Source organism: Ahaetulla prasina, chromosome 1 (assembly GCF_028640845.1).
Source record: "Ahaetulla prasina isolate Xishuangbanna chromosome 1, ASM2864084v1, whole genome shotgun sequence".
In the NCBI taxonomy this organism is placed as follows: domain Eukaryota; kingdom Metazoa; phylum Chordata; class Lepidosauria; order Squamata; family Colubridae; genus Ahaetulla; species Ahaetulla prasina.
Window position 1 is genome coordinate 247,131,435 of NC_080539.1, and position 144,179 is coordinate 247,275,613.

Genomic DNA, 144,179 nt, shown 5'->3' on the forward strand with positions numbered 1-144,179 from the left:
ACTATTTATCTCTGCAACTAAAACAAATAGGAATGACTGTCTGTTGAATTATATAAATGCAAACAAAAGTAGACATTGCCTTTTGAAACAGATTGGGAAAAATATTACTAGCCTGATATGGAGGCATTGCAGAGTTTGTAACAGCGCTATTACTATAAGATGGCGGTGACATAACTACTGCCTTTAGACACTAAATGTTGTGAAAGAGCCGGAGCCATCCCTCTGGTTTATTTTATTTATTATGTAAAGGTAAAGGTAAAGTTTCCCCTCGCACATACGTGCTAGTCGTTGCCGACTCTAGGGGACGGTGCTCATCTCCGTTTCAAAGCTGAAGAGCCAGCGCTGTCCAAAAACGTCTCTGTGGTCATGTGGCCGGCATGACTCAATGCCAAAGGCGCACGGAACGGTCCCTATTTTTTCTACTTGCATTTTACATGTTTTTGAAACTGCTAGGTTGGCAGAAGCTGAGACAAGTAATGGGAGCTCACCCTGTTACATGGCAGCACTAGGGATTCGAATCGCTGAGCTGCCGACCTTTCGATTGACAAGCTCAACGTCCTAGCCCCTGAGCCACCGCGTCACATTATGTAAAGAATACATTATGTAAAGAATACTTCAAACAGAAAGTCCAGCCAAACTGCTAAACTCCAGATTTCTTTGGCTTTAAAAAGACCAGAATGTATTGATTCTGTGTTAAGTAAAGGTATATTCAAAATCTGTTTTATTTTGTTAGAGATATATTTATATTAAACCACATAGTGTCGTGGCCCCATCAGACCCCAGTTCAGAGGAGGAGGAGTTGGAACTGGGACTGTCCCAACAGGGATGGCACATCTGCCTTAGCATGTTTGGAGAGGCCAGGGGCTGAGGATAATGCTGTCCTGGGCTCCTCAAGCATTGGGGAAGGTGGTCAACCTGAGGGAGAGCTGTCTGCACAGACACAGAGGAAGATCGGCTGCTGCCAGGCAATGGTGCTGATAGGTGACAGATCTCTGATGAGGAACAGCTGCCTCCTCCACTGATCCAAGGGCACTGAAATCTGACTAGGTGGCTCAGTGGCTAAGACACTGAGCTTGTCGATCGGAAAGGTCAGCAGTTTGGCAGTTCGAATCCCTAGTACAGGTCTCCTGCGTGAGCAGAGGATTGGACTAGATGACCTCCAAGGTCCCTTCCAACTCTGTTACTGAGTGCAGGCAAGGCCAGAGAAGGGCTACAAGGCTACTCGGGAGGAGGTTGCCCCACCCCTCCTCACAAGGAACACCTGGCATGGAGTAAGTTAAGGAGAAGTCATGGAGCATTAATCTTTGCCAGGAACAAATGTTTGTTTTGGATTACACTCCCTCAGCTTTGACTCGTGCCTTTTTCGCCTTGCTTTAAGGACTGCCATTTGTCTTACCTTAGCCCTGTGGACTTTACCTTCAGAACTGCTTTTGCCTTGTACCCTTCCCTTTGAGGACTGCCATTTGTCTTTTACCTGGACTTTACCTTGTGGACTTACCTGATAATATATGGGCTGTTGTTTGGGGGGACTGAGGCTGGCTGCCTTCAGGGTAGCGTGGGGTGGAGCCTTGAAGGGACATTTGTTGAACACTTTTTGAGGACAATAAAGGACTCTAAAGGCCTGCTTTGCCTTGACCACCTCAGTCATAACACATAGATCCAACATACTAAAGGATTATAACTACACCTATCAACCATCATGCATGGAAGGTTTAAGAGGCCCTACTCTATATAGTCCTGGCAAATAGATGGAGAAGAAATGGAGGTAGTGACAGATTTTATTTTCCTGGGCTCCAAGAACATCGTATATGGGGACTACAGCCAAGAAATTAAAAGACGCTTGCTCCTGATGGGGTTGCAGTGGGTCGGACATGACTTCGCAACTAACAACAACAACAATTCTATATACCCACAACTTTAGAAACTAAGAATCTGGACCCAGGATTTTATACTGTAGCATCACACAGGTTTAATGTCTTCCACAAACTTTCTGCTTTTGCTCAGGTTAAAAATTGATTGAATTTAGTGTTACTCTAGCAAATGAAAACGGTAGGATATAATAAATATCAATACATTTTGGGCATAAATCCCATTGGTTCTATTACTTAACATGGGGAGAACAATATTTTGTAAGAGTGGGCTCTCAGACTGCTGGCAATTCAGAAAACAAAATTCTCCTTCTTAATCCACATGGCTATATATCAATTCTAAATTAAATTTAAATCAGTTGTTGAATTCTTCCCATTTCATCCATCTCTGTTAGTCTTGCTAAACCAAATTTTGTGAAAATTGGGTTTACAAAAGCACTACTTTCAATTTGCACAGCAAAGAAACTGACAGTTGTTTACAAATAACAATTTCATACTGTCCCTTCAAGTAAGATAGAGGAGGATTCAACCAGATTACCTGCCTTTATCAAAAGCCCTGCCACACTCAGTATTCCCTGTGAACTATAAGGATTTGCACATTTCGCCCAGTGTGCCATAAACACAGCTAAATTCAGCAGGTGCAACATAGTCTAGTCAGAATTCTGGTGTATTGGAAAAGGGGTCAAAGAAGAGCAATACAAATGATCAGAGAACATGGCAGAGGGGAGACATGACAACACTTCCTAAAGAGGTAGTGAGTTGACATGCAGGAGATTAACAACCCAGAGTGCAGGAAATGAAAGATCGACTTGTCCTTTCAATTGACTCTGAGGGCATCTCTACTTATTTCAGGGGTGAAATCTAAAAATTTTCCCTACCGGTTCTGTGGGCGTGGCTTAATTGGTGGGCATGGCTTGGTGGTCAGATGACTGGGTGGGCGTGGCCAATAACAATAAATAATAAACATAATAAACAAAGTATAAAAAACAATAAAAGGTACCAAAAACCAACTTTCACATTTTACACACACACAACACAACACAACTGACTCACACACAATGTAAAAGCAGCTGCACTTCACACTTCACACAGCCACAAAAACCTCAAAAACCAACTTTCACACTTTACACACACACAACACAACGCAACTGACTCATATACACACACACACACAAAATGCCACATACAGCTTTGTGAGATTTTGTGTGTGTAGTTAGAGTGAAAAACTACAGAAACACACCAAATCTCAGAAAGCTGCACAAATATTTTATTATTTTATTTTATTTTATTTATATTTTTTAGATCAGGAAAGCTGGCTGAGGAACTCTGGGAGTTGAAGTCCACAAGCCTTAAAGTTACTAAGGTTGGAGACCCCTGTTTTAGATAAAAGCAGCTAAATTTAAAACTTCCTTAACTTTAAATTGCTGTCTAAAAAAAACTCCTTAAAAAAACCTCAATTAACTATTTTTTAAAGCTCCCTCCCCAGTTACTTACCCAATTGGAGGCAAGCAGATTGAGTTGCTCACTGAGGAGATGGATTGCAGGCAGGCAGATTCAGTTGCTAGCTGATGTAACTGATTGCAGCAGCTGAAGCAAAGCAAGGCTTAGCGAGCCCGAAAGAAGCAGCAATTAGGCAAGTGGGGACCGGGAGATTGGGTGGGCATGGGCGGGGGATGTTGTAAGAGGTTGTAAAAAAATAATTTTAAAAGCCTGTGATATCAGGCAACTCAGCTGGAATTGCCAGAGGAAATTTTTTTTTAAAGGGTCCTCTGACAATCCCAGCTGAAGTTGCCTGATCGCCAGAACCTCTTTAAAAGGATTGTTTTAACAACCTCTTCGGCCAAAGAGCTTGTAGAAATGTTTTTGAAAGGTTCTGATGATCAGGCAACTCAGCTGATCACCAGAGAAGCCTTTTAAAAGCTTTTTTTAAAACAACCTCTTCAGCCGAAGCTTTTAAAGGGTTCTGACGATCCTAGTTGAGCTGCAAAGGCTTTTTTTTTACTTTTAAAAGCATTTTTTCAGTGCTGCTCAGCAGGGGCAGGGGGCGGGGCCAGGGATTTTTGTTACCCACCGCCATCGCTACCAGATTGGGCAATCCGGTCTGAACCAGGAGCATTTCATCCCTGACTTACTTACTAAATTTATGCCACCTGTTGTAAACTCTGGGCAGAGTTTACAATCTGTTCAAACAATTTTATAAAAGATTAAAATAGTAAAACAATAAAAATTGCATTACAATTAACAACGAAATAGCTAAGGTAGCAAAAGGTATACAGTGGACTGAGGTGGGATCTTCTGTTTAATCCAATAACCACCTTCAGCATGGCATGCCCTCATTCAGGCCCCAGGCCAACCAGCGGTGCCAGGTTTTCAGGCCCTTCTGGAAGGCCAAGTGGTGGAGGTGGATCTCACCTCAAAGGGTATGGTGTTCCAGAGGGTAGGAGATCTAGAGCAAAAAAGACCACACCAGCTGGAATTTTCTAGTTGACGGACTCCACTGTGTGCCTCTTCTGCCAGCACAAGTATGCAGGGCCATTCCCATAGGGGTGAGACCAGGGGTGAAATACTTCCAGTTCAGACTGGATCGCGCAATCCGGTAGTGATGGGGGTGGGTAGTTCGGAGAACCGGTAGCAAAAATCCCTGCCCCCCCCACGCCTCGCTGTTCCTTTTCTCTGTCCCTGAAGTTCTCGGTGGTGATATAGCTGCAAACAGCCTTAAATGACTGCCGTGGTGCTTCAAAGGGCCGCACTACAGCTGGTCAGCACTGTAGGTGGCTAGTAGACCAGTGCCTCTTATTTTTAAAGAAGGTAGACTGGTGCTCCCAAGTTTTGTATACTTTATTATTTTTATTATTTATTATTATTGGCCATGCCCATTCAGTCACCTGACCACCAAGCCATGCCCATCAGGTTACCTGACCACCAAGCCACATCCACCAATTTAGCCACGCCAACAGAACTGGTAGGGAAAATTTTTAGATTTCACCCCTGAGTGACACAGTTTCTTGGGTAACTTTCTAATGGTAAGACCAGTGTATAGGACGGAACCAATTGCCTAAGAAAGAAGTCCTAGTGATTGTAGTAGAGAAGCACAGATTGGACATTACTATCTGGGACACTTTAATTTTGATTCCTTGGTTAACAGAGGGCTCGACTTGATAGCTGGAATGGGCTTCTATCATTTTAAGTTCTGTTATTGGATGCCAATCCTGAGTGCTGTCTGGCCGCTCTACATAGAATTTTAAATGCTAATTTAAAAAAAAAAAGTGGGAGGGAGTTCTTTAAGATGTATATTATGCCTTTTGACTCCCAAGGGACAAATTCTAGATGAGCAAACAAAAATGATTTATTATCCAGAATACAAGGCTAGTAAATACGCCACTGTGAAGAAAGGAGCTGGCAATCTCCTTCCAGCCCTGCAGGCATAGCTGGAAATAATACATTTTTTTTTCTCCAAGCAGACTGGACAGAGAACATGAGATCAGTGATGCCTTAAAAAGAGATGAAAAGTAAATAGTGAGGCAAAAAAGGCACTTGATCAACCTGATCCTTAATAGAGTTGAGGGGGTAGGGGTGGAAGTCTGAAATGGGTAATAGAGGTTGTTAAAACTATACCAAAAAGGCTGATATGTTTACAATAGCTGTAATATAATTCTGAATAAATGTAGATGCTGAGAAGTCCTGCATGCCATTCCATCTGATTTATTGCTACATTACCATTACATTTGAATACAATTTAACATATTTTTCTCATCGGCCTTAAACAATGAAGAAAAGTTACCATATCGGTACCTTTTTCTCTTCCAAATGGTGTCTTCTGTTCAGAGTTATAAAATTCCTCCCCAGGTTTTTTATTTCATATGCTGCCAAGCAAAATTATGACGTACCCTTTCCAGAGGTATATTCCTCGCCATGTACATTCTTCTACTTCATTCTCTTGATGGATACATAATTTTTTAAAAAAAATCCTCAATGCATTCCTACATACCTACTCAGCACAAAACCCCTGAGTTCAACAGAATTATATCCAGGTAAGTGGAGGTAGATTTATATGATGCCTTAATAATGCCCATCAAATTAATAATCAGTTGAAATAATTATTTTAAAACCTTGCTATTAACTAATTCAGATTTTAGTATGAACTAGAGATACATTTCAAATCATTATTTACATAAGAGACTACTGGTAATCATAACTATGAACCTGCAATCTGCTAAACAAGTTAATACATTAACTGGTCTATTATTTTCTCTCTCCGTCTCCTCCCAATTAATTCACATTTTCTAGGCACCCTAATGTGTAATCCTAGTAATGGAGGTTTCTTAATGAAAACAGTCCAAGCGTGTCTAATGTTTTACTGAAAGCCACCACATTTTTTTAAACTGACTTTTTAACTGACTCTCACATTTAACCCTCCACTTATTCAAGAGAACTGATAATTGGTAATTTGCAGGATGCAAAGACTGGACGTTCAGTAGTTCTAGGACCAAAGCCCCAGAGTTCTAGAACCACAGCCTTGTTCCCAAATAATAGATTCTTCCAGCCAGCAAATAGAAGAAACTCTCCCCTCAAAAATCTTCCTGCAGCTCATTGTAAGAGCTGATCATCTACTTCAGTGAATCTAAGTGCAATCTGAGTCCCCAGGGCTGTTGTCTTCATCATTCAAGATTAGAGCTTGCCAAAAGGAAGCAGTGGGAAAGATGGCAGGATGAGGAAAAGTATCTCTTCAGGCTATTTGTCCACCAAAATTTAATCTCAATACTCAACTTCACAATCTCTGCTGCTGATCAGACCTTCTCAACCTATGCCCAATACATTAGTCGGTGTTTAGCACTGGGTCTTTGTAAACATGGAAATTTTCTGTTGTTGTTTTTTTTCATTTATGGTACTGAGAATCTCCATTCACAGATACATTAGCATGATGGCCCAATAATTTTTAGCTGTATAGCCTGAAATGCAGTTTATTCAATTTCGACATGCACACCTGGATTCCTTCAATTCCTAACTGTCACATTTAAACTGAGGCAATCAATTTATTTCAATGTTCCCTTGCTGACAAGATGTACTTCCACAAAATAAATTGGTTGTAGAAAGAAATAAAGTATCAAGGCTTATTCATTATTTCAGCATTAATGTATTGTGATGTTAAATTTTGATATCTTCTCACTCCCTTAAATCCTGACTTCTAAATACTGACAACAGAAATATAAAAAACTAAAATGAATTTAACATCATGTGAGGAATTTCTATCATTTATAAAAACTAGATCGTTATGGTCTGTGTCTCTCAATGTTGAGCAGAAAGCATTTGAAGTCAGTTGTACCCTTTCATCAACCAGGAGGGCTTTAAATAGTCAGTCATAATTAATCTATTGTGCTGCCCTTGAAGACCATCTAGAGAAGCTACAACTGGTTAAAAATGCAGCAGCACAAGCAATCTCCGTCACTTTTCTTTAAGCTCATGTGTCACTAGTGCTTTGCAAGCTCCATTGGTTGCCAGTTGGCTTCTGGGTACAATTCAAGAGGCCAGTTATAAATATTATATATAAATAATAAAACATATATTGTGACACCTATAAAGTCCTTCATGGCATTGGACCTGAACACAAGAGAGGCCATCTTACTATTGTTTCTGCTTGCCTGATATTTTCAGGTAGAGTAGGCGCACTCCAGGTTTCCTCAGATTATAATCAGAAGGGGTCCTTCTCTGTTGCTGACCCCACCTTCTGGAAAAACTGCACACACACTCCCTGATACAAATGGTGCTTGTTCTCCTGGGATTTCAGAAAGCCCTTAAAACCTGGCTCAGTTCCCAGGCCTGGGGTTAATATGTGTTGTGAAGCCCCTTCAATGGTTTATTGTTATGGTTATAAGGTAGTTGTTTTAATCCAGGCTATCCATTTTGCTTTAACTGTTTTAACTGATTATTTATGTAAGCCACCCACAGTCTACTGAGTAAGAAGACATAACAAATTTAAATAAATTAACAAATAAAAATAATAAAATGAAGGTTAAGATTAAACCACCTGACAATGATGCCATTTGATTGTATCAGACCATTGACTAGATTTTAATAGAAAATTTAGTAAATTAAGAAACTATGTAGTGGGTGGATCACCTTCACCTATAGAATATTAAAGCTAGGAAAAGCATTTTGAATTTTGGTGAATTAGAATTTTAAACAAGGCTTGTTTTCTGGCTTCAGCTTTGTTTTCTGGTCTCAGCTTTGCATTTTTCACTCTTGTAATGAAGTCAAAGGACTTGAATTTTTAATGATGCTTTCCAGACCCAAAGCTACATGACTCAAATTTACAGGCTGAAAGATTAGTCCCAGTGGACCTGACTTTTCATCAGTTTCATATTACTAGAAAAAGACCCATCTTCATTGAGAGTGTTTTTATTGGCAAAATCTTGTTAACGCTCATTTATTAATAAAACTAAAGACCATGGAAAATGACAAGGCTCAGGGACACATTAGTTTACATTCCACCATCTGATGATTTATATCATGGTCTTGTACCAAAAATTACACCATAATATAATAAAAAATAAATTGGCTTTCTAATAATCCAAATTCAGCTACACCTGCATACATAATGCCTCATCCCTGGTCTATTGCAAGATATAATTTTGAGACTTTGTATTTGCAAGTGTATTAAGAATCGTTTCTTGTTTTTAAATGCAGCCCATTGCAGTACAAAGTAATGAGAGGCATCAGTTCAGGAAAAATAGTTAAGATTTTTCTCACTGAAATGATTAACCCTTTCCTGCCAGATTTCTAAGAACTAAGTTCTCAATCAGGATGCACCACTATACTAATTAACATCCACTAATGAACCTAGCGATACCTCTTCTATCATCTAAAGTGCACTAATTTGCATTTTATTTTCTCCAGAACTTTTCTGAGAACTAACCTCTTCTTTAAAATATTCTACATAATATATATTTAAAAGAGCCTGTGCTTCTGAAGGAACTTCTCTACACTTACAGCCCGGTCTAAGACATTTATAATAGTCAAATAAGAGGACTAAGAAAAATATCTCAGAAACCTTATCAGACCTCTGTCATCATAAACAGAGAATAAAATAAAGTAGAGTAGAGTAGAGTAGAGTAGAGTAGATAGAATAGAACAGAACAGAACAGAACAGAACAGAACAGAACAGAACAGAACAGAATAGAATAACAGAGTTGGCTCCTTGCTGCGTGACAACAGCCCTGCCCGAGCTGTTAGAGGTGTTAGCCGGGATGGTAGTTGATACCTCTAGACTTATGGTCATTGGGGATTTCAACTTGCCATCGGTGAGGCATCGACGACAGCTCGGGAGTTCATGGCCTCCATGACGTCCATGGACCTGACCCAATTAGTCAACGGCTCTACTCACATCGGGGGAGGCATGCTGGATCTGATTTTTGTCTCTGGACAGTGGTTGAATGATCTGGAACTGGGAGATTTAGTCATTGAGCCTTTGTCATGGTCGGATCATTCCCTCCTTCGTCTAGACTTTCGGACCGCTATTCAACACTGCAGGGAGACGGAACCAATGCGTTGGTTCCGTCCCAGGCGCCTGATGGACCCGGTTACATTCCTGACAGAGCTTGGGCTGTTCCCTGATGATCTGGCCCACGGCTCGGCTGAAGAACTAGTCACGGCCTGGGAACGGGCCGCGGCTGGGGCTTTGGACCGTGTCGTGCCTTTGCGGCCTCTGACCCGGCGTAGAACTCAACCGGCTCCTTGGTTCTCCGAGGAGCTGAGGGAGATGAAGTGCCGGAAAAGACGCCTAGAGAGCGCTTGGAGGTCCAGCCGTTCGGAAGCTGACCGAACACTAGTTAGGTCATTTATTCAGACCTATCTAGTGGCTTTAAGGGTGGCTAAGCGTACTTACGTTTCCTCCCTCATTGCATCGGCAGATAACCGCCCGGCCACCTTGTTTCGAGTGACCCCCTCCTGCATCAGGAGGTTCGGGATGACCCACTGCAGGGGCGAGCCGAGGATTTTAGTAAGTATCTGCACGATAAAATCGCTCAGCTTCGGGATGGTTTGGACCAAAATTGGGTAGATCCAGGTGAGATGACAGAGACACGTCTTGTTGAGCACATTTGGGATGGGTTTGATACTGTGGCTCCTGAGGACGTGGACAGACTGCTGGGAAGGCTGAATGCCACCACATGTTTATTGGACCCGTGTCCCTCCTGGTTGGTGCTGGCCACACAGGAGGTCACACAAGGCTGGCTCCAGGGGATTATTAATGCTTCTTTGATGGAGAGTGTTGTTCCTTCCGTCTTGAAAGAGGCGGTGGTGAGGCCCCTTCTCAAGAAGCCTTCCCTGGACCCAGCTGTTTTGGGAAATTACCGTCCTGTCTCCAACCTTCGCTTCGTGGCGAAGGTTGTTGAGAGTGTGGTGGCACGTCAGTTACCCCAATACCTGGATGAAACGATCCCATCTGGACCCGTTCCAGTCTGGCTTTCGACCTGGGTATAGCACAGAGACTGCTTTGGTCGCGTTGGTTGATGGTCTCTGGAGGGCTCGGGACAGAGGTTTTTCCTTTGCCCTGGTCCTTTTAGACCTCTCAGCGGCTTTCGATACCATCGACCATGGTATCTTGCTGCGCCAGCTGGGGAATTTGGGAATGGGAGGCACCCTTTTTCGGTGGTTCTCCTCCTATCTCTCCGACCGGTCGCAGACGGTGTTGACAGGAGGACAGAGATCGACCGCGAGGCGCCTCACATGTGGGGTGTCGCAGGAGTCGATTCTCTCACCTCTCCTGTTCAACATCTATATGAAGCTGCTGGGTGAGATCATCAATGGTTTTGGGGTGAGTTACCAACTGTACGCTGATGACACCCAGCTGTACTTTTCCACCCCAGACCATCCCAACGAAGCCATTGAAGTGCTGTCCCGGTGTCTGGAAGCTGTACGGGTCTGGATGGGGAGAAACAAGCTCAAGCTCAACCCCTCCAAGACGGAGTGGCTGTGGATGCCGGCATCCCGGTACAGCCAGCTGCAGCCGCGGCTGACTGTTGGGGGCGAGTCACTGGCCCCGATGGAGAGGGTGCGCAACTTAGGCGTTCTCCTGGATGGACGGTTGTCCTTTGAAGAACATCTGACGACCGTCTCCAGGAGAGCTTTTTATCAGGTACACCTGATTTGCCAGTTGCGCCCCTTTCTAGACCGGGATTCCCTATGCACAGTCACTCATGCTCTCGTCACTTCTCGCCTGGACTACTGCAATGCTCTCTACATGGGGCTCCCCTTGAAGAGCACACGGAGGCTTCAGTTGGTCCAGAATGCAGCTGCGCGGGTGACACCTATCCTGTGCACCTATAACACCTATCCTGTGCAAGCTGCACTGGCTGCCTGTGGTCTTCCGGGTGCACTTCAAGGTGTTGGTTACCACCTTTAAAGCGCTCCATGGCTTAGGACCGGGTTATTTACGGGACCGCCTTCTTCCACCTTTTGCCTCCCACCGACCTGTGCGCTCCCATAGAGAGGGCCTCCTCAGGGTGCCATCAGTCAAACAATGTCGGCTGGCGACCCCCAGGGGGAGGGCCTTCTCTGTGGGGGCCCCTACCATCTGGAACGAACTTCCCCCAGGACTTCGTCAACTCCCTGATCTCTGGACCTTCCGCCGCGAGCTGAAGACATATTTATTCTTCCGCGCAGGACTGGCATAGAATTAGTTTTAATATTTGTAATTTTAAATATGGGTTTTATGGTTTATGTATTTTAATTCAGGGGCCAAATTTAATAAGTTTTTTAGTGCTGTTTTTATTTATATTGTATTTATTGATTGTTGATTTTATCTGGCTGTGCACCGCCCTGAGTCCTTCGGGAGAAGGGCGGTATAAAAATTAAAATATTATTATTATTATATTATTAGAGTTGGAAGGGACCTTGGAGGTCTTCTAGTCCAACCCCCTGCTTAGGCAGGAAACCCTACACAACTTCAGACAAATGATTATCCAACATTTTCTTAAAGAGCTCTTGTACAAAATTTCAGAACCACATTTTGTACATTAAAATATATTCAAGAGAGACTATATAAACACAACTGGTATTTAAAACTTTTAAGAGTTTTAAATGCCAGTTGTATTCTCTGCATTAACACAATGGAGAAAAATGATTTTATGAACTACATGAGACCATTCTCATGTTGTTGTCGTCCTTTTTCCTCTATTGCATCAATAGGAGTCCCCAAATCATTCTGCATTCAGATAAATCCTGTGCAACTTTATAGTTGTATTTCATTTAATCATGTAACAGTTGCTGTAATAAATTGAACCACGTGATATTTTATTAATTGTAGTAGCATCTTTGGCCAATATGGTAATATCTCTTGAAATTAGAGTACATTTCTCTAGTATATGAACATACAGTATATCTAATTTCCTACTATTCCAAATATCAATTATACTTTCTTGCCGAAACAGCAAATAAACTGGCTATATACATCGGATTACAAGCCCGATCGTTGAATTTTTGAGACTTGCCGATTACTGTAGATCAGAAGAAAATGGGAATGTCCCCATACTTTTGTAGTCATTTCTCACATTGAAAATAACTTAGTGGAACAGGGATGGTGGCATCTATTAGTTCATCACCTTTAAACCAGTTTGTGAATTCTAAGGGATTTGTGAATTTTACAGAGAGTTACCTTAAAGAAGCAGTTCCTTTACTGTTTTTTTCTTCTCCTCTGCATGTGTGTGAGAGAGATTCCTTTTACATCAAGAAAACAGAAAATTAGCAAATTCTGCAATTACACCTACAGGACCAGTGGAATTTCTGGAAGAGGGTTCACAATAACAATGACTAGTAAGAGGAAATTCTTGCAGATTGCTTCCCCACCCTCAATTCCCCAATATACAAGGCAGGTTTAGAAGGTGGAAGACTTTCCAAAGTGTATTAAGAGAATTAGCAAATTGTCTTCTTGCAGCATAGGAGTTAACCACAAATCTTGCAGGGATCAACACATTTACTAAAAAACAAACAAAAGACCAATAGAAATTAAAGACAAAAACAGCAGCATTCTCATGAAATTGACATTTTTAGATTTCTCACAAAGTTAGAAGCAAAAGGTATAAAATCTTGCAGGACTTTTACACAAGATTATAGGACTGGGTTCATAAAATTCTTGGCCATTTTAGAACAAGTGTGGTGCCCAGTCTTGAGAAAGAATACGGATCTCTGTTGGAGCAATTGGAAATAAAAAATGCCAAATTTGACCCACTGATTTAATGCTCTAAATAAACCAAAAGTTGAGATGTCTGATTCACATGAAATGATTAACACATTTTGAACGTAGCTGTTTAGAAAAAAAGCGAATAACCCCAGGATGAAGTGATCTGCTTACAAAGACTTCATTGGAAAATAAATAATTCATTTTTTTAAAGATTCCTTGCCAGATTCTAATGTTCATGGGGGTTGGGGGTGATTTTATTCCTGCAACCAGAACACACACTTGAAATTTCAGTTATCATGTGGATTTTTGTTATTTAGCTCAATACTGTAATCCCATTGTTATTTCTGAGTTCTATAGTATGTACCCCAGTTTGCAACCAAGAACCCTTGTTTTGTTTTATAGAGCTGATTTTTCCAGAACATCTTCTCCAGACAGTTTAGTAAAGATTCTCTGATGGATTAATAAAAAGAGGATCAAATTCTTTCCCCTCTCCTACATGATTTTTTAAAAATGTCTTCTTTCTGGTGTGGAAAGATCTTTTATCCAACTTCTACTAAAAGTTTGTTGTGGAGTCATTTGATTGTTGTGAACATGTCAGAGCCATACAATTTTGAACGAGTGCTTGATATTTCCCCCCCCCCATTTTTTTCTTATGTCAGTATGCAAGTGTGTAATTAAGATTTATAGCTTGGTAAAATCTTTATAATGTCCTCTCTTGGTCACCGCCAATTTTATAAATCAAAGATTTCTTCCTGTTGAAAGACACAGTATCCATAGTATGGAAACTTCAGTGAAGGATGAAAAGTTGTTCTGAAAAAGCGATTTATGAAATTCATACATGGGGGGGAAAACCTTTGCAAAATGTTTAATGGCCATGGCAGTTACCAAGATTTGCTTGGGGACCTAGAAGATGTTTCCTGTTTTTAGACTGGTTTTGAATTTAATCTGTTATACATGTTTCTTTAAAAAATGTGACTGACATGTTGGATGAGTAAAACCAGGTATATCCAGCTTAAACAAAACTATCAGCTACAATATTCCTCCTCCTCCTCATTTTAGCCATTGTCTATCCACTGCAGGATGAAGGCCTCCTCCACGTTTCCAACCAATATGGTCCTGAGCTTTCTTTTGCCAATTGGGCTTGCAATACTTGCTGATACTTCCACATACTAGTAAATAATAAATTCTTGAATATGATCTTGTACTTGACAGAAAAAATGATTCACAGGCCATAATTAACAACTTTTAATGCATATCAAGTATTACACATATTAAAACACAACATTTAACAGTAAGATTATGGCATTAAGATAATTCTAATGCAGGAAGTTTTACTTTTATAGTATATTAGACAGTGGTTTTAAATAACTTCTCTTTATAAAATAATAGGCATTTTAGGCACAACATATGAGAACTCTATCCTGCTAAAGTTCAAAAAATAAGATGAAGGAGGTAGGGCTTTTTCCCAAATTTCAATGAGATAAAAGCAGGATGTGCTTCTGACAGATTGTGCCGCATGTCAGTACATTACTTACAAAAGTAGAACCTTAAAATAAAAGTATTTTTTTTACAAAATTACAAAAAAGTAAATTATTACAAATCCTAATTTAATAGTTCACCCTTCTTTTAACAATATCAGGCTTAATTTAACCCCCCGCCCCCCAAAAATCAAAAAGAATTGGCATTTTAGTTTTTATATATTCACGCCACCAGACTTTGTTAAAATAAACCAAGTAAAGTAATTAACACAACTGTAAAAAACATTTTTCAGAAACAGTTAGAAATATTGCACACAGAAGAACATGCAGAATTCCAACAGGTGAGCTTATACACTTGTTTATAAAGTATTAAAATAAAATTTTAAAAAATGGCAGAAATAAGTGAAAAGGGATTGGAAAAAGGATTGTTAAATGTTAAATTAATAAAGCATTGAAACTGGCTTTAAATGTATTAGAATTAACCTAGGCATACATTAAAGCATTTTGTAGGTATCGTAAAAAAAAAAGGCATAAATTTTTCATCTTCCACCATAGCTCAGAGCTGTAAGCGTTTATAGAAAGATGAAGTTACTTATGAAAACCTTTCCATTACTTAGTGGATGGTAGGTTTGTCCGAACAAGCAGTGCACATTTAACAGAGAATAAAAATAAAACTTAAGATGTCAGATGGATATCCAAAACTGTAGAAATGTAACACTCTCAAAGGTACTCTGCAACGCCGGGCCACCAAATGACACGAAGGACAGTTCTAGCTTTATTAAGACATGCTTGAGAATGTATTAACAAGAAAAAGTATAATGTTTCCAATGTCAGAAAAAGAACAAAATAACATTTCCTTTCCGAGAAGGGAAGGAGGCCTTTGATACCTCTTTATACTGTTTCCTGCTTAGTGGAGGGTAGATAAAAAACATACAAAACGGAAGAGATTATGCAAAATGGAAATTAGTTAAGTTGTTGAACTACAATTAGTTGTAGCAGATTTTTTTTTTTTTACTCAGATGTTACACGTTTGACTATGTTTTCAGGTCAGGTAACATAGATTTCTTCACAACACTTCACAATACCAGGACAGCTGGTAATGGGCAAGATCTCTTATTTTCTGAATCATGTTTTGATGATGAACCACCCTTTCTTCCTTTCCATGTATCACAGGCTCTGCACATTGCTACAGGCTTAACGTGCTTTGTGTATATTTGTGCCAAAATCTGCAAGATTGAGGGCACGGCATCGAAATACACACCCTTCCCTTTTGTACCCATATACAGACAAAAAGGGCAGGGCTTGGACTGTGATACAACACCCATCAATCACAGATACCACCCCCAGAAAACACGCCAACCAATCAAATTCATTGTACAGATGTAATAATGGGCATAATTTGTTCCTAATACGAAGGCTGAATTGGGTGTTGGGTACAATGCATTTCTTACTAAGGACATTGAGCAGCTGAATAAATGCACACCAGAAAATGATTTCCCCAAGGAAAAAAACATATATTTTAAAATGTGTAGTATATGTAGTCCTTGTTCAGTGACCACAATTGGGATCAGGAACTTGGTTGTTAAGCAAAATGGTAGCTAAGCAAAACCATAATGGTGCTTACAATCTTACTTACACAGATCTTACGTTAAAGAACTATGAAGGCTGTAAATACAAAGATTGGTAGCAAATCTATTTTTTTCATCACCCTTATCTGCAAACTGTCTCTAAATGAGGAAATCACCACACAAAGACTCCTATAGTACTCATCCTGGAATAAACGTATTCTCTCACATATATAAAACAATTGTTCAAAGATAAATCTCCCCATGTTTAGCACTCATAAATATTTTAATTTTCACCTTTACATCTTTGTATGTACAGTGAAGTCACATGACTACAATTTTTATCCTGCATGTAAAAATATTTTGCTGCTTATTTATTTTGTTAATTTACAATGCAAGGATGGAAATCACTGGGCACTGACAGAAAAACAGGTTTGTTTAGGTCAAAAAAACTCTTTGCATCTAAGCTACATATAATCTGCTAATATATATTCCTGAGACTTCTGTTACTTCAATAATAAATATATATGCTTGGAATTAAGTCCTTTTATTTATTCTGATCTCAAACTAATCAATATCTCAAATATTAAAGTAAATCAAAAAAGAAATGCCTACTGGCTGATAATGCATGTAGTCAGGAAATCTAGACAGAATTAAACTGAAAGTCAATATTCTTGTGTAATTCAAAAGAACTGCATTTTTTCCTATTTATTTTATTCAGAAGAAATGTACCAGAGAATGAAATTTCACTTATAAAAGTTTATATCTCGGTACCTCTCTAACAAAGGCAGAGATGAAATACAGTCCACTGAGATACAGATAGTTCTTAACTTATGGCTGCAATTGACCCTGGAATTATGGCCGTAAGTCGTGGCAGTAGTCAAATAGTTCACACAACTGTGTCCAATTTTATGACCATTTTTTATGGGGATTGTTAACCAACCTAATGGACATTTTTTCCCCAGAAAACAGAAGTAAACGCTGGTTTCTGAAAAAAAAAATCAGGGTCATATGGCCATAGGACACTATGAATGGCCATAAATGTATGACAGTTACCAAGAACCCAAAATGTGATCATACGATTGATTGGGTGTGTGTGTGGATGGGCAGCCATTAGAATTTCCAAAGTAGGCTGTAAGTAGTTCTGGGGAGGTTCGTTCTAACTTTAAATGGTTGCTAAGTGACCAGCCGTAAGTAGACTATTATCTATACTTCTCTTTAGAAGTTGTATGGAAATGAATGGCATTAGGCCAAGATCAGGGGACTTAGTTACTTCTAACTTTTCTAATTGAATTTGCATGAGAAAAAAAATTCCATGTCTATTTAATAGTTTATACAGTGATTCTTCTTCTACCCCTTACTATATATGAAATACTAGAATTTTTCACGCTGCTGCTAGAAAATAAAATATGATGCCCGTTACATATGTAACTATATCACAAAAAACCAAAACCGGCAAATTAGAATTTCATTCTCCATGTCATTATCAAGCAAGATAATGAATAAATCAAAATTGCAACCATCAGAAATCTTGACAATTTAGAGAAAGTGGTTAAGGTATTACTTAATGTATACTTAATACTTAATTTATATATTTATATACTTAATATAAATACATAACTAATATGTATTTAGTTCCATTTTTAGTAAGGCACACCAAGAAAATCCTGGTAGGAGAAAGTTGTCTGTAGACTGTTTTAGCATTCTTTATATTACGTCTTCTCACAATATGCATTTTTTTGAATATTAGGCCAGCCAATTTGTTGAAAAGAAGATATACGCACTTTATAACAGATCAACAAGAAATTATCGCATTATCCTAGACAATGTTATGTTTCTGATGCATCAAATAGCAGTACAGTTTAACTTACAAGTATCATCAGAAAATGCCAAGCTGAATCCTAAGGGCGTATTGGTAGCTTTGCTTCACTGAACTGAAGATTTCTTTTCGGGAATAATCGAGAATCGTGAACAAGGGTGCTAAAAATTGTTTTGCTGTAAAATGCAGCACTTTTATACATAAGACATCTTTTCCGTTGTGTTTTGTAAGTCTAATTCTTAAGTTCATTTTTAAATAGAGTTCAAGATAAAAATGATAGAAGACACTTTCTAAGTAACGTATTATATAAGCCAGAACAGACTTCATGATACCAGGGTCTCCTGTGCCACAATTTTCTTTAAAAAAAGAAAAGAAATTCAAATGTGAAAAACTGAGGAAGACTAAAAATGCTTAATTCTTCATCTACTTTTCTATTTGTTTTTTTTTTAGAAGTCATAGAGGAAAATAGCACAACTTAACAGAATAAAAGCATGGGAAATGTTTAGCATTCTTTCCCCTGTCTCTAGTGGCTATTTTCTTTTCTTTCTTTTTTTTAAAGTCCAAGAGTTCTCTGTGTAAGAGTAGCTTGCATGGAAATTAGTATAAAATGTTTTATAGTTCTAATATGTTTTTATATGTAGAAATCACACACATCTATGATGGCAAGCTTGCACAGATTCCAATAAAAATAAAAGATTTTTCAAATCCTACTAATTTCATTAAAGCTATAATAATAAATTAGGTAGTAATAAAATTCAATAAATACAATGGGATTTACCTCTCAGCAAACATATTGCACTGTGAAGCAACATAAAACAGTTCACACTAAGTATTTTTAAATTCTTCACTATGATTAACTTTCAATACTCGGGTTGTCTCCTGCAACAAACTACAGTAATCATGACAAAAAAAACCCTTATTCTAAAAAAGTACTTTTTCCTTTATTGATTTATTTTAATGCTAATAAAATTGTTACGAATGCAGATGGAATTCAACAGTACATGAAAAGGTACAGGTTCCCTAATTAGTTATATATTGATTAATTATGTATGGATAAAACCGATCCTAGAGTGATGCATCAAGGTACAACCCAATGCAAATGTAATCCTACTTATGTTACAGCACACTTAAACTGATTTATACATAAATTGTACTGAACAAGTTTCCAGCCTTATTAATCCGTATGCTGCTAAAATTCTAATTACTTTAATTTTAAACTGGGTAAAATAGTGCATATAAACTAAAGGAATGCCCGTTCCTTTTGTTATTAAGTTGAGGAAAAAAACCCAATCCAGAGATACAAGCCTCCCTGGGCTTGGTCATCTTCACAGGAATTGAAATTTGCAAATTGTACAAAACATTTAATGACATAAACGTAACAGTTTATGACATAATACAAAATGTCATAAAACATTTCCTCTGCTGATGTTGGTGCTATGCAGTTCAACTTGAGCTATTTTCGAGGCAGCTACATCTCTGAATGGATCCCAAGAAAGAACATTAGGCGTTGTGTCACTATTGAATTTGGTAAGGGGCTATTTCTGAAGGGATGAGCCAGCAGATCATGGGTTGTTTAGTAACACAGACATTATGCAAGACTATGATATTTATGCACAAAAGTAGAGTAATTTTACCATACTGCTGCTGATCTATGCAAATTATAGGTTTGGGTTAGAACTAATACTGGACCAGGCCCTGGGAATTTGAGAATTCAGGGCTAATTTATTTAAACGATGCAGGTTTTTAAAAAAATTAATTTTACAGAATCATTTATAATTGTGCTTAAAGTTACTCCATTTGCGAATGTTCTGAAATTAGATAGGACAGGAAGCCATGGTTATTCAGTAATTACAGAAAGGCTAGTCAAAAACTTGTGGAACAAAGGCATAAAGCTATCACGAACTGTCAGCTACTGCTTAATAATGTGAAATAGTTCAAGTTTGACTTTCCCTGACCTCCTGTAGAGAGATCCCCGACTGTAGTGCTAAAGTGTCTTTCCCTGAAGCTCCAGTAGCAGAAATGGCAGAGAATGCCAATGAGAGAATATTTAATACATGAGCTCTAATCTGATACGAGGGAGCAAACTGAACAGAAGCAAAATGAAACATAACAAATGACAGAAAGTTTATGTGTACAATAAAACATAGGCTATTTCTATCATCCATTTAATATATATGACTTTACCACAGTCATAATCCAACTGGGGCTTCTTGGCATTGCTCTATCAGGCAAAGTCTGCACAGTCCCTTATTACTGTATAATAATGATGCAGTGATTTACTTATTGATTTTATTTATCTATATTCCACCTTTGTTATTTTTACCAATAACTCAAGGCAGTGAATATATCCAACACACCTTTCTCATCCTATTTTCCCTACAACAGCAACCCCATGAAATGACTTGGATTGAGAGAAAGCGACCAATCCAAGATCACCCAGCTGGCTTTTGTAGGCTAAGATGGGACTTGAACTCGCAGCTCTTGCTTTCTAGCCCGGTGCCTTAACCTACCTAGACCAAACTGGCTCTCTTTTTTCTGAAAGGTTGTTAAGAAGATAGAGCTTATTTATTATCCACAGCCTGGTTTTATTCTTCTTGTTTCCCAAAAATGTGGGGTATACACTATGAACTACTAAGCATGGCTTACTTTTTATTATTATTATATTATAAAACCTTTTATCTTTCATGACTTTCCAAGATTCAGTTCATACTGTACAACCAGCACAATTCATCCTTTAATATGGCCCTTGACAGCCTCCATGGTAGTCCAGGGCACCAAGAGCTAGGCCATTAATGCATGAAATATTGCCTTCTTCTTAGCTAGCCAATCAAGTATTGTAGCCTCATTCTATAAAATGCATCAAGTAACCAACTAATATTCCTGAAAGTTAATCTAAAGAAATAGTTCACTTATGTATAGGAAAAATGACAAACAGAAAAGTGCTATTTCTGAATCATAATAACATGATGGTCATCTGGGGTTTGGGGGATGAAAAAAAATCAAGCTGACCATTACAGCACAACACATCCCTTTATGTGTGTCAGAATGAACATAACACTGAGAAATCACACTGAGAAAAACAAACTACCTTCAGAAATGTGTGACTTGTTTTAGAGTTGGTGTACCAGAGAATTTGGAAAATCAATTGAAGATTAAAGAACTTTGGAAACAACTCAAATAAAAAATTGTCCCTCTTAATACAGGCTTGCAGGAGCAGTAAAAGCACTGTATTTTCCAGTTTATGCTAAATTTCATAAGCTGTATATTCGGATATTTTGATCTTGCAATTTTTATGACCACTGCGACCACCAATAGGTCTCTTTACTAAACAGTTATTAAAAAACAAAAGCAGAGCCTTTACATTGTAAACAAGTTTGAGGAGAAGATTAACCTATAATAAAAAACTAATGTTTGTTTCATTGGCTTTGAAAGATGTCGGGAAGGGGGCCTTCCTTCCTGATAGAAGGGCACGCAAGCCAAAAAATTCTCCGGAAACTATGTAAAAGTCTTCAATACCAAGCCATATTTATAAGACATTATCAGTCCTTAAGAACAGAAACAATTTTGTATACCATGACTGCAATTCTCTATCCACTCACCTTAATGTCTGTATTAGGTTATAAGGCTATAAGGCAATTTCATTTAAATAATTTTACATAATTTATAGCACCAATTGCCAAGAACCATTTAGTAAGAAGTCTCTCCCCCACCCCCCATGGGTATGTATGTGCCTGTATCTGTCTTTTGGAGAGGAAAATAAAAGAATGGTATCTCTAGATCAGAGGTAGTCAACCTTTTTATACCTACCGCCCACTTTTGTATATCTGTTTGTTAGTAGTAAAATTTTCTAACCGCACACCGGTTCCACAGTAATGCGACGTGTATCGTCATCTGCACATGCCTCTCACACATCGCGGATTGGGTTTGGAGGGGGGGCGCCGGCTGCCAGCTCTGCTTTTCTGTTACAGTTGGGTGGTGTGGGGGGAGATGCGTGAGCTATTCTGGGATGAGGCTCTTTTGTTTGCGGTCACACTATAGCGCCATTTAGTTTCACTTACGTAACGTGAAATAAACTTATGCGCGGGCAAAACAAATAGTATATTTTCAGAAATTTTAATTGTCACAGGGAATTTTATGAAAACCTAATGAAAATGTTTTTAAATAATGCTATGAAAATTTTTTAAAAAGTAAATTAAATTAAAAAAAAAGAAAGTGCTTCAGTATCGGACAAAACCCCTACCGCCCACCATGAAAGCTGGAACGCCCACTACTAGGCGGTAGGGACCAGGTTGACTACCACTGCTCTAGATTAAATAAGCAAAAATAGAAAAATAGTTTTTCAAATAGAAAAACTAGGGAGATGTTAAAGCTTTTGTCTTGTATTTAACCAAAATCCTAGTGTAATTACCTCTTAAATAAGATGATTCACAGTGAGAGAGCAACAATTTGTTCAGTCCTAGCAACTAAGTTGAAAATCTGTCATCACGGAAGCACTAGTTATGAACATGCCACAATGAAGAAATAACATGTTATTACAAAGCAAGACAAATGTGGGATTATCAGAATTCTCATTAAAACACCAAACAGTTAAAAAAGAAAGAGTTAAAAAGAAGCTTTTCTCCATAAAAATTCCATCATTAGTTCCTAACTGTGATGATATTGCTATTATACTTTTGTTATAAGTTGTTTCAGTTGGCACACATCTTTGCAGTCAAACAGCTTATTAAATAAAATATCACAGTTCATATTTCTTCCAGCACACATTCTTCTGGATAGGTATTTTTCTTAAAAAATATTCTAATTCCATTCAAATACAAGACTCATCATAATAATCTAAATGATAAAATACCATATTAGGAATTAAAAATAACCCTTTTTGTTTGTAAATTCAATCAAAAAATCCCGGTGAATTTTTGAATGTATACTATAACATTTAGTCTGTGTGTTTTCCAAGAAAACAGGTCAAACCCAGTACTATTTTCTATCCTCTTCAACTTCCTTGCTTTAGGTTTTCAAACGGAGACAATGACATCCAGATAAAGTCTGTCATAGGATTCCCTGAAGCATAAGATGAGTAGAAGGCTTAGTAAGCAGGAACCTGGGAGGCACCAGTTAAACCAAGAAAATTCTATAGAAGAAAAAACGAATATTTTAGTTATTTGTGTAACTTCACTTTAAAAAAGCAGTCATTCTAAAAACAGGCTCACAATCTAGACTCCACAGTGTTTTTGGAAGGGTTGGGGGAATGCTTTTAACCTCAAAGCTATTTTCAAGTGAAAATCAACCTATCAAAATGAGTACTTTTACCAGAAGGAACTGGTCTCATCAACAACAGATATTGGGAGAAATCATGACATTAGTGACTTCTGAAAGCAGGACTGGGAGAGTTTTTTCTATTAGGTATCATATTTGAAACACAAAAAATTAAGTGTACAAAATTATGTCTCTGGAAAAAAAACAAAATTGCAAATCAGAACCCAAATTTTAAAACAACAATTCTATAATTGAGCTAAGGGCAATGCAACAATGAAAAGTGAAGAAACACCCACTTGGTTCTCTATTTCTCTAATTCTCTCTACACATCTACAGATCTAAAAACCCTTCAAGTATTATGGCTTAGGTCAATCCCCTATCCACAGTATAAAACACAATGTATTTTCTTTAAAATCTCCATGTTAAAGAGGAAATATGTAATAAACCATTCCGACCAGAGATAATTATATATCTTAATGAATGGCTAATAACTGTATTATTGCTTTTATTAAAAAAAAACCACTCAGGGAGCATTATAGCAATAAAACTAAAGATAAAAAAAGAACGCATAGCCATAAACTTTAATACAATTAAAGTCAAAATCAAACTTTATATCAGGATCATTAAGTTTGGAATGCAGTAGCTGAGAACTATGGAGCTGATGAAAAGCTCCCATTGGCATCTCCCAGCAGTTTTACACAGAGTTTAACAACCCTGGCAACAAGGGAGAATATCTGACTGGAAGTTCCAAAACCACTGCAAAACTCGGCCTCCAACAGCCATCCCAGCAGTTGCTCACAGGGAAGTATCATGGTTGAAAGTAGTTGTATTAGCTGAGCATCTGCTATGCTCTCAAACATACACCCAAATAAATTATCTGAATTTTTTCGCATCACATTACCATGAGATACAATTAAGTACACACATCTCTAAAATACATCAAATAATAATTGCCACAGCCAAGGCAGCACCGTGGAAGTTAATGAGGATATTTTCTAAATTCTCTTTACACTTTTAAAGCTACAAAAGAATAATTGACTTTCCTGCTCTTGGTTGAGCCAACAAATGATTTGAATGCAAGACAGCCATCTTTTTTCTCATTCCAATGACAAACTAACAAGAATTAATAGCTCCAATCCTCCTTGGATTCATAATTTTTTTTAACAATTTATTATTATTATTATTATTAAGAACTTGCTAAAGGGAAATTTGGTATTTGGAATTTAAATGAAGGAATTTGATAAGAATACACACAAAACGCTAACTATATATCTATATCTATATAATGTTTTGTGTGTATTCTTATCAAATTTGAAACACTTATTGCTACATTGGGAAACTGATTAAAGAGACAATTTACAGAAAGGAAATAATTACATTGTTTCTTCCCTCCACAGGGAATTAAATTATTGAAGCATGAGCCCGGATTAGTTTTATCACAGGTTTAGATTGCCAGCTACAAATGTGATTTGTACTGTTGTAATGTTGCACTGATCTTTGTTAAAAATATGTACATTTAATAATAATCTCCACAGTATTTATTTTAAAGACACGCCACTATTCCAATTTCAAAGGAATGCTTCCACAAAGATGTCGTTCTCTGATTGACAGACAGTTAGACAAACGCTTAGATGGCCCAGTTTCAACATCATTCACATTAGTAGAAGAGGTGTATGCAATCTATCTTGGTGAATGACACTCCGAATGAAATATATCACACTGGTTAATTTATATGAGCAAGAATTCAAAACACTTCTTACCTCTATGGTAGAAACTAAAGAAAAACAAAAGAACTCCCATGAACATGTTATTTAGGAAGGTGACCACGCCACAGGTAATCCCTTCAGGAACAGGATAGACCGTTTCCACAAAAAGTTCAAAGAAGATAGGGACGCTGCTGTTCAAGAAGACACCCAGCAAAATGCAGGAAGTATAAAGTGTGGCTGCAATGAAAGTACACAAGTTCAGTGATTCTGCACCACAACTCTGCTACTGTAGTTTTGTAATAATAATAATAATAATAATAATAATAATAATAATAATAATAATAATAATAATAATAATAATAATAATAATAATAATAATAATAATAATAATCTGATATGAACCTTTTTGATCAGATTTTTATAAGTTTAAATATGAGACATACGTGGGGCTTTCACATAATGATTTGTTAGTAGGCTAGGAAAAGAGAAGACCAATTTGCCAACCATAATTGTAGATATATGCAGTGGTGGGATTCAGCCAGTTCGTACCACTTCGGGAGAACCGGTTGTTAACTTTCTGAGCAGTTTGGCAAACTGATTTTTGGAAGAAATCATTAGGGCAGAGAACCAGTTGTTAAATTACTTGAATCCCACCACTGGATATATGCATATTTCCTGCTAACAATAGAAATATAATAATTAGTACATTTGAGCCAATATGCCACAAATGCAATCTAAGTCTAGTTTTATACCATGCACATGTGTGTATTCTATGAAAGCCAGGATCTCTAATCTTGAGATTACTTCGCTAGCCAACATACAATTGTCCATATCCCACCATGCGTAAGCTACTTGTTGACATTGTGAAAAAAGGGTTAGAACCAAGAATACATGAATACAGATTGACAATGAATATGTGTGACCAGTGCATGAAATAAATAGAAGCGGTTTGGTTATACAAATTTAGACGAAGTGTAAGACCAAGGCTGGATGAAATTACAAACTTGTCAAAAAGAGAAATAAAACCTTAAAGGTCAAAAGGCAATATATGAGGCAATATATCAATGTGGCAGAAGCAAAGGTGATTTAGAAGGATAAAAAGTTACAAAGAGGTGTATTGTAGGATGCAAACCTGATTTAGCTGTATTTTCTTTGTGTGCTTCTTATAGGGTATCATTAATTTTGTTTTCTCACAACATATTAGTGTCCCCATGCTATGCACAATGTGGCTTATGAAAAAAGATAGCTTGAGTCATATAGTAAATGTGTGTGTGGTTTTGGTGTGTGTGTGTGTGTGTGTGTGTGTGTGTGTCTTAGCTATATTACTTGAGTATGCATAAGTTTGATCCAAATACATTTGACCCAAATATGTGCAATGTTATATTGTACAATCATAGCTACCTGAAGGACAGAAGGCATGTTACTTCACATAACATATAACTGAGTAGTCCAGCTGTACAAGAAAAAAAACCTGGAATTTCTGAATCTATTGTCTGTAATTGAGCAGAAGGATTAAGACATCATTTTTATTTCTCCTTGTAATGGGCAGATGTCATCCTGTCATTTGTATATGCTTACTTAAGGAGCAGAGAACTTACTGGTGGACTACTTACTGGTGAACTAATAAGACCCAACTGAAAATATCTGTAGGCTCTTGTATAAATCATCTATGCATATAGTTGTGTACATATTCTCAAAATTATTCTGTCATCCTTTAGAACTCAATTATTGCAAATACATCACAACAATAAATGAGCTGTTACACGGACATACCTGCAAATGTTTTTGCTCTCTTGAGTAAATACAGTATGTCTGATAGGTATTGGCTAGCTTCAGCTTCTTGTTCAGACCAGTACAAAACTACACAAATATCATCTAATAAAAATAATTTCCCAATTTAGTAATATAATTCATTCTCAGGTTTCTAAGCCTCAGAAGGCCTCATTTTCCCATGAGTGAACATTCTAGTAGTGTTTAATTGAGCCCAATGTAATATTTTTCTACAGACTCTTCTTGTACCAGAATAATATATAAATAGCAGAGCACACTCTCAATGAATTTTGTGGTTTCCCATTTCTGCTGCAGCAATGGCTCTGGTGAGATAAAGATAGATCATCTAAAGTAAAACAAAGCCAAGGAATTCAACAAATGTGGTCTCATATGGAGCAAAATAAATTTCTTGATGGTCCAAAACAAAAAGCTTAGCTCCTGGGCATTATAAGTTATTAAGAAGAATAGTTATCCTTTTCCTCATCCTACTAATGTTATTGGATGGATATAAACAATAGTAATATCCTATCTCAAACACCGTGTACCTGCTTTACACTTAGCTAATGTGCAGGCTCATTTGCATACAGAAAGATTTTACTGTTTAAAGAATTAGATCTGAGAGTCTGGACTGTAAATCCTCAAACTGAAGCTATTATTCTAAAAAGTGTAGCTTATTTCTTAAATGTAAACATCTATATTTATTTAACTGCAGATAAACAAACATACAGAACCTACCATTCTACAACCAATCATTTATTATTTATTTATTTATTTATTATTCAAATTTTTATACCGCCCTATCTCCCGAAGGACTCAGGGCGGTTTACAGCCATATAAAAACATAAAAAACATAAGAATAAATACAAGTTAAAACAACATTTTAAAAAACTTATTACATTAGGCCAAATTTTAAAATATCGATTAAAATAGTATAAAACCCCATTTAAAACTAATTTTTAAAAACTAAACCCTAGGCCAGCCCTGCACAAATAAATAGATGTGTCTTAAGCTCGCGGCGGAAGGTTCGAAGGTCAGGAAGTTGGCACAGTCCTTACTCTTTCATGCTTTAAACACCAAAGATTGGTTCTAGTTTGGGCATTAAGGTCAAACAAAATTTTAATTACTGAGTCCCTAGTCCCTAGTATGCACTAACAAGAATACTTAAAGTTTGTGTAGATATTCTCAGAATACGTTTGATAGAAGGGATGGGGGATTCTTCAGATTTTTCTATCATACAATCCCAAACAAACTAAAAAAAAGGGATCAAGGATGCAGAATGTTATTTGAAAATGCTCAAGTCAACTGTAAATTATGCTATGCTTATAATAGTTCCCTTCCCATAAATATTGCCACGTATAAAATGACCATTAGGTTACATAGATGTCTAGACTGGGAGTGAACTTGGCCATTAACAACAAAGTTTAATTCCTCTGCCGTTTTTTTTTTTTAGGTTGTGTTCTTTCATAGCTAGAAATAAAATTTCTTGTGTTGCTGGATCTCACATTTGCTTGAAGAGCCGAAGAGGAAAAAGAAAATATTTGCTTTCTAATAAATCTGGCCTTCAAGGACAATATACATGTTCCAGTGGAAAAAACCCCCACAGATTAAATATAAAAGCTCTTTCGGGATAGGGGAAAGCTAGGCTGCAAAGTTACAATGATGTTTCTATCATGGCAAATATAAACCAGAAAACAAATGTTTAACATCTCATTTTTGCTGTGGAAACTTTGTGTCTAGCATTGTCTTAATGTAATTGGACATTTAAGGCAGAAGGCTTTTTATAATTGAAGGCTAGTCTCAAGTCCCCTCAGTTTTAAATCCTAATAAATAACAAGTCTTGAATGGTATGCCAAACTGGTGCTAGTGGAATAGTTTGCCATTGTACTAACCTACTGGTTAAAATGGCATTGTTAAATGAGCTAGGGAAAAAAGATGTCAGCTAAAAAGATTTCAACTATCTGGTCCAATCGCCTCTTTCCTGTCCATTTCTAACTCTTTTACAGTATGTAGTTAATCCTGACTACCACCACATGCACACACTGATGTAAGACACACAGACAAACATACAGACAAAACCCCCACACCTATCCTGGTAATATCTTTACCCTCCTGAAATCTTAAGCAAAAGTTGAATAATATTGAATAATATTGTCTCTTCGAGAGTGGCACATAGATCCCTATTCACAGATTAGAAGCATAGGAGATAAGGCACTGCAATTTTTCTTTTTAACATGTGCATGATTTTTTTTCCCCAGGAAGAAAACATTAAAAAAAAAACCCAAACCATGACATGCTGAGAAAAACAAATTGCATGGACTTTGAATAGAACACAATAAGCTAGCTTTTATACGCATTGTGGCTTTACATTATCCTTTTGTTTTCTGTAACTAAGTCCAAGATTTTTTTTAACTGACAAATCATTAGCAGAGCTAATAGGTTTTTCAGTAATCAATTTATGGAAGTAGTCTGTTAAGAGCAGTGATAGCAACCGATTAGTTCTAACATTTATTTCAATACTGTTCCTTGAAGTATCTGGTATTGTAGGGAAAAAGAATTGAATACACTGACATAGGTATAATACGGATGTGATTTAAGAAAGCCACAATTTCTCACCTTTAACCTTTATTCCATTAATGCCTGCAGCAGGGACTTCCGTGTTCTATATTGTATTGCACCCTCCTCCAAACATGTTGTACTGCAACTGCCATCATCCCCATGCAACAAAGCAATGGTACCAGATTGGGGAAAGCTATTAGGTTGTGTATTTTGGGGTCTACGGACTTTGAAAATGTTTGCTGAAAAACAGAGCCCAAACTTCTAAACACACACTGCAACTCGGCCAGTTGCTATCTTGAGCAGTCTTCTTTTTCCTAAGGACTAGGAAGGCCTCAGCCCTGCTCTACCAGGCCTAAAGATTCAGAAACTTTCAACTTAACAACAGTGTAGTTTGTTTTTTGTTTGTTTATCAAGTTCATATAGCTGCCTATCTCACAAAACATAACTCCAGGGGACATACAACAATAGAATAGAATAGAATAGAATAGAAGAATAGAATAGAATAGAATAGAATAGAATAGAATAGAATAGAATAGAATTTTTTAATTGGCCAAGTGTGATTGGACACACAAGGAATTTATCTTGGTGCATATGCTCTCAGCGTACATAAAAGAAAAGATATGTCCATCAAGAATTCTAAGGTACAACACTTAATGATAGTCATAGGGTACAAATATATTTTACAAAATAGTCATTATTAAAAATTTAAAAATCATTATTAAATTATAACAACCGGGAGGCATAGGAGAGAGTGAATATTAACCACAATACTGGAGTCATCTTAGAATGTCACTGGTTCCTTCTGTCCACTGGTATCATCATATCCCATGATGACATAGCCAGGTCTTGAGGGACTTCCCTGGAAAGTAGTTATTTACATAAGGACCAATTTGGTGAAAAATTCAAGTTTACTCAGTTCAAGTAATGGTAAATTACTTAGGGGTGCAAACAGATAGTATAAACATGCATCCTTCTCACACATCTCAAGAGGCCAGGTGTGCCACAGGATACTACAGCCTTCGTCAACCACAATAACTTACAGAAATGGGAACTTCAGGTCCCAGAACTCATAGCAACTGCTATGCTATGTGGTAAAGTTAGAAGTTGGTGGTTACATTTGGAACTTGACTTGTTGTTCCTTATTCAACCTGCTCTTGACAAAAGTTATTCTGGAGCAAACAGGCCAATAGGAAAGTTCAAGTTATAAAATTTTGCCTTCTTAAAACTCAGTACCATTTTAGCTTTACTATACCAGTAATGGCCAAGAGATGATTCATGAGTTACTTTTTTGAAGTCTGACTGCTGCTTGAAATTGCTGTGTGTATTAGCCTTCTGCCTATGGCCAGCTGGCTGCCACCTGGTACAGAATTTATTACTGCTTTTTATAATGGGATGAGAGAAAGGAGGAGGAGGAGGCTGAACTGAAGAAAAGGATTTGCCTCCATAACAATTGAATCCATGAGCTTAAGGGAAGCAGGATATCCTTCATAATTCTCAACAGAACTGAGAAAACGAAAATGATTCTGTAGTCGTTGTAAATTGAAATGACAGGTATTAGAAATTCATAACAAGGCACAATCCATCCAAAAGTTTTTTTAGCTATCAGTAGTCATAAATATATCTTGGGATTCAAAGAAGTTTTCTCCCTAATATATCTAAATAAGGACAGCAAGTACTTAAATATATCCAGTTAAAACAAATGAAATGTAAAATACCCATAGCATCTGCTTTTATTTAGTAATTTTATTATTTTCTCATCTTTATCTGTATGGATGAATATGTAATAATGGTGAGCAAAACTAAGCACAATTTCTGTCAATATTTATTAACAAAGAAAGCCTTCTTCTTTTGGTAAATCCCAGTGATTGCTTTAAAAGAAAGGACACTCGTTCAGGCAGCAATACAAAATACAGAATAATAGAGTTGGAAGGGACCTTATAGGTCTGCTAGTCCAACCCCCTGCTCAAACACTATGCTGATTCTAAATGAGGTTTATTTGCTCTAAAATATACTACTAAAATTCTCATTGCCATGACTTTTAATTGGGTGAAACGGTGCATTATAGGGCACCAATTTTTGAATCCAGGCTAAAACATATGAAAAATGGTTACAAGAACTGGGCATGGCTGGTCTAGTGAAGAGAAGGAGTAGGGGATCACATGATAGCAGTGCTCCAATATTGGAGGAGCTGTCACCGAGAAGTGGGGGGGACAACCTATATTCCAAAGCAACCAAAAGCCAGACAAGGAATTATGGATGGAAACTGATCAAGGAGAGATTTAACCTAGAAAAGGTTAAATTTTCTGACAGTAAGAACAATCAACCAATGGAACAAGCTTGCCTACAGAAGGTGTGGTTGCTTCATCACTGAAGGCTTTCAAGGTAAGACTGGACATCCATTTGTCAGAAATGGTATAGAGTCTCCTGCTTGAACAGAGGATTGGACTAGAGGACTTACAAAATCCCTTACAACTCTGTTATTCTAAGGTACCTCAAATTGGTTAATGTACTATGAGTCTGGGACCCACATTCCAGAGGAAATGAAATTTGGAAAAGTTATGGCTGTTCCAGGCTAGTTGGGCCACCACTGCAGTCACATGATCTTTATTTTGAACATTCTGTGACAGATTCCCAGCCAATCGCACAATTCTCTGTTCCCTCCCCCACCCAGGAGCAGGGAATTGACATCATTTGACAGCTTCCTGTAACTCAATGGAGAAGCCAGCAGGTATTCTGAGGTGAGAAAAGCAACACACAGCATTGTAGTAAAATAAACAAATAAGTAAAAATAAGACAAAATATTGTCAGCATAATCATGCCATGTGGAAAGAGAGAGGAGTTATCATGATCATGTGATGACATCAAATATTCTTGGGATGTGGTAAAGAAGAGGCGAGATGAAGAGATGAAGGAGAAAAGGGACGAACACTAATTACTGCATGAGTTCCTTGTTCCAACAACAAGACCTCAACAGAGAAAGATCAAGGCAAAATGTATGATTTGTAAGATCTAATAATTCTGGTAGTGTTGGTATCATAGTCAAAATCTGCCTTCACTGTTGTGCATCCCCATTCCCTGGAAAAACGACCAAATTCCGCTTTATGAAGGGAAAAGTCAGGGTAGGCAAATTGCAACCGCTACCTAATGAACTCAATTTATATAGCAACAATGAACCTATTGCAAATGAGTTAAGAAAGTACAACAGACAATACAGGTGATCCTCGACTTACAACTATTTTTCAGACTTATGACTATTGCAGCATCTCCATGGCCACCTGATCGCAATTCAAATGCTTGGCAACTGACTCATATTTATGGCGGTTGCATAATGAGTCCTGATTATATGATCATCTTTTGCGACTTTCTGACAAGCAAAGTCAAAGGGGAAGCCAGATTTACCTAGCAGCTGATTTAGTAACTTAAAACTGCAGTGATTCACTTAATAACTGTGGCAAGAAAAGTCATAAAATGGGACAAAACTCACTTAACAACTGTCTCACTTAGCAAAAGAAATTTTGGGCTCAACTGTGGCCATAAGTTGAGGATACCTATACAACTGTCTCTTTCAAATGAAATCCTTTGATGCTAAAGCAGTCCTTCCAATGAGGAACGGATGGAATCCTTCTATGATTATTCAAAAACAAATCCATCATCACGTCAAATATTTAATGCCAGACTCCAACCAGCAAGTCAAATTTATTCAAATTTACTTCATGGATTCTCAAGACAGCATAGAATTGAGAATGGGTATACATCACAATGAAGGGATTCAACATGCTATTGCTGATTTATTGGAGAAACTACTACAACAATGAAACTTGTACATTACGTCCCTTCAACCTGCAAAAGAACAAACTGAAGACATGCCAGAAACTTCCATCGCCATTAATCCTGATTGAAGACCAACATTTGAACATGAGAGAAAATTTAATGCACAAATGGAGTAAGTTGCTGTCATTATATAACACTGAAACTGAACCAACATTACAGCACATTATGCGGAAAGAATGAGGAGACGGTTTGCAAATAATTTCAAAGTCCATCGCTCCTACAACAGCTTTCAATACATACTTTTCTTTCTTTGGACTGGCATCATCAGCTCCAAATGATGAACAACAAGAAAGTAATGGCAATGCATTAGTGGGTCTATCAGATAATGAACCATGAGAATGAGTTTAATAACCTTCTAAGAGAGGGTGTCTATTCCAGCAATATGTGGTTGATATGGCTGCTAAGACTAAAGGCAAGAGGCTGAGTTACACTATACCAATCTGCCTATGGTCATTCTGTTTCTCTATTAGGATAAGGAAATACCTCTGAAATGAGGTAGGGCATGGTTTGTTGATGTGATATAAGTTTAGCTACATAAAGTTGTTGTGTCATTCTGATGCTCCACCTGGCTAGAATTATCTGAGTAAATAAAGAATTATATCTCTTAAATGACTGTCTCCAGCTACTACTATGATTAGGAAGGTACACCAATTGGACTTTATTGAAAGGCTAATATCGAGCATACAGCAGAAGAAAGGCAGAGTGGGAGACTCAGAAGAAGTACTAGTAGACCAGGAAGCGTGCAGATGTAGAGAGGCCAGGCGGGTGGTTCAGATGGGTGTGGAGTGGTTCATTCCTAGTATTGTCTTGATAAAAAGGTCTTCATACTTTAGTGAGAACTTAGCAGAAGGAAAAGAGGAGAGAAAAATCACAGCAGAAGCAGGATCAAATTAGGCAAACATTTTCATAATTATAGTAAGAACAGCAGGAATTCTAAAAGCTGGATTGTGGTTGCAGAAATGCTCTTAGTTTGATCGATCATGGCTAAGCGGCAGACTTGACTAGAGCTGTGATTTTAGAAAATCTTTTAGAAAATTCCTCATGTTTCTTAGAAGAAAGCACAATATTTAATTTGAGAAATACGACCCTATGGAATATGTACCATTAACATAGTGGTGTGCTTATAGCAATACCTAAAATAGTTCAATGCAATATGGCAAAAGTAAAATATGCTACAAAAAAAGGAATTTCACAGGAATATTGGAGTAGGAAGATCAACATTGTAAGAGTATATTTTACCTACACTAGGCAGTTTTGCTTTATTTAAACATTCTGGGATGCCTCAGCAGGTACTAGCAATTAGCTAACTTTGAGTAAGCAGGATAGACCCTGGTTAATATTTGGATGGTCTCCAAATTATGGACTTATTCAATAGACTAATTTTTTTGAAAAAAGTGGATGAAGAGAATGACAAAAGATTTTGGAACACTGCCTGAAAAACCTACAAGGGATGCAGTTACCAGTAACAGAGTTCACCTCAGTGGTGTATTTATCCTTAATCACTTTGAATAGTCAGCCCTAAATGCCAGCTAAAAGCCAACTTAGTTATTACTGGTTTGACCTAACTTTACACAATTCGGTAAATAGCAACATGATTAATTGGTATCCATTGACTGAAAATACAAAATATTCTACTGCAATTGTAAAGAGACACATGCATGAATTGTTCTTGGTTCAGTGTTTCCATCTGAACAAATAAAAAAAATGGCTCCCCTTCTAACATAAACAAAGAATGCTTTTATTTTAATGTTACTTCAGATTTGATTTCTTAAAAAAGAATCTTACATTCTTGTGCCACAGGCATTGTCTTCTGCCTGATTTCAAACTTCCCCTACTTAAATTGAGAGAAAAATGATCTCCTGAAATTTAATTATAGTGTTAAAAAAAAGTTCAACCATAACAATTCCAATGTGTTTCAGAATAGCAGAGATAAACTTTGGAGAAAACATTTAGCTTTCTAACTCTAACTCTAATTCTAACTCTAACTGTAACTCTAACTCTAACCATGTGGCTGCATTTGGGGCAGGTTGCAAAATCTGTGAAACTGACAGTTGTTGACCATATTGCTAGCAAGGAATGCTACAAATGGACAACTAAAAATGGTGACTTATTTTGTTCTTTTCTTCCTTTATAAAAGCTGCAGCAGAGATCAGTGTCAACAGGCCCATTTGAAGATGATCGGGCAAAATAAATATGAATCCTGTTTAAAAACATATTAAGAGACATATTAAATTTCCCAAATGAAAGAATGGAAAGTGGACAAAAGGAAAGACGATGTTGAAATGGGACAGGGCAAAAAGTTTATCTTGCAAAGAACGACAAAAGTATGCACAATTTTATGCTAATATGAAAATGATGTTGGCTGAAATGATTTAAAAGAGACAATAGATGAAAAGAAGGTATATAACAGAGTGATTGCGGGGAAGAGATTGAGAACATAATCTGCATACAGTAATGACGTTAAGAAAAGCAAAGAATGGTTAAAATTAAAAGAGATAGGAAGAATGCAGAGCCACTTTTATGGAAATAAAGGATTGTTTTGGAAGTGGGCAAGAAGGGCTAAAAGAATTTCCAAGTTGAGGTTAAGAATAAAAGTGATAAAATGATTTGAGATGAAATCTAAGTGAAAAAATGCAAGACTGAGTACTATACTTTACAGATATTATGGGAATGACTGGAACAGTTTGAAGAGTGAAATTGAAATAAATACTGTAAACACTTCTGTTTTAGAAAAAAAGAATGAAAAATCATAAATACTGTAAAGAATGTTGGAAAATACTAAGGCTGGCCAGTGTTGATGATGCAATTAGAAAAATATTTATATAAAGGTATGATTATAGATTTGATTTGTTTATGAAATGATTGTGTGATTTATTTAATGGTTAGGAAGACTATATTCATGCCAGATGATGGAAAGAATGCCACTACTGTTCCCTTAAAAAAAGTACAAAAAGATGAGGGAGTAGGAGTTAGTATGTGAAATGTACTTGGGAAAGCTTTTGGCAGATTTTTGACTGTAAGGTCACAGAGGTGGCAGTGAATAAAATTTGTGAAGTGCTGCAAATCTGCTGGGAAGGAGGTGTGCAGACTAGATTTTACTCTTCAGGAAATAATGGAAAATTATATGAAAGTGATAAAGTTAGCTTAAAGAATGTTTGCTAATTTAGAGCAGATGCAAAATAAATTAGATGCTTGATGTACAAAACCTTTGCACCAATATGGAGTTGAAAGTTGGGTTGTTCAGTGTAATAAGTGTGGTGTATAAAAAATAAAGCATGAGAATCAATGGTATGCTTAACAAATGGTTCAACAATGGCAAGGAGGCAAAGCAAAGATCTGTTCTGTCCCCTTAGCTGTTAAATATACAAGGAAGGCTTGTGGTAATGATAGAGAATTTTTGGTTAGGACATGAATAATATTTTTTTTTCAGACAATGCTAAGTTGATGCCTAAGACACAAATCATTTACAATGAACATTCAACTGCATTCTGAAACAATATGAATCTGAACATTTATTTATTTCATTTAAATCCCACCTCAACCTTGCAGCTCTCAGCAGCTGATATTTATTTTATTTTATTTAAAACACTTCTATAGCATCCCATATGGTGGGTGGACACCATCAAAACTGACACCAGCCAGATCATAGAAAAACTAATGCAAGATCAGAAGATGTGGAGAGATCTGACCCATGGAATCATCAAGAATCGCACACAACTGAATGGATAACATTATGATTATTATTATCATCATCATCATCATTGCAGCCCCATCTTATAACCAACTCTGGGAAGCTCCTTAGGCATATCACATATATGCAAAAAAATAAAATACTCACGATATAATTAAACAATGAAAATAAACTGCTTCAAAAAATTAGCAACCAAATTAATGACCCTTTTGTCAAAAATAACAAAAATAGAAAAGGAAAAAAGGAAAAATAGGCTAAGTACAGGGGTGAAATCCAGCAGGTACTGACAGGTTCTGGAGAACTGGTAGTAGAAATTTTGAGTAGAGAACCAGCAAATACCACCTCTGGCTGGCCCCAGAGTGGGGTGGGGATTTTTCAGTATCCTTCCCCTGGAATGGGGTGGGCATAGAGATTTTGCAGTATCCTTCCCCTGCCACGCCCACCAAAGCCATGCCCACAGAACCGATAGTAAAAAAAAATTGGATTTCACCACTGGGTAAGCATCATTGGAACACTTTTCTCTGAAAAACCCAAAAAGGTTTTTTTTTCCCAAAAGGCAACTGAAACTTTGTTTTTTCTTGAAGACATTTCATTTCTCATCCAAAACTGAACTGAACTGAACAGAACTGAAGAAGCTTCTTGGGATGAGGTCTTTTTTTTTTTTTTTTGAAAAAAGCACCTTTGGGGCAACCATGACTGGATGACTGAGAATCTCCATAGACATTTCTCTGAAAAAGCTTAACAGAAAGCCATGAGGAAGGCCAGCCATAAGGAATCCATTTTGGAACACCAAAGCAGCCATAGAACTTCAGTACCTACTCACTTTGGCCTCCTCCTGAAAATGTGAGACCATGAGGAGTTTCCCCCTCTGTGATCTAGTAAATTGGGTTGAGACAAGTTGGAGAAGACAATCCTGCAGGTACCAAACAACAAAAGGATTTTGTAGCAACACTTTAATTGTAACCAGAACTGAGTCAGCATCTAATGTAGGGTCTACAGCATGGATGTTAGAAGCGCCCAGCTTTGGGTATCAGTTAATCTACAGAATATTGTGTTCTGGGCCAGATATAATTTGTAAATATTCCTCAAAGGTAGCCCTATGTAAAGCACATTATGGTAGTAGTCTATTTGCACAATAATAAGGACATGAGTTCTGTAGCCAGGTCCTCCTGCATCAAGTAAGGCTGCAATTGGAATATCAGCTGAAGTTGGCACAAAGGCCCCTCCAGCCACGGCTTCTACCTGCTGTTCAAGTAGAAGGCTTGAATTAAAGCCTTTCCCCCCAAACCCCCAGTCACAAATCTGCTTTCACATCTAATGCTTGCCTGTCCAGAGATAACACTGTTGCCAGTGAAGAACTCTGATGTATAAACAGCAATTCCATCTTGCTTAAAATAAACTTCAGCCTGTTCTCTCGCATTCCGATCTTAGAATCACCAGGACCTGGGATAGATCATGGACAGCATCTCCCCTACATCCAGGAGTAATGAGGTATCATGAGCAAACCTTTGATACTGCACCCCAAACTGTCAGATGATTTCCCTATGCCCAGGAAGCTGACTAATGGAAACTTCCTTGTCTACCACCACCTTGGAATATAGAAAAATCACAAATAAAATAAGATCGAGGAGGCTATATTTGACCACAAAAAGAAAAAAAAATGATTAGGAGCTATATACTGTATAACTGGTAAAAAAAAAACCCATAAATTTGTGTACCTTGGTAGAATGTTGACTAAAGATGTGAACATGAATGAAGAAAATTTAAGAGGTCAAATACCGGTAAAAATGTATATAGCCTGCGATCTATTGTGAGGAATAAAAGTTTGTCAAAAAGCAAATATCGCTGGGTATAAGAGTGTACTTCTGCTGTCTTAATAATATAGAAGTGAATGTTAAGTATGTCAGGAGAAACATAAAAGGAAGCTGAATAAAGGGTAAGTGGTTTGCTTAAGAAGTGTGTGATGAAAGAAATGGAGATTGAGTCTATGGGTGATAAATGAATGTGGACTGCAAACAAAAATGAGTGGCCAATGTGAAAGAAGTATACTGAAACAGTTTGATCAATGAGGCTACAATTGCAAAGCAAATATGTGAAGCAAGAATGGATGGCTAAATGGAAGGGAAAACCAAGAAAGGCAAAATTATAAGAGGGGGGAGGGGGAGAAGAGAGAGGCCTGAAAAACAAGTGGTACCATATATTTGCAAGGAAAGAATGATATGGAGAGATAAAGTAGCAAGTAGTGTAGATTTAAACAAGATTTAGTTAATTTCCTTTTCTTTTCTCTGATTTCCTCCCTTTAATTTCTTTTGACTTGTATTTCACCCTATATGATTTGCATCATACTAGAAATCATATCTATATATTTTTTTAAAAAAACTGTTTCCTCCAAAGATAAGAACAACATTAAGAATTAAGAAGGTGAATTTCACTGATTTTCAAAAGATAAATGCAAATTAATTCTAATGAATTCTTCCAATATATCAAAATAGAGCTAGAACAGTTAAGAAACAAGTGCCACTTGCTATATCAAATTTGGAAGGTGCAATGGTTAGAATGCAGTATTGCAGGCAAAACTCTGCCCACTGCCAGGGGTTCGATTCTGATTGGCTTAAGGTTGATTCAAATTTCAGCCTTCAGAAGTTGGTAAAATGAGGACCCAGATTGTTGGGGGAAATTTGCTGACTCTGTAAACTGCTTAGAGAGGGCTGTATTATGGAGTGGTATAAAAGTTTAAGTGCTATTGCTATTGCTATCCTTCAGGTTTATGGTCAACAATTCAATGAATGTACATGAAATGTACAAGAAATAAGAAGAATTTTTGCTGGAACTATGGGAGTTTAGTCATTGTCGTGTCCCACTCCTCCGCTGACGGCCGGGTCAGGGAAATCCGAATCAGGCTTGCCTCTGCAGCTCTGCCCAAAGTCCTAGCAAAGTCCTCAGAGCAGGCAGGAGACCAGTAAGTGACTTCAGCAAGATAAGTTCGACTTTGCCTGACTCAGAGACTGCCAGAAAGCAGATCCTTTATATAGGCCATGGGGTGTGGCTCCATGACTCAGCACTCATTAAGGCCTGCCCCTCCCTTCCTTCTGTTGCTTCCGCCTATCCAATCTTCTGATGCGAGGGTCACTCCAATCAGCTGTTGGTAATAAACCCTCCTCAGGCTCACATGCTGTGGAGGAGGGGGAGGGGTCTAGCTGCTCCGTTTGCCTGGGCATGGAGTCAGGGCTGGGGCCGGGAGGTGCTCCTTCTTCTGCAGTTTGTCTGGGCATGGAGCCAGGACTGGGGCCGGGAGGCATACATTCCTCCGTGTTCGGGAGCAGATAAGAAGGCCCCGGCTGCTCTGAGGGCGGGCAAGACACAACAGTCATGATTGAACTAAAAGGACCTAGAGTTGAAGTTTTCTAAAAGCACATAAACACTTGTATCAGTTAGAGACCCAGAAGTTTATTGTCTATGGGGAAAATAACCTTTCTCTTAAGACTATGTAGTTATCCGTCATAGCTACCGCACAGTCTAGGAAAATAACAACAATACATTTGGCATTCTAAAGAGACAATATACACACTCTCACAAACTCCAAAGCATATTTGGAAATTAAGTCTGAAGTGCAGTACAACACTCCAGAAGAACAGATACAGTTTCTTGTTTAACAGCCACCCATTCAGTTAGATAACTCTAACTGAAGTTATCAAGGGGACTTACAAGTGTTCTTTGTAGTTGTAGCTGGAACTTAGCCCATAATTACAACAGTCGCAGAAACTTGTAGTCATGTGATCGCCATTAGTAACTTTCACGGATGGTTTCCAATATGCAAAGTTAATGGGAAAGCCAGCAGGAAGTTGTAAATGGTATGTGATGTTGCCCTTAACGATCGTACAAGATTCACTTAATGATGGCCACCAAAACTGCTACAACTGCTCTTGTAAGCTAGTTGCAGTCATGTGACATTGTGCTTTATGATTGTGATGCTTAGCAACAGAGCTGTCAGTCCCAATTACTGTCCTTCAGTGAGAACTGCCTGAACAAACAGTCATAGAGAAATTTATCAAATTTAAGATTGTATAATCAACACATCTAATTGGAAGAGGAGCAGGAAGGAAGGCTTGATATCAAAACATGAAACAAAGAAAATTCAGAAATGTTGATAAATTGAACTTTAAATCAACCAACCATATGTGATTTGTATAAAATATATAGATGAGCTCTACTCTAGATATAAGGCTTATATTAAATATAAAGTCATAATTGAATGAGCAAAGAAAAATTGTTAAGGTTTATTCATTTACATACTACAAATAACTTTTCTGCACATGCTTGTTTCCACATAAGCATCATATATTATACAATCACAAAACACAACATAGTACACAATTATCCATCAAGTTCCAAGTCAGCTGGGTTTAAGGATTATCATTAATCATTTTCTTTAAATAATGTTTGCAATTAACTAACAGATCTTAAAAGCCTTGTGAAAGACACTTGTTTAACCAACATAAAAATTTCCCCTCTCTTGCTTTAACCTACTAAGTAAAATTACAACCTATTTAGTGTAAGAAATTCAAGGATTTCCCACAATTAAATTTTACGTGTACAGCTTAAATTCATTCCTGATAGCAGTCATCTTTGTTATTCTGCAATTGGCTTAATAAATGTAAGAGTTTTATAATACATCTTGAAAAATATTGGTGGTTTGAGACAGGAAACTAAGTAATTTCCCAATTTCTACTTGGAATAGAATTATGAGTTAGTTTAATTTATATTTTAAACTTTTATAATGAACTACACCACCACATTTTCCTAGCGTTCTACATGGTGGAAAGCCATTACTGAAACAAATATTTGTTAAACCTGGAAACTGGGATTAACATACCTGTAGTTAAAGGAAGGTGAATGACAGTTTTTAAACATGTCAAAGTATACCAAAAGGATGACAAAGTTGCTCCTGACAGTAACAGAAGTAGGATAAGTTTCAGCATTCCTCTGATAAAATCGGCAAACCTATAACATAAACCATAATTTTAAAATCATACAATCTGTGATTAAAATAATATACATTAGCTAAATATACATTAGCTAAAGTGCTAGATAGAATTATTAAAACAGTGATTTCTGATGTAGTAGTTTCTTCTAGAAAAGGAACAACAGACACAAAGATGTATTACAATATATATCATAATTCTGAATTACTAAAATGAGCTTTAGGTATAGAGGTTAGTCTATAGTTTGTTTTATTTTTATTTTATTCTTGTCTGAGAAAAATAGAATAGAATAGAATAGAATAGAATAGAATTTTTTATTGGCCACGTGTGATTGGACACACAAGGAATTTGTCTTGGTGCATATGCTCTCAGTGTACATAAAAAAAAGATACCTTCATCAAGAATCATAAGGTACAACACTTAATGATAGTCATAGGGTACAAATAAACAATCAAGAAACAATATCAATATAAATCGTAAGGATACAAGCAACAAAGTTACAATCATACAGTCATAAGTGGAAGGAGATGGGTAGTGGGAACAATGAGAAGATTAATAGTAGTGCAGACTTAGTAAATAGTTTGACAGTGTTGAGGGAATTATTTGTTTAGCAGAGTGATGGCATTCGGGAAAAAACTGCTCTTGTGTCAAGTTATTCTGGTGTGCAGTGCTCTGTAGCGTCATTTTAAGGATAGGAGTTGAAACAGTTTATGTCTAGGATGTGAGACATCTGTGAAAATATTTACAGACCCCTCACATCCTGGACATAAACTGTTCTAACTGTGCACTGTGCAGTATACAGGTCTTTAATTGAAGGCACGTTGGTAGCCATTGTTTTTTCTGCAGTCCTAATTATCCTCTGAAGTCTGTGTCTGTCTTTTTGGGTTGCAGAACCAAACCAGACAGTTATAGAGGTGCAGATGACGACTCAATAATTCCTCTGTAGAACTGTATCAGCAGCTCCTTGGGCAGTTTGAGCTTTCTGAGTTGGCGCAGAAAGTACATTCTTTGCTGTGCTTTTTTGATGATGTTTTTGATGTTTGCTGTCCATTTTAGATCTTGCGAAATGATATGATGATAGGATGTGAAACGATTTGCAGAATAATGGAAATTAACCCTTTCCCCTCCAATTAATGAGGCATTATAAATGGCTTCATATTATTTTTCTCAGTTCAACATCATCTTGAGCTAAGTATTTCTGCCAAGTTCAATGGGCTGGGCTGGATATAAAGTTTGATCTCAAAAGTATTGGCATAACCATTTCCACATTTCCACAATAACCTGAGTTATTTCAGCCATTTATCGTGGGTTACTCTAATGGGCTGATTAAAAACGACCACTGAATTAAGACCACTGCACCAAAAAGGGATAACCAATTTAAATTTATTGGAATAACATGCAAACTAGTGATATGTCAGAGATATGTGATATGTCAGTGATATGTCAGAGAAAAACCGCGGTGTGGCTCAGGCTGTAAGAAGCCTGTTATTAAAACACAGCTGCCTGCAATTACTGCAGGTTCTAGTCCCACCAGGTCCAAGGTTGACTCAGCCTTCCATCCTTTATAAGGTAGGTAAAATGAGGACCCAGATTGTTGGGGGGGCAATAAGTTGACTTTGTAAATATACAAATAGAATGAGACTATTGCCTTACACACTGTAAGCCGCCCTGAGTCTTCGGAGAAGGGCGGGATATAAATGTAAACAAAAAAAACAAAAAACAAAAAACGGTGAGAATATAATTATTTAAATGAATGAATCACAATATAATGAAATGCTTAATGAATCACAACAGAATAAAATTATTAATCAAATAAAACAATTGAAACAAAATTTCCACAACTACTTAGGAAATAATAAATGATGAATCGGGAACTATTGAAGGAATAATGAATATTAATATAAATCAGGAAAAATTAAACTTATTAAAATTAAACTTTTGCTAACTTCAGGATGTTTTGCCTTTCAATCTTATTGAGAGACATTAAAGGCTAGGGATAAAAAGAATTCAGAATTCAGGATCATATTTGGTGGCATCAAAAAGAAATATAACAGTTGCCTCCTCTTTAACATTAGCATTTTTATAGACAATTGTATCTTTTAATGAAAGAGGCATCTCTTGATCAAGCTGGCTACTAAGTTTCTGATGTCAGTCAGATGTCAGTCCTGAATATCATTTTCCTAGGGAAAAATAATATTTGGTTGTTGTTTATGTGCTGACCTTTCAAAATTGATATTCAATTCATAGATAGTTAGATGAAAACATTACTAACTTCTTGCTTCTTACTTTTTTTGCTTCTGGACTTCGCAGTCGATAATCTTATTGATATATGAAAATATAAATGGAACAGTTTTAATTTCCCTTTAATCATGAAAAAAGTGCAGAAGATTTTATCTGCTCAAGATTTTAAATTATTTCTCCTAAGGTATCATATACCTGTGATTTATTGTTCATCAGATCTTTCCATGAATTAAGGCACATTCAGTGGTGGGTTTCAAAATTTTTTACCACCTGTGGGCGTGACATGGCTTGGTGGGCATGGCTTGGTGGGCGTGGCAGGGGAAGGATACTGTATAATCTCCATTCCCTCCCCACTCCAGGGGAAGGATACTGCAAAATTACAATTTCCTCCCAATCAGCTGGAACTGGGGAGGCAGAGAATAGATGGGGGTTGGGCCAGTCAGAGGTGGTTTTTATGAGTTCTCTGAGCTACTCAAAATTTCCACTACTGGTTCTCCAGAATTGGTCAGAACCTGCTGAAACCCACCTCTGAGCACATTGCAACTTCATATTGTGGCTGAGTAGAGAGAAGCCCAATAAATATTTTTGAAAGCTAGTTCAGGTTCTGGGTCCTTAAACCAAGATGGTCAGGATCCTTTAAAGATATGTTAGTTCAAGCCATGCCCCCCAGCAATCTTTTCTAGTGCAGAGATAGCCCAGATCAACCATCATTGGGTTCAGATTCTGTCTTCCAAATGGATCTGAACCCTCCGTCACACTCTTAAAGCATAAAAGTGATTCAGGCTTTATTTGTCCAACATTTATTAAGTCCCTTGTTCATATAGCTGCAGAAAGTGGCTAGACTCACAAAGTTAACTTTTCCTGAGCTGAAAAGGGACAGCCTTCTGACTTTGTGCCACTTGGAGGGCATAGGATCTTTGAGTTTGGGAGCTAAAGGACTTAAGACAATTTATCAGCTGGCATTAATTAACCAGCTTGCATTTTAATGAATTGTTTGTATTGATTTTTATAGACACTTTAATTTTACATATTGTAAGTGTCATATGAGCAAGTTGTACACAGTGGGTGATATGTAAGCCCAGTGAATCTCTTTCAGACCTATCTGCTGTTGTAGGGGAAGGGGAAGAGTAGAGTACCCCATTTAAGGTTTCTGAGTGAAAAGTAGGATACAAATTAAATCAACTACCTGGGAATAAATAAAGGCTATATGAACCCAAAACTGACCTAGCTATAAGGCCATTCTGGTTGAGAATTCTGGGAATTAAAGTCCCAGCTTTTAAGCACAGCTTTTATGTGTAAAATCAATGTCTTTTTGTTAATATTATGCACAGAGAAATACTTTCTTAATTGTCAGACAACATTGGCACTAATAATTGCCATTTCAGACCAAGTCTTGCATTCCAACTGAGGCTAATAATAAGCCCCAAGAAACAGCATTCTGCTCTTTTTCTCTATCTAGCAACTAACATTCAGAAAAATTGCTCCAGTTCTAATTTATTCTCCACTCACACACTTTATCCCGTCTGCTGTTCGTTTCTTCCCCTCCTTTTTTCTTTCCAACAAATTGCAATATAGCCCTTGACCTTGAGCTTCCACTGAGAAGGCAGTTCAGTTCCTACTATAGGACACCAAGGAGCATATTGCTGTCACCCCTTTAATTTGGACTAGTATTTCATGAACTAAAAACGTCACTTTGTATGCATCCTTTAGTTCACAATTTAATTAAATCTTTAAACTCCTCGCCTTATTGCTATAGATATCACTCTATGTTGCAAAGTTGCTGCATTTTGACTTTGCTATAGTTTAATGTTGAAAGTAATGTTGAGCTATGAAGGACAAAACTTGAAAAATAACTCTGGCCATTTTGAAATATGACAAGAAAAATGCCATAAGGGGAAAAGAGAGAATCAGGTTGATTTTGCAATGCTGTGCAATTTAAGTTAAAAAGAAAAAAAGGTGTCACTTTCCAAAGTTTTTTTGCTTTCCTTCCCCAACCCAAATTAGCTTTGTTTCATAGTGAATAAGAAAAGCATACAATACCCACCAGCCATCTAAAATATCTAAGGCTTTTTCAATCATAAACATCCCATATAAATTATCTCAAATTTCTGGTCTGGCGTTAGGAGATGGCATAAATCTCATGTGGAGGAAGGCACCATATACCACTGGTAAAAAAATAATGAAATTTGAGAGCTCATTTTCCAACTCCGCTTTCCTTTGACAGGCATAATTTTGTACCACAGGCACAAACGTTTCTATTAGATGCACAGATTGCTTGACATCCAAATGATAGCTTCAGCGCCATCCAAGTGGAAAGAGGTTTAAATGTAGTGTCCTTTATAGATTGCATTTAGCCAGTAAATAATGCTCGCCAGGTGAGTGAAATTATATTGCAATTTATTGCAATGGGTGGCAGAAGGACTGGAACTGAGTTACAGTGTAGGATGGAATAAATCTCCACTAGAGTTGTAAGAGGAAATTCCAGAGCTACTAAGGCAAATTCACAACTAGTGCAGGGATATCAAACTCGTGGCCCACAGGCTGGATGCGCCACACGCTGGCCATGCTCACCCCCGGTTTAGCAAAGGGAAGAATACGTCATGCATGAGTTTGACACCCCTAAACCAGTGGAACAAAACAAAACAAAGGCTCCACACTTAAATCATTAGAAAATACACCAAGCTGCCTTCAAGTCACAGGACCATCACAGAAATCCATGAGCCTGTCGGACCTGACAAAAATCATTACCCAATTTTCCTAATTACAACTTTCAGCTGATGATAGTCAGCAGAGACACTGATTTAATTTTATACAGATATACTGCTGAATAGGTCTAAGGAAAGGGAGTCATTCATCAAAAGAGATAAATCGCTACTCTTTTTGCATTCAAAATTCTGTGCTTGAAGGTTTTGTAATTTTTCAGTCAGAAAGAGGCATTTGGCAAGAGGTTGTTAGCTTTTTATTAAAAGCACAAAAAGTTTGAAGTGCTGGAGTCAACAAAAATGTACGCATTGCTACGGAATCGGAAACCATTTGTTAGCAGATAAAAAGACATTAACAGATATTCTGCTACTAAAACGAAGCTACATGTTTGAGTAATTAATTTCTCTCAAAAGGTCAAAATTTACATAAAACTCCGTTGGCAAACCTGCAGAGAAGTCATCATAAAGCTAAAAAAGAATGGACATCCATTACAATATACCAGAAAGAGAAAGAACTATCCTTTGTATAAAAGATCCCATAACGCGGTAGAAGAAAAATCAATGTGATACCAGACTTTGCTGACTTAAAGCGATAAGAGGCTCTCCATATTTATAGTTGTAATTCTATGCCCCTGTTTCCATTTCCTTGAGAGTGTTTTATCAAAGAGCTCTGCTCTCTAACAACCAGATATCTCATTTAGAAAATCTAAATAAGCAATTCTATTTTTTAGATATATATGTTCAAGTATAGCACTTCAACCTTAACAATGAAAGAAGTAATTTTCTAAAATAAGGTAATTGATTTTTTTCTGAAAAAGTATAGCATCCAAGTCTATTAGTCATATCCAACAGCCAATTATATTACTTGCATTTTGACAGAAGAACCATCCAATGCTTCCAATAATATGGATTATCTTGACCCTACGTTTTAAAGATATCTGCAAGTTGTTAAAATCATAATCAGAAGCTTTAAAATTCCAGTTGTCATTGTATGTGAAGGAGGAAAAGCATGAGGGATTGAGTCTCAGTGTACTGTACACTCAATTCTTGTTATCCACAGGGACTACATCTTGAAAACCCGCAAAAACAGAAACCACTGATACCAAAGTATTCAAGTGATTATAATCTGTACAGAACAATGTATGAGATCGCCTCTAAAATGGAAATCTTCAAATATTTACCTATCATTTTGTCAGAAATACCTAATTTCAGCAAAGAAGAAACTGGGCAGTTACAACTATTCCTAGCAATCTTACATCTCCTTTCCTGTTTGATTTTTTTTAATAGTAAATGCACACCTACATACAGACGAGCACTGTTGGAGTAAGGCCCCCTTGAAAAAAAACACAATAGGATATGGCAACGGTGCAGTTTTTCAGCGTACCTGTAGGGCTTACACTTTATCACCAAGTCTGACATAAACATGATTTGGTGGTAAAGTGTAAGCTCCACAGATGTGCAGAAAAACGCATCTATTTAGCTATAATGTACTTTGAGTACTTTAGTAAGATTACTAATCCATAAACTAACTACTCCCAACCAACCTTAAACATAAAACTTTTTAAAAATCCTATGTTGCAATTATTGCTATATAGCACCAGGAGTGAACGTGATAATACTTTTAACTTTAATATATACGTAAATGCATTTAAACAGATTTTAAAGACATGTTGAAAGCGATCGTTTTTCAAGCGAAATGTGCAGTTCCTCATGGCTAATTTATTCAAGGCTTCAAGCCAAAGTGCCTCTTTTTTGAAAATGCCATTGCCATTCCTTCAAGCCCAATGGAAAGATGAAAGGAAATTATATAAAGGAATTCAGAACTCAGCCTAGCCATCCATCAGCAGGACAACTCCTTGGAAAAAACACAACCCAATGGTACCAAATTTGGTGAGGCTGGAAAAAGCTAGTCGTCCCCCCCCCCCAAAATAGACTGAGTCTGAAAATCAGTCATATTCCGCTTGGGACTGAGGCAGGGGTGGGCTTCACTTACCTTTGCTACCGGTTTGCTCATGCGCCACTTCTGCACATGCGCAGAGCGTATGTGGGAGAATCATCTGTACGTGAAACTGGAAAAATGCCAGTTTTTCCAGTCCACCATTGAGTTCCTGGGGCATCACATCTCTCCCGAGGGCATTGCTATGGAGCCAAGCAAGGTGGAGTCTTTGCGTAGTTGGCAGCCTACACGACGAGAGAAGGATGTCCAGCGCCTTCTCGGGTTCGCCAACTACTATCAGATCTTTTCCCCCGGCTTTGCTACCTTGACCGCACCCCTCACTCGGCTTCTACAAAAAAAGGTCCCGTTCCGGTGGGGTACCCCCAAGCAGCAGGTGTTCCAGGCCTTGAAACAGGCCTTCATGAAGGAGCCTATCTTGAAGCATCCTGACCCCCATTGTCCATTTGTGATGGAAGCAGATGCATCAGATGTTGCTGTTGGTGCGGTGTTGCTCCAGGCTCGCACGTCTGGCAGTACCCTCTTCCCTTGCGCATATTATTCCCCGGAAGCTCAACCCTTCCGAGCGTAATTACATCATCTGGGAGAAGGAGTTACTGGCCATTAAGATGGTGTTTGAGGCCTGGAGACATCTTCTGGAGGGGGGACCGGCATCAAATTGAAATACAGATGGACCATAATAACGGAGTTCCTACAGACCACCCGGAAACTGAACCAACGGCAGATTCGGTGGTCCTTCTTCTTTGCCCGGTTTCATTTCCGTGTGACATATATCCCCAGTGGTCGCAACCAAAGGGCGGATGCGCTCTTGAGAAAACCAGAGTATTCTCACATCGAAGATCCACTTCCGCTCTGGACAGTGTTGCCTGTAGAATCTTTCTCCGCGGTTCAGGAACCAGTGGATTTACGGACTCAGATCTGGGAAGCGCAGTGGCACAATGCTTACGTAGAGCAACGCAAGGAAGAGGTAGGGCCTGACTCTCCATGGATGTTTCATGATGAACTTTTGCAATACCGAGACAGGCTCTACGTGCCAGTACGGCTGCTTTGGGAACTTATCTTGTCACAGTGCCATGATAATCTTGCGGCAGGGCACTTTAGCCTCTTTAAGACACTGAATCTAGTTTCTCGTACTTTTTGGTGGCCTCGCTTGCGACACGATGTCCAGGCTTATGTCACATCCTGTGTTCGTTGCCGACAGGCCAAGTTGGCAACGGGAGCCCCTCCAGGGCTACTCCACCCATTGCCGACACCAGAGAGACCCTGGGGTGCCATTTCCATGGACTTCTTGACAGATTTGCCTCCGTCTTCTGGATTCACGACCATGTTCATGGTGGTGGACATGCTGACGAAGATGGCGCATTTCATTCCATGTCGTGGGTTACCGACGGCTCGCGCCATCGCCCACATGTTTATACAACACGTCTTCTGGCTCCATGGCCTACCAGATAGGATCATATCAGACCGAGGGGCTCAATTTACTGCTCAGTTTTGGAAAGGGCTGATGACGGCCTTGAATGTTAAGATCTGTCTGTTGTCGGCACATCATCCGGAAACTGATGGTGGGACTGAGAAAGTGATCGGCATTCTGGAGCAATACCTGCGCTGCTTCGTGAACCAGCAACAAGACAATTGGTCGGAGTATTTGGCAGTAGCAGAGTTTGCGTTCAACAACTCACAACACACCTCCACACAAACAACCCCTTTCCTGGCTAATGTCGGATATCACCCTCGGTTCTTTCCCCTCACACAACTCGACTCCCTCGTACTGGCGGCTAATGATTTTCTGTCCGAGTTGCAGGCCGTCCATCAGTTGGTGTGACGGTATCTAGAGAAAGCCAAGAAGGACTACAAAAGAGTCGCAGACCGATCTCGATGGGCGACACCACCATTGGCTGTGGGAGATCCGGTCTGGTTGTCCATCAAGCATCTTCTGTCTGACCGGCCGGTCAGGAAGCTAAACCACCAGTACCTTGGTCTGTTTCCTGTTGAGGCGGTTATTAACCCCGTCGCCTACCGCCTGACTTTGCCACGCTCGATGCGTGTCCACCCAGTGTTCCATCGATCCTTCCTTGTCTCAGAACGGCCTGTCGGTCCACTCCATCAACCTGACTGTCCCCAACCGGCACCACAGGATGGAGATGAACCACCTGAGTATGAGGTTGCCAGCATTCGGGACTCCCAGTGGCTAAAAGGACGGTTCCAGTATCTCATTGAATGGAAGGGATATGGGCCTGAGGACTTCACCTGGGAGGATGCAACCTCCGTGCATGCACCTGCCTTAGTGAAAGCCCGTCCCGGCCACATTCGGATCATCAGGCCCAGGGGAAGGGCCCTGCAGTGAGGGATAGTGTTGTGGTCCATCAGCAGCCTACGGTGCTGGCAACAGAGTTGGACAGCGATGAGGCTGAGGTGAGACCAGGGCCATCGGGAAGTGAGGTGCGGACTCCAGAACCTCCAGACTCTGATAATAGTGAGGAAGAGGAACTGGTGGAGCCTGTTCCTAATGCACGCATGAGGAGAGCTGCCAAAAGGCAAGAGCAGCTCAAGCAGAGAGGACAACTCGGGAGTAGGGCCAAGAGATGATTGGCCCCTCCCATAAAGCTTAATAACAGACCAGCATCCGTGTTTCAGCTTGCCAGAAAACAGTGTTGTAGCTGCGTCCTCTGCTCTGTGTTTTGGTAACTTCTGGACATTTATCAGGAAGGGCCTTTGGCAGTTTGCCTAATTGGACTCAGGTTTGTGATAACTGAAGAATTTGTGTTTGAGAGGCCTTTGCTTTACTTTGAGTTGAGTGACGCTGGGAATGAGGTAATTCCCAGCTGTTCGAATAAAGTTTATTTTATCTCGGACTGAGTTTGTTGCTACCTACTTGGGTCTGGGTCACAACACTTCCTCCTCCCAGTTTCTGACACAAAGCAGTCCACTCACCCTGTGCATCGAAAGGCACACATATACAGAAACACAGAGATGTGCTCTACAAGGGAAAGTGGAATTTCTCATCCCCCCCCCCTTCACACAAACAAACTTTTTAGTTTGCTATATAAAAGAAAACAAAGGTGCTTCTTATGGCCAGTGCTGATAAGAGGCCTGGAAAACATTCTAGAAACTATGATCTGCACAATTTCCGTAACTTGTTTTCTTTAACACGGAGGATTTAAGATGGCAGAGAGGTATATAAATCTTTCTTTAACTCCTCATTTTTACTCTTAAAGTTCTTTCTCTTGCAACAAGTTTTCTCACATACAAAAGACACCAAAAAATGGACAAATAGCTCTTGAAACTGATATGAACTTTCAGGAGGCTTTGGAAATTAGGCTCAAATCACATGAAATTAGAAGGTTGTCTGAGTTTTTCATACCATAGATCTTAAAGGAGTTTTGTTGATAAAGCGATAGAAAAAAATCTCCCTCCTTGATAAAGAATAATTATGCAGTATAACAAGAATTATAGCCTAGAAAATATTATGTTAATTATATAATATAATGAGGCACTTTAAAATTATGCCACTGTAAACAATATCACAACCATCAAATCACATCAATTCATTTGAATCAAATCAATTCATTGGAATCACAGGCTACACTTAATTTATTTACAGCATTCCTGTTTCATGTTCCAATACAAAAGAATGTGCAAGTGGCTTAAAACCATAAACTAAAACAACAACAAAATAAATACTCATTACTTTGAAAGTTTATCAATCTGGAGAAAAAATCTGATCAAAGTTTGATGAAAAAGGATGGAGAAGCAAGAATCAGAAACAAAGATGAAAGGTACTGAGTAGTTATTAAAAGCACAGGAAAAAGAAATGCTTAAAAAGATATGTATTTATTTAATTTATTCTGCCTTTATTTATTTTTGTCAACTCAAGTCAGCATATACCTACCATGCCCAATACCATCACTTATTTTTATTTTATTTTAGTTTTGATGCTTAAACAGTAGGCCTTTCTAAAGATACTGTAGTTCCTGGGTAGACTTCTGAAAATAATCTCAAAAGACAGGCACATGCAAAAAACTACAAAGAGCTTAAAATTAGGCCTGTGTTACCTAAAATGCAACAAATATATAATGCTACAAAATGCTGATCTGGAAAATTTCACAGCTCGGTAGGTTTCATCATATTCAGTTCTAACACAATGAATGCAAACTAGCAATGATTTTTTTTTGTGGCGATGCATTTAAAAGTAAAGGGGAAGCTGAGGTAATAAAATGGGAAGAACCACATTAACTAGTATAGGACGGGCTTGGTTTTTTTAAGTGACTTTGTTGTGATATGCCCATTTTTAAACTTACACCACAGCTTTAAAGTTGTGGTGGAAAACCATGGTAGCAGCTTTCAGCTTTTATGTTTGAGGACAACACCATGTAGCAAAAAGCAGGCTGCAGATGGCTACCCATAAGCTACGCTATACATTTATGAGTGACACTGAATCATATATCAACATTTTTTTGCCATTTTGCTTCTCTTTTGGGGTAAGTAAAAGAGCCCACATTTAATCACCCCTTCTCATTATATCCAGATCAGGAACTATAATCAATATTTTCCAAATAAAAGAAGATCCATAAGCTAAATTTAAATCATAGTTTAAAGCTGCATTATTATCATAGCCAGCTTGGAATAATTATTCATAGTTTCTGATTTGGAAGGAAAGAGAAGATATGGTTAAATGGACATTTCTAACTGGCTTATTCTTGTGAAATGCAGAAAAAGTTCCATGTGGGCATATACAATTTATGGATATGTGATTTATTCAGCCATGGATTTCATCATTTGATCATAATCATATGTTATTTACATAATTAAGTATATTAATTCCTTTTTGCATGAAAGTTCATTAAACTGAAGTATTTATTTGTTTAAAATAAATTTTTATTAACCATTTTTTTAAAAACAAAAAAAGAATCTTTAACAATTTTTTCCCCAACAATTTTGCAACCCCAACATTTCTTACTTATCCATTTTTCCCCTTATTTCAATGTCTCCTTTATACATATAATTCTAATATTAATTTATTTACATATATACATATAAATAACAGTGTACAAAATTTCATTTCTACAATCTGCATTTTTCTGTTTCTTCTTATTTGTTATTACATTTCTACTCCTATATCTTCCTTATTTGATCTTTCTTTGCCTTTTATCTCTCTCCTCTAACCACTCATACCATTTCTCCTATACTATATAATATTCTATTTCCACTTTTTCTTGTAACTCCTTTGCAAGTTTGTCTATTTCTGCACATTCCAAAACTTTTCTAATAAAATTATCTTTAGTTGGTATATTATTGTTTTTCCAATTCTGTGCGTATATTATTCTTGCAGCTGTGATAATATGAATAATTAAATATATATTTTTTCATAAGACTCTGGGAGTATTCCTAATAAAAATATTTCTGACTTCATCCCTATATGTTGCTTCTAATTGTAATCTAATTTTACTCCAGTACTGTTTTGCTTTGGGGCACGTCCACCACATGTGATAGTACGTTCCCCTTTGTTGTTTGCATTTCCAGAATGTTGATGGGGTATTGGAAGACATTTTAGCCAGTCTTGCTGGTGACAAATGCTACCTATAGAACATGTTGTACATATTTTCTTTATAGGATACAGACATTGTCAGTTTATAATTTTTATTCCATAATTTCTCCCATTTATCCAATTCAATGTTATATCTGAAATTTTTTGCCCAAATATTTTCTTTAACTACCTTCTCCTCCATTGTATATCTTAATAAATAATTATTATTTTTATCAATTTATCTTCTGTGCCATGAAGAATTTTATCTAATTCGTGTATTTCTCTTTGGAATCTGTATTGTATTAAATCTGTCTTATATCTAGATTGTATTTGATGTAAGGCCACCAATCAATGTCTGTACCCTGTTCTTTTAATTCTTGTCTTGTTTTCAATTCACCTTGACTATTTAGTAAACCCTTGTATCTTTTAATTTTGTCCATGTCCTAAACTGAACAATTTATATAGAATAGAATAGAATAGAATAGAATTTTTATTGGCCAAGTGTGATTAGACACATAAGGAATTTGTCTTGATGCATATGGTCTCAGTGTACATATCATATGACTAATATAATTTGGGAATACTATGATAGTTGTAACAAGTCATTATAACATCCTCTACTTCTAAACATATTTTGTATTAAGTGCTTTGATGTTGTGATATTAGGAAGTTCACAACTCACACACAGCCAGTGGCTTACATTAATGGAAATACAACAAGACTTTCACAAGATGTTTAAATAATTCACTGTAACATTCAGACCAGCCGCATAATATCCAATTTTCTGAAAGAATCAATTACAACTGAAGATGAAAGCAAACACAAGCAAAATACCCATGGTTCCTTCCTTACTTCATCTAAGTATTCTTCCACCTTTGGATGGAGTGGATAGACAGCAGTTGTCAAATACAATAATACACCCTGCATAATTTGATGACTGAACGAATGGGATTTTCAGCATTCACGAACTTTAAAAAATAAAATAAACCATGCAAATTACTACTCTAGATAGAAGATGAACATATTTCTAACCTATAGAAATGATTTGTTCTTTTTACAATTGTCATGAAAAAGAGGAAATGATTTCAGGATGTATTATTTTAGTATCACTAAAACACAATTTCACTACAGAAAAATAAGAGGGGAAAAAAAACCCTTACCTTGCTAGCGCTATGCCAACAACACAGCCGCCTACAATGGACCAAAATCCAATCCAACCTGCATCCACCTGGAAAAAAAAACAAGATAAAGAAATACAGTGTTGTTTCTAGCAACACAGAAGGTATTTGTTATTTGTATATAACTTTTTTGGACAGCTCTGAAAGTAAATTTCTATTTGGCTACTGATTGACATTATCATTTAATTTGCCTAATCTCTTTTTAAACCATCTAAGGAAGCAGACATTCTTTCTCGAGACTCTCAAGACTGCTTTTTCAAAACTCTCTTGAGAAAGCAAATATAAATCAGCACACTCGGTGTATGAGATGTATTTTTTTAAGGTTGACTTCAGTCTGACCCAAGGCATCCACAAGGGAAAAGAGCAATCTGTCCATTTCATATGTGCATTGTGACATTGCATGCACATACAAAGGGGCAGAACTTACATTTCAAGGATGTGACACTGTCACAGAAGACTTCTGGGAGCTTTTGGAACATTGTTACTGGTCTGATTAAGTGACTCCTGAGGTCAGAAACAAAAATTGAGGATGAAAAGAAGATGATCAACCATGACAGAGTTAGACTAGGTCTTAGGTAAAGTTTGAAAAGCAATGAGGTTCTAGTTATCGAAAAGAGATAGGAGGACATTCAGTTGGGACTTTGGAGAAGTATATAATCTTTTTCTATCCTCATCTCTCGTGGAACTTGAAATAAGTAGGCCTATATGTGAAGATAGCTTATGAAAAAGTCTTGGGTAAACTTTATGTGGAATTCCTCTATGGAAACAAACTATATAAAGCTACTCTAATTATTCTTTTTCTTTCCCTTCATGCTAATGAGAAAATTTTTGGTTTTTCAAATTCACACTTGTGAACTAGAAATGAAATTTGAAATTACTACCTCTCTCTTCAAGGCCAACAAATGAAGGTTCAGGCTTTCCCCAAAGTTGAATTTTCAGACGTGAAGCAGCTCAATTAAGTTCAGGTTCTACAATGCCTCTTTAAATTTCATAGAATATCAGTCATTCTGCTTGTTATTTTAATTTTAAATCACAAAACCAAACTTTTGTCAGTAAACCATAAAGAAATACACACACAGAGACACACACGTGCACCTACTTGGCTTATGTGAGCTGGAGATAATATCCAATCAAGAACACCAGACCATCCTGAGAAAACCCCCAGTGGTATTGCATAGGCGAGAGCAATCATCAAAAACCGGGGATTGCTAGAAAGTAAAAGAAAAAAATATAAACAGGTTTGTCAACAGTATAACAGATCAAATTTCATTGCAATACTTTCCTCCTCCTATGAATCCTCAAGGACACAACAGGCGCTAAATTGGGCAGCAAAAAGTTACAGTTGGTGAAATTCTGCTTAATTTATTTTGAGTTATGATGCAGCAATCGTATTTAAATAATGTTCTTTTTCTAGCAGCACTGAGTGATATATATAGATTTTCCTGGAGGCTACATGTGGATAGTACAGCATTCCAACAGGCAATTTAGTCTAAATTATCTTTGGCTCACTTCAGGAACATGACTGTGTACAATTAAAGCATATCTGTTGAGGCAAAACCAATTAATACAATATTTTGATGTTTTACTTAATGTTGCTGTTGTCAGGCTCTTGTTTTCAGTTATTGTGTTTGAAAAGGATTAACCACATTTCAGAGATATGATTTGTAAAATATGTTTCTCCTTCATATTTTGAGTTCAGCTTCTGTTCTGTTTCATGGTCGAGAGAATTTACATTGGCTTTTTACTGAACTATCTGAATACTACCACATGTAGAAACAATGAGAACCAGTCCAGTTAACTAATAAAAGCTTTGCATTCAAACATTTTTCAGTTTCATGTACTGCTTATATGACATATCCCAGTTCTTTAAGTATGCATCGGTCTGAACAACAAATGAAGAATATACTCCTGCTTGCTGCTCCATTTGTATTCCCTCTCAGAGGTTCTTCCTTACAATCACCCATGAAATATAGGTAGTCTTGAACTTATGACCATAACTGAGCCCAAAATTTATATTGCTAAGTGAGAATTTGTTAAGTGAATTTTGTCTCATTTTACCACCTTTCTTGCCACAATTGTTAAGTGAATCACTGCAATTGTTAAAGTTAGCAACACAATTGTTAAGTGAATCTGGCTTTCCCACTGACTTTGCTCGTTAGAAGGTCATAAAAGGCGATCACATGACCCCAGGACATTGCAACTGTCATAAATATGAGTCAGTTGCCAAGTATTTGAATATTGATCATGTGACCATGGAGTTGCTGCAATGATCATAAGTGTGAAAAATGGTCATAAGTTACTTTTTCAGTAACTGTGAATGGTTATTAAACAAACTGTTGTTAAGTCATGAACTATCTGTATGGACTACGATCTAATTGGGTGATAGTATCAGGTAGCATTTTGCTCTTCTTCTTCACTTCACCCTCCTATATTGTTTGTTTATTTGTGTCAGACGCACCACAAAATAAGGCATACTACATGAAATAAAGTATAAAATTCAAAATTAAAATACGTAGAGGTTAAACAGATTTTGCCCAGAAACCAGCAACATGAATTGTGTTCTGTCACACTGCCATGAGGCCCTTTAGTGTACACTGGAAGACCTCATGGACAATCCAGAAGCACAAGCACCCCTCCTGTAAATTCATAGCTTATAAGCACACTGTTGGGAGGGGGCTTGTCCTAAAGGACAAACTGGTTGAGGATCCGACCTGAGGTTCCAAGTAATTATCCCTATGTATATCTGTGGCCTTCCAGGCAGAGCAAAGATATACTTTATCACAACTTATTAAGTACCTGGGTAAGATATCCACACAGAGGGAACAAATGTATAGGGACTGCACAGAGATAAACTAAGCTTCCCCTCTGTAATCTGATTTCAACATGTGATTTTAATGATTGCACAAAATAGCCCCACACCCTATTGTTCCCTCTATTTCAGGGGTGAAATCCAGCAAGTTCTGACAGGTTCTGGAGAACTGGTAGCAGAAATTTTGAGCACTTTGGAGAACCGGTAGCAGAAATTTTGAATAGTTCAGAGAACCAGCAAATACCACCTCTGGCTGGCCCCAGAGTGGGTGGGAATGAAGATTTTGCAATATCCTTCCCCTGGAGTGGGGTGGGAACGGAGATTTTGCAGTATCCTTCCCCTGCCACCCTACCAAGCCATGTCTACAGAACCGATAGTAAAAAAATTGGATTTGTTCACTGCTCTATTTGGATATGGTGCCAAATTTGACAATCAGCATTTTATATGAGCATTTTATATATCCATTTGATATATAAACTGAGCAAACATTCATCATGCTACAAGGAAATGAAGGAAAAATAGGTAGATAATATTCTAAGTGTATATGTATGTATGTATGTATGTATGTACCTTCCTACATACATACATACATACATTCATTCGATTTCCAAACTGGTCATCTCAACAAGTAGTTTCAAAACAGTTCCCGATGTTCCGCTAGAAAATGGTTTATATGTGGTCAAGATCATATTGTGGAAAGAAGCCGGGTTTTTTCTTCTTTGCCTTTAGCTTTACTTGACACTTGCACATGAGCAGTTTGTTGCACAGTCGGACCCTGGCCTTGTGTTTACTGTTCCTTATCTAATAATATAGCAAATCTGATTTCCATCTACTCCATCTGGCAATATTAATGTATACAGACGCTGTTTTGGTTGTTGGAAGACTATGTTAGCAGTGAAAAGATAATTGCATTGGCAGAAATTGATAAGTTATTTTTCTGCCTCATTTTGGTTTCCTAGGCCAAACAGTTCAAATATGCTTTTTGTCTTCCATATTCTGTATATTTCAAATTGAACTTGATCATATGAAACTTGCCAAGTTTCTTTTCCTCTACATCACCATGTTCTTATATTCCACATTCCTACTATAATTCAGTTATTGCAAGCTCAGATTTTCTTTTCCTGTCCAACAACATCAGCAACAAGTTATCCCAAAGTCTTTAACATACCAAATTATAAACACTTAATACTCCAAAGGATCCTTAGCTATTTATCGATAGCATATTAAGTGCTCTCCCTATCATCCAACATTTTATCATCAATCACTTTATCCTATCTGTCCTTGTGGTTTTCTTGGTCAAATATAGGAGTGGTTTACCATTCTTCTATGCAGTATGAAATGATTATTTTGGCCATTGTTATTATAGTGATCATCCTCCACTGACATATTCTTATATGGTTGCTGCCCAACAAAGCTGCTTGTTTGCTTTAGCTAGACAACTGGGATGACTGTCATCTCTTGGGTGACCCTGTTGGGAAAACATATGCCTGGTGTAGAATCCAGCATTCTTTGTTCATCCCTCTAAGGAATTCCCCATTATAATGAATGAGAAAGTGCAGAAGAACTTGAGGAGGGAATGTAGAGATTGTGTGCCAGTTCTACAAAATTATATCTAAATACGTCACACAAAATAGCTCAGTCAAAACTAGATCAATCTCCAACCAATGTTTATCACTCACTGGATGAATTAAATATACTACCAAATCCTGAAAAGGTAGGATCCCTAAATTCTAGTATACATACACTGAGGTCTGCTAATTGTCCAAATTGCTTTGTATATATGGGATAAAGTACAAAATGATAAAATGAATTAAAAAAATAGAATATAGGAGTGAACAAGAGAAATCAGAGTTTCTATCATCCAATCACTAGGCACAGTAGTAGATACAATACAAAAAGAACATAATAACAATGCTGAAAGGGAGTTTGAGATCTTCTAGTCCAATCCTCTGCTCAAGCAGGAGATCCTACACCATTTCAGACAAATGGCTGTCCAATCTTTTCTTGAAAACCTTCAGTGATGGAGCATCCACAACCTCTGGACACACTGATTAATTAATTAATTAATTAATTTGTCAAAAAGAACAAGGAAACAAGTAACAGTATAGATATATACATGGACACATGAAAAAAATTGGCACAAAAAAGGATATAAATAGGCAAAACATAGCCATAAACACATAGAATGATTACATATAATTGGGAACAGTAGGACAGGGACAATAGGCATGCTGGTGCGCTTATACACGCCCCCTTACGGACTTCTTAAGAAACATGAAAGGTCCACAGTAGAAAGTTTAAGGTAAACAGTATGGGGATTAGCGAAACTAACAACAGGATCAGGTCCAGTGTTCCAGACATTTACTACTCTATTGCAGAAGTCATATTTCCTACAATTAAGATTAGAGAGAATTACATTGAGCTTAAATATATTGATAGCCCTTGTGTTATTATGGTTGAAATTAAAGTACTCATTTACAGGTAGAATGTAAATTGTTCTAACTGTCAGGAAATTTCCCCTTATTTCTAGGTTGATTGAACAATTTTATTTACATTGTTTTCTTCAATGGAAGAAGAAACAGAAAAAGTACGTTTTTAGAAGGTAACTTCCATTATTCATCCATCAACAAAGATATGACTGTTTCTTAAACATTCAACAAAATAAGTTCCAAGAAGAAAAAATACACTGAATTAGGTACCAATAATTTAGATGTGTCCTAGGTAGCAAATTATCTGTAAAAATGCCCTTTACTAAAATTTCTTTAACGTATTGAAATGAATAATGGCTCTGACCTACAAAACACATATGAGAAAGAAACATTGCTTCATTTAAGTGAGGCATTTTCACACAAACTTTTTAAAGGAACACTGTTATATTTATAGCATACTCAAAACAGATGATCTGATGCAAGATAGTACTATTTCATACTTATAAAAAATGCTAACTAATGTAAAGTGCTGAAATAGCAAACAAAATCCCAAAAAAATCACTCAGAGGGATGCAAAATTTTCTTCCAATAACAATTCACCTTCAATGCTCACTAAAGGGAAGCTGGGGAAATTCTTTCATCAACCTCATTCCATCAAATAAACATTGGCTGACAGAAAAGCCCCAAAGAATCAGCTTTTGTGTAAATGAAAGCAGCAAAAAGCTGCTATAACTTATATATATATAAGCAAAAAGCTGCTATCTGCTTAGAATGGTATAAATATTGCTTAACTGCTTACATTTGAGAACTGCAGGACAAGATAAAGCTTTAGCCCATATATTCATTCAGTGTTTAGCAGTATGCTCTTTATTGTGGATAAAATAACATCATTCAATGGGTATCAACACTGAATGCATAAAGAAGTTTTGGTATTATGGCAAGTTCAAGTTTCCTAACCAGTTGTTTTGCAGTTTATATGTTGCCAAAGGAAATATTTTTGTTAAATTCAAAACTACATATGTGAATGATGAAAGTGATTTTTTTTCTTATAAGAGAAGAAGACCTGATATATTGAATCCAGTTATAAGCAATGTTGAACTTGGAAGAACAAAAGATTCAGGTTTCCGAGCAGAGTCTAATCCAATGTCTGGAAACAAAAGTTTCCAACCAAAAATATGGATCCGATATGTATATGACTCTTTTGCCCTAATAAAAAAAAGGAACAACTAGAGAAGACACATAGAAATAAAATTCACTAAACAACAACCCTTTCATGCATATTCTCATCAGCAAAGGAAATTATCAGCAAATTAGAAACACAGGTCTACCTAAAAACCACCAGACTAACCAAATGCTCCACTACTAAAGTAACAACTCAACACAAGAGAAGCGATATAGAAACATTATTTAGATTAGTACAAACACACTGCAGCAACTCAGAAAACCAGAAAAAGAAAACAAACTGCCTGTACATTTTCCAACAAAATACCCATGCAACTTTATCAAAAAATGCCTGATGGTAACGTGAGGGAGGGGTGTCACTCATGTAGCCCAGTGGTCAACAGGCCGAAGTCTGGTAGTGGGCCGCTGCCCACAATCTGAGTTCTCATTTTACCAATCCTGGAAGGATGAAAGGGTGAGTCAACCTTGAGCGCCTCAGGATTATAATCCTGGCAGTGGGTACAGTTAGTCTGCAATACTGCATTCTGACCACTGTGCCACTGCAGCAAGCTACTGCATATAAAGAGAGCAGACCCCATTCCCTTCTAGCACTATGTAGTCTGGTAACAAATGTCTGCAAATAAATAACTGAGCTCAGAGACTACCAAGAATTCCACAGTTCAACTCTGAGAAACAAAAAAGGCTATGTAGCAAATTTCAAAAACCGCTACAAAAATATATGCAACCAAATAAAAACTGAATGCACAAATTACCACACCAAGCAAGAAGAGGACCTTCTGCGCACAAATTCCAATCGTGCCTTTTATAATTTTGTTAACAATAAACTTAAAAACTCAAGATCCATCCCACCACTAAAAGATTCTAACAACAAAGAATACAAAGACGAAACAGTTAAAGCTAACCTCTTCAACATTTTCTTTGGCTCAGTTTTTGTTAACAGCAATAACACATATCTGACATTCCACAAACGCACCAGCATTGAATATGATGACTTAACCCATATAGATTTCACAGAAAATAATGTTGAAAAAGCTCTTCATAACTTGAAACCATTGCTATCTATTGGACCCGATGGACTATGTGCATACTTCTTAAAAAAACTTTCCACTAATATAGCAGAACCCCTAAGCATAATCTTTGACAAAGCTTTCACTACCAGTTCCCTTCCCAAACTTTGGTCACTAGCCACAGTCATCCCTATCTTCAAGAAAGGAGACCCCAGCTTAGTTGAAAATTACAGACTGATCTCTCTGTGCTGCGTCACCTGCAAAGTCATGGAATCAATCATCAACCAATCCATTACCTCACACTTAGAAACTAACAACCTACTCTCCAAAAAACAATTTTGTTTCAGGAAAAAATTATCATGCAACTTACAACTTCTTCACTGTAAAAACATATGGACTACAAATCTTGATCAAGGCAAAACAATAGATGCAATCTACATAGACTTCTGCAAAGCTTTTGACTCAGTAGTACACGATAAACTTCTCCTAAAACTAAAATCCTATGGCATTTCAGGACCCCTTCACAAATGGATATCTGCTTTTCTGTCTAACAGACAACAAGTGGTCAAAATTGGCAATGCTCTATCAAATCCTGTTCCTGTCAAGAGTGGCGTTCCTCAAGGCAGCGTCCTTGGACCAACACTCTTTATACTATACATTAATGATCTTTGTGACCATATCACAAGTAATTGTGTTCTCTTTGCTGACGATGTCAAACTATTTAACACCACAGACAATACATCTATCATTCAAAAAGACCTTGATCATCTAACCGCTTGGTCTAAAACTTGGCAACTCCAAATTTCAACCAGCAAATGCTCAGTCTTACATATAGGAAAAAAGAACCCAAACACTAAGTACATACTTGATGGACATTACCTTACAAACGACCCCCATCCAAGGTTAAAGACCTTGGAGTTTTCATGTCAAATGATCTAAGTGCCAAAGCCCGCTGCAATTACATAGCAAAAAAGGCTCTAAGAGTTGTAAACCTAATCTTGCGTAGCTTCTTTTCCAAAAACACTACACTACTAACCAGAGCATACAAAACATTTGCTAGACCAATTCTAGAATACAGCTCGCCTGTTTGGAACCCTCACCACATCTCTGACATCAATACAATTGAACGAGTCCAGAAATATTTCACAAGAAGAGTTCTCCATTCCTCTGAAAACAACAAAATACCTTATCCCACCAGACTTGAAATCCTAGGCTTAGAAAACTTGGAACTCCGTCGCCTTCGACAAGACCTAAGTTTAACTCATAGAATCATCTATTGTAATGTCCTTCCTGTTAAAGACTACTTCAGCTTTAACTGCAATAATACAAGAGCAACCAATAGATTTAAACTTAATGTTAACCGCTTTAATCTAGATTGCAGAAAATATGACTTCTGTAACAGAATCATCAGTGCTTGGAATACTTTACCTGACTCTGTGGTCTCTTCCCATAATCCTAAAAGCTTTAACCAAAAACTTTCCGCTATTAACCTCACCCCATTCCTAAGAGGACCATAAGGGGCGTGCATAAGCGCACAAATGTGCTTACCGTTCCTGTCCTATTGTTTTTCTTTTCTTCTTCCTATATATATATAGATGCTTATACCTCCTAATATTTACTCATATATATGTTTATATACTATAAAATCCTTTTATATGATGTTGTGACAAAATAATTAAATAAATAAATATAATCTTATTTATTAAATCCATGATTGATCTGTAAATAGCAATAGCACTTAGACTTCCATACCCCTTCATAGTGCCTTTAAAGCCCTCTCTAAACAGTTTACAGAGTCAGCATATTGCCCCTAACAATCTGGGTCCTCATTTTACCCACCTTGGAAGAATGGAAAGCTGAGTCAACCTTGAGCCAGTGACACTCAAACTCCTGGAGTGAGCAGTGAGTTAGCCTGCAGTACTGCACTCTAACCACTGGGCCACCATGGCTCTTCCTTCCTATGGACAACACTTTCTTTCTATAGATAAAGGAACTATGTAGTTCCTACTTCAGTTATTTCCTGGAAAGATTTTCTGAATGATTTTGTGTCCCTTTGGAAGAATTCTATAGATGTTGTGGTAAACTTGCCCACTAAATAAGGAACCAAAGAGTTTGGAGCTTGATGCTATAAATATATTATTGGCATGCACAGCTACAGTGATCACTGGCCTCCTTGCTAAAGAAATGCAAAAGAGTCCCAGAGCCCCAAAGGTTATAGGTTATATATCTTTAAAAATGATACACAAGGAATAAAAATGTAACGTAAATTATAACATGAATTTTACAGCTGGAATGCAGAATCAGATAAAAATATGCAGGGATTTTAATACTGGATTTTACTTTTCAAAAGGGACCTCAAGCTTGCCCTTTCTGCTGGTACTAGCACCATCTAACACAGGAGTGTCCAACTCAAGGCCTACAGACTGGATCCGACCCACAAGAGGCCAGCTTGGAAACAGCAAAGGACAGCCCCAGGGTGCCTCTGCTAGCAAAAATGGAGCTGGGTGGGGGTCCATTTTCGCTGACAGAGGGCTGCAGGTGGCCGTCCATGCCAAAAACTCCTGAGCTCCGTTTTTGTTGGCAGAGGGCTATCAAAACAAACTAAAACCAAAACAAAAGGTGAAATGTTTCCTCTTTTGCATTTGAGCATGCAAGAATGATCAGGAAAGGAGAAAGGGAAAGAGGAAAGACAAAGAAAAAGATGGAAAGAGAGCAAGGAAGGATAAATAAGGAAAAAGGGGAAGGAAGAAGAAAGGAGAATGAAGATGGAGGAAAAAGAAGAAAAAAAAGGGAGGGAGGGAGGATTATAATGAGAGGGAGCGTCTCAGGGAAGTCCTGCCTTAGCACTTGGCCACCCCAGGTGCTCCTGACATGAGTCCAATGTCATGCCCACCATGGCCACACCCCTGGCCATACCCACCATGGCCACCCTCTCCCAGCCATCCGAGGTTAAACACAACCCTGATGCGACCCTCAACAAAATCAAGTTTGACACCCCTGCTCGAACATAAACAATGTCCTTTACTATGCCCATATATTGACTCTTTTCACACCCGGTTTGTGTTATCTCTCTCCTTCCACCTAGAGTAATCAGGCAGTTTTCATTTGTGTGCTCCTTCTGCTGTACAGTCCACAATTCCTCATAACAATAATGTCTATAAGGATCAATATGTTGTATATTTACTACCCAGAATATCCACTTTTCAGTATGCTTCCTTTTTTCAGGGAAAGTTAACAAAAATAGACATATAAACCAAACTATATTTTAAAAAAATACAGATTCTAAGCTGGTTCAAATCCAGGAATGAATAAAGCTAGGCAAAAGAGTTTGAAAGCATTCATCATTCAATATTTATATGTATATAACTTTAATGTGGGAACATCTTTTGATATACCTAAGACTGTACCTTCCTATTTTCTGATGAATTGAATGAAGCATATTTCTTTCAAGAGAAATTCTACAATTGGTGCACTGCCACGGAGAAAGCAATACTCATATTGGATTCCAAACTACCTTTCAGACCGCAACCGGAATATCCCCAACTAATCCTTGTGCACATATTGAACAGTACTGGTAATATTTCATTCTTGATTTCCAAACAACCTGTTTACAGACTACAGTTAATCTCTTAAATTGAGCCCAGCAGCTCAGAGGTAGCCTAGACAGCATGTTCAGCAGGTATTAAGACAGGTATTGCATCATTTAGCCATCCAACAATCAGGAAAGTGTATTGTGTACCTTTATTGTGCTCCAGGCTATCTTCCAGAGTGCATAGTACCATATAGAGATAATTATAATTACTGTATGTTAGATATATAACTCACGGATGTTCATAGAGAGTTAGAACAAAAAAGAATCACAAAAGATATCCAGGCTCTAAACTGTTAAGAACATTTTGAATTGAGTCTGAAACGTAATTGGTAATCTATATAGATCTATTACAGTGATAAGAACACAGTGGTGTATGCTCAAGTCAGCCACATAATTCAATTACATTTCATCAAATGAAGCTTCCGGAGGCCAAAAAATCCTGAAAAATAAAAGAATCTGAATCCACTAAAACAGACATTTTAGGAAAGCCACCAGGCTTGCATAGATTCATGGAAACACACGGCCGGACAAAATCAAAATAACAGGATTACATAAACTTCCTCCGCTCTCAGATCATCAATTCCACTCACTCAAAATACTCATATAGTAAACCTGACTGTTGAGAAGTCTAGGCCAGCTGAATACTGTTCCTAAGACATGTCAAGCTAACTCGGAAAAAAAATACTGTTAAGCAATGGGATGGAACAGAATCTCTGCATGGTCTTAGCAAAAGCGTTGAAAAAGATGGAGTAACTGGCAGTAACATTCTCATTCAGAATTAACTCCTGGATTAAATATCTGACCTGGCATTAAAACAATGGATGTGTTAGGCTAGATCAGTGATGGCTAACCTTTTTGCCATCGCGTGCCAGGAGGGGGGGGGCGGGGTGGTCCTGCACGTATGTGCCCACACACATAATTCTATGCACCCCGACCATGCAACCTCCCCTGCTCCCCCCGCTCCTGGCACGCAATGGCCCAGTTTTTCTCTCTCACCTGGCTCCAGAGCCTTTTTAGGAATTGGGGGGTGGGGGAAACGGCCTTTCCCACCCCCCTGGACGTCCTCTGGAGGCCAAAAATGGCCTGTTTACCAACTTCCAGTGGGACTGGAAGGCCCATATTTTGCTGTCCCCAGCCTCTGGTGGGACCGGAAGTTAGCAAATGGGCCATTTTTGGCCTCTGGAGGACCTCCGGAGAGTAGGGAAGGCCGTTTTCACTCTCCCCAGACCCCTAGAGAGGCTTTGGAGGCTGGGGACAGCAAAAAACACCACGTAGGCCTCTGGAGGCAGGAAACAGCCTGCTTCCCTACTTCTGGTGGGCCCAAAAGGCCTGAAAATCAGCTGGCCGGCATGCGCATGCGTGCCAGAGCTGAGCTCACGTGCCCACTGATATAGCTACGTGTGCCACCTATGGCACACATGCCATAGGTTTGCTATCACGGGGCTAGATAGTACTACTTCCTGTCATCTAATTTTCTTGCTCTGATTGCAACATGAAAGAAGACGAAGCAAACAGTGGCTGCCTTTTTTTGTCCCCATATAAAAGCGAGGGGAAATATTGTGGTTGATTTAGATTATGGTGGTTTTCTGATTTACTGACATCAAAGGGAGATTCATGTCAACCTAAGTCTAAACAAGAGGCCTCCTTCTGGAGTATTATTTGAGAATGGTGATGGCCCTTTTGAATATGCTTCATTTCAAGATCTTCAGGCTACAGCTATTATGTGCAATAGGTTTATGAAAATTGAATTTTCTGAAGCCTAACTGGGTAAATTTTGCTCTTTCTTCTAATAAAAACACATTCTCATTGCACTATGTTGATTATATCTGTCTACATCCATTATGTATAATATGTGGTGCACTGATGGTTCAATATGATTGATTATCTTCAATAAAATGTTTATTAGACAAGGAAAATTAGTGCAGTCAAATAGTATGATTCTATAATACATGATGTGCACATAATAACTATAATGCACACCAACAAGTATAAAACCTTCTACTGACTTACAATTTTAAAAAAAAACAGCCCATAATTTATTTTTTTAATTTTGCTCCAGGGAAATTTTGGCATTCTTCCCCCTACCTTTAATGTTTTATTAAATATTTTATTAATGCTTAATAATGCAATACTTTTGTGTAAATTGCTTTATGAGATTCATCAAAAGTACAGTATACATAGCCTATGGTAATTTGTTGTGGGCTGACATAGCAATAAAAATACCGTTTCTCATATTGATGATGCAAAGTTGCCATCAATGTTGATACTGATTAATATTCTTCTATGAAGTGTTACTGAACTAAAATGGGAAGATCCAGGTTTAAATCCCCATTAGGTATCTATAATTCATACTGGATCAGTCACAATTACCAGTCTAGGGGGGAATTCTTACTTCAGAGTTATTGTGCAGTTTTTAAAAAAGGAATAGAAGAATGAATTATCAGCTTGAGCTCCTGGAGGAAATATACTGAACAGTAGGAAGAACAGGACACAGAGCGAGTTGCATTCAAAACAGATACACATGATCTTCACCACAGCAATAGCACCTCCTAGCTTGAATTGGTGCAAAATTTTTGTTAGCGCCCTGGAATCTAAAACTAGTGCACTCATAAACTGAAATTATGTGGGAAATCTGTGGCTAAATATAAATACTAGATTTATTTATCATTATGTCCAAACTAGAATTTCTGGCTATGTGCTTCAAAACAAGCAAAAAATAAAATAATGCAGGACATAAAGGAAAGGGGGGGGGGTCTTAAAATGCCTAATTTAAAATTGTATTATGAAGCAGTTGTCTTATCATTAATTACTGATTGGATTAATTTAACTGAGGAAAGAGTTTTGAATATAGAAGGTTATGGTTTGTTATATGGGTGGCATGCCTATTTATTATATGATAAGAAAGCTGATAAGATATTTAAAAATAATATAATCAGAAATGCATTATTGAGAGTCTGGAGGAAATATCAATATAAATTAGATGGAAAGATTCCAATATGGGCAATCCCGAGACACATGATAGAAAATATAAATATATATCAAAAGATGGAGGTAGTTACTTATAAATAACTCCTTTGTATGGAAAAGGGGGAATTACAATTAAAATCCAGAGAAAAGATGGGGGAAGAAGGGAAAAATTATACATGGTTTCAGTATGGTCTGGACCGAAATTGGGATGATCCAAGCGAGGGAGAGGAGGCACGTCTTGTTGAGTCTGTTTGGGATGAGTTTGACCCTGTGGCTCCCGAGGACGTGGACAGGTTGTTGGGGAGGCTTCACGCCACTACATGTTTACTGGACCCGTGTCCTTCCTGGCTGGTACTGGCCACTCAGGAGGTGACACGAGGCTTGCTCCAGAGGATTGTTAACGCTTCTTTGTTGGAAGGGGTTTTCCCTGCCGCCTTGAAAGAGGCGGTGGTGAGACCCCTCCTCAAGAAGCCCTCTTTGGATCCAGCTATTTTGGGTAATTACCGTCCAGTCTCCAACCTTCGCTTTGTTGCGAAGGTTGTAGAGAGTGCTGTGGCGCGACAGCTACCCCAATACCTGGATGAAGCCGTCTATCTAGACCCGTTCCAGTCCGGCTTCCGACCCGGTTACAGCACGGAGACAGCTTTGGTCGCATTGGTGGATGATCTCTGGAGGGCCAGGGACAGGGGTTATTCCTCTGCTCTGGTCCTATTAGACCTCTCAGCGGCTTTTGATACCATCGACCATGGTATCTTGCTGCGCCGGTTGGGGGGATTGGGAGCGGGAGGCACCGTGTATCGGTGGTTCTCCTATCTCTCCGACCGGTCGCAAACGGTGTTGACAGGGGGGCAGAGGTCGACCGCGAGGTGCCTCACTTGTGGGGTGCCGCAGGGGTCGATCCTCTCGCCCCTTCTGTTCAACATCTATATGAAGCCGTTGGGTGAGATCATCAGTGGCTTCGGGGTGAGATACCAGCAGTACGCTGATGACACCCAGCTGTACTTTTCCACCCCGGGCCACACCAATGAAGTTGTTGAAGTGCTGTCCCGGTGTTTGGAAGCCGTACGGGTCTGGATGGGGAGAAACAGGCTCAAGCTTAATCCCTCCAAGATGGAGTGGCTGTGGATGCCGGCATCCTGATTCAGTCAGCTGCAGCTGCAGCTGGCTGTTGGAGGCGAGTTATTGGCCCCAAAGGATAGGGTGCGCAACTTAGGTGTCCTCCTGGATGAACGGCTGTCATTTGAAGATCATTTGACGGCCGTCTCCAGGAGGGCCTTCCACCAGGTGCGCCTGGTTCGGCAGTTGCGCCCCTTCCTTGATCGGGATGCCTTGTGCACAGTCACTCATGCGCTCGTTACCTCTCGCTTGGATTATTGTAATGCTCTCTACATGGGGCTCCCCTTGAGGTGCACTCGGAGGCTTCAGTTAGTCCAGAATGCAGCTGCGCGGGTGATAGAGGGAGCTACGCGTAGCTCCCACGTAACACCGCTCCTGCGCAGACTGCACTGGCTACCTGTGGCCTTTCGAGTGCACTTTAAGGTTTTGGTTACGACCTTTAAAGCGCTCCATGGCTTAGGGCCTGGGTACTTACGGGACCGCCTGCTGTTACCGCATGCCTCCCACCGACCCGCACGCCTCACAGAGAGGACTTCTCAGGTGCCGTCCGCCAAGCAATGTCGGCTGGCGGCCCCCAGGGGAAGGTCCTTCTCTGTGGGGGCTCCCACACTCTGGAACGAGCTTCCCCCGGGTTTACGCCAAATACCTGACCTTCGGACCTTTCGCCGCGAACTGAAGACACATCTTTTCATTTGCGCGGGGCTGGCTTAAGTTTTATCGATTTTAAATTTCTGATTACTAATTTTAAATGGGGTTTTAGTTTTTTATATATTTTAAAGTTTTTAGGCTAATTATAATAAGTTTTTTAACTTGCATTTTAAAACTGTATATTGTATTGTCTGTTTTTTTTTACTTTTGCCTGTACACCGCCCTGAGTCCTTCGGGAGAAGGGCGGTATAAAAATCAAATAAATAAATAAATAAAATAAATAAATAAATATGGACAATTACAAGCTAGATGGAAATTAGATCAAAAAATAGGTATTAAGCAAACTGAGGATAATTTGTTAAAACAAATGAGAGATCAAGGTCAACAGCATATTAAGAAGTTGTATAATGTATTAGTAGAAATAGACTCAGAGACTGAATTGGTTAAGGATTGTATGATTAAGTGGGCACAAAATTTTCAGCAACCAATAATGTTGGAAACTTGGGAATGAATTTGGGTGAGGAATGTTAAATTTACACAAGCGCAAAATATGAGAGAAGATGTTTTATAGATGGCATTTAGACCCCAAAAAGTTGTCATGTATGTATCCTAATGTACAGGCTAAATGTTGGAGATGTGATTGTGAAGATGCCACTTATTACCATATATGGTAGACTTGTAAAAAAGTTAAAGCATTTTGGATTAAAGTATGGTGGATCATGCAGAACATTCTGAAAAAGAAGATTAAGTTTACTCCACAGTTCTTTCTACTAGGAATAATTATGGATTGTACAGCTATAGAGACTAAATTGATTTTGAACTTAATAACAGCCGCAAGACTTTTGATTGCTCAATATTGGAAGAAAGAAGAATTACCTACAATTGAAGAATGGACACTCAAAGTATCAAATCTGGCAGAAATGGCAAAAATTTCTGCTTATTTGAAAGACTATACACAAGAAAAATATATTTTAGAATGGAAAATGTGGATTGATTATATTCAAAATAAGTATCAGATAAAAAAATATCGAATAGCATATGAGTAAATTTAGGAAATATTTTGTATTAGATATATTTTTGAAGGAGAGGGGAATTGAGAGTGTGATTATATGGAGTGACTAGAGATTATAATTTAAGATTATTTTGGATTATGATTGTTAGTTTTGATACCCTGCATTTTGTTCTGGGAAGTCGGGGGTGGGGTAGGGGAACTGGGGGGGTTTGAGGGCAGAGGATGGAGTGATGGTTAATGTACAGGGATTATTGAAGATGTATAAATATAATTAATGTAGGGTCGGGTCTGCCCAGCTACCATTTTAGAATGGTGGGAGGAGAAAGGAGGAGAGAGTAGGAGGTAGGAAAGGAGGAGAGAGTAGGAGGTAGGAAAGAGGAGAAGAGGAAGGAAGAGGGGTAGAAGAGGGAGAAGGAAGGTATAGGGTGGAGGGAGGAGAGGATGTAGCTAAGAGAAGGGGAGGAAGGTCTGGAAAGTAGAAGAAGGTAGAAGAGGGAAGAGAGTTAAAAGGAGGGGGTGGTGACTGGGCAAGTCCGACTAATTGTATATGACTGTACATTGGATGAGTTGTTGGATATGAATGTAAAAATAAAACTTTTTTATTAAAAAAAAGCCAAGCAAAGACCTATGCTTAGTTCATAAGATTATTTACAAAAATGTTCTATCTATAAATGAATACTTTAATTTCAACCATAATAATACAAGGGCCATCAATAGATTTAAACTCAATGTAATTCACTCTAATCTTAATTGTAGGAAATATGACTTTTGCAATAGAGTAGTAAATGTCTAGAACAATCTACCTGATCCTATTGTTAGTCTCTGTAATCCCCATACCTTCTACCATAAACTGTCTACCGTGGACCTTTCATGTTTCTTAAGAGGTCCCTAAGGGGGCGTGCATAAGCGCACCAGCGTGCCTACCGTCCCTGTCCTACTGTTCCCAGTTATATGTATTCTATGTGTTTATGGCTATGTTTTGCCAATTTATATCCTTTTTTTTTTTTGTGCCAAAAAAATTTCATATGTCCATGTCTATGTCTACTCTATAACTCGTTATCTTGTATTTGTTGACAAATAAAATAAATAAAAAATATAATAAAATAAATAAACAAGAAGCCAAAAACAAATCTGGCATTGTATTCTGATTTATTAATTGGAAATCTCAGTTCAGATACGACTGTAAACAAAAAAAAGTTGCAGAGATCCTAGGTTATTTTAATTGTTCCCAGGGCCATAAAAAGTCAATGGAGGCAATAATTGCTATTTGTAAGTAATAAGCCAGAATTCAAAGCAATTTCACATTTTAAGTGTGAAACACATATACTGTTTATCCGAATATCTATGTTTTCTGGCTAAAATGAGTTTACATAGTATGATTAATTAAAAATGAGCTCCTTTATAAACCTCACTCATCTGATCAATAATGCCTAGGTCTTCATTAGGTTTTAAATGATCAGGAAGTTTCCAACAAATAATACTGCATGTGGATATATTCACGAAAATAATTACCCCTAAAGGTACTAGGTAAAATATGTCTGCCCTCAAAATAATGAAATCTGCAGTATATTATACTTCATTGAATACATACGATGCCTTATCTGGTCAGGTAAAAGCAATTCTCCTATGAGTGGATTACTTCTAAAGTACTGCTTGGGAGAAAAATATTAATGAAAGGTAACTGAAAGATAAGGTGAATAAAGAAATGGAAATAAAGTAGATTAGTGTGCAACTATAAAACTCAAGTAGTTAACAATGAATTAGACTGTTTTTCATTAATCAAAGCATCAAGAACCAGAAACGTGTACTACTTAATTCTCAATTATTTAATTATTATTAAAATGTTAGTAAAAAATGTTTTTATAATTCACTCTTTAACTTTACAGGAAATTTGGATTCTGTGTCACAAATCAGAAGTCCTTTTTAGTTCTCAAGTAGAGTCATGTCAGTACACATTTTATACTCTACCTCCTGCTCTAGTTGTTATTCGGGTTTTTATTTGACAGTAACATTTTTACAACACAGCTTGGTGACAGACAGGATGCAGGCTCTCAGATGACAATATGGGTAAGATTGCCAAATGTCCTAAATAGAATTGCCACTTCCTTTTTTAGCATCTTGGATAGGACACAATTTGTATCAATCATCTCATTCTGTTTGCGATCACCAAAAAACGGATTGTTTCTTAATCAACCAAAATATTCAATTCGTGCAGTCTCTGTGTCTACAATGCAAACGTTCTTTGCAATAAATGTATTTAGAAGTCATCTCTTGAGCTCTCAAAATATGCAAGTGGATGATGGAAAGAGCAGAACTGAGAGAAATGCATGTAAATAGAAAACTAAAAGTGACGTTTTCAAATAGCAGAAAATTAATTATCAGTTAATGCCATCACTGAAAAAAGGAGGGGACTTATTTCTGAAAGAATACAAAGAACAACAACAACAAAGAAACCACCAGCATTTATTACTGCTTGGTAATAAATTAATCTTCTTGAGAATTTGTTTTATGGAAAATAATTTCATTGCGGGTCTGCCATTCTCAATAGACCTACAGTATTACCTACTGTTTGGAAACATAATAAATGTAGTGCCTATTTTATTTTCTAGTCACAATTGGCTATTGATGTGAATTTCCCTTTTTTGATCTTCAACATTTATTAGATACCCTTGTCCATAATCACTTCAAGTGAACACTTAACATAAGAAATACTATATTACATGTTATACCATACTTAATTAAATGAGATTCCACAATTTCAAAATGTAAGAAACTCCAGCAGAACTCTGTATAACATTAAGGCATTAAGGCATTAAGGCATTAAGGCATTAAGGCATTAAGGCATAAATAAATAAATAAATAAATAAATACATACATACATACATACATACATACATACATACATACAGAAACTGTATTGACTTTCTATCTAATTTAGCTATCGTATACATACCTGAGCAGCCTACAAAAACTTCTTCCATAGCTGAGCCTCTGACTAGCTGCAGCCACGCTGGGTGGGAATGGAGGACGTGATGGGAAGTAAGCTAGCGCTGCGGAGAATATCACAGCCACAATGCCAAATTCTATGGGGACACAATTGAAGAAAACAGAGGGGAAAAATGAATTATAATAAAATATACATATGTTGCCCAAAAATGTTGCCAATCTGTTTTAAAATGCTATGGGAACAACAGAGAATATGATCTGGAAAGCAGCTTACTAGATCCATGGAATGATTCATGGATCCATGGAATGATTCATGGATCCATGGAATGATCATACAAATATTGTCTGATTGCAATCCCCATTCACTGAGCAATTATTACCTATTCTTTCAATAAACAATAGCAGTAACTGGCAGTAATCACAGAAATGGAATAAAATGACAAAGGTAGACACTAAAGTCAAATACATAAATTTTAGTTTAAAAGTGTGTGTGTGTGTGTGTGTGTGTGTTAAGAATTAACAACTAAAGCGACAAATTTAAATAACAGAAAATTAATAAGAAGCTAATGGCATAACTGAAGAAAGCAACAGGCTTTTATTAAGGGACTAAAATGAATGAAGAACTAAAAACACTTTAGAGGAAAGAAAATATAACTTCCATGAGTTTTTCCTAAAAGAAAACTGCAGTTACGCTATGCAAATCAACACTGAGATATATTTTTGTCATGCTATTGAATGTAAGGAAAGTTAAGCTGCAACAAGACTGTCATACTCTAATTTCAAATGAAAGGGATGAACAACATATACCAGCCAGCAGAAATAAACAGTACAGTAAAATTTTTGATTTTTATTTTATTTATTTTATTTTATTTGCATTGGTCAAACACTTGGTTTAGCACAGTGGTCACCAACTGGTGGTCCGTGGACCACTGGTGGTCTACAAGAAAATTTTGGTGGTCCACAGAAAAATTATTTTGGGTGAAGGCTGGAGGGAAGCGTTGCTGGTGGCAAAGAGCCAGGGGGTCTTGTTCCAGCGGGGACTGTATCATTGTTGTGTCTTGCCCGCTCTCACCGCAGCCGGGGTCTGCTTATCTGCTTCCGAACGCTGAAGAATGTCCTCCCGGCCCCAGCCCTGGCTCCATACCCAGACAGGCTGAGGAGGGGGCATCTCCCGGCCCCAGCCCTGGCTCCATGCCCAGACAGGCTGAAGAAGAGCAAGTATCTCCAGCCCCCAGCTCTGGCTCCATGCCCAGGCAAACGGAGCAACTAGACCCCTCCCCCTCCTCCACAGCATGTGAGCCTGAGGAAGGTCAATTACCAACAGCTGCCGATTGGAGTGACCCTCGCGTCAGAAGACTTGATAGGCGGAGGCAACAGAAGGAAGGGAGGGGCAGGCCTGGATAAGTGCTGAGTCATGGAGCCACACCCCATGGCCTATATAAAGGATCTGCTTTCTGGCATTCTCTGAGTCAGGCAAAGTCTAAACATATCTTGCTGAAGTCACTTTCTGGTCTCCTGCCTGCCCTGAGGACTTTGCTAGGACTTGGGCAGAGCTGCAGAGGCACACCTGATTCGGATTTCCCTGACCCGGCCGTCAGTGGAGGAGTGGGACACGACAATCATGGCCTGGAACTGGCTGTCCATCTCAGCCCTCTGATCCTCCAGGCACTGGTACCTGGCCTTGCACTCCCGCAGGTCTTCCCTCTGCTTGGAAAGCCTATGCTCATAGTCCTCAGTGAAGTGCCTCTACTGAGTCCCCTTCTCAGTCAGATCCAATTTGAACTGAGCCAGCTATTTTGCTAACTCTTTCTCATGGTGGCTGCTTAGCTCCAACAACTGCTTCCTATTAGGGCCCTAAGGAGGCCGGGTGGGCAGGTGAGGAGTGGCTGGGAGGGGAGGGGCGAGTAGAGGCTGGCAAGGCACCCCTCGATGTGAGTGACATCAAGTTGGCCATGCCCACCCAATCACATGACCACCTAGCCAGCCAGTCTTTAGGCAGTTCATATTAGTGGTCAGCAGGATTTAAAATTATGAATTCAGTGGTCCCTGAGGTCCAAAAGGTTGGGGACCCTTGGTTTAGCACACTCAAAATGCAAAGACAAAATCTGCTATATATGTTGTACAAAAATAAAATATAAAATTCTTAAAATCCTATTCCCATTTTATGAATGCATAGAATATGTGAAATGCAGAAAATGGATTTAACATACATTCTGCCTTAACAGAATCCCTTCCCTCACTATTAAGCATTTAATCTCTGTTAAATTGAAAATCTAGTGGATTATGGAAAGAAAAAGAACTTTTGAACACGAATAAATAATAACAGAAACATCCACATAGAATTCAAACAGATTATGAGTCTACATCACCGTGCACATAATTTGATTTACTAAATATAAGGGTACAAACCATCTGGATGCTTTAGAGAAATGTTTAAGCCTCCAGATGTTCTTGAATTCAACTTCCATTGACCATGCTGTGCTGGGAACTGTACTTCAGCAATATCTGGAAGCCTACCTCAATCATACTTCAAATGAAATCTATGTAACAGAAAACCAACTACAGAAATATTTCTCTTTTCTTTAATGTAGCCAGAAATGGAAGCTATATCGACCTGTTTATTTTAGAGAAGAGTTGAACCTTTCACTCATCTTCCATGAGATCTCCAATGAAGCTTCTGTAACTCAAAACTCTAACCCAAACTTCAACTCCTGTTTTTATCTATGTTTAACTTTACACCCATCAGAAGCATTTACAATGCAAATTAATAACTGGACCTTTACACTAGAAGAACATTTAAGTGGAGTACCTACAATAGGGGCATTCTCTACTGCTTTGAAACTTCCTTAAGCAGGAAAATTTGGGACAATTGAGACCAGTAATACATCTCTAACAAGCGTTTTATCTCACATACCTGAGAATATGACATTGCTACTGGAACCAAGTGACATCAATGGATTGTGTAGGTGTGAGTGTATCTTTGAGTCAATGTTGACTCCTGGCATGGACTAGTGCCTATAGCTTTCTTGGCAAGATTTTTGGAAGTGATTTGTCACTGACTTCCTAGGGCTTAGAGAATGATTCATTCAAGGACACTGCTGGCTTCATGCCTAAGTTGGACTAGAAGTCACAATCTACTGATTTCTGTCCTCGTGGCTTAACTATTATGTCAAGCTTGCTGTCCATCAATGGCTACAGGATATATATTCTGCCTTTAATTCCCAAATGGGCTTCCTTGGGTCATACAGAGAAAAACAGGGAAGGATATGGTCCATAGCCTAAACTTGGTTTCACTGCCATTTTAAACTGTGGAGTTAGTTTATCTAGTTATTATCAACAGAAATTTCATATTTAAGCTTTATGTGTGATACATGAAAAAAACTAATTAGAAATCTAACTTTTCAGTATATAGACATTTTAAATTAGATGCAAATACTGTGTAGCCTATGAATGATTTCATGTACTTGTTCTGCACATATTAACTAGTTGCAATTCATGTTTGTACAAACCTTGGTTGTGGTACATTGACAGCTGTGACCTCATATTTTTGGGACCTACTTTCTTTCTGGGTTTGAATTCCAACTATTTGATGCTTTTTTTGTTCAAAATTGTTGGAAATAACAAATACATATATGAATCCAGATTCAAGAGAAATATTATTCCATTAAGAATGTTGTCAAGAAATAACCAGAAAACAGAAAACAGCCTTGGCAAACAACAAAACCATTATTTCAAGTTGCTTTAACTGTCTATCTGTATTATAATTATAAACATAAATTTATAAATTTATCAATCAGCCTCTTATCAAAACATTTAGCTTTTCACCATGCCAGCCTTTGCCTTAATTTCGTTTGTTTTCAAATGTATCATTAATGCATATTAAGTAAAGAATAAAAATGTGGCAAATATGCTGGTACCAAGCTAAACTCAATTAAGCTGTTAAGACTATAAACATAAGACTGTATGGTGTGTATTCTTTGAATAAATAATCTGCAAAGAAATCCCTGTATGCCATTCCATCTTTTGTAGCTGAGATGCTTTTGTGCTATGCATACTTCTCCCCTTCAAAGCAACTTAACTGCTAGTAGTATAATTTATACTCAGAGCAAATTCAGTTAGTAAATGCCAAAGGATGGTGGCTGAAACAGAGCTATTGAGAGATCATACTGGTATCAGCACTTTCTGAAATGCATTAAGTCTTCTCTAATATAAAAACAACTAGCTCAGTGATATTTGATGACACTAAATGGTACCGAATGTGATGGTGGGGAAGACTAAGGAAGGCTGGGAGGTAAACAGAATGAAATATCCTGGAGTAAGTTGACTGGCATACTGAATACATTCACTTGTTAGATGTAACTTCAAACCCCTTCTAAAATAAGCAACATTTATTCTGAATTGATATATCAAATTTGATTAAACCAATTTATTGAATTTTGTTTTGGACAATCAATATGTCTGGTTAAAGCAATACCAAGTAATATTAGAGTACCAAATTTTAAAGTACTTTCATAACCTATTAGCTTTTGTTTTAAAGTAATTAGTTACTATGGATCGACAGAATCAGATGAGACAAAATATTCATAAAGTTGAAATAACTTTAGTAAGATACTGATTTACAATATAAAAGACACCCACAGAATGTTATACAAGGCTGTATAAATTTTATTGATGTCTGAAAAGCAGAACTGGCAGTGAAATACCAAAAAAAGAATAGGAGTGTCAGTTCTATTTTAACACAACCACATACTAGTGGAAAAATGTTTGACAAGTGAATTGAATAGGTAGGGTCACATTCAAGTAGATAACATTTATAGCTAATACATAAAACTAGGATTTGGTATTTTAATGTAAAAAGCAAGTAATTCTATTATCTCCATTCTTGTAGCAAGAGATCTTTTTTTGCCAGATAAATCACTAGAGGGCAGTAGCAAACCCATAATAGATATACATAATGTAGTAAAGTATAAAATTATTTATTAGTTACCTGCAAACAATACAGCTTCAATGCGGTCCTTTATGTACTCAGGACTATTTCCAAACACAGGTGGAATTGTTGATGTGCTATTTGGCCCTGGAACTACCAAAGGTCCTACTAAAAACGCACACGCTCCACCAAGGTAACTGATCAATGATGCAATAGCTGTGGCAGTGGCACGTTCATCTGGTGAAAACCACGTAGTAGAAAGAAGCGGAGAAGCACTTGTTACAGTTGGGCCTGCCAATCCATTTAACAGCTGCCCTCCGTGTATTAGCCTGGAGACAAAGCAAAAGAGAGAAAGAGACATACAGACTGAATTGCCACACAAAAACTCCTAACAGTGTTATAAAAATCTATAGGAAAACAGTCCAATTGACATCTTAAATGAAGATTTGACACATGAGCTTCAAAGGGGTTTTTCAAAAATTGGCATGAAGACAAGGATTAAAGCAGCCTTTTCAGGAAGTATATGACTTCATTTTGCTGATGTTGTAGGCACTAACCACTAAAATAAAGCTGCCTCCTCTGCCTCCTTTGTATTATTACATGTCACATTCTGACATGTGGAAAAACTAAGCTCTAAGTTGCAGGATCAGGACCAAGGACATAGAAGCATGACTTCCAATCAAACTGCTCAAATAACTAGCTATGGGTTTTGCATAATGTGATGATCAGTTACTCTCTAGTAAAATCTTGGACTGTTCTGGGATTGCTAAACAGAGAAAAATCTCTTGGCTTTGGCTTTTTAGTTTATGCCTAGAAGTTGCATCGTAAGAGATCTCAGGTCAGATGGCCTTAAAAGGAAACAATAAATAAATGCATAAATTATTGCTGCATGTGATGGCATCAGATCTGAAATTTGAAATCAGATTTGAAATCAGGTTTGAAATTTCTGTCAATTTTATAGGGCGTTATTACATTTTAAATTTGGCCATTTGAATAAGTTTTTTAAAGGTTGTTTTTTAGTATTGTATGTATTGTTTCTTTTGTATTTTATTTTGGCTGTTCACCGCCCTGAGTCCTTCGGGAGAAGGGTGGTATACAAATTAAAATATTATTATTAATATTATTATTATTATATGCAAGATGGCAATACATGTGCTTTTTACTGAACTGAATGACTGATTTGCCTGTTTTCCCTGAGAGACAGGATATAGTATTAATAGGCTCTTATTGTCACTGCATGTCAGTGTTAATTTTTAGTGCCAGTTTTTGACAATCCTGTTGCATGAAATGTACAGTTTATTATCTGGCACTATTGATACTAAATTTTACAATTATCTATTCTGCAACACTTTAAACCTTGGTTTTCTGTTGTTCCTTTTCTGAGTAATGTTTACAGAACTAGGCACTCTCGGTAACTTCAGTCTGTAGTATCTCATTGAACTCTTATCTGTTCTAGCCTTTTATTCATTTATCAATTGAAGATGAGAGTCCATTTATACCAGTAGCCTCAAACAAGGAAGAAATAACGCTGGGGATTGGATAAACTTAGCACAGAATAGAAGAGATTCAATTTACAGCTATTTCTTTTCCAGGTTCTTTCCATAAACAGAGAATTTTGCATTATACCTATTATAATAATAATAATAATAATAATAATAATAATAATAATAATAATAATAATAATAATAATAATAATAATAATAATAATAATGTTTTAATTTGTATACCGCCCTTCTCCCGAAGGATACCTACCATTAGACCTCTCCATTTCCTATTTTTTACTGCTTTTTATCCATTCCAAATGTTTCATATTTGTGGGATAGACACTGTGAAATACTGTCTAGATAAAATCTCTCTACCATGCATTTGAATCAATTCCATTGCTTTGTGAACTCTGAATTAAACTGCTTTCCGCTTGGGGGTAAGTTCACTTACCTTATTTACTTAGAGATAAAATGAAAGAAGATATTCAAAATATAGTTTTACACACAAAGCAATCTATTACTAATGGGAGAGCCAAATTTGCTGTGGCTAATATAGCTGACAGAAATATGAATCCAACAGGACCTGTACACATTTTGCCATCTGCGCCTTATGTTTACTATAGCTGATTTCAACCTGAAAAGGTTATCATCAGTTTTTCATATAGTCCATCACCCACTCCAAAAATTGCTTTATGATTAAAAATATTTATTACGGTTATTCCTCCTCCCCTTGTTTATGTTGTCCAGAAAGAGCAAAAAGTGACTGCATTTTTCCTCACATCTCACATGCAATTTAAGTTTGATTCGGTAATGTTAAATGCCTTTTATATGAAAGATGAAGATTGAAAGACAATTTTATTCTCTATCTGCCCCAAAAGGAAGGAAAAAACAGCATTTTTAAATATGGTCAGAGTAGCATTTTGATCAATTCCTGTACCCTGGGCTCTGCTTTTAGGTTTGCTATGTGATTTTTCCAATTTTCATTTAATTATTTTTAGTTCTCAAGCAATGTGGAGTAGTGAGAGTTCAAGACTAGGGTTTTCATAATATGCTTGAGGGCAAAATCATGGAAGAAAATATGAGGCTGTTTCAACAGAGTTATGAAATAATCAATTATTTAACCTTTCCCTTGAGACAGAGGCTCTTATTTTATTTTAGTAAGTTTAGTATTCATACCAAAGGCCTTTATGTAGCATCCATTTTGCATTAACTTTACTTTTAATATTAAACTGGGAAAGCAAAATTAGCTTCAAAGAGTTGAAGTGAATTGTGTATGAATACATCACATCCTTTGAGCTACATAAATTATCACGGTATTTCATCAAGTCCAAAGTCAATTTGTCAAGAGGCATGGGGTGGAGGCTAGGTAGTAATTACACTGTTTGTGCTAATATTTACCTGTTAGCAATGCAGAGTTTTTATGTGCTGGCCTCTTAAAGGCAAGATGAAACATCTACTTATTTGTCTTTGGAACAGAAAGGGAAGAAAAATGGCTGAATCACCACATGTTTTTTTATTTAAAAACCTAATAAAAATAGCATACCAGATTGGCCAAGATGAGTAGATTATATTTGTTTTCTAAAATTTAACAAATACATGTTGTTGAAAATTTGGGTTTTTTTTTAAACTGTAACACATGCACAAGCACAAACACTCAGACACAGTAATTCCAGCCACATGGTAATTCCAGAATATTAGATTATTAATAATCAATAATTATTATTAATTATTGTAAGACCTTTGAGTTGTTCAGAAATGAAGGAATGAAGGAAGGTCTTTGAGCTGAACTCCTTTGTGCATTTCAGAAAATAAATGAAACTAACATCACTCTCCATTGCATTCCCTCCCCTCCCCGCTGAGAATGATAAACCAGCTTCTGTTTCATTGTAGCTCACTACTTGGGGACAAATTCCCCAAATCTGCCCTGCAGAGGATTCATGTTTGCCCTGCAGAGAAAACGTTTTCCATTGCATAATGAACAAGCTTTGGTTTAAAAATGCTGGCTTGGCAGTACATTAAATTCAGCTGCTGTTTTTATTCGTTTATTTGATTTAGGCAGCTCAGGATATAATATAAAAAGAGAAAAATGAATATACAATAATATAGAAAATATTAAACAAGATGGCAAATCCAGTCAGCCACACCAAAATATATCACACAGTCAGCAAGGGACTCCAACCACTTTAGCTGGGGAGAAGAATCAGATCCTTTAGCCAGCTTCTGATATGCCATCTGGGTGGGAGTCGCCCTGCATCTGAGGGAGGCCTCTGGTGGCGCAACAGGCTAATGCAGCCTATTATTAACAGCAACTGCTTGCAATATTGCAGGTTCAAGTCCCACCAGGCCCAAGGTTGACTCAGCCTTCCATCCTTTATAAGGTAGGTAAAATGAGGACCCAGATTGTTGGGGGGCAATAAGTTGACTTTGTATATAGTATACAAATGGATGAAGACTATTGCTTGACATAGTGTAAGCCGCCCTGAGTCTTCGGAGAAGGGCGGGATATAAATGCAAAAAAAAAAAAAAAAAAAACTTCCTCCAAGAGTCCATTTAGCTATTTTCACTTCTATATGAACAAACAAGACTCCTGCAATATAGTTTATATCAGTCAAAAATCCTTTTTTTTTTACTTTGTGAACTTAGTGTTTTATTTTGCTATTAGTTAGGTTTATTTTCTGTCTCAAGGTGAATTCAAAATAATCCTCCTCCCATTTCTCCCCATAGCAACAACCCTGTAAGGTAAATTCAGGGGTGCTTTTCAGCAGGTTCTGACAGGTTCTGGAGAACCAATAGTGGAAATTTTGAATAGTTTGGAGAACCGGTGAATACCACCTCTGGCTGGCCCCAGAGTGGGGTGGGAAAGGAGATTTTGCAATATCCTTTCTCCAGGAGTGGGGAGGGAATGGGGATTTTGCAATCTCCTTCCCCTGGAGTGGGGAGGGAATGGAGATTTTGCAGTATCCTTCCCCTGCCACACCCACCAAGCCACACCACGCCCACCAAGCCACACCCATAGAACCGGTAGTCAAAAAATTTGAATTCCACCGCTGGGTAAATTAGATTAACTGGCTCAATGTCACTCAGCGTATTTCTATGACTCAGGGTAGACTTGATCCTGGCTGTCTCCATTGTCAATCCAACCCTTTAATCACCATACTAGACTGGATTAAAACCCAAGGAAGTAGAAAAACTAGAACTAAATTTGAAAAAAAAATCTTAAAACAAAACTTTACATCATGTTGTTTAGTTTCATATTTTTCTAAAAGAAGAGACAATTCTGTCATTATATCCTTAGGAAAGAAATATATATTCTTTACTAAACCTTTTACTTTAATCTAATGAGCATTATAGGTATAGAATCATATATACAATATGGTATCCAATATTAATTTACTACAGATAGCAATCATGATTTATTTATAGTCAAATAAGACCAATCTTTATTTTTCTTAAGAGAATAAAGTGGGTTATTTTTTTGCAAATGGAACATCTTCCCCTTACAATATAGATTTAGAATAAATGTCAATTTCCATATAAATAGTTTTGGGGAAATTTTACAAATATAAAAAAAAATCACCTAAATATTTATGAACACATACATATATACAAGTCTTGGGATTGATTTTCAACATAACTAGACCACAATATATCATGGGTGGTCCACAAACAATTGTGCTTATTGATAATATAGTACTACATGAATAAAACAAGAATATTTGCTCCTTTTTGCAAAGTGAAAAGACTTTTACACAGAGGCACTATGACTTGAATGAGGAACTACTGTTAAATTGGAGAGAGAGGGAGAGACAGAGGAGGAGACACAGACTATTTCAATTCAGAAAGGTTTTCATGCTGAGCATGAATAACTTGGCTCAAACGCATTTGGCCATCCTTAATGTTGTTATTTTACTGAAAACTTTAAGGAATCCAAAATGCAGTGGGCTTTCAATTCTAAAAATCTTGTTATTTAGAATCTATTTGACTGACAACTTGTCAAGCAAGAGCAATAAAGCAAATTCTGCCATAACAGGCCAATTCCATGGCATTTCTGTCAACATTCTGACAGTGAAAAGGCAATAGCATAATGATACAGCAAGACCTCTGGCAACACAATGACAAATTTTTTCAGACTTTCACATCATAATACTGTGTTATTGCAGTCTGTCAACCTCTTGAAAATGTTTCTTCGGTCAAAGTTGCATCTAAGTTCAAAAGACATTGGCATAGGGAATCAAAGCCACATTGAGATAAGAGGACAGGGAAAGGCCATCCTTTCCCCCTTCTCTTAAACGTTTCCCAAAACAAAACAAGTAAACAGTAAACAATTATTTTAAAGATACACAAAGGAGCTTTTAAATGACTTAGTGGGTAACTTTTTTTTAATATGAATACATATAAATATCAAGAACTTTTTGGTAAACAGCCACTTGTCTGGTCATCAGACAATTAAAAAAGAAGTTACTTAGATGTTGGAACACAGGGAGTTTTTTCTTAAATTGCTAATATTGACTGCAATTACTTCAAAGAAAAACAACTCTGAATTTAAGAGGATTTCCCCAAAAAGAAGAGTAGTAAAATAATCCTGACAAAAATACTGTGTAAAGCCAGCTCCAGCAAAGTAACCTTAGAATTTCTCTGTTCCTATGCAATAAATGTATGCATGGAATATTTGTGTACCCTTGTGTGCAAATAAACTAATATATGTATCTGCCAAACATATATTTCCCCAAAGGAAAATTTTATTACACTGATACCTCAGTATTGGACTGCTTCAAAACTTGTCGAATTTGGTGCCTGACTTAGTTTGACATGACTCGTCATTTGTTTGGTACTCTTTTTTTAAATTGCCCTTTTTATTAGTTTATAATATAAAATACAAAAACGAATAATAGGAAAAATAGGGGAGGGAAAAGGGAATGGAAGAATGTAAGAAAGAATGGGAAAAAAAGAAAAGGCATTTGTTTGGTATTTGGTGTGCTGCAATAGGAAGAGGGGGATGGCTGTGAAAAATGGACAGGAAGTTGGTCATCCTGAGAATGTCGCTGCAAAAGGAAACAGTGGATAGATGCAGGGGGGCAGACAGGAAGTTGCCCATGCTAGAATAGGAAAAGGGACAGACAGTTCTTCCCAGCTGAAACAAAAGGTCACATGGTAAGTCACATGATTTGTTTGGCACTCATTATTTTTAGTACTTGTTGTACTTCCCAGGAACCAATTAACTATTAATTCATATTAATTGCTTGATAAGTAAGAGACCCAACATGTAGACATAACTGACCACCATAAGCATATGCCAAGTATTCATTCTTATATTTTTATTTATTTATTTTATTTATTTTTGTCACAACAATATACACAAGCATCACACAAAATGATTATATAGTATATAAACATATATATGAGGAAATATAAAGAAGTATAAGCATATATATATAAGAAAAAACAATAGGACAGGAACGGTAGGCACGTTTGTGCTCTTATGCATGCTCCTTATAATCCTTTTAGGAATGGGGTGAGGTCAATAGTAGATAGTTTTTGGTTAAAGCTTTTGAGATTATGAGAAGAGACCACAGAGTCAGGTAATGTGTTCCAAGCACTGAAAACTCTGTTGCAGAACTCATATTTTCTGCAATCTAGATTGAAGCAGTTAGCATTAAGTTTAAATCTATTGGTTGCTCTTGTATTATTGCAATTGAAGCTATTTAACAACATTCAAATATATATTTGAATGTTCAAATATATATTTGAATGGGCCGCGACTGGTGCTTTAGACCTCTGACCCGGCGCAGATCTCAACCAGCCCCTTGGTTCTCCGAGGGGCTGAGGGAGATGAAACGCCGGAGAAGACGCCTAGAGAGTGCCTGGAGATCCAGCCGTTCCGAGGCTAACCGGACACTAGTTAGGTCCTATAGTAGGACTTACCTAGTGGCACTGAGGGAAGCGAAGCGTTCTTACGTTTCCTCCCTCATTGCATCGGCAGATAACCGCCCGGTGGCCCTGTTTCGGGTGACCCGCTCCCTCCTTTATCAGGAGGTGCGGGATGACCCCTTACAGGGCCGTGCCGAGGAGTTTAGTGGTTATCTATACGATAAAATCGTTCAGCTTTGGGACGGATTGGATCAACAGTGGGTAGATCCAGGTGAGGGGCTGGAGACATGTCTTGTTGAGATTATTTGGGATGGATTTGACCCTGTGACTCCCGAGGACATGGACAGGTTGTTGGGGCGGTTGAATGCCACCACATGTTTATTGGACCCGTGCCCCTCCTGGTTGGTGCTGGCCACACAGGAGGTGACACGGGGCTGGCTCCAGGGGATTATAAATGCTTCTTTAATAGAGGGGGTTTTCCCCGCCACCTTGAAAGAGGCGGTGGTGAGGCCCCTCCTCAAGAAGCCCTCCCTGGACCCGGCTGTTTTAGGAAATTATCGTCCTGTCTCCAACCTTCGCTTTGTGGCAAAGGTTGTTGAGAGTGTGGTGGCATGTCAATTACCCCAATACCTGGATGAATCTGTCTATCTAGACCCGTTCCAGTCTGGCTTCCGACCCGGGTACAGCACAGAGACGGCTTTGGTCGCGTTGGTTGATGATCTCTGGAGGGCCAGGGCCAAGGGTTGCTCCTCTGCCCTGGTCCTATTAGACCTCTCGGCGGCTTTTGATACCATCGACCATGGTATCCTGCTGCGCCGGTTGGAGGGGTTGGGAGTGGGAGGCACCGTTTATCGGTGGTTCTCCTCCTATCTCTCTGACCGGTTGCAGACAGTGTTGGCAGGAGGGCAGAGATCGACCGCGAGGCCCCTCACATGTGGGGTGCCTCAGGGGTCGATTCTCTCGCCTCTCCTGTTCAACATCTATATGAAGCCGCTGGGTGAGATCATCAATGACTTTGGGGTGAGATACCAACTGTACGCTGACAATACGCAGCTGTACTTTTCCACCCCAGGCCATCCCAACGAAGCCATTGAAGTGTTGTCCCGGTGTCTGGAAGCTGTACGGGTCTGGATGGGGAGAAACAGGCTCAAACTCAATCCCTCCAAGACGGAGTGGCTGTGGATGCCGGCACCCCGGTACAGTCAGCTGCAGCCGCGGCTGACTGTTGGGGGCGAATCATTGGCCCCAGTGGAAAGGGTGCGCAACTTAGGCGTCCTCCTGGATGGACGGTTGTCTTTTGAAGATCATTTGACGGCCATCGCCAGGAGGGCTTTTTACCAGGTTCGCCTGGTTCGCCAGTTGCGCCCCTTCCTTGACCGGGACGCCTTATGCACGGTCACTCATGCTCTGGTTACCTCTCGCTTGGACTACTGTAATGCTCTCTACATGGGGCTCCCCTTGAAGAGTACCCGGAGGCTCCAGTTGGTTCAGAATGCAGCTGCGCAGGTGATAGTGGGAGCCACACATTGCTCCTATGTAACACCACTCCTGCGCAGTCTGCACTGGCTACCTGTGGTCTTTCGGGTGCACTTCAAGGTGTTGGTGACTACCTTTAAAGCGCTCCATGGCTTAGGGCCAGGATACTTACGGGACCGCCTGCTGTTACTGAATACCTCCCACCGACCTGTACGCTCGCACAGAGAGGGACTCCTTAGGGTGCCGTCCGCCAAGCAATGTCAGCTGGCGGCCCCCAGGGGGATGGCCTTCTCTGTGGGGGCTCCCACCCTTTGGAACGAACTTCCCCCTGGACTTCGGCAACTGCCGGACCTTCGGACTTTCCGCCACGAGCTGAAGACCTATTTGTTTGTTCGCGCAGGACTGGCATAGGATTTTTTAATGGGATTTTAATTAATATTAATATTTTAACATTTTATATTTTATGGGGTTTTATTCTAAATGTTTTAATTCGGCCATTTGTGTAATAAGTTTTTTAAGTATGATTTTACGTGTATATTGCTGTTGTTTTTTACTATGGCTGTAAACCGCCCTGAATCCTTCGGGAGAAGGGCGGTATAAAAATTTAATAAATAAATAAAAAAATATCGATACCCCTACCTCCTTCTATGGGAAAAGTGGGGGGGACACACAGAATGATCAATGTAAGGTGGAGAAAAGGTAACTATATAGAGGTAGAAAGAAAAAAAGAAAAGCCTCATGTAGGTGCTACAATAGGATGAAATTCACAGGCAACATAGCTTGTGTGTTGCAGTAGCTAATCTTCAGGCATATCCTCCGGGGTATCCCCTCTTTGCACTAGTAATCTTTGCAAGGGAAGTGCAGTCTTGCCCATTTAATTCCTAAATGTGCTTCAGAGCGTGCAGGAACATGACACACATCAACAGTCCAAAATACTTTGAAGCACTTCCAGGATTTTCCCAAGATTTTACATGACTGCCTCTTTGTAGCAAGGATCCTGGGAGAAGGTATTGCTATTTTAAAAACAGATGTTAAATTTAGGTCCTGGGGGCGCCAAAATACATTTTGGAATCCAATCTAAATTCATCACATAGGTCTTAGCACTCATCTGCATATCCTCCTCATCTTACTATGTGAACTTATCAATTCCTGAATGTGTGAATGCATGCTGTGGTGCTCAGCCTGCCTATTGTGAAGGCAGCCTCTACTGAACTTTTTTTATTACATAATCAAAAGTAGTGTTTTCTAATCTCTCCAGGCAAAAATGGCAGTAGGCCATATGGCTACTGGGTTTTATTTCTTCCAGGCAATGCCTCCACTCCAATTGGCTAATAGGTGCTCTGCCAGCCCTTCCCTCAAGTCACTGGTTGCTTCCCTCCACTGCCATTTTATCCTGGCTGCTGGATTAGTGAAGCAGGGTACTTTTTTTTTAATCAGTCCATTAATAGATGAAGATTACTTAAAAGGTTATGGTAGGACTCTTCTAATTTGGATGCTACAGCTGCAATTGACAGCAAAATGCTTAAAATGATTATTAAATCTTTAAAGGGGCATTTCTCTCTCAGCTAGTTCAATGTGCTAACCAATGCTATAATCTATTTTTCAGCATCTGTACTCCATGCTACATCCATTTATAGATTTTCAGAGGTCTAATTATGAAGTTTTCCTTCTTGTTAAGATAAAACGTGAGATATTTTAAAATCAATACTCCCAGTATGCTAAAGGAATAACTTTTTGAAGCTAACAAATGTTCCTAAAGTTTAATGCTTGTAGTAGACAAATATGACTGTTGGTTCATGCAGATTTCTACTTCACTGATGTTTATGTCTCAATAGTTATGGCTCCTCACTTTTTTCTCTTCCCTTATCTATGTCTCTTTTACGGATTGCATATTCATGGGCAGGTCACAGCATGCCCATGAATTACCTCTGCTTCATGAACTGCACTGTTTATTGGTAGACTTCCAGTAAAATTCAACTTGCTGGTTATGTTGCTCTTTACCAAGCATAGGGCTTTGTTATTTGAGGGAGCATTTATCTCCCATAGTTCCTGCCCAACCATAATGTCTGAAAACGTTGATATCCTCCAGGTCTCATCAATTAAACAATGGTGGGACCCAAAGAAGTGGGCTTTCTCTCTCATGGCATTGCTGGAACACCATCCTACCTGAGATTCACATAGCCTCTACCTCGGCCCCATTAACTGAGTCCTTAACATCTGGCGGTATGCCCTGGCTATAAGCTAGAATTGTTGGCAGATCCTTGATGGGGTATTTTGGTTATTTGATTGATTGTTGGTTTTCTCCACAGTTTCTTTTGGATTCTATATTCCTCCTGCAACTTCATTGTTTTTACTGTTGTGTTTTGTAAATCATGCATTAAAGATGCAGTGCTTAACTCTGTCTTCTAAGAGTCAGCAATTTATAAGACCTTCAAAAGATGCACCAGCCAGTTTTATTTTTGGCTAATCTATGAAGCATCTTTATTATGGAACCAGCTACAAATTCTATTACAAAACAGCTCTTTTCAATGATGTATTAATCAGAGTGTGTCAATGTGTATGTGTTCATGTGCATGCCACCAATTAGCCCCCCTCTCCCTCCTCCTATTCTGTACAGGAATGAGATATGTCTACAGTTTTTATTCCAAATAGTTTACTGATTTTTTTAATGAAGAAAAGTAAGCCAGTACCCTGAATACTGTGCTATGAATAATGAATAAATTTATTAATATTCTGAAGTTCACTGGAGTTTCAAAAATCTAAGCTCTTTAAAAAAACAAATGAATTAAACTCAGAGCTCAGGTGGCACAGTGGTTACACTGGTAGTACTGCAGGCTACTTCTGCTGATCACTGGCTGCCAGCAGTTTGGCAGATCGAATCTCACCAGGCTCAAGGTTGACTCAGCCTTCCATCTTTCCGAGGTCGGTAAAATGAGGACCCAGATTGTGGGGACAATATGCTGACTCTGTAAACTGCTTAGAGAGGATTGTAAAGCACTATGAAGCAGTATATAAGTACTATTGCTATTACTATAGCTAAAGAAACTTAAAATCAGTAACTAGATCATAAAAATACAATATTATATAGATACTTATTTTATTAAAGGGAGTGATAAATTTCATGCTTCAGACAATTTTTAAATGTTCTCATAGGTAAGCTACATGTGAAGAACCAGTTTTTGTGCACTGCTACTGGCAGTGAGCAGTGAGTTATCCTGCAATACTGTCAGGCCTGGAAGCCATATTACTTTGGTGTAATATCCAGGCTTGCCGCAATCCTACTGTGGGAAGTTGGGAGGGGGGATTGCATGTGTGATGTAGAATTAGCCATAATAAAACTGTAGAGGAGTTCAAGGCCATGGTGTCTGACAGCTGTGCCGAGAAGAAAGTGGAGGTTGTCTTCTGTACGTGAAGGAACTGATTGGAGCAGTGGTGGACATGTGGGAGAAGTAGGCAAGGTCTTGAACTTTCTTTTGGGTGAAGATAACCCTGAAGCTCTCAGATTCGGGTTTTCCCAGATGTGCCAATATGACATCTCTAATAAAAGTTAGCTTTGAGGAATTGCAAGCCTCGGAATTTGATTTCATTGGGGGTGTTACTTGGAACCCTGACATTAACCCTTATCTCCCTTCAATCTAAAGCTGCTTCCTCGAACCTTGCGGAGCTGTTAAGGGTCCTGAGCCCCAAGCGCCAACTCAATCCTGGGCGACGCAAAGACTCAGGGAAGATGGAGGAGGAGAAGAAACCTGTGCAAGGAGCAACAGGCACGGGCTCAGCAGCTGTTACTGGGACCCTCTTCTCTCCCTCCCATGAGATGGAAGAAGAGATCAAGGCTGCTGAGGCTGACCACCAAATGGATGCCCGACCTAAGAAGCAGCCGCCGAAATAGAGCTTGTGGCAGGACCTGGCCGCGCTGGGTGAGGCCAGCGGGGGCACCCTGATTCACAGAAGGTGTGGGAACCGCAGTGGGAATTGCCACAACCACCACGCTGCCAGTGTTCCGAAGAATGGGGACTCCCGCTGCCATCGCTCAGCTAATCTCTGGTAAATTTTTTAATGTTCTTGTAGGTAAACTACATGTGGAGAACCAGATTTTATTTTTTTTAATTTGCATTTATATCCCGCCGTTCTCCGAAGACTCAGGGCGGCTTACACTATGTCAGGCAATAGTCTTCATCCAATTGTATACTATATACAAAGTCAACTTATTGCCCCCCAACAATCTGGGTCCTCATTTTACCTACCTTATAAAGGATGGAAGGCTGAGTCAACCTTGGGCCTGGTGGGACTTGAACCTGCAATATTGCAGGCAGTTGCTGTTAATAACAGGCTGCATTAGCCTGATGAGCCTGCAATACTGCATTCTAAGCATTGCACCACCATGGCTCTCCTATACATTAAGGAAATCCTCTTTTCAGTGTGAACCTCTGAACTGTCAGGGATGAAACCAACACACAGGACATCACTGCTGTATCAATTACAGTTTGCAAATATACATGTGTTGTCTCAGATTTCCTTCTATATAGTTATTTGGATTAGACTGATTGGGATAAATTTACATCTTTTCAATATATTAGAGATAGAAACTGAATTTTTGGTGTGACTACATACAATGACTAACCATTTTTTATTAACTTTTTAATATGATATTTAAAACGATCATTCTGCCACTTAATTTGGGATCTTTCTCATATATTCCTTACTGTAGTTTCCTAGTGATTAGTTTTCTTACCATTTCCTTGTTTCTTGGTTGGATACAGGTATGCATCTCAGGCCAGTGCCTACTACCATGAGAAAGGATGTTAGCAGCACAGTTTTCCGGAGGCCTGCAGGGAGAAAAAAGTAGACTCTGCTTTAGCAAAACATGGCAACCTCGGCAAATATCAATTCAGGAACTGGAAAATTCAAATTAATCAAGTACAACATTGTTAATAAAATCCCAATGATTAAGATAATAAAAACAGTGTTTCATCATAATTAAGAGCAAAATGGTGCTTGACCTTATTACACACTGTTGCCAAGCAAGAAGGCATGAGGGAAATAGCTTATACTTTTGTTATCTACAACAACCACTGGTTAGAGGCGTATTGCCTTCAGTTCTGAAAGTATTATCAACATGGCTTGTAGCCACATTGAGCTTCATCCTATATATATATATATATTGTCTACTTTTCTTTTAAAGCAGTGAAGACTGCTGATCATGATACAAGCTTGTATTACTGAATTCGACAGAATTACATTCTGCACAAATAATGTTGGAAATATACTATAGAAGATAATATCTTTCCAACAGAAAATACACAAAGGAACTATTTCCAGATGCCTCTGGAAAGCATACAAGCCAAACATGAAGGCAAACCCCTCTTCAACCACCAGCCATTGTTTTCTTGATATTGGTAGCTGAAGGAATGCTGCCCCTTACTTTGTGGTATTAAGTCCAATAACAGCCCTTAATAAACCCTCTTTCCAGGGGTGAAATGTTCCCAGTTCAGACCGGCTCGCGCGATCCGGTAGCGATGGCGGCGGCTGGTTCGGAGGACCGGTAGCAAAAATCCCTGGCCCCGCCCCCCCACCTCTGCTGAGCCGCACCATCAGTAGAAGGTTTTTTTTTTACTTTTAAAAGCTGGTTTTTCTTCAGCCGAAACATGCCTTTAAAAGTAAAAAAAAGCCTTTGATGATCCCGCCCCTCAGCTGAGATCAGCAGAGCTTTAAACTTAAAAAAAAATTTTTTTAAGTCTCCTCTGGCGATCTCACCTGAGTTCAGCAGAACCTTACTTGTACTCTTATTCATAGAAAACATGTTTTCTACAAGTAGGAGTAGAGATTCTAAGGTACTTACCTGATTACTGATGAACGCATGGTTTTTTTCCCAGCCCGAAAGCAGTTTCACTCTCATCCCAGACAGAATCAATTGCTTAGCTAATCTATTTCCTCAGTGATCAACTAATGCTGGCTGGCTTTGCTGGCTGAGAAACTCTGGGAATTGAAGTCCACAATAAAATAAAATAATAAAATAAAATATTTGTGCAGCTTTCTGAGATTTGGTGTGTTTTTGTAGTGTTTCACTCTAACTACACAAACACACAAAATCTCAGAAAGCTGTATGTGGCATTTTGTGTGTGTGTGCGTGTGTGAGGTGTGTGTGTGTAAAGTGTGAAAGTTGGTTTTTGAGCTTTTTGTGGCTGTGTGAAGTGTGAAGTGCAGCTGCTTTTACATTGTGTGTGAGTCAGTTGTGTTGTGATGTGTGTGTGTAAAGTGTGAAAGTTGGTTTTTGGTACCTCTTATTGTTTTTTATACTTTGTTTATTAGTTTTATTATTTATTGTTATTGGCCACGTCCACCCAGTCATCTGACCACCAAGCCACTCCCACCAATTAAGCCACACCCACAGAACCGGTAGGGAAAATTTTTAGATTTCACCCCGCCTCCTTCTATATTCTTGTGGATTAGATAAATGCTCTTTGAAACGCATTCAAGTCAATGATCATCATTTCATGCTGTGGTAATGAATTTTACTAGTTAATGATGTGCTTATATGAAGACATATTGCTTTTATCTGTTCTACAGTATATGTCCTCCCAATAAGTTTTATTGGATGATCCCTAGTCCTTATGTTCTGAAAAAGAATGTATTTGTTTTCTCTAAACTATGATTTTATACTCATTTATATCTTTTCCACCTTTTTTCTATGCTAAATGGACCTCAAAGTTCTATCATTTTCTCACAGGCAAGGTGTTCAAATAATTGTCTTGTCCTCATCTACATTTTTTCCAGCTCCAGCTACTTTTTATTATAATTAGCAACCACAATTACACAAGACTATTACAGATGTGGACATATCTTGTATTTGGAGAATCTGATTATGTTTATTTTCCATCCTTGTTTTAATGATCTCTAGTGTGGAATTTGTGTTTTCCCAAATCCTGCATACTGAGCTTATATCGTCACTGAACTAACCAAGATATTTTTCTCACTAAATTCTTGGTTCAAATGCCAACAATTATACATGTGAACTTGTAGGGTGGAGGCGGATGTTGACTTAATGTGCATCTGTTTACACTTAGTTCAGCTAACCACATTCATTATTTACCTGATCAGTTTTATTCATCAACTTTAAAGAGCTCTTTGCAATCACTTATGGGTTACCACCTGGAATAAATTGGAAACAAATGCAAACCTGGCCAACTCATTGCTTATCCCTAAGTAAATCAAGATCATATATAAAAACTGAAAAGTACTGGTCCCAACTCAAATCCTTCAAGCATTAAATTTCTTACTTTCCTCCATTCAGGAAAATTCCTGTTTATTTCCACTCTATTTTTTCAATAGTCCATTAAAAATAATCATATCCCACAACCACTAGAGATTTTGATGAGGAATTATATCAAAGGATTTTAGAAAATCCCAGTATATAGTGATGACTGTCACCTCTATGCACATGCCTCTTGACGCTCATGTTCCTCTATGTGTTTACCATGTCTACCAATTTGCCTGAAACAAACTTTATCCATCCATCCACCATCCAATTTCTATGACTTCCCATCACAGTTAATTACTCTGAAGCTGATCATATCCCTTTCTAAAATTAGCATCATATTGTCTGCTTTCCAGTCCTCTGGCACCAATTCTGATTTGAAAGTCATTATTTTGTTTTGCCTTAAATGCCCATTTGACATAGGATTTTAGAGTGGCTGGCATCAGGACCTGGTGATATATTGCTATCTCCTAGAATATCATGCATTGTTAACCCAATTTGCTTTAGCTGCTTTATTTCTCACCCTCATCCCTACCCTCAAAAGTCAAACCCAGCTTAGGTTACCCATCCTATGTCTTCTGTAGTAATGAAAGATGCAAAAAAATAATAATAATCATTCAGTTTCCCTGCAATTTCACTATTTTTCTTAATTCACTATTTTTACTATTTTGTTATCTAATGGCATTCACTTTGCTAGCTGGTGTTCCTTTCAGTCTTTTTTTTTAACTCCATCATTTTTCAGGATTTTCTATTTTTGTAATCAGATTTGGCTGTGCTGGATCTGCAGGCAATTTTCATGTATGGTAAACCTAATGGTATTCATTTCTTTTATGTACACTGAGAGCATATGCACCAAGACAAATTCCTTGCGTGTCCAATCACACTTGGCCAATAAAAGTTCTGTTCTATTCTATTCTATTCTATTCTATTCTATTCTATTCTATTCTATTCTATTCTATCAGTATCAACTCTTATCTCCAGTAGTACTCAATGACCTTTTTGTGAGACGGTTGGCTTTCTCTACTATCCTCTATTTTTAAACTTACTGTAGTTGTTTGCATTTGCTTTTTAAGAATTTCATATTTAGGAATTCCCATCCACCTTGAACTCCGCTTTTTCAATAGCATCTACTGCTGTGAAATCAAATCCTATTTATCATGCTTTGAATTTATCTCTTATACTCGGTTTTTGTAACTTCCATTTCCTGAATTAAGCCTTTCTTATTGGTTAGTATCAAAATCAAAAACTGCTGATTCTTTTGTACTTTTCTCCACTTATCAAAGAAGAAAGTCATCAGGAAATTTTTATATTTTGATTATTTTACTTGCATTCTTCTGTGGTTTTCCAGATGTATCATTTTTCAAATTCAGTGACCAGAATTGTACCAGTATTCTAAATGCTGATGTTCTATAGATTTATATAGATGTATTACTGTACAATACAAACTTTGTGGTTTACCTTTCAATCCCTTTCTTAATAATTCTTACTGAGTTAATATCTTTGTTGAGCTTTATTCACTATAGAGTTTCCACGTTTGTCAAATGTGACTGTGCTGCACCCTGCAGGAGTTTCCTATTTGCATGCCTGTTTTACCTAATAGAATAGAATAGAATTTTTTATTGGCCAAGTGTGATTGGACACACAAGGAATTTGTCTTGGTGCATATGCTCTCAGTGTACATAAAAGAAAAGATACCTTCATCAAGGTACAACACTTACAACATTTAATGATAGTCATAGGCTACAAATAAGCAATCAGGAAACAATCAATATAAATAAACCTAATAGCATTACTCCAGTAGTATCAACTATGCTTCTAGGACCATTACAAAACTCCTAGTTCTTCTACATGGGAAAGAAGGCAAATTGGTCTTTTTTTTTTACTGCTACAGACTTTCAAACACAGCACTTTGCTGTACATTTTTATGAGAGATGTGGATCAAACGGAAGTAGGTAGAGGCTTAATCTGCTACTTATCCTTGTGCTTTCCCATCTTGGAAAATCAATGCTTTTGTGTCTTTAGTTTTACCACGAGTTGTGTCTCCTGGACACACTGTAATGCACTAGAATATTAAAAACTAATTCTATAGGCATTTTTACTAGACAACCGGGTTCACGATATGTAAGATTGATTTAACATGATAAATATGTTAGAAAATATCCACAAAGACTATTATCAACTTCCTATTTCTCTCTCCCACACATTTTTTCTCCACCTGGGGAGGATAGTTTAAGGATTTCCAACAACTCAAAATAAGAATGGAGCAGAAAGCAGTATTTTTTTTCCCTATTTTCTCACACTTCTTCAGGCTAAGAGAAAGCTAATTAGAGGCACACTGAGTTTCAAAACGCATAAAATACCTTTCTAAGCCTTTTAAACTGTGTTGAGTTCCAGATGTAGGGTACTTATTGGGAAAATATCTGTAGGAAGACCCTTAAGATATTTAACTGAACAACAGACATCTATATTTGTTTATCCATACTTACATTAATCTGTGTGTCACTAGAAGCTAACTCTGATTTTAAGATACATAATCAATCAGTTCTTTAACAGTTTTAATGCTAAAACCTTTTTAGCATTGCATGCTATATCATCGAAGTAATGCTACAGTTAAAGCATTACATCTTCTAGAACATTAGAATGTTTACATATTTTCTCTGTACCATAAATGTTGACAAATGCTGTTCAAAGAAAGAAAAAAATAATGCTAGAGACTTAGGGAATATGAACAAGTCACAATTGAAAGCCAAGGAATGGCATGAACTGTTGCTCATCAATTGCTCTGGATTGACAACAGGATTGACAACAGAATTGACAACAAATACGTCCTTATGAAAACCTATTCTGATAGCCAGAAGTTATTGAAAATATAACTCTGATCTCAGTAACAGAAGAAAGAACCAATCACAGCTTGGGAAACAGGTCACAGCTTTGCAAAAGCATTTCCAAAGATTTCAGCAAAAGTAAAAAGATCTGTGATATATTTGACAGGAAGCAGAGTCCTGATAACAATTCATCCCCCTTATCAGAGTTCAACTTCCTTTCTATGCTCTCCAATAATGCAATCTGGTTTCTACTATCTTCCAACCAACTCTTGTATCAATGGATAAGAAACCTGGCTGGACATCAGCTTTTCTTAAGCTTTTTTTTCTGCACCTAGGATTAAATATTTTAAAGTTTGCTTGTTACTTAGTGTGTATTCTTCCACTGTCTCATTCTAGGCAATCTATTGTTATAAGTGTAATTTTACATCATCTTACAATTTGTAAACAGACCATCACCAAGTATATTGGATTTAAAGAACTTTTAATATTTTTACCATGCATAGGTAGCCTTGCTATTGTCTAAATGAAGAAGAATTCTATGTGAAAATTCTATCAGTGAAAATTAGAGTGGAGAATTAATCCTAATCTTCATAAAGGTGAATAAGATCTGGACATCAGAATCCAAAAAAAAAAAAAAGATTGAGTACCACAAGCTGAGTCTAGTTGGGCAAGGTATACTTCATACAGAAAGACCAATTGCATTCTGTTCAAATATTAGTGCTGGCTATTTCCCCAAGCACCATGGGGAAGAACAATATGTTGCACAGAATAAATGAGAACAGAGGTTTGATGCCCACATAGCAACTAACCACAGCAGTGAAACTGCTCTCCGCTCTCCGACTTAAGTGAATTGGAAATTTGTCAGATAACACTGATCCATTTATTGCTTGGAGCTGCTGTCTTCTATTCCTTCTTCCCCAATATTAAGCCACACTAATCTAATTCGATCTCATTAAAAGGAGCAAATCCTTCTTTCCGTAGCTGTAATTAGGAATCAGAGAGCTGCCTGGTTACCTGGCGAGGAAGCAGTGTTTAATAAGCTCTTGACATCAAGTCATTTGTGTGGGAATTGAGGACTGTTTGAAAGGGAACAATAATTATGGTATCCTTCTGGACTGCATTTAATGTACAAGGGATTTAGGATACCTTTCTACAAAGTTCTGCTCTTTCCTAAATGGGTGGTTCCAACCAGGGTGTGGGTGTTGGTGTTGGTGAGCATAGAGAGATTATCCAGTCAGTCATTTTCTTATGGAGTTCCATCCTCTCTCATGTTTTTAACATCTACATGAAATCAATGAGAGAGATCATATGTCCATTTGGAATACAGCATCATCAGTATGTTATGGTATGTACTATAATGTCTTGTCCGAGTGTTTGGATGGGATGAAAAAGGCTGAGACTCCATCTCAGCAAGATGGAGCTGCTGTTTGTTCAGTATGATATCCTGCTCTGGGGAGGAGGGGGGTGCTGTCCCTGAAGAAGCAGGCTTGTATCATGGGACTCCTCTTAGACAAATGACTACTCTGTGAGCAGATAGAGGGCAGGTGTGTGTGTGTGGGGGAAACTTTGCCTAATTTCAGTTGGTGTGCTAGCTGCAACCCCCTCCCCACCTGGAATGAGAAGACTTTGCAACAATAACTCATAATATCATTATTACGCTGGTGGCCTACTGCAATGAAGTCTACATGGACTGTTTTTAAAGACCACTCAGAAGTTTCCAGAATTAGCAGCAGTTGTTGACTGAAGTTTCAACCTGAAGATTGAAGTTATTGAAGCTTCCAGAATCAGCAGCAGTTATTTGCTGGCACTTGCTCCTAGAAGCACATTACAGCTTAGCTCTACATTAAATACTTAACTTCAGTGCTGGTCATTATCAATAAATTCTTTATTGCTTGGCACTGAGGTACCTGTAGGACCATCTTCTCAATCCAGAATCTACCTGCTTGATTTGTGTTAGAGAAATTGCTAATAATCCCCCATTTCTGCAATATATATATATGGAGTGGATGCTCATAGCTGCTGCTTTTAGATAATACCATCTACATTATGAAATGGCCTTCCATTAGAAATCAGGTTGGCCCTACAGTTTTTGTCTTTTGGAAACTTTTGAAAACTGAATTCCTGTATTCTGTGGGGCATATGGTAAATAATAGGAAGCCCAATCTTGTCTAATGTTATGTACAGTAGTTATAAGTTATTAAGGTCAGGTCTTGGGTTCTTATTGTTTTCACCAGAAATTGTTTTTTTTTTTGTTCCATTTAACTAGTCTAAATCACTGGGCTTCTTTTGTTTGTACAAGGTATAAATATGATACATAAAGTATACTGTAATCGGGAATCATTAGAACTATGTAATAGCTTCCAACTTTATGCTGTTGACCTTTGAAATTGGAATAGTCACTGGAGACCAAGTTCATGGCTTTGACTATAAATTGGCTGATCCAATATTCAGTAACATTTTAGTTGGTTTCTAAGGTAATCCTCATAATCTTTAAGTCCCAGATTCAGAGATATCATTTATCATACCACTTAAATTATCAACATTTTTTAAATTGCAGTGTCCACTCATGATGTTTAGTTTTTTTAAAATAATCTACAGTACAAAATACTAGAATAAAAAGTAATATATATTGCAATATTCCTCAGATAAGATCACTGAACCATATCAGCAATCTAGAGCCCCATCTTGGAAAAGATGCTGCTACTTCATGGGCAATGGTTAATAGTTTTATACCCAGTTACAGATAACCATTTAACTTAAAACTATTTACCAGCAAGAACAAACAAAGATATCATTCATAACAACTGTGGAATATATACATCATTCTCTATGCCAGAAAGTGCTCACTGCATAATTTATCCAAACTCTACATATAATAAAATAGACCCAAATCAATTCCCCAAAATATTGTACTGTCTTTGAATTCAAGATGATGATCCTTGAGAAAAGGAATTGCACAGATCAATGTCATTAAAAAATAAATAAGATAGAGAACTTCGGACTATTTCTTAATTTTAAAACCATGCTTTGTTACCAGATAATGCGAGTCAAGAAACTCATTTATACAAGCCTATCTGTGTAACACAGTGGTAGTCAACCTGGTCCCCACCACCCACTAGTGGGCGTTCCAGCTTTCATAGTAGGCGGTAAGGATTTTGTCCGATACTGAAGCACTTTCCTTTTTTTTTTAATTTAATTGACTTTTTAAAAAAAAAATTAGCATTATTTAAAAACATTTTCATTGTTGTTGTTAGTTGCGAAGTCATGTCCGACCCATTGCAACCCCATGGACAACGTTCCTCCGGACCTTCCTGTCCTCTACCATCCTCTGGAGTCCATTTAAACTCATGCCTACTGCTTCAGTGACTCCATCCAGCCACCTTGTTCTCTGTCATCCCCATGACAATTTAAATTTAAAATTCCCCGTGACAATTTAAATTTCTGAAAATATACTATTTGTATCACCCGCGCATAAGTTTAGTTCACATTACATAAGTGAAACTAAATGCTGCTATAGTGCGACCCCAAACAAAAGAGCCTCGTCCCAGAATAGCTCGCGCATCTCCCCCCACACCACCCAGCTGTAACAGACAAGCAGAGCTGGTAGCCAGAGCCCCCCCCAACCCCAATCCACGATGCGCGAGAGGCATGCGCGGATGACGATACACGGCGCATTACTGTGGAACCAGTGGGCGGTTAGAAAATTTTACTACTAACAGAGATACAAAAGTGGGCGGTAGGTATAAAAAGGTTGACTAGCCCTGGTGTAACATATACTTTTTTATTGTTACCATCTACGGATAATTCTGCCCCTCATTTTTCCATTTGCCATTCTCCCCTTCTCAATAGCATTCTTTGTCTCTCTCTCTCTGTGTGTGTGTGTGTAACTGTGTACACATAAACACCCCACCCCAATTTTATTCCGTGTCTGATAAAATATATTATAATCCATAAAAGTTAATGTGATTATATATATTTAAGGTGTATTATAATACTTCTTAATATTTTGGTAGTTTGTTCACAAATGCCAAGTTTAGGTTATTACTTTAGTACTTCTTACTATGACACAATAAATCCATGTAATAATCAAAGTTAATGTGACATCACAATTTCCAATTATTTTTAAAAGCTGGTTTTACAAATGAATATGATATGAGTTCACGTGCAAAGAGGACACAGATGGAGACTATTAAAAACTCAGATGTTCCTGAACTTCTAAGGATCATTAAGACATTACAAAGCATTATAGTTAAGTGGAATAATATAAAGAACAGAAGAACACTATTTTTCAGAAAAGAAAAGGGTTTTTAGTCAAAAAGGAAATGTGTTCATTTTTGAGTATTAAACAAAACAATTTAGCATTTTTACTGAGAGAAAAAAAATGTATTAGAACATAAGAACAGAACTGCTGGATGAGTCCAATATTCTGTGTCTCAAGCCAATCAATTACCTCAGGTGCTTTGTAAGCACAGAAGGAACATAGCCCTATCCCTCCATTGACACAGGGCAACTGGTATTTGTATGCACACAATCTCCAAGACATTGAGTCTTCAAAAGCAATAGTTCTTGAGAGGCGTGGCCAGCTTCGCAACGAGACAATGTGAACCCTGAGGCTCCAGAAAGAACTCCAAAATTCCGGTCACTTTGGGGGTCCTTAATGGACCATAGCTGTCCTGGAGGGACAGTGAAGAAAGAAGGCACTGGCCGGCGCGAACAGGGAAGTTGCAAATTCCCTGCAGCACCGGCACCCAGCCTTCAACCCAATGAAAAGAAAAGGCAGCCATAAGGAGCTGCCAAAGTCGGGACAGCCACACAAAAAGATTGACCAGGAGCGGAGACTTGAACAGAGTATTGTTACCGGGTGAGTGACTGGCCAACTCCCAGGGAAGAAGAAAAAAAACTTTTGAAGCTAAAAAGATCTTCCGGTTTGAAGTTAGTGGCTAATTGGCATGTGGAAACTTAAAGTGAGAGGAAACAAACAGCAAAGAGGATTTATAAGACAAAAGCCTAAAAGAAATAATGTTCCACCTGGATTTAAAATTGGTTTTGGAAGAAAATATAAATATTAAAAAGAGAAGAAAATTGAGAGAAAACATCTTTTGCTAACAAAAGGATTTAACTGAGGAAGACAAAGGAATTGTTTTTGTGGATTAATGAGTGACATTTTGTTGCCGGGATTTGTGGATTGGAAAGAAACATTACTGGAGAGGGAAAAAATAACATTGCATTGCTTAGGCTACCAAAGGAAAGAGAAAGACTGAAGGAGTACTTGTTTAAACAGCTGTGGCACAGCTTCAAATGACTGGAAAGCTCAAAGACTTGGATCAGAATGACTTAGAAAAAAAAACATCTGAATTGGTTTGCATTTGAAAATAGAAAAAAAAAAGGGGGGGGAAGAGACAATATTTTGGACTTGAATTTGAACTATACATAAGTTAAAATAAATAAATTTAAAAAGCCTTTCTCCTTATATTGAAAATATAGAGAGTTGGGAGGATGAGTATGAGGAACTATGGGAGATGCTTCAAATGGTAAGAGAATCCTTTAAGGGAAATAAACAAACAGCTGTGGCTTAAAAATAAAAAAATATGAAGAAATTATGGGGAAACAAGAGGAACAAAAATATAATGCTGAAAAAGAAATTAGTGAGGATAAAAATACAGATGATTATACTGGGACTGACAGTGAAAGAATATAAATAGAGAGGAGGAAGGATACTTTAAAAAAGAAAGGGAAAAAAGAAAAGAAGAAAAGATTGAGGGGAAAAATTAAAAGAGTAAAAAAAATAGATGATTATACTGGGATTGGCAGAGACAGAATAAAGAGAAGAGGAGGAAATGGAGAAAAATTGAGAGGGAAAATTAAAAGTGTAAAAGTTAGAGAAAGGAGGTGGAACAGAAGATACAAGAAAGAGAGAAAGAAGAAGATAAGAGAATGGGAGAAAAAGTTTAAGAGATGGGATTTTGGAGAGACTGAAAGAAAATGGTTAAAAGGAGGAGAAAAATGAACAGTAGAAAAGAAATTAAAATAGTTGTAGAAATTTTTAGGAATGATGGAAATTAGAAGAAATATATAGATTATTGTAAAAGGATAGAAAGAAAGGTTGAAATAAAGTGAATGAAGGGAGTAAAAAAGAAGGAATATATGGTTTAATGTAAAATGGAGACGTAGATAAAATGTGGAAGATATGATGGGATATATGTTTTTCTTTTTGTGTCTGAGAATGCATGGACTAAGAGAGAATTATAGTTGATGGTAAGGAAATAAATTTTAAATATATAAAAGGATTGAAGTCAAGATATAAAACTGAAAAGAAGGTAAAAAAGAAGAAATACATTGTTTAAAAAAAATAGTCGAGCAGACGAAATGTGAAAGATAGTATGGTTCAGAAATGAAAATGATTGAAATTAAGATGTAAAAGGGAATAAAATTGAAATGTTAGTAAATGATATATATTATTGGAAGAGAATAATAATTATTGAATTGTGAACAAATTCTAAAAAAATAAAGGTGGAAGGTTGTATTAATTGATTGAAAGATACAAATGGAACAAGATGAAGACAATGTTAATAACTAAAATATATGAGGGGAGGTTTGAGAAATATACTTAATAAATGAGAACATCGGGGTTGCCTGGACACCAGAAATATTGAAATGAACATGAATACAGCAATGGAGAGAGATAAGAAGAAGGAGAGAGGTGGAAAGGGAGAAGGAGGGAAAGGGAAAGGAGAAAGGGAAGAGGAGAGGAGGTAAGGGAGGCGAAATAAGAGTAGGAGAGAAGGTTAGATAGGGAGGAAGTAGGGTGGAGGGGGAGAAAGGAAGTGGAAGTAGAGAAGGAGTAGGAGAGGAGAGAAGAAAGGAGGTAGGAAGAAAGGAGGGAGAGAAAGGAGGGAGAGGAGAAGAAAGGACTGCTGTGAAAAGGAAATGGAAGAAAGACAACCCTGAATATATTTGAATATATTAGGATAAAAATTGAAACAATTAAAAAAAGAATGAAAGAGAATGAATATTAATACAAATGGAGAAATTAGAACTTGAGACAAAATAAGATGTGATTTAGTGAAATGAGCAAGGATATATTAGGATATGGATTAAAAATTATGAAAAAAAAATATTCTGGCAAAAATTGTAACTAAGTAAAATATATTTGAATTTATTAAATTGTGTAGGATATGATATGGCCAATACCCTGTTCATAAACTATGTATGTGTGTAGGGGGGAAATTAAAAAACCAATTAAAACTTGTTTTTTAAAAAAGCAGAACTATTTCACTATTCTCCATGAATTTTAAATCACTTCTTAAAACTATCCAAAAGTTAGTGCCCACATGTTGTAGTAATGGTGTTCCATAAATTAATTACTTTCTGGGTGAATTAGTGCTTCCCTTGTCTCTTTTATAACTTAAAAAAGGTATTAGGTACTAGTGTTCTGAGAAAGGGAGAAAAACTTGAATAAAATCAATCCAGCATTGTTATTACTGAAGGAATTCTACATGCAAGGACCAGGCATGAAGAAATATTGAAATATGTCACACCAGCTAACAAAGACATGACTGGCTTTAAATTTTTATGCTTCCTACTTCCTTGTTATTTTTAGAAAATTAAAAGATACAGTATATATAATTCCCATACAGCAATACACTGCAACTTATAATCACATCCCGTATTACTCATAAGTTATTTTAAGTAACAAAAACAAGATGTTCTCTCTTGTTTATTCCCTGGGTTATGTTTTTAGCCCACGATATCAAGGGCTTGTATTTATAACAATCAAATAGAGTAAGAAGTAATGTTGAAAATATCATCTAATTTTATACCATTTCTTTTCTTTCTGTTGAAAGAAGGACAGGTTCTATAAAGCAGGGGTCTCCAACCTTGGCAATTTTAAGATCTGTGGACTTCAACTCTCAGCAAAGCTGGCTGAGGAATTCTGGGAGTTGAACTCCACAAGTCTTAAAGTTGCCAAGATTGGAGACCCCTGCTATAAAGTACTTGCCCATAAGTTGGCAAGGCAATGTTTTTCCTGCCTTATACAGTCCCAAAGCTTTCCCCAAACCCTCCAATAATTAAGAAATATTCCTGAGTAAGGTAAGGAGTAAGGCAACTTACTCCTTACCTTATTCAACTTAGGGACGCGGTGGCTCAGGGGCTAGGACGTTGAGCTTGTCGATCGAAAGGTCGGCAGCACAGCGGTTCAAATCCCTAGTGCTGCCGTGTAACGGGGTGAGCTCCCGTTACTTGTCCCAACTTCTGCCAACCTAGCAGTTTCGAAAGCATGTCAAAATGCAAGTAGAAAAAATAGGGACCACCTTGGTGGGAAAATAACAGTGTTCCGTGTGCCTTTGGTGTAGAGTCATGCCAGCCACATGACCACAGAGACATCTTCGGACAGCGTTGGCTCTTTGGCTTTGAAACGGAGATGAGCACCGCCCCCTAGATTCGGCAACGATTAGCACATATGTGTGAGGGGAACCTTTACCTTTACCTTTAAGGCAACTTGAGAAATGAATATCCAAAGTTTGGTGAAACAGCTCCAATTACCTTTCTTTTTTTGCTTTTGTTTCTAAAAAATATTTATGTAACTTCTTAGCATATATTTAGATGATCCCTTCTGTCTATGTATTCAGAATAGGAAGAACACCGAAGAAGTGTTTTAGAGATAAAACCTGTTAAATCTCAGAAACATTACAGAATATACTTAATTTTACAGATTATATGAGAATACTGCATGCTCAAGACTTTAATCAAGGAGCCCTACTCATTATTGCTCATAAGATTTATAGCCAACCTCCATTCTAAAACTGAAGGATGTCTATCATTTTTTTCTTCTCAGAACTCTTGTCAGGGTGAGCTGACACACATACCTGACCCAGTCATTCAGTGACTTTTTGTGCTCAGGAAACACCACAACGCATCCTGCATTATACTAGCTCTAACTATGCATTGACACAGTGCCAGGCCCCACCCAAAGACAACACAGTGAAATCCAAGAGTCTAATCCTTCATTTGCTTATACCTAATGGACAGAACCTTGCCAAACTAAAGCCCTATTAACCTACTAGATATCTCTTAAAATATTCTAGGATGTGGCTACTCTGAATCTCTTCCCCCCACCCCCTCAAGCCCTGGACTGTGCACTCTCATCATGTGAGCCTCTCTATGGAAAAATCTCTCTGTTGCCAAAACTCTCTCCCACTGTTCTTCCAGGTGCACATTCCATCACGTATAGGTCCAAACTGATCCTTCATGCCAGTGGAATTCTGCAACCAATTGGGATCCTCCTTTGTATGGAAGAACTCTTCATTGTGCATCTCGGTGCATTTATTTATTTATCACTGTCACAGTGATGGGCTGTTAGTGGCATACAAGAATAATTAGTCATCAAATATCCTTGGTGTACGGTAATATATATATTAATTACAAATTATACAAAATTAAGCCAATAACCTAATCAGAGCAGTATAAACCTGTCTATGCTGTTATCTTAACTAATTAAAAAGGCCCTCTGGGAAAATTCTTTCCAAAAGCACAGTGTAATCTAGCTTCTTGGGGAAGTTTGCTCCACAGTCTTTATGGAGAAGCACATGTGCAGAAGAAATGTTTGATGAACCAAGCACTTTACTGGGACTCTCAATAAGTGGTCTAAAATAAACAATTTAAAAAATGAAGATAGTGTAGTATTCTTGGAAGGAAACGAGGATCTGAAGCTTCTAAGAGTGGGAAAAATGAATGCCATTAGTTTTTTAATATTAAAAAAGGGAGGAATGGTAATTTCCAGGAATAAAGCTCCTTTGCATATAAAAACAATGGACAGTGGTGTCCCTGTTTAACAAAACAAGAACGTTGTTTATTTTATACAATCACAGAAGATGGCAAATAGAAATTCCCAGAAAACCCTCAGATAAAACTATTCTCAAGAAGGATAAATATAAAACTATTTAACAATGATACAAGGGAGAAAAATAGTAAAAACAACAAGCAAGCCTATATCTAAATCTTGGGGGGGGGGGAATTAATAAAAAGGAATCTAATAAAATCAATTGATTGACTGATTTTCATCAAGTCTCCTTTACAACTACAAAATAGGCCGGGAGCAGACTGACAGTCTTTATAATGTGGCTTTTAAGGATAATATTCAGAATTCCTTAGTGACAAAAGTTCAAATCTTGAAGCTCTAGAGATGGCACAAGAGAAAAAGAACCTCATCAAAACTCAAAAACTCATGAGATATCTGAATCAGGTACCTAAATGCAACTCTATGCAATACAAAGAATTGTGCTGGGAAAAAAAGTGGAAGGGGGGAAAAAAGCAGGAACCACACGGAAACACTTGAGCAGTAATGTACAAAAGTGAACTCATCTAAATGATGAAAAATGTCCAAGGGTAACACAGAAATGGACTCAATGAAGATTCATGATCATCAATCTCCTGCAAGGGAAAGACACTTGAACAAAACTGAACTGATTCCTTTTGCAGTTGCCACTTCAATCATTTCTACCCCAAGTCCTATTCAATTATTATGAAATCTTACATTATGAAGTCCTACAAAAATTTAATTCTTTTCAAGGGGGAGCAGAATATGAACATACTAGCCTTGTCCCACACTGCCCTTCATGCAAAGAGAACGAACAAATGAAATGAGGTTTTAAAAAAAAGAAGTCGAAAAAGTTGCTACATCTTTCCTGCCTGGCTGATAAAAAATAAAATCCCTGGATAGAGAAGGCACTTCATTAATGATTTCACATATCCTTCTAGATTCCTAGTTCTGAGATTTTATTCCATAAATATAAAATGCCCTTCCAGTTCTTCCATGTTTGGAGGGAAACTCCTTTCTAATATAGTAAAACTAAAAAACGAAATTGTTATACTTCAGCGTTGTTCACTCTTCAGCATGGAAGAAACTCTGATATGTATATCTTTTAACTGCTTTAATCACTAAAATGGCACTTTCAATTTACCGTTTTCAAGATTTGCTAAATTAAACAAATTTAACATCTTTCACAATCTTGTAATCCATTCTGGACCCTCTTCAAATCTGTATATCTATTTCACTTACTTATCTTCTGGTAGTAACTTCCACTGAACTCAGTGGACTTCTTTTGATTAGGCATATCTGGAATTGCTTTGTAAACTGTTAATTTTAAAATACTATAATTAATTCAGAGCCTTGGGGACATGAAAAGATAAACCACTGAAATAGTGTAAACATAAACGAAAAGGCACACATGTGGATGACTATTTCTATGGGAATAAGCAAGAATTTCTTACTTAAAAAGTTACACTTAAAAGCCTATTTGCTGTCCTTGCACTTTCAGCTGAACTAAGAACATTTAGTCTTGGGTGCCAAAGGCAAAACTGGCTAGAGAATTATGGGAGTTGAAGCTCAATACAGCTTTTTTTCTTAAGTTAAAAAAATCTTTTTAAAGCTTACATATAGATTTATATAACAAAGCAAGTGCCAATAGGGTTTGAGGTGTTTTACTATCCAATCCGTATTCCCTCTTCAAAACTATGAACAACCTGAAGGTTCAGATGGTGACTCTGACACCCTCCCACTTCTGCCATTTCAGCTAGCAAAGCAAAGCAAGGGTACACCTGCTCTGTGACAGGATCCAGGGAGGAACTGCATTTAGTGAATCATTTGCACAGGTTTAAGATATATTCATGTATACTTTCAATTAGTATTCCTTTATTATTTATTTGCTTTTGCTTTTCATTCTGGGTTATTTTTCTTTTAAACAAGTTTGTTCTGCAAAATGAAAAATAAACATTAACAGGGTGCCGTCGGCCAAGCAATGCCGGCTGGCGACCCCCAGGGGAAGGGCCTTCTCTGTGGGGGCTCCTACCCTCTGGAACGAACTTCCCCCGGGACTTCGTCAACTTCCCGACCTTCGGACCTTTCGCCGCGAGCTGAAGACTTACCTATTTCTTCGAGCAGGACTGGTATAGGATTTTAGAATTTTATATGTTATTATTGGGGTTTTAAATTTTAACTGGGTTTTATAGTGTTATATGTATTTTAAATTGGCCATATTTGATAGGTTTTTTAATTACTGTTTTATTATATTTATTATTGTGGTTTTATTTGGCTGTGAACCGCCCTGAGTCCTTCGGGAGAAGGGCGGTATAAAAATTTAAATAAATAAATAAATAAAGTTAGAAAAGGAACAAACATCTGTATTTTAACACCAACTTTTACTTCCAACTTTCAGCGAAATCCCAATATCATTTTGCAACTGACTTTCTGAAAAAACAGAATCATGTTGTTCCTAATTTTATCTTAGTAAGAAGTCTCCAGGAGTTTTATTTTATTGTGAAAATCTGATGTTCTCTGGTTATTTTCCAATGTTCTCTGTACTCATCCTGTCATTTCTTGTTTGTAAGTAAAGCTTGCATGGTTCAGGAGCTGATTATCTATAGGACTACCTTTTCCCCATAGTTTTTGTTCCATCCATTAAGATCTAGTAAGGCATAGTCCCATACAGACCACACTGCATTAATCCAATCAGGAGATAACTAAGGTATAAGTGACTGTGAGCAGAACCTCCTGGTCCAGCAACAGGTACAACTGGTGCATCAGCTGAAACTATGCAAAGGCTCACCTGGCCACAACTGTTCCTGCTCCAAGATTCCAAGAGGCTTTCAGCAAAATTTAAGATGTAGGTTATCACTTATTAAGCCTAGTTACTTGAAGGCCATTCTATCTCCAATAGCTACTGCATGTTCACTGAAGTTTTACCAAGTTATGTGCATCTCAGGTCCCTTTGATCAAAACTATCCTCTATTTGGGTTTCAGAAGCATATCTTCTCTGTTGTAGCCCCTGCCCTCTGGAACAGCATGTTCTCTTCCACCCCCACCCCCACTGATGATATTCAGAAAGTTCTTGGCTATTTTCCTAGGCCTTTGGGTAAGGTGGTTGTTGACGTCAAACAACTTCTTGCTTGTTATATATATAGTGTATGGTTTCTGTTTTGCTCTTTTATTTTTTTACTTTTTAAAATGCAGATCATTCTGAGTTGGATGGACTTTAAACACAGTAACTAAGTAAATAAGTAAATTGTTCGAATTCTTCTTGCCATCATATAGTGACATAAACATACACTATGTCTAGGCTATGAATGGAAGCTTAATTTCCTAAGAATTACCCTAAGAATGTTGTAGTTATAATGGTATTAATATGTATATTCAATTTGATTCCACAAAGATACAGGCTCTTTCCAAGTCAGTTATTCTTTTTTTTTATCACCAAAAATAATAGACTAAGATTATTGAAACATTTACAAGATCATAAATGGTATGAACTGTGTAAAGGGGAACATTAGGTGAATAAACCCTAGAACCTTTAAGGGATTAGGCCACTCAAAGGGGATAGAATGATTCAGAACAGTCAAATATCTTTTCACCAAACAAAAAAATCAAATTGAACTTCATGACTACAACATAACATAACATAACAACAGAGTTGGAAGGGACCTTGGAGGCCTTCTAGTCCAACCCCCTGCCCAGGCAGGAAACCCTACATCATCTCAGTCAGATGGTTATCTGACTGAGATGTGGTAATGCATTTTCAACTTTCAAGGCGATTTAAAAAAAGAAGCCAAAAACATGAGCTATATTCATGACAGAACTGACAAAGTAATGAAGCCTCTATGACTTCATGAAGAGCAATATCACTCTTGAATACCGGGAAACTAACAGGATATCATTATTGCATCATACTCTCCCTGTAAACACTTGATAGCTTACATCTGACTACTACTGAGAACAGAATACTAAAATTGTTCCAGAAAGGCAATATTTATTATGGTTATCAAAATGCTTAACATTTACTGTTTCTTGTAAGATTGGCTGTTCTGCATATACTTCTATACTAAATCTAGAATTTACTTCCATATTTAAAAGCAAAATCAGTAATTTGAAAACAAATTTATGCCTAATATATTGAGGAAGAGTAGGAAAAAATAGCATGCTAACCGTTAAAGTGTTGAGGCTAAGGTCCAAGTCTAGCTTCAGTCAAGGAAACTCATTGGAAGATTTTGGCTAATCTGCATGTCTCAAAAGAGTGTTGTTATGGGGATAAAACTGAGAATTTATACTACTCTGAGTTTCTGAAGGAAAGATGGGAATAGGTCTAATAATTAGATACATTATAAAGAATCTTCAATCTTTACTGTTATTTTCTAGGGAAAAGGCCCACAGAAAAGCCTGTGTGTGAATGTTTGTTCTGCCTAATTAAATTATCTGCACTGAATGATAATTCAGAAAATTAGGATAGAGGCATTTTGGAGAGTTGACATATTTCTCAAAACTAGAGTATTTTCACTACACACTGGTTAAAATATATTCAAAACTCCTAAACAGAGCAATTTCTGCTGCAAGAATACACATTAAGACCAATCAATATAAGTTCTGGGGTTCAATCTTTAATGAAGCCTGGATTCTTTCTAAAAAAATTACTGGTGATTTATGCTGACATTGAGCACAGGCGGACCCATAATTTTGACATTTCATCATATAGCTACCGCCACATTCTCCATATCCGATTTTAGAGACAGCTAACAATCCCAAATACTGCTTATCTATAAAATATGTGAGCATCATAACATATACACAATATTTTATACAGAACAAGAGGCAATTACAGGATTAGGTAACACACACTGCATTCTTTTGTGCCATTTAGTTAAAACAAAATAGCTCAAAGAACCCAGTTTTTACATTTCACTTTGATATAGCATTCAAAGACCTTCGGACTTTTCGCCGCGAACTGAAAACATATCTGTTTGTTCGTGTGGGGCTTTCTTAAATTGTAGTTTTAAATTCTAAATTTCTCTCTGGTTTTAATTGGGGTTTTTTAGATTCTTAATTATTTTAATTTCGTCCACACTGTATAATAAGCTTTTTAATTGTATTTTAACTGTATATTGTTTCTTTTTACTTTGGCTGTACACCGCCCTGAGTCCTTTGGGAGAAGGGCGGTTTATAAATCTAATAAAATAAATAAATAAATAAATAAATATCACAATTTTTTAAAAAAACCCAATAATCTGAATAGCTAAGTTGTTTTAAATGTAGTTTTGTTTTATTTTTAGCTTTAATTATTAAAGAGAAGCCCATATATAATTTTTTAAACACCTCTGCAGACAAAATATTTGTCACTGGTGGACAGGACATTATTATTATTATTTTCTCTCATTGTCTCTTTTCAATAATCTTATTCTGGATGAAAAACTATTTTAGTTAATAAATATTCCTCTGTATAATCAGTCTTAACAACAATATTTGACCATAAAGGTCAGCAAGCAATCCAGTTCATTCCCTTACTTTCTTTCAGTGATGCTTATCTAGCAACTGGAAGGCAATCACACTATTGTCTCTCTAAGCTAACAGGTTAAGTGAAGGCTGCCTGAAGAGGAAGGGGCTGCATAGCTTGGCTTGATCAGAAAGATCAACATTTCAATACCCAATAACCAAGAGTGAATAATTCCATTCTTTCTCTTTCCAGAGGGATAACCAAATTAGGTTCAGCATAGGATAACAAGAGGGCAGAAAACTGGAGATCATGCTTTTCAGACATATGAACGACAGTATTAGCATGACTTCTTTCTTTCCCCCATTGCCTTCTTAAAATGCATACAGAGGATCTGGGTTGCCTAAGACAACAGCAAGGCAACAGAGGACACCAGGCCCATAGCACCACATTCATATGACAACTTTTACAACTTTTATTCAGCCAGCAGAGACAGTAGCAGTGGCCTTTTCGAACTCCATTGTTATCCCATGCTCCACTTAGAGAAGCAAGTAGCAGAGAGGCAGCTGTTTGTTTCAGTCCATCTGTCCTTTCCCTATGTAGCATGGCGGGTAGGTGGGTAAAACATTAATATGGCCCTTTTTCCCCCACTTACACAAAATTCAGCAAGAAAATAATGGATTATTTGATGCATGCCCCAAAAGATATGGACTGATTGATGAATGCTTATAAGGAACAAAGTAAAGCCTTAAAAAGCATATGGTCTATCTCAGGGGTCACCAACCTTTCGGACGTCAGGGACCACTAAATTCATAATTTTAAATTCTGTGGACTACTAATATGATCTGCCTAATGACCAGCTGAGTGGGTGTGGCTAGGTGGTCATGTGACTGGGTGGGCATGGCCAACTCCTTGCCTGCCCGCCTGGGCTCCTTAGGGCCCTACAGGAAGGAGTTGTTGGAGCTAAGCAGCCACGAGAGAGTTGGCAAAACAGCTCAGTTCAAATTGGATCTGACCGAGGAGGCGGCTCAGCAGAAGCACCACACTGAGGACTATGAGCATAGGTTTCCAAGCAGAGGGAAGACCTGGGGGACTGCAAGGCCAGGTATTGGCACCTGGAGGCTCAGCAAGCTGAGATGGTCAGCCAGTTCCAGGCCATGATGCAGTCCCTCTGAAACAAGGTCCTACGGCTCTTCACCACCAGCGGCACTTCCCTCCAGCCTTCGCCCAAAACCGTGCACCAGGAGGCCAAAGCAGACCACAAGTCGGAATTTCTGTCCACCTCCAACCCGCACAAAAAGACTTTGAAGGGGGAGACTCTCTGCAGCAATACAAATGTTCATTGCACATATCTATCCCGGGGGCTGTAGTTTGAGGACCCCTGATTTACTGCAATATTAAAAGTGCAAATAATTTGTCTGCGGACCAAAATTTTCTTGCGGACCACCAGTTGGTGACCACTGGTCTATCTAGACCCTATCTATGATCTATATTATCTTTTTTACTATGAACCTGTATGGTAACTCAGATCAGTTGGAAAGGTCCTTCTGAAGACGTTCCCAAAGGTATGGGGGTAGCTTAGCTATCTAGCCCAGCAGAGAAAGTCTACTCCAATGTGGTTCCCAGATTTTGGATTGCCTCCATCAAAATGGTCTTTGGCCCCTACTCTCCCAGTAAGATACAGACAAGTCAGTCTCTGGTCTTTAATTTGACCTGGACTGATTTTGATTATAAGAATTATAATTTCAGTTCTGATCTTAATTGTACTGTTTTTATTTTTAGATGATATAATTTGCATTTTTCTCTGTGGACTACTGTATACCCAGGGCAGTATACAGTAGTCCACAGAGAAAGGGCCAAATTTAATAAATGTTTCAAACGCTACACATTAATTTACATGAAAATTCTTTTTTCAGATGTAACATCTCACAAGAGAAATTGAAGAATGCCAGGGAAACAATACACAGGTTCTAGATTCATAAGTATCTACCCACCCCAAGGAATGGAAGTCAGGCAATTAAGGCTATCAAGCATTCTTTTCTCCAGATCTTTTGAATTGGATGATCAAAGCTCCGAGGAGGAAATTCTTTCTTCCAGGAAAGCAACCCAACTTTCCCAATGTTTCAGACCATAGTTATAACCAAAAATCAACATGGGTTTGTCAAAAACAGATGCCAAGCAAATCTTATTATATTCTTTGATAAAGTGACAAAATTGAGGACCAGAGAAATGCTGTGGATATAATTTACTTGGACTTCAGTAAGGCATTTGATAAAGTAGACCACAACCTACTACTTGATAAGATAGAAAAATGTGGGTTAGACAGGACCACCCCCAGATGGATTCGTAACTAACTGACCAACCGCACTCAGTGTGTATGTAGTCCTTGATGGAACTGAATCTACAGAATCTATCTAGGGAAGAATGCAGTGGGGTACCCCAAGGCTTTGTTTTAGGCCCAGTACTCTTCTACATCTTCATCAATGATTTGAATGAGGGGATAGATGGGGAACTCATCAAATTTGCAGCCGACATCAAGCTGGCAGGAATAGCCAACACTCCAAGAAGATAGGCTTAAGATACAGAAAGGTCTTGACAGACTTGAGCATTGGGCCCTATCTAACAAGATGAAATTCAATGGTGGAAAAAAGTAAGGTACTACATTTAGGCAAGAAAACCAAATGCACAGGTATAGCATAGGTGATACCTGGCTCAACAGCAGTAACTGTGAGAGGGATCTTGGGAGTCCTAGTGGACAATTCCTTAAATATGAGCCAGCAATGTATTGCAGCTGTCAAAAAAGCAAAATAAAATAATAAAATAAAATAAATCTCCCACAGCCCCAAGAGGCTTGCTAAGGATGTCAGGCGTTGCCACTCAACACATCCGAAAGGCACGCAGTTGGGCCGGTCTGCTTTCATCGAAGGAACCTTTCCCGTCTCTGGGGACGGCGGCTCCCGGCACAGCCGCCCTCGCCCTTCCCTCCCCTTCCTCACCCTTCTTGTCCATCAGCCACATGAAGGCGAAGCAGGGCACGAAGCCGATGGGCCCCCAGAAGACCAGCAGGGCGATATCCAAGCTGGAGAAGCCGAAGGCCTGGCGGGCCGAGTTCTGAATAGGGCCCCACGTATTCCACACCAGGCCCTGCAAGAAGGCCAGCAGCGAGAAGAGCAGCAGCACCAGCCAGCGCCGCCCGTACACGCGGCCCGGCACCGGCGCCAGGCGAGGCAGGGATCCCGCCGGAGGTGTCCCTCTGCCCCGCGACTCCGCCGCCGCCACCCGATAGGACTGGCCATGCTGAGCAAACGGAGGCGGTCCGGCGGGCGGCGTAGGGGGCAAGAGGGGCTCCCGCTCCTCGGGGCTGCTCCAGGCTGAGCCCATCGCCAGGGAGGCGGAGGAGGCAGTCCCCACCTGCCTGCGGCCGGCTGTTTGCTATCCTAATGTTACCCAACTGCGGCGGCGGCGGCGGCGGCGGCAGCGATGTAAGCAAACCCCGCCCGGGCTAGGAGGCAACCTGGCCAGCCGCATGCGCGAGGCAGGCGGGCCTCGCCAAGGCGCTTCCTCGCCGAAGCCGGGGTGGCAAGAGCGAGGAAGAGGTTGCCTGGTTGCTTGGGGTTTTCCAGATAAACGGGGTTACAGCTGTCCCTCTCTCCAACTGGGGTGCTTAGGGACAGAGGGCAATGTCGTCCCGCCCATCGGGGGACAACTCCCCCACCCCTAAGTCGGAGCAGAGTACTTTAGCCTTTCCACGGGAGAAGTGAGAGCCAGTCCACGAAAACCGGCTAATTACAAAGAAAAAGCCGGATATTCGCCTAGTTGTAGCGAAATATCAGTTGCCGGCGCGGGAGTTTTAACCTTGAGTGGGGGAAAGCCAGTTATATTAATACTCTTCAGCGACATAAGGAAGGTGAAAAGAGGAGAAATTGCTCGGGAGTGTTTTTAATGGTCCAGGTGGACCGAAGGCAACGGAGAAATAAGCCTGTTCCGGTTCCCAAGAAGAACCAAGTCGGCGCAGCCTCCGGGATGCGAACTTGAAAACAAAGCCACGTGATTCGGCTCAAATGATCCCTCACATGATCGCGGAGAGAGGAAGGGATGGCCCGTGACGGTGAAAGGGTGAGCCGAGGAGGAGGAACCGGGAGCAGCTTCTTTCTCCCCCTCTCGGGGTAGGGATGGAAAGCGAAGTGGTGGCCACGAAGGTGGCTGCTTTGGAGCCATTGCGTGCTGGTAGGTACGCCTGCCTTCCTTGCCGTGTTAAGTCCTGTTTGTAGAACTACTCCGAGACACGTAAAAGTAAGGAGGAGTGATTAAATGATACAGGAGGACCCGTTTTGACGAACCGCCTTTTCCTGTCCTGTCAGACTTACAGGGTTCGCTACTTAAGTCACTTCTTTCTGACTCGTGAATGAAATGGAGAACGACTGATCTGCTTTAAGGAATTGCTGCCAATCGCCGCGTTCTCTCGCGCTCCTTTTTATATTGAAGCGGAAGTAGTCACAGCTCTAGAAAATATGCTCAGCATTTATCCATCCATCCATCCGTGTATCCATTCATCCATCCACCCAAGGTGCTATTTATTGCTAAAATAATCCCAAAGTGAAAATGTGACAACTTTTAAACAAGCATAAACCTCTAGAAAATTCTCACATTTTAAAATTTACAAAAGGTCCTGCTTAGCTGGAACATATAAAAGATTCTGTTTCAATATATAACAAATACAATAACATTGTTTAACAAATACATTGTATAACAAATACAATGAGTATCAAGAGAACTGATTTCAGTTCTGCTCGATGTATATGTACATCATACAGTGGTGGGATTCAGCCAGTTCGCACCACTTCGGGAGAACCGGTTGTTAACTTTCTGAGCAGTTTGGTGAACTGGTTGTTGGAAGAAATCATTAGGGCAGAGAACCGGTTGTTAAATTATTTGAATCCCACCACTGACATCATACCATACTGCACAATGAGGATATTCACAGTCCTACCCTCAAAATGATGCTATAGAGCACTGCACATCAGAACAGCTAGACACGAGCAGTTTTTTCCCAAACGCCATCACTCTGCTAAACAAATAATTCCCTAAACATTGTCAAACTATTTACTAAATCTGCACTACTATTAATCTTCTCATCGTTCCCATCATTCATCTCCTTCCACTTATGACTGTATGACTGTAACCTTGTTGCTGGTATCATTATTTGTACCCTATGACTATCATTAAGTGTTGTACCTTATGATTCTTGATGAAAGTATCTTTTCTTTTATGTACACTGAGTGCATATGCACCAAGACAAATTCCTTGTGTGTCCTATCACACTTGACCAATAAAAATATTCTATTCTAAAATATCTCCAAGTGAAGAATGGTTAGTCCCTTAAGTATGATTTCTGTTATTAGATGTTACCAAATGTTTGGAGACTAAAATGTTAAAATACAGCTATAGATGCTTTTTTTTTTTTTTTAATTCAAAAAGTTTTACAAAAATTTTTTTCCCCCCCTTTCCCCCCCTCCTCCCCCCTCCCTTCGCAACCCCCCTCCCCCCCCGACTTCCCGGAACGAGCACAAGGTATAGTTAAAAATAAAACAAACATGCTAAAATTTTCGTCCCAACTTAATTATACCCTACAATCATCAATTCCTAACTTCCCCAAAAGCAATCAAAATAATACATCATAATCATTCAAAACAGTCTGATAACTCTTAGTCTGATATCTACGTTGAATATAGTCAATCCACTTTTTCCATTCCTTTAAGTATCTTTCTTGCGTATTGTCTTTCAAAAAGGCTGATATCTTCGCCATCTCAGCCAAATTGGCAACTTTCAATATCCATTCTTCTATTGTTGGTACTTCTTTTTTCTTCCAATATTGTCCTATTAGTAATCTTGCTGCAGTTATTAGATTTAAAATCAATTTAGTCTCAATTACTGTACAATCCGTAATAATTCCCAACAAGAAAAATTGCAGGAACTTTATCTTCTTTTTCAGAACATTTTGTAAAATCCACCAAATTTTTATCCAAAAGGCCTTTATGTCCTTACAAGTCCACCAAATGTGAAAATATGTAGCGTCATCACAATTACATCTCCAACATTTTGCTTGCATTTCTGGATACATACACGATAATTTTTAGGATCTAGATGCCATCTATAAAACATTTTATAAAAATTTTCCTCAGATTCTGTGCTCATGAATTTAACATTTCTAACCCAAATTTTTCCCACGTTTCCAATAATATTGGCTCCTGAAAATTTTGTGCCCACTTTATCATACAGTCCTTTACCAAGTCCCTTTCAGAATCTATTTCAAGTAACACATTATACAATCTCTTTATATGCTCCTGAGACTGATTTCTAATTTGCTTTACCAAATTTCCCTCGTTCTGCTCTATACCAATTTTCTGATCTCCCTTCCATCTAGCACGTAGTTGCTCATATTGAAACCAAGTATAATTTTTCCCTTCCTCTCTTAATACTTGCAGAGATTTTAACTGCAAATTACCTCTTTCAGTATACAAAAGATCTTTATATGTAATCATTTCCTGATTCTGTTCTATGTTTATATTTTCTACTGTATGTCTAGGACTTGCCCATATAGGAACCTTATAATTTAGTTTATAAGAGTATTTTTCCAAACACGCAGAAGGGCATTTCTTAGCACATGATTTTTAAAGGCCTTATCCACTTTTTGTCATAAATTAAATATGCATGCCATCCATATAGCAAATCATAACCTTCTATATTCAAAATTCTGTCCTCTGTTAAATTAAACCAATCACTTATTGCAGAGAGAGCAGCTGCTTCATAATATAATTTAAAATTAGGCATTTTAAACCTCCCTTTCCGAGAATCTTGAATTATTTTCATTTTAACCCTAGCTTTTTTACCTTCCCATATAAATTTGTTAATTCCCTTCTGCCATTCCTCAAGATTCTTATCTTTCTTAATTATTGGTATCATCTGAAAGAGGAATAAAAATCTAGGTAAAACATTCATTTTAATAGCAGCAATTCTCCCAGCAAAGATAATTGCAATTTTTCCAAACAATCAACTCCTTCTGAACTTTTGCCATAAAACCTCATAGTTATTCTTATACAATTTCACATTTGACGACGTAATATAAACCCCTAAGTACTTAACCTTCTTTACAATTTCAAATCCTGTTACTTCCTCTAGTTTTTCTTTCTGTTGTCTGGCCATATTTTTGTTATCACTTTTGTCTTTTCTGATTTACCTTAAACCCTGAGACATTCCCATATTGATCAATTATTTCCAACAAAGATTTACTAGAATTTATAGGGTTTGTTAAAGTAATCACCAAATCATCTGCAAAAGCTCTTAACTTATATTCATATTGTCTAACTCTAATTCCTCTATCTCCTTTACTTCGTATTTTATCCAATAATGGTTCTAGAGTTAAAATAAACAATAATGGTGATAAAGGACATCCCTGTCTTGTTCCTTCGCAATCTTAAAAGGTTCTGTTAAGCTACCATTGATTATAATCTGTGCTGTTTGCTCTCCATAAATTGCCCTAATTATTCTTAAAAACCATCTCCAAATTGCATCTTTTCTATTAATTTAAATAAAAATCCCAATGCAATCGATCAAAAGCTTTCTCTGCATCGAGAAAATAAATGCTGCTGGAATATAATTTTTCCTTCCTCTCTTAATACTTGCAGAGATTTTAACTGCAAATTACCTCTTTCAGTATACAAAAGATCTTTATATGTAATCATTTCCTGATTCTGTTCTATGTTTATATTTTCTACTGTATGTCTAGGACTTGCCCATATAGGAACCTTATAATTTAGTTTATAAGAGTATTTTTCCAAACACATGAAGGACATTTCTTAGCACATGATTTTTAAAGGCCTTATCCACTTTTTGTCATAAATTAAATATGCATGCCATCCATATAGCAAATCATAACCTTCTATATTCAAAATTCTGTCCTCTGTTAAATTAAACCAATCACTTATTGCAGAGAGAGCAGCTGCTTCATAATATAATTTAAAATTAGGCATTTTAAACCTCCCTTTCCGAGAATCTTGAATTATTTTCATTTTAACCCTAGCTTTTTTACCTTCCCATATAAATTTGTTAATTCCCTTCTGCCATTCCTCAAGATTCTTATCTTTCTTAATTATTGGTATCATCTGAAAGAGGAATAAAAATCTAGGTAAAACATTCATTTTAATAGCAGCAATTCTCCCAGCAAAGATAATTGCAATTTTTTCCAAACAATCAACTCCTTCTGAACTTTTTGCCATAAAACCTCATAGTTATTCTTATACAATTTCACATTTGACGACGTAATATAAACCCCTAAGTACTTAACCTTCTTTACAATTTCAAATCCTGTTACTTCCTCTAGTTTTTCTTTCTGTTGTCTGGCCATATTTTTATTATCACTTTTGTCTTTTCTGATTTACCTTAAACCCTGAGACATTCCCATATTGATCAATTATTTCCAACAAAGATTTACTAGAATTTATAGGGTTTGTTAAAGTAATCACCAAATCATCTGCAAAAGCTCTTAACTTATATTCATACTGTCTAACTCTAATTCCTCTATCTCCTTTACTTCGTATTTTATCCAATAATGGTTCTAGAGTTAAAATAAACAATAATGGTGATAAAGGACATCCCTGTCTTGTTCCTTTCGCAATCTTAAAAGGTTCTGTTAAGCTACCATTGATTATAATCTGTGCTGTTTGCTCTCCATAAATTGCCCTAATTATTCTTAAAAAACCATCTCCAAATTGCATCTTTTCTATTAATTTAAATAAAAAATCCCAATGCAATCGATCAAAAGCTTTCTCTGCATCGAGAAAAATAAATGCTGCTGGAATAAAATTTTTCTTTTCTAAGTACTCCAGTAAATTAACAATCTGCCTAACATTATTCCTCATCTGTCTCCCTTTTATAAATCCAGATTGATCATTATGAATTCTTCGCTGCAGAATCAACATTAATCTATTAGCTATTATTTTAACAAAATCTTATAATCATTATTTAAAAGTGAGATTGGCCTATAATTCCCAGGTTTAGAACAATCCTGTTCCTCTTTGGTATCAATGAAATAAAAGAGGTTCTCCATGAGGGGAATTCTCCTAGTTGTATCTGATTAAATAATTCCTTAAGTGGACCTAACATCTCATCCTGTAAATTCCTATAATAACTAACTGTGAGCCCATCCGTACCAGGAGTTTTCCCATTTTAATTGTTTAATTACCAAAATAATTTCTTCCGAGGTTATAGGCCGATTCAGTTCATCCGTTTGTTCTAAAGTTAAATTTTTAACCTTATATTCCTTCAAATAATTATCAATATCCCTATTCAATATATTATCTTTAAGATATAAATTTGTATAATATTCTAAAAAAGCTTTTTTAATTTTATCCTGTTGATATCTCTCTTTACCTTTATATTCTATTTTTTCTATAGTACGTTGTTTTGTCTTTTCCTTAAAGTGTATGCTAACCACCTACCAGGTCTATTTGCGTTACAAAAGTATTATGTTTGGCATATTGTATATTTGTTGCCACCTGATCAGCCATTATCATATTAAATTGATTCTGTAGTAACTTTATTGCATCTTTAAGTTTTTGATCATGTGGATTATGTATTAATAATTGTTGTTTCTTATAAATTTCCTCTTCTAAATACCTACGCTGTCTTTGTTGCTTATTTCTCTGTCTATTATTAAGATATATTAATACACCTCTCATAAAAGCTTTACTGGAGTCCCAAACCATTTCTATCGATGTTTCATTATTCAAATTATAATCAAAAAATTCTTTCATCTGCTTTTTACATTGATTTACATTATCCTGATATCTAAACAAATTTTCATTTAATCTCCAAGTTCTTCTACCCTCTTTTCCATATTGCAATTCCATCCAAACAGGACTATGATCAGACAAACATCTTGGAAATATCTTAGTTTTCTTCACCCTAAAAAGCAAATCATTAGAAATTAAAATAAAATCAATACGTGAGAAGGATTGATGCCTATCAGAGAAAAAGTATAGTCTCTTTCCTCCAAATTCGCAGTCTCCATACATCTCTTAACTCAAAATCTTCTATCATATCAAAAAAGGATTTAGGCAGCTTTGCATGTGCAGGTATCTTCTTGGAAGAAATTCTCTTGTCCTTTCGTGTATCTATTACTCCATTCCAATCTCCCAATATAATGCACGATTTATAATCCCATAGATTCAACTTATCATATAACATTCTATAAAATTTTTCTTGTTGCTGATTGGGTGCATATATACCAAGCAAGAGAGTCCTTTTTGTTTCTATTGTAAGTTCAATAGCAATATATCTTCCGTGAATATCTGCCTCTATTAACTTGGCTGGTATATCTTTTCTCAAATAAACCACTATGCCATATTTTTTCTCCAAAGCTGAAGCAACAAAATGTTTACCTAACTTTGAGTTTATTAGGTACTTTTGATCTGATAATTTAATATGCGTTTCTTGTAAGCAAATAACATCATTTTTAAATTGTTTCAAATAATGAAATATTTTTCTTCTCTTCTGAGCTGAGTTCAAACCATTGACATTCCAAGTCAAGATTTTATTTGCCATTACTGGGCTGCTGAAGCCTTTGAGCAATCAACTGAAGATCGTCCTCCCGTATCTTCGGTCGTGTTCCTCCCACCGCTTCTGTAGCAGAATCCTGAACTTTACTTTGAGTTTGTTGCTCCTTTTCTTTACGCTTAAGGGCTCCCCTCGTCAGTCTTTGTTCTTGTGGTTGTTCCTCTGATGGTAACATCACTGGAATCACCTCAGCTTCCACACCCATTTGAGTCTCTTGAATTCTTTTTTCTATTATTTCTATTTCAAATTTCAGCACTGTAGAAAGAAAATCTTTGGCCTTAAGCACTGTGTCAATCGATATCTCCTTCCTTGATAATACACTGTCAAGCCAACTGGAACCTCCCATCTAAATTGAATCTGGTATTTCTTAAGTTCTTGTGTGAAAATGTAAAGTCCTTTCTATCCCTTAACATCTTGGGAGGAATCTCTTTCAAAACCTTCAACTCCTGTTCCCTATTTTCAAGTTTTTCTGAAAAGCAACTTGCAAAATTTGATTCCTCACTGTTCTTTTCAAAAATAAACCACAATGTCTCTAGGAAGTTTCTTTTGCCTAGCAATCCAAGAATTAACTCTATAAATTTTGTCAATTTGATAAGCAACCTCTTGTGGATCAAGTTCAATAAATTCAGCCAGAGCTTCTGATAAAAATTTTTAAATCTTCCCTTTCTCCTCATTCAAACCCCTAATTCTCAGAGCTCCTTCCATCATTCTATACTGCATCACCACCACTTGATCTTCATTTTATCCAATTTGATTTGCATTCCCCCATTCTATTTTCTATTTGTTGATTTGACTGAACAATTTCTTGCACCTCCTCCTCCACCACCTCCAGTCTTTTGCCAAACCTTGAAAAGCCATCAAGATATCTTCTCTTATTTTTTATTATTCTCTTATTTCTTCTCTTATTTTCTCATTATTATCCATAATCTCCTTAAACCTTTCTTCAGACACTTTCCTTGCTCTTTAATCAGATCTTCTAAAGCTGGTTCAGAACCCTTCTGCCCCCAGTCTTAGGTGGTTTAGTAGCCATTTCAGTTTTAAAATTCACAAAATATAAGTCTAGAAACTTCTCTTTTCCCTTTAAGTATAGGAGAGCTCAGTTCACTTCATTAAAATCCACACATAACATTTCTTATCTTCTTAGCTGCACAGACTGTTTAAAATTCCATTCGTCACTTTCACTCCCGTTCAGGCGCCATCTTTAAGAGTCAATTAAAACAAAGGAAAAAAAGTTTCTCTTTTTTAAAAGGTAGAAGTCAGGAAATCAAAAATACTTGCAATCCAATAATTGTCCGCTGGCACTCATTCCGTCTGCTTAAAGAGATCCATAAAGATAAGACAATTAGCAGAGATGGACACTTTCTTCTTTTCCTGCTTTTGCAGGCACGCACTGAAGTCGGAGGGCTGGAATATTTATGGGACCCGTCGACCCTTCGAGGCTCTGCTTAATTAAAACAAAGCCTCTGGGGAGGTCTACCAACATTTCCTGCTGCTCTTATCTTTCCCCTTTCATCCAGGGAAAAAGATTAAAGCCGGCTTTTCCTGGCTTTTACGATGTTCAGTGCGGAGCCCCTTTAATTAGGGGCTCAGCGAAGAGGTGGAGCCACCCGGAAGTCCTATAGATGCTTTTCATTGGATATATTCTCTATGAAATCTGGCAAACATATGAGGCTAGATTCAGATATGTAACTTGTTTGAATATGTGATTCACTGGATTCACTCCCAATTTAAACCAACCCGCTTTTATTTATCTTCACCAAGGCTGTGAGGGAGAGTGGGACTCCTCACTTCCTTCCATCTAGTTTACTGCACTTGCTATCTTTTATTGGTTTTATTGTATTTTATTTGACTGTTTTAGCCACTTATAGTCATTGGAATCAGGCAGCAGACAACTTTAATAAGTGATGATGAACATGGTAGCTTGAACCAAGACAGTAATTGGTTGCATGCACGTTCTCCAATCAATTCATGTTTATCAGTTGCATTACTGTAATTCACCCATTGCCAACCCAGTGATCAATTAAGAATAAATAAAATTATTAGGCCTTGCTTTGGATATCAGGTTCTTCTATATTGTTTCCTTTCACCTAAAAGTTGATGTAGCTGTCAAGCTATTTTTATTTTTCAAACACAGTGTTAAAAGCATGCACTTTTAACTTCCACAAATTACATCTTATGGTTTGTTTGATTTTTGTATTTTCTGTTCTTCAGAAGAGGTGTGTTGAGGTTTTACTCAAGCAGAATGGAAACTTGAATATACTCTTTATATAGCTACTCCATTTTTAACTCAAACATTCTTTACCTTCAAAATTGTTTGGGTATTTTGTATCTCAGATACTGATGGCAGTTTAGTGAACTGACAATGCTCAAATAATATTTACCCAGGCTTCCATACTACTGCAGTCGGAAGACTCTGAGCAGTATATAATTCCTGAATAATTTTAGGCTAAAATATTATAATGCAACCAGTAATAATTTAAAAACATAACTAACACAACCTTATCTCTATTTCTAATGCTTACATCCTGGGGAATAGAGAAATCCTTCCATTAAATCCCCGAAGTCCTACAAAAAAGCAAGTCTTCACTGCTCAGGAAAATAGAATAGGAAAGAGGTTATGTCCCTGGTGAGATTGTTCCAGAGGAGGGTACGTCAAAAAGCTTTATCCTCAGGGTCCCTGATGAATACATCCTGGTGGAAAAGGGATTGCTAAAATACCTTCTCTCACAGATTACACCTGAAGCAGGTGGTCTCAGATATAAATGCTAAGTCAAGAATTAAGCTGTTGTGGATGCATCAGATTTTTGGTCCCTCCAGCACAATATTTTCTAATCCATCTCATAACAGGATTAAGAATCCTGAAACATTGTATATCGGATGTCAGGTATTGGATCTTAAGTTATTTTGAATGTAAAGCATATATTTTACTAAACCAAGAATATATAAGTAACACTTGAGTTTTCAAATTCCTTTTGATTAATTTATAGTACCTTTTCTTTATTTTCCCAGGGCGTAATGGTTCTGTAGAATAATTATTTTCACTAAGTAATGAGTAGCTTTAAGAAGCTCTGGTCTTCTTCCAGTGAGAGGAAGGATGGTTGGATTTAGTTTGGGCTAGAATTTTGTTTTTCTGTAGACAGTCCTGAGAAGGACTATAGGTGGAAATTTCCTGATAAAGTGGTTTAGGGCCTCTGTCAAAATATTGTGGAAAAAACTGGAAATAATAAAGTGTGTGTGGAAGGGAAAGCATAGAATTCATTTTTAGTGCTTCTGGTTCAGTTATGTAGTTTCTTTTTTATTTATATTTCTGTTTCTTCTTTGTTATTTGCTAATTAATGACTGCTAGATTTTCTCTGCAGATTTAGTCACAAATATCCATTAATTAAGTATTTATGAAGGAAAAAAGTTCACTGTTACTTCACTGCTGGGTTTGTATTAGCACTATACATTCCAAAACAAATTCAGCCTGATCATCCTGATTAAAAGAGGAAACTGCAGACAATTATTTAAAGATCTGGTCTTGAGGAAGAAGAATTTCAACACAAAGCAACATGGTGGAGAAAGTTGTGCTAAAGAGTAAATATCACTGACAACCATGAGACCTGCTCTTAAGTAAACATGGATAGGATTCAGCTGTGAAATTACTTTTTTAAAAATTGAGATGGACTAGTATTTTAAGCTTTTTTTTTCAGGAGACTCCTTCAAAGGGAAAAACTTAGAAAATATATTTTTTCATCTCTTATCGCTGGTGGGCATAATCATCAGAGAAGAATGCAATACAACAATCACAAGATTTGTTGAATCAAAGCTTGCATGCCCTGGTCATCACTTACATACAGTTCTCAATTCCAGTAAAACTAATCAGAGATGTAATCTGCATTGCTCATCAAATGATTCCTCCAACCAGGGAAGGTTAACAGAGAAGTTAGTATAATAATCAGGCAATTATGAAAAGTTGCCTTGTAACTTCTTAATTCCAGAAAGATTTCCCAATGTGGAAATGATGATTAGAGGAGAAGAAGGCAAAAAGCAGCAAATGAATTAGTATGGAAAATAGAATTTTCTGCATTTTACACACTTTTTCAGAGCTTCTTTTCCTCTGCTGATCTACAACCTAAACGTACCAATTGTTTTTCAACGATTTTGTCATGGAATGTTGTTGCAGTTTAAAATTTAGAGATGGTTATAGTTTTTAGACACTTTTTTGTTCCTGGAAGTTTATATCTTGACTCTTGGTATGTTATCTATCAAACATACTTTGATCTTCTCTAGTCTTTGGCATACGCATACAGCATCATGGTTTAATTCCTGTTAGCATGATGTTACAGAGACATTTTGGTGTAGGATGGGGTCCCCAACCTCCAAGCCGTGGCCCACTATTGGTCCGTGAGCCATTCAGAAATGGGCTACAGAAATGGGCAAGCATGCACATGCATGCATTCCTACTTGTGTGAGCAGTGGACAAGTGTGTGCACTGCTTACCAGCCACTCACACGGAACCATGTCCTCTCCCCCCCCTCCCCTGTCAGTCCGCAAAGTCAGAAAGGTCGGGGAACTCTGGTGTAGTGGTTAAGGCATCAAGGCATCAAGCTAGAAACCTGGAGTCTCAGCTTAGACATAAAGTCAACTGGGTGCCTTCAGGCCAGTCACTTTCTCTCAGCTCTAGGAAGGAGGCAATTGCAAATCAATTCTGAAAAATATTGTCAAGAAAACTGAAAGGACCTGGCAGTCTCTTGAGAATCAGACATGATTGAAAGGAAGAAGAGGAAAGCATGATGTTGCCTAGCCTACTCCAGTATATTGCTGTAGGGAAAAATAGGGAATAAAAGGCAAGAAATAAATGGATGGAAGGACACTGATAAATTCCGTGCATCTTTCATGCCTACAAATGAGGAGTTGTCGTGTCCCCCTCCCCCTCCGACGACCAGTCTAGGAAGTCCGTATCAAGCATGGCAACGAAGTCTCTGCAGCTTTGCCAAATTCTTTCGAGGTCTCTCAGGGCAGGCAGGAGTCCAAGTTGTTACTTCAGTAAACTAGATGAGACTTTACTTGACTCAAGGTTGGAATGCCAAAAGCAGGTCCTTTATATAGGCTATGGGGTGTGGCTCCATGACTCAGCATTTATCCAGGCCTGCCCCATCCTTCCTTCTGCTGGTGTCGCCTCTCAGATCTCCGGAAGCGAGGATCCTCTCACTTTGAATTGTCTTCTGTTGTTTGGGAGGGGTCAGAAGGAATAGGCCCAAGTAATTCCAATCCGTGGCTGACTTCCTCTGATGGCTGAGCCAAAGGAACACACGCCGTATGAGTGAGGTTTGTTTGTTCATTTCTGGAATCCTCTCCGGGCATGGGGCCAGGGCCGGGGGCTGGAGGCATGACAGGCCGTTCATCTTCATTATCAGACTCGGAGTCTGATAGCAGGCCCGGGTGTAGATGGGAGGGGCCCGGCTGAGGAGAGGTGGGAGGACGAGGCACAACAGGAGTGCAGAAATATTAAGAATATAAATAAGACAAATAACTAGTTTAAATGTCTTAAAATAGAATTTATATTTCAGCATAGATATTTAATGTTATTTGTATTTAGCTGTAATTATAATCATAACAAATAATAAAGTGTAATTAGAACATTTTAAATTGCTTTGCTTTGTAGTGCCATGGCCTGTATTTGAATATTCCTGCAGTGGTCTGACCTTTCCTCCCCAATTCGTTTAACAGAGTGTAGCACTCAGTAGGATTTTTCTAGGCTATAATGTCATCAAAATTAGTTAAAGGGAAAGAATGGCACTGTTGATAAATTGATAGAAGCCAAATTAATTTCTTCTTGCAGTTAGTTGATGGCTTTCTCTCACTCTCAAGATAAATTCATTTGTAAACATGCTAATTTCATTTGTTCTTAGTGGTGGCATGGTTACCCTTCCAATTTTTCACTCCATTGTGTTCACGAAAGTATTTTTAGCCTACTTGCAATATCTTCGAGGACCCAGATTGTCCTGTAAACCGCTTAGAGAAGGCTGTAAAAGCACTATGAAGCGGTATATAAGTCTAAGTATATGCTATTTAGGCCTTCCTATAAATATAAATTTATATATGTATATTTATATATTATATAAATATAAATTTATAAATATAAATTCCTATAATTAGGGAATCCCTAGTGCCACGTAACAGGGTGAGTTCCCATTACTTGTCCCAGCTTCTGCCAACCTAGCAGTTCAAAAGCACATAAAAAACGCAAGTAGAAAAATAGGGACCATCTTTGGTGGGAAGGGAACAGCATTCTGTGTGCCTTTGGCGTTTAGTTATGTTGTCCACATGACCACAGAGATGTCTTTGGACAGTGCTGGCTCTTCTGGCTTTGAAAAGGAGATGAGCACCGTCCCCTAGAGTTGGGAATGACTAGCACATATGTGCCAGGGGAACCTTTACCTTTGCCTTTATAAATAGGGAGGTAAAATATGATACAGTACAGTAGCATGTTAACATAATAACATTGGCTATTATATTATACTGATTATGGCATTTAAGCTGTGGGATATTGAAGGATTCTAGTCTATATAAAATCTATATAAAGGGCAGGAGTGAATAGAGAGGGCTTGGAGTACAATGATGTTACAATAACCAGACTTTCAGAATCGAGAAAAGTTGTGTAGGATCATGGAAAATAAATAGATGTAATGGTGGATTATGCTGATTTATGAAACTATGAATAAGACTTCCTCTTTTTGGGGTTTTAGGGACATTGTCTAAAGGTAAAGGTTCCCCTCGCACATACGTGCTAGTCGTTGCTGACTCTAGGGGGTGGTGCTCATCTCCGTTTCAAAGCCGAAGAGCCAGCGCTGTCTGAAGATGTCTCCGTGGTCATGTGGCCAGCATGACTCAACGCCAAAGATGCACAGAATGCTGTTACCTTCCCACCAATTTTTTTTCTATTTTTTCTACTTGCATTTTTACTTGCTTTCGAAACTGCTTGGTTGGCAGAAGCTGGGACAAGTAACGGGAGCTTACCCCGTTACACGGCAGCACTAGGGATTCGAACTGCTGAGCTGCTGACCTTTCGATCGACAAGCTCAACGTCCTAGCCCCTGAGCCGCGTTGTCTACTATGGACCAGGGGTAAAATGCTCCTGGTTCGGACTGGCTTGCGCGATCCAGTAGCGATGGCGGCTGCTGGCTCGGAGGACTGGTAGCAAAAATCCCTGGCCCCACCCCCTGCCTCTGCTGAGCCGCATCATCAGCAGAGGTTTTTTTTTTTTTACTTTTAAAAGCCCATTTTGCTTCAGCCGAAACATGCCTTTAAAAGTAAAAAAAAGCCTTTGAGGATCCCGCCCCTCAGTTGAGATCGGCAGAGACTTTAAACTTTAAACTTTGTACTCTTACTTGTAGAAAACATGTTTTCTACAAGTAAGAGTGGAGATCCTAAGACACTTACCTTATATTACTGATGAACGCATGGCTTTTTTTCCAGCCGGAAAGCCCCAGTTTCACCATCAGCCAGACAGAATCAATTGCTTAGATAATCTATTTCCTCAGGGATCAACTAATGCTGGCTGGCTTTGCTAGCTGAGGAACTCTGGGATTTGAAGTCCACAATAAAAAAAAATAATAATAAAATATTTGTGCAGCTTTCTGAGATTTGGTGTGTTTCTGTAGTGTTTCACTCTAACTACACAAACACACAAAATCTTAGAAAGCTATATGTGGCATTTTATGTGTGTGTGTGTGTGAGTTGTCTGTGTGTAAAGTGTGAAAGTTGGTTTTTGAGCTTTTTGTGACTGTGTGAAGTGTGAAATGCAGCTGCTTTTACATTGTGTATGAGTCAGTTGTGTTGTGTGTGTGTAAAGTGTGAAAGTTGGTTTTTGATACCTCTTATTGTTTTTTATACTTTATTATTTTTAGTATTTATTGTTATTGGCCACGCCCATCTAGTCATCTGACCATCAAGCCATGCCCACCAATTAAGCCACACCCACAGAACTGATATAGAAGATTTTTAGATTTCACCCCTGCTATATGGACTATATATGCCATTTGGAGATCTTCCCGGATCTGTTGCTTTCAATGAAAGCCCAAGTGTTTTTGATGAGGAATATTTGTCCCTTTCTGGTTGGGTCAGGTAACTTTAGATAAGGGTACACATATTGATCCACAGAAATGATAACCTCAAGTTTGTAGTATTTGTAAATGCTTTATATGGATTGCCTCCGAGTCTGACTGGAAGCTGAAGGTGATATGGAATGCCATGGCAGGGTTGTTAAAAGTATAATTCTGTATGACACCTCTTCTAAATAAATTGCAGTGACTGCCATTATCCTAAATGAACCAACTTTTGGTCCTTCAGAATTGAAGTTGGATAGATTATCTGATTAGTTTTCTCTTTTAGGCCTCAGCTTGGTCATTATGATTGAGTGGGAATGTCCTCTTGGTAGCGCTGTGTTTGATTAAAAATTGTACTGTATAGCACTTAAAAGAGAGAACATTCTTGGAAAGTTCACTATTCTTGGTTGACACCAGAGCTTTGGCTTTTTTTTGCCTTGGATTTGAGCTGCTGTGCTGTTGTGTCTTTTGCTGTCCAACTAGGTGCTAGTACCTAGTCAAAGTTTGCTGATCATAAAAGACAAGAGGTTGGACTGGAATCATCTTACTAGAGTGTTTCTCTTTCTTCCTGAAGGATTCTAGTCAGTGATTGTCAGGAGGCAGAAGATGGGTCCATAACCTCTGGAATATCGGATGCTAATGGGATCAGCATTCTCTTCATTCTTCTTCAATAGCTACATAATATTGCTTGGGGAAATCACCTGCTAATACAGAATTATATGTAGTGAATAAAGGGGATGGTCTTCAAGGACAGAGAGAAGATCCATTACCAAGACAGTGATTAGATAAAGGAAACTTGAGCCCAAGCCAAGAAAGTAGTTTGTGTAAAGGTCTCAAATACCCACCCACTCACTCCTTTTAATGGAATTAAAAAGGGAGGAAAGGAAGCACATTCACACTTACAAGATTTTGTAACTTAATCTGTTCTATCTGATGGGGCTAACATAGTAGTCTTTGGTGTGCTGAGGACACCCAGCTTTATATTTAAACTCCAGTCTAATTGATAATGCAGTCAACATGCTCTTTCAGTATCTGGAACCTGTTACATTTCAGGCGGCGAAGAAAAAGCTTAGGTTCTATTTCTATGGAGTCCTTTGGTGTGTTAAAGCCATGTTCTTCCTGAGATTTCCATTTTAAGTATTGTATGGGGTTGTACTTTCTTGCATCAAACTGATTTGTGAACTGGGGGGTCCTTCCTGACTCTCAGGCCCTGCTTGTGGAGCCATGACAAGAGCATTGGCAAGGAGGGCCTTTTCACAATTTCATTTGCTATGTATGAAATGTACAACTTTTCCTGAAGTAGGAGAATATTTATTTTTAGTCACTCATTCCTTAGTCACTAATGTTTGGACTATTAGAAAGTATTTTACATGGGGCTGGCCATGAAGACAACTTAAAACTACAGCTGGTCTAAAATGTAATCACAATTTGCTGATTTGACACAAGTACTTTGAGAGTTGTTTTGGTCACTGTTTGGCTTCCAGATACAATTCGAGATGTTGGCCACCTCTTTTAAAGCCCTTCATGGTAAAAGATCTGGATATTTGGCTGACTGCCTTCTCTTAATTAGTTCTTCTTGTTATATGGAAGGGCTCATTTCATTTCCCTTCAGAGATTGCTATCTTCAAGAACAAGGTGAAAGAGGTGGGTCTTTTCAATTAATACCATCATCTTTGGAATAGCATTCCCATTGTGATCCAGATGACTCTTACTCTCCTGGCTTTCAGGAGCGCCATCAGAATTTGGCTTTGCAACAGAGCTTGGAGTTGTGGGAAAATATTATGGGCTGCTTCCTCCTTTAATCTGGATGAGCCGCGGTGCCACAGTGGTTAGAATGTAGTACTGCAGGCTCCTTCTGCTGATCACCGGCTGCCAGCAGTTTGGCAGATCAAATCTCACCAGGCTCAAGGTTGACTCAGCCTTCCATCCTTCCAAGGTTGGTAAAATGAGGACCCAGATTGTTGGGGGCAATATGCTGACACTGTAAACCGCTTAGACTTATATACTGCTTCATAGTGCTTTACAGCCCTCTCTAAGTGCTAGTGCTAGTTTAGTGGACGTAGAGTTTCATTTAACTTTGGTGTTGTGCTTTATATTACAATGTGATTTGTGTTTTGGTCAACATACATAGAATGGCTTCCATAACCTTCTCAAGTTAGTGTGGATTAGAGCAGGGGTGTGAAACTCAATTTCACTGAGGGCCGCATCAGGGTTGTGTTTGACCTTGGAGGGCCAGGTGGGTGTGGCCAGGGTGGGCCTGGCCAGCTTGACATCACTTATGTTGGGGGTGCCTGTGGTGGCCCAAGCACTCTGCCAGTGAAAATGGAGCTTGGGAGGGCCGCTCCATTTTTGCTGGCAGAGGGATGGAGGAGGCCGTTGCAAAAACGGAGCTCAGGAAGGCCATGTGGGCCTCCTGAGCTCCATTTTTGCAGGCAGAGGTACCGCAGGCCTGTCCTTTGCTGTTTCCAGGGCAACCCCGTGGAACAGCTCTAAGCACCCCACAGGCTGGATTCGGCCCTTGGGCCTTGAGTTTGACACCCCAACGTTAGATCATCATATAAGCCTGTAGATAAATAAATAAAAAATAAAGTAAGAGGGATGGGGATGTGCTTGATTTATATTTGGATGGCAGACCATCAGAGCTATAGAGCTAGACTACTGTATAGACTAGATTGGAAAGTTTAAAAAAAAAAGAATGCAGAAGCAAATCACTCCCGTATTATTGATGAGAAAACTATGTGTACATACTTAGGAAGACAAAAGGAATTTAACTCAATATTAAGAAGATTTAGTTACATAAGATCTTGTGTATCCATTAATAAAAAGTTGCTAATAAATTTTATAAGCATAAATAAAGTCGGTGGGAGAGTAATGATTTGACAGTTATAAGAAATGCACATCTTAAACGACTGCACTTGCTATTTGAAAATAATGGTAAAAATTAGATTAATCATATTCCTGAAGACAATAAATGGATAAGTGTGTATGATTTAAATTACAGGGAGCTGCCATATGGCTACTTCATTAGACCTATCAACATGAGGTCTAATTTTAAGCATATTTCTTTAGAAGAAAATTTCATTAAATTGAATGTACCTTAGTGATAATGTGAAACGAATCAAACATTTGAGAATCAGTTTGATGTAGAGATTCATGTGAAAGCATAAAAACCAAGAGTTCTAGGCCTCTCTTAGATATGAGAGCCAGTAAGATAACTTTGAGCCAGTCCCTCTCTCTCAGATCAACCAACCTCATAAGACTGTTGTTGTGGGGAAAACAAAAGGCAGGAATATTAGGTATGTTCACCATCTTGGGTTGACAAAATGTATATTTAAAAAGGCAGGATAAAATTATAATAATAAATACTGAACCAAACTTAAATGACCACAGACTCCTTTCAAAATCACATACTTTGTGGTTATATATATTTTTCTCCCCCCCCCCACCCGCCCCCCGGCAGTCACTTTGGATGTTTGGCAACTGGGCCACATTTACAACCATTAGTAACAGCAAGGCAAAGTCATGTGATTACATTTTACAATAGTTTTACCAAAACCTGGCATTTCCTTCCATTTTTCAGCCAAACTTTACCCATAGCGACCCATTGGTTTGTTTAATGACCACAGCATTTGCTTAATGAGCATTGCAAAAAAGGTCATAAAATCAGGGTGCTCATGTGGCAAGCCAAATGATGAAATGCTACGTAAAGTCATCAGATTTATTATACATTGTACATCTCTGTCAGTAGGCAGAAATGAAAAGAGGGGAAGAGCTCAATCGAATAGAATTTGCAGGAGTGAGATATCTTAAGAGCTATTACTATGATATGATCCTTTCGGCAAATATGTTTCTTAACCATCTGACTGCACTTGCCTTTTACCTAACCATATTATCAGTAATTCTTTTGTAGTGCAGCTCTGTTACAGGTCTTTTTAAAAGTAATCCCATTGAAGTGAATGCAACCTATTTCTAGGAAAGTGAGCAATGACAGTCTTAGGTAATCCTACAACAGGAAATACGCTTCATTTTAGCTCAGTGGGGTTTAACAAAGCAGACATATGCAAGATTTTGTTCGTTCTTTTTACAATTTACAGTAATGCATGGATTCCTTTTTTAATCTCACAGTTTATTCCCCAGTCTCCAAGATGTTATCTTGATAAATTATTATATGCTTGTTGGAAAAAACAGCTGGATATCACTTACTCTAAAAATAGGTTGTTATTTTAGTAAGACAGATTCTTTCTTTGAAAAATGATTCTAAAACCTCTCAGTTAAACCCTATATTTAATCAGCATGGTATGCTGGAAGAAGACAACTCCTGGCATGAAATGAATTCTTCTAATTTGCTAAATTATTCAAAATAATTGACAGTACATTTAAGTTCTTAACAACTTTGAGACCACTTTCCTGCAAAAATCCTGCTGTGCTAAATTCTTTATTTTTCCATGTTCTGCACAATTCTCAACAATTAATTGAGAATTATTAATAGTTTTCTCTTGTATTTTCAGGATGCTTTGTGTGTGCCCCCCCCCCATTTCTGAATCAGAATTAATTTCCCAAAGAAAGTATAATGCAACGAAAAGGTGAAAACACAGAGATCAAAATGATGTGTCTCTTCCTACTCTCTTGATTTAATATTGTTCATAGATAATACTAATAATGAAGGTGGAAAAAGAGTTTCACTAGAGTAGTATGCTGAATATTCATTAAGGTCAAATAGTGGATTGAATTACCGTATATACTCGAGTATAAGCCGAGTTTTTCAGCACGTTTTTTGTGCTGAAAAACGTCCCCTCGGCTTATACTCGAGTATATACGGCTTATACTCGAGGTTTTTTTTCGTTTTCACATTATACCGCCGCGCGAACTTGGCGGGCTTTTGCTTTAGCTGGGAAGCCCTGCCGGTGCAGTGAGAGGGCGGGCGGGAGCCGCCAGCCTTCTCGGCCGAGGAGGAGGGTTTCACGACCGGTAGGTGCCTCATTTCCCACCCTCGGCTTATACTCGAGTCCCCAGTTTACCCCAGTTTTTGGGGTAAAATTGGGGACCTCGGCTTATACTCGGATCGGCTTATATTCGAGTATATACGGTAAATCATTGCTTTATATTGAGAGGCATGCTATGTGGAAGAAAAAAGAAAGAAATTGATTGACTAGGCTAATATATTACGAAGCCATAGCTTGCCATAAATATATCACAGTTGGCTAAGTTTACACCACAAAGTTAGCCATAGTTTATGAGCTACAACAGCTGAGTTCACACAACAGGAAACAAAAGTTAACAACTTTGTATAGCATTGTATGAAAATGCTAAATGAACACAATGCAACCACTGACAGTAAAGGTTATTGAATATTTACTGCATCATAGGCCTCATCAGAACTTAAGAACACAGAAAATATCTAGGAAGAATGAACTTCATTTGAGAATGACTGCTAGCAAAGTCAAGGTGGAAGCTGATCGATTGATTAAAGGTAAAAGTTCCCCTCACACATACGTGCTAGTTGTTCCCGACCCAAAGGGGCGGTGCTCATCTCCATTTCAAAGCTGAAGAGCCAGCGCTGTCCGAAGACATCTCTGTGGTCATGTGGCCGGCATGACTTAACGCTGAAGGCGCACGGAACGTTGTTACCTTCCCACCAAAGGTGGTCCCTATTTTTTCTACTTGCATTTTTTACGTGCTTTCGAATTGCTAGGTTGGCAGAAGCTGGGACAAGTAACGGGAGCTCACCCCGTTACATGGCAGCACTAGGGATTCGAACCACTGAACTGCCGACCTTTCAATCGACAAGGTCAGCGTCTTAGCCCCTGAGCCATCACGTCTCCCCGATTGATTACATGCCATCAAATTGCTGTCAGCTCTTAGCAATCATATACTGTACAGAGATTTTCTCCATAATGATCAGACTGTCCCTAACCTGGTTGTTCATCTCTTCCAACAGCGTTCCCATCACCACTGTAATTAAGTCGATCCCATATGCTGCTGGTCATCCTTTTCTTCTTTTTTCTTCCACCTTTCCCAGCATTTGAGCCTTTTGCAGAGAACTAGGTCTTTGCATAATGTGTCCAAAGCAGGGGTGAAATGCTTCTGGATCGGATGGGATCACGCGATCCGGTAGCGATGGCGGCTGCTGGTTCGGAGGACTGGCAGCAAAAATCCCTGGCCCCGCCCCCCCTGCCTCTGCTGAGCCGCACTATCTGCAGAGGTTTTTTTTTTTTTACCTTTAAAAGCCGGGTTTGCTTCAGCAGAAACAGGCCTTTAAAAGTAAAAAACAGCAGAACATTACTTGTACTCCTACTTGTAGAAAACATGTTTTCTACAAGTAAAAGTAGAGATTCTAAGGCACTTACCTGATTACTGATGAACGCATGGCCACAGCCCGAAAGCAGTTTCAGTTTCAGCCCAGACAGAATCAATCTATTCTGCTAATCTATTTCCTTGGTGATCAACTGGCTGGATTTGCTGGCTGAGGAACTCTGGGATTTGAAGTCCACAATAAAATAAAATAAAATAAAATATTTGTGCAGCTTTCTGAGATTTGGTGTGTTTCTGTAGTGTTTCACTCTAACTACACAAACACACAAAATCTCAGAAAGCTGTATGTGGCGTGTGTGTGTGTGTGTTAGTTGTGTGTGTGTAAAGTGTGAAAGTTGGTTTTTGAGCTTTTTGTGGCTGTGTGAAGTGTGAAGTGGGGCTGCTTTTACACTGGGTGTGAGTCAGTTGTGTTGTGTTGTGTGTGTGTAAACTGAAAGTTGGTTTTTAAGCTTTTTGTGGCTGTGTGAAGTGTGAAGTGCAGCTGCTTTTACATTGTGTGTGAGTCAGTTGTGTTGTGTGTGTGTAAAGTGTGAAAGTTGATTTTTTTGTACCTTATTGTTTTTTTATACTTTGTTTATTATTTTTATTATTTATTGTTATTGGCCACGCCCACCAAGCCATCTGACCATCAAGCCACGCCCACCAATTAAACCATGCCCACAGAACCGGTAGGGAAAATTTTTAGATTTCACCCCTGGTCCAAAGTAGGATAATTTGCGCCTTCTCTAGCCCCACTTTTTCACTTTGCTCCTTGATGATACTTTGATTTGTCTTGTTCCATTCATTTAGATTCCATGGAAATCAGGGTATAATAACAAGAGTAGATAAGGAATAATCTCCTTAACACAAGGAATTGTCCAGCATCATCTACCCTGTAGGCAAGACTCCAGGAGAGAAAGGGATGGGTTCAGAAGTCGCTCTTGCTCCAAATAGACTTATTCTATGCATGCCTTTTATGGTCTGATGGTATAGGTGACATTTTGTTGATATTGTAGACTGATTATCAGAATATAATTCAAGGAATTAATCCAATAAAAGAAAATGTATGTAACTCAGGGGTGAACAGTTGAGTTCTTCATACTCTCTGAGCTTGGCTGTTTTCTTTCTGACATTTCATTACCAAGCTAGATGACATCATAAGTTATAGTAAGGAAATACCAGTAAGAATATAACCAAGCTCGGGCCACACCAAGAACCCATGAAATGAATAATACATCCAGATAATCAAGGGAGAAAGGAAACAAGATGTGGGGGAAAAGCTGTACTGCTGAGCATTGTAGAGATGAAGACTTTGCTAGGGATCAGAAATCCCTTCTAACCTTTGTAAGCAGGGTATCTGCAAGATGCCTCAAACAGAACTTCTGAAGAGGAATATTAGGACCACAAAATGTATACAAATAAAAAATACAACACAGTATTTTGTTTTTTAAAGCTGTTGTTTTCCATAAAATGATGCACAAGACTGCCAACAGCAATAGAATGCAAAATAATATTTTTTTTTTGTTTTTGTTTACATTTATACCCCGCCCTTCTCCGAAGACTCAGGGCGGCTTACAATGTATAAGGCAATAGTCTCATTCTATTTGTATATTTTTACAAAGTCAACTTATTGCCCCCCCAACAATCTGGGTCCTCATTTTACCTACCTTATAAAGGATGGAAGGCTGAGTCAACCTTGGGCCGGGCTCGAACCTGCAGTAATTGCAGGCTTTGTGTTCTTAATAACAGGCTTTACCAGCCTGCGCTATTCACCGGCCCTTCAAGTGTTGGACAAAGCTGCTTCTGAGGTCAAAGGTTTGGCTGAACAAAAACATTTTCACTTGTTGGTAGACATCAGATTGGGCTTGGGAGAGTTCCTGAGCCAGAGGAAAGCTGTCAAGATCATCTCCTAAATTTTTCACTAGAGATGCTTCAAAAGCTGAAAGGAAGAAAGAAGCTTTTCTAAGTAGAGGCAGGCTTGTACGAGAGACACATTTCTTCCGAAATATCTGCTTAATTGTAGATTAATAGTAGCCAGTTTGCCTAAGAACTACTTAGGAATTTGTGTTTTTTATATTCCATAAAAGAGGTCTATGGTGGCTAGTTTTGGATGCAGAGAAAAGGAGAATGTGTGACCCACCTGATGTTGCTAAAAGTATAAATTCCCACAACCCATGCATCCCAATTAGAGATGTCTACTGAGACTTCTGAGACAGTAGTTCAACAGTAGAAACAATCATGAAGAAAGAAAAACCATTTTTTTCCAATCCTACATGTTAAACAATTTGTATATTGCATTGACATCACTAGTAAAGATTTCCTGCGTGCAAAATAATCTGTGGCAATTTTCCATTGAATTTGAAGGTGATTAGGTAGATAGTTCAAACACGTTTCTCTCCTGTCAAAGCCCAGAGGGGAACCCTTGAGTCTCCTTTGATTGCTGAAAAATAGAAAGCCATCTTAGGGTAGGACATAGATGAAAACTATCACAAGACTCTTAAAATAAAAGCACTGCACTAAAAAAAAAAAGAAACCTGGAAAATCCCAAGTGTTCTATGATTGCTGGAGAACATGAGAAAAAGCAAATTCTTTTATGATTTGCAAGAAACTACGCAGAAGGATGGGGGGGGGGAATTGAATAAAGCCATGCCTGCTGTTTCTGTCCTCCTGCCAAGTTCCTTCTCTCATCTCCCTGTTAAGCACAGGAAGCTGGAGAAAGAAATGTGGCCTTGCTTTGCTTTTTCAAAAGCTTTGGTAAGGGTAGAAACAGCTAGGAGAAGCTCCTGCTGTTTCTGTTCTTATCTAAATGACTGTGTTTGAGCAGTTTTCGCATCAGGAGCAAGAGACATTTACCCTGTGCAAGCTGGTAAGTGACATAGTTGATGCTTGCAACTATTCTTCCCTGGCAGGCTAGTCTTTTCACTAAAAGTTAAGAGGAGGGCCAGCAGAAAGAATGATGTCGCCTTTCCCCTTAAAGTTTTAAAACTCAACAGGAGAAATAGGGCTATTTATGAATATTAAATAGGCCACAGATGAAGTGTCACAGTTAGGAGACTTGCAGTCCAGCAATTTGAATTTGCCCCTATAGAGATGCTGGGGTTTTTTTAAAAAAAAAATCAGTTGATCAAAAGCAATTCTACATACAAAACTAGTTTGGTTTTTCAAAAAATAGATTGGTTTCTTTTTGTAATGAAATAGTCTCGTAAATGCAATCAGCCACATTTTTTTGAAACCTTGCAGTAAAGGTCAAATGCAATTGTTTCTTGAAGACTTAAGCAAAAACTGCAGAAATTGTTTAAAAGCCTCCCTATTTGTAGAGATGAAGTATGTGCTTAGGATTTGGGTCACTTGATATGATGGCCAGATGTGACAGTGGTCTAAGCAAGACAAATGCTTCAGAGAGTGCAGGGACAGTCACTCTGTCAATCATTGCCCAAGCCACTGTTTCTTAAAGTGTGGTCCTAGATACCTTGAGGCCCTCCAAGACTTTCTCAGGTCCACAAGATCAAAAAGTTTTGCCAGTTGAAAAATAATATTAAATAATATTAAAATTCCATCAAATAATCTTGAGAAGCAGTAGCTGTGTCCATTTAAATTTTAAACAAAAGTTCTTTTTGGGTCCTCCATAATTTTTAAAAGTGAAAAAGGGTTGTGTGTGTGTGTGAGAGAGAGAGAGAGTGGAGAAGAGACATTTATCTAACCCAAAGCACTTCCCTTTGCCCTAGCAACATCACTCAACTGATTTTGGATTCCCTGCAGCAAAATGAAACAAAGTGTTTAAAAATTATGATATTATGTAGTTACTTACCAAGCATGTCTAAATTATATTAAAGTAATCAAAATATCTTTACAATCCCCAAGGCATGCCACAACCTTTGAGCACATCTAATGTTTGGAAACTGAAAGTTGAAAAATTTGATATGCCCTACCATGTGCATGAGGAAACCTTAAATTCAAGCCAGCTCCTTCTACAGAAAGGCCAACTTTAGAACTACATTTGTGTCAGGTTCTGGTTTTGTAACAGTTGGCATCTCTTTGAGTTTCCCACACAATATGTGTATCCCCCTAAGATCCTCACAGAGTGAGGAAAGGGGGAAGTAGGTGGTGGGGTCCTACTTTCAAGTCACAATGAATTATTTTACAGTAGTGAGGCTTTCCAATCATAGCTCTTCGGGGAAGGAAGCTAAAATGATAGATCATAGGACTAGCCTGGAGCTCAATGTTCTTTGTTAGTCTTCATACCCAGGAGCAAGAATATTAAAGCAGTCTTGTGAAAGGCTGCGGAATTGTGAAGGTGTGAACCTTGAAAATACTGAGAGTTCATGACCTCCTGCCATTGTTTGGTCTACATCTATCATCTCCCCCTCCCGCCATCCTATCTCATTTTGTGCCATTGGTGCCAATTATGTGGAAAACAAAACCACCTTTGCTATTTTTCATTCATCGTAACTCCCTTGCTCCAGCCCCAAGCCTCATTTTGCAAGATGCTTGCCTAGAGAAATAGCTACGATATATCTCACATTGCCCCCATCCAGTCTATGTAGGGAAGGAAGGAAAAATAAAGAACTCCTGTTTTTCCAAACCTTGGGAAAATGTCTCAAGAACATTTTTTTTTTAAATAAGAGAAATACTGTAAGCATTACCTTTTCAACGAACTCCAAAACATAAACCCTACTTCACTCAATACTGGAAAATGTGTTCTATATAAGCAAAAATTTCACTGACTTAATTAATTTTTTTTAAATGTTATCTACAGTTCTCTTTAATTTTTGTGCATGAAGCCATTAGTATTAAATAGTTTTATATCTTGCCGTTATTTTGTACAGCTTCAGGCAGCGTTTGTAATGCTCGTTTTCCCAACAACAATAACCTTGTGAAATGGGTTGGTTGAGAGGGAAAATCACCCAGCCCAAACTATCCAGCTGGGTTTTATACCTGCAAAAGGATCAGCACTCATCTTCTTCCACTTTTTAGTCCAGTGCCTTAATCACTGCATCAAGTTGGCTCTCTAGTTCTTAAAAGTCTATAGAGATTTTTAGTCATCCAGGTCATGGTTGTCCCAAAGGTGCTTTTTCAGGAGGCAACTGGATTTT

The 144,179-nt window shown here is 38.0% G+C and overlaps 2 protein-coding genes across 2 annotated transcripts in view; one reads left to right on the top strand and one right to left on the bottom strand.

Annotated features, from left to right (window-relative positions):
* Positions 1 to 14,274: 14,274 nt before the first annotated feature.
* On the bottom strand, positions 14,275 to 119,368 carry SLC49A4 (solute carrier family 49 member 4). The gene is made up of 9 exons (XM_058195366.1): positions 117,088 to 119,368; positions 93,490 to 93,583; positions 79,990 to 80,258; positions 75,010 to 75,139; positions 56,394 to 56,502; positions 55,277 to 55,344; positions 41,587 to 41,714; positions 24,920 to 25,102; positions 14,275 to 23,034 (listed from the first exon to the last, which is right to left on the bottom strand). The coding sequence occupies exons 1-9, from the start codon at positions 117,470 to 117,472 to the stop codon at positions 22,919 to 22,921; spliced, it is 1,482 nt and encodes a 493-aa protein (XP_058051349.1). The 5' UTR covers positions 117,473 to 119,368; the 3' UTR covers positions 14,275 to 22,918.
* A 17,921-nt stretch (positions 119,369 to 137,289) lies between these two features.
* HSPBAP1 (HSPB1 associated protein 1) overlaps positions 137,290 to 144,179 on the top strand; it is a 78,152-nt gene continuing 71,262 nt past the window's right edge. Inside the window, exons 1-2 of the mRNA XM_058195379.1 lie at positions 137,290 to 137,378; positions 138,162 to 138,265. Of these exons, the coding sequence (XP_058051362.1) occupies positions 137,305 to 137,378; positions 138,162 to 138,265 (178 nt within the window). The 5' untranslated portion in view covers positions 137,290 to 137,304. The remainder of the gene's footprint in view (positions 137,379 to 138,161; positions 138,266 to 144,179) is intronic.

Bases quoted from the DNA above. Each gene is read 5' to 3' on its own strand.
- SLC49A4 (XM_058195366.1), bottom strand. From the start codon at position 117,472: ATGGGCTCAGCCTGGAGCAGCCCCGAGGAGCGGGAGCCCCTCTTGCCC. The intron at 80,259-93,489 runs GTAAGAAAACTA...CTTTGTCTCCAG, and splicing joins AACCAAGAAACAAGGAAATG to GCTAATACACGGAGGGCAGC. The intron at 41,715-55,276 runs GTAAGGGTTTTT...TTTATGTTATAG, and splicing joins GTTGGCATAGCGCTAGCAAG to GTTTGCCGATTTTATCAGAG.